Below are 123,389 nucleotides of genomic sequence, written 5' to 3'. Positions count from 1 at the left end.
CAGTTAATTCCATTTATCAGAGGCCATGATCATATCAGATAATCGAAAGAGAGGGGCAGATGTCTATTGTAAAATACCTGCCTATAATACATTTTCATCGTTGCAGTTACTTTGCATCTTCACTGGCATCAACCACTAGGCTTCACTTTCTAAGTGCATGTTTGACTTAGTACTGTGACCAAGAGAAAATTAAACATTTGTTCTTGTTTATATCACTTCTGAATTTTGGCCTAAAAGTCTACAACTTTTCCCTCTAGATTACCAGCAAAGGGCTAAATAAAAGCAAAATAAGATCACAGATTTCACTGTTGGAAGAAAATGGCAATATAAGAAGTCATATCTTAATGAGATCCACTCCTTTCAGATGTACCAATACAGCCTGTGAAAAGAAGCTTTAACTCTTCTGAATTTCCTAGTATCCAATTGAATAGAGGTAAATGGGAACATTTTTTTTCAGATTGCCAATTTAAATCAAGCAACTGAATCTAATTAAAGAAAATAAATTAGCTAAAATGTTATTTTTTGATTAACCCCTCCACACAACCATCCCAGCTTAATTATGGAAATTTAGGCAGACCTGAAAGAAAAGAAGCTGGGGGCAAAGGAGAGGAAAGTATAGCAAATTCTTTATTACCACCATTCTTCAAAAGAAAGATTTTCATTCTAAAGAAACAGTAGCCTGATTTTATAATAATTTGACTGACAAGAACATCTATTGATAATTAAGTGTTTTTTAATGCATGTAAATTAGAAAAAAAGCTTCCAAAGAATTCCTTGTAGAAGAGATATCCTGGGATAGCAGAAAGAATGCCAAATGGAGTGCAGGAGGGAAATGAAAAGGAATCTTTCTTCAAATACTTTCTAGCTGTGTGTCTAGTGCAAGTTGCTTACCTTATCTTAACTATTTCCTTTATTATATGTATGATTACAATACTATTGATAATACTTATCAGCATCCAGGTAATGTACAAAATAATAATTATAACTTGCTTTGCCAACCTAAAGGTACTATTGGTATGCCAAAATAAACTGCATTTCTTTTTTTTAATTTATTTAATATATTTAGATTTCAGCATTGATTTTCACAAAAGTTTGAATTACAAATTTTCTCCCCATTTCTACCCTCCCCCGACTCCAAGATGGCATATATTCTGGTTGCCCTGTTTCCCAGTCAGTCCTCCCATCTGTCACCCCACCCCCCTCTCATCCCCCTTTCCTGTCTTCTCTTGTAAGGCAAGATAAATTTCTATGCCACATTGCCTGTGTATCTTATTTCCTAGTAGCATGCAAAAACTTTTTGTTGTTGCTGTTGTTTCTGAACATCTGTTTTTAAAACTCTGAGTTCCAAATTCTCTCCCCTCTTCCCTCCCCGCCCACCCTCCCTAAGAAGGCAAGCAATTCAAAATAGGCCACATGTGTATCATTATGCAAAACCCTTCCACAATACTCATATTGTGAAAGACTATGTTTTGCTCCTTCCTAACCTAGCCCCTTTTATTGAATTTTCTCGCTTGACCCTGTCCCTTTTCGAAAGTGTTTGTTTTTGATTATCTCCTCCCCCCATCTGCCCTCCCTTCTATCATCCCCCCTTTCTTATCTTCTTCCTCCTTCTTTCCTGTGGGGTAAGATACCCAATTGAGTGTGTATGGTATTCCCTCCTCAGGTAAAATTCATTGAGAGCAAGACTTACTCATTCCCCCTCACCTGCCCCCTTTTCCCTTCCTACAGAACCACTTTTTCTTTCCACTTTTATGTGAGATAATTTACTCCATTCTATCTCTCCCTTTCTCCCTCTCTCAATATATTCCTCTCTTATCCCTTAAATTGATTTTATTATTTTAGATATCATCCCTTCATATTCAACTCACCCTGTGCCCTTTGTGTATATATATATACACACACATATATATATATATATACACACACACATATATATATATATATATATATATATATACCTACATATATACATACATAGACACACATATAAACATATGCATATTCCTTTCAGCTACTATGATATTGGGGTCTCATGAATCATACACATCATCTTTCTATGTAGGAATATAATCAAAACTTTAGTAAGTCCCTTATGATTTCTCTTTCTTGTTTACCTTTCTTGATTCTCATGTTTGAAAGTCAAATTTTCTATTCAGCTCTGGTCTTTTCAATGAGAAAGCTTGAAAGTCCTCTATTTTATTGAAAATCCATATTTTGCCTTGGAGCATGATACTCAGTTTTGCTGGGTAGGTGATTCTTGGTTTTAATGCTAGCTCCATTGACCTCTGGAATTTTGTATTCCAAGCCCTTCGGTCCCTTAATGTGGAAGCTGCCAGATCCTGTGTTATCCTGATTATTTTTCCACAGTATTCAAATTGTTTCTTTATGGCTGCTTGCAGTATTTTCTCTGCCCTGGGGCTGGAAGTAACTGCGGCTGTAGTTCTGTAACTGCCCCACTTCCACTGCCCCTGGGACAGTGGCCGAACCATGAACTCCTTCTTCTCCTGTAGCTTTTCCCACTAACTTTCTCTGTTGTCTTTGGTGTTTGTGGGTTGAGAATTCTGGCAACTGCCACAGCTCACTGATTCAGGGTGCTAGGACCTGTTCTGCTCGGCTCCTGGTCTGGCTGGTCCTGCTGCCTCCCATGCTGAGCTCTGCTCCCCTCCACTCCATGTGCGATAGACCTCATCCAGTGACCATCCAGGCTGTCCTGCTTCCCTCTGCTATTTTGTGGGTTCTGCAATTCTAGAATTTGTTTAGAGCCATTTTTTATAGGTTTTTGGAGGGATGTGGTGGGGAGCTCATGCAAGTCCCTGCTTTCCAGGCACCATCTAATAAACTGCATTTCAAGCAAATTTATCATGTTTTGTCAAATGTAATTTTTGTTTTTTATTATTTTGATGCAACAGTGGTTAGAGTGCTGGACCTGGAGTCAGGAAGACTCATCTTCCTGAGTTTAAATATGGCCTCAGACACTAGTTTGTGTGACACTGTGGAAATCACTTAACTCCGTTTGCCATAAATCTGTAAAATAAGCTGGAGAAGGAAATGTCAAACCAGTCCAATATCTCTGCCAAGAAAACCCCAAAGAGTCACACACAACAGAAAAATAACTGAAATCCACAAAAATCCTTTATTTCATAGGATAAAAGATCTGAAGCTGGAAGGGACTTTAGAGGTCCTTTTAAGCCCTTATTTTATAAATGAAGAAACAGAATGTTAGAGAGGTAAAGTTATTTGCCAAATCACACAAGTCAAAGTAGAACCATGCATTCAAACAAGATCGTATGCCTTCAAATCCAGCTCTTCTACTGTATCTTATTGCCTTCAACCAGCTGGGCTCAAGGGAAAGAGATAATACCTTCTCATTTTTCATCATGCTGAGCTAGGAGGCTATAACAGGCTGGAAAGTACCACAAAGCTCTAATCTGGACAACTGAGAGAAAACAAAGGAAAAAAATGAACCTGGAAACTATAAATTAATGACTTTAACTTCAACTCAAGTTAAGTGAACAAGCATTTATTAAGTGATTACGATGTGTCTGGCAATAACTTGAAAAATTCTATAGTATGTCTTTAGAGAAATGAGCATCTAGAAAAGAAAGTAGTGATTGCAAAGAAACAGGTTGACTTCATGGGAAAAAAAAACAAACAATGAAAACAAAACAAAAATGGAAAACAGGCCATGCTAGACTATACTGAAATAGAGGTTAGTACTAGGGGTCAGCATCAACAGAAATTAGGTTGGCTTGTACTGGTTGAATGCATAAATTAGAAAAAAAGCATTAATGATTTAATGTTAATTCTGCTTCAACAATGAAATGCCCCAGGGATCTAAACTTGATTCTATGTTATTTGACATTTTTTTTCCAATTACTTGGATACAGATATAGGTAGGATACTAATTAAATTTTTGATGACACAAAGTTGAGGGGGATTTCTAAAGCAATTGGTGACAGATTCAGGATCTAAAAAAAGATCTTTATAGACTAAGGCCTTGGGCTGAATCCAATGAGATTAAAGTCGACAGAAATAAAGGTAAAACTCTAACACTGTTCAAAAAATTATCTTCACAAGTATAATGTTATTATGTCACCATGCATTTGTTAAGCAGGCTAAATGCTCAGAATACAAAGAGAAGTAGAAAGAGAGTACCTGCCCTTTAGGAGCATACATTCTAATGAAGGAGTATGACATAAAAAGGTACAAAGGTATTGAATAAGGAAAACAGTTTAGAGACAAAAAAAGAGATATGACTAACATGAGCACCCTCAAAAAATGAAAGTTCTAGGAAGAGATACCCAATAAGAAGCCTGTAGTTGTTTCTCTTTGTCGTTCCTTCTAGAAGAGGGCCATGATGTCATGGTTTGAAAGTGAATGGGAGGCAGAGCCAAGATGGTGGAATGAAAGCAGGGGCTCACCCGAGGTCTCTCACAAATTCCTTCAGATACCTCTAAAAAGTGAATATGAAGAAATTTGAGAGTGGCAGTATCCACTAGGAGACAGAATATGTCAGACTTCAAGGCCAGGAGAGTCTGGGAGGTCAACAGGAAAGATTTGTTGAACCAGGCTGGGAGAGTGCAGAGGACCTGGGTCTACACCCAACCATAGTGGAACAGGAGTGAGCCCTGGCAACCTGAATCACTGGAGGCAGTAGTGATTCCCAAGGCTCTCAGCAGAGGACAGGGTCTGTCAGATCTGGGTGAGAGAAAAGCACAGGGCATGCAGCAGTGGCAGCAGCTACTCCTGGAGCTATCAGCCCACATGCTAAATGTTTGAAAGTCACCAACTTGAACTTCCAGGAGTCAAGAGGGTAAAGTAAACAGTAAGTGCTCTCACCCCCTCCTTGTTGACCTTGAAAAACCCAGAGGATATTGCCCCAGGAAAAATCCTGGAATACTGGAGCCAGCAGAAAGACAGTCCTTTAGCTCAGGAGGCTAGGGACACTGATGGGAAGGGTTGCTTTTGCTGTGGCTGAATGGGACAAGGATAGAATAGGAAGCATCTAGCAAGCCTTACCTCAGTAGACCAGAAGGAGATCCTGGGCCCCAGTGGGGTGGAACCAGGAAGCACCAACACCAGAACCCCAGGCATACCTTTGCACGGGCTGGGGAATCAGCATCCACCAGTGACTGAGCCAATCTGTGCTGTAGCACAGCCCTAGGAGAGGACAAGACCTCCAGTAGCCAGACAATCCCAACCCCCCCCCACACACACAAATCATACTGGTAGCTTCAGTGTAACCCCAGGGAAACTCAGAAAGACTTCACCTAGTTTTGGCCTTCGCACACACCAGCCAGCTCCAGCTCAGCACCAGGTAAGCTGAAGCATTATATAGTTTCTAGCTGACAGAACCAGAGGACCATAGTTACAAACATAAGAAGACTGGGGAGAAGCCCCCTGTGACCCAGAAGCAAAGATACACTTTAAAAGCCAGGAAAAAAAGCAACCACAGTGAACAAGTAAAAACTAAAAAAGCAAAGCCCATAGAATCTTACTACAGGTACAGGAAAGATCAAAATTAGAATTTAGAAGAAGACAGCATTGACATTACACCCACATCTGAAACCTCAAAAGGGAATAAGAACTGGTCTCAAGCCCAAAAAACATTCTTGGAGGAGCTCAAGAAGCATTAAAAAGCTAAATTAGAAAGGTAGAAGAAAACTTTACCAATTTTTTAAAAAATTACAATGGACAAAATAGAAAAAAAAAGTCCCTGAAGAGAACAATTCCTTAAAAAGTAAAATTGGCCAAATGGAAAAGGAGGTACAAAAGTGAACTGAAGAAAACAATTTGTTAAAAATTAGAATTGGGCAAGTAATAATTAATCACTCTATAAGGCATCAAGAAACAGTGAACAAAATATAAAGAGTGAAAAAGTAGAAGAAAATGTAAAGTATCTCATTGGAAAAACAACTGCTCTGGAAAATAGATCCAGAAAAGATAAACTCAGAATTATGGTCTACCAGAAAGCCATGATTAAAAAAAGAGCCTGGACAGTATCTTCCAAGAAATCACCATGGGAAACTTCCCTAAGGTCCTAAAAGCACAGACTAAAATAGTCATTGAAAGAATCCAGTGAATATTGTAACCAAATTCCAGAATTATCTGGTGAAGGAGAAAATACTGCAAGCAGCCAGAGAGAAACAATTCAAATATTGTCAACTGCAGTCAGCATCACACGTGACCTTGTATCTTCTATATTATAAGAGAGGTGGGGCTGGAATATGATATTCTGTGAGGCAAAGGAGCTTGGACTACAACCAACTATCAACTACCCAGCAAAATTGAGCATAATCCTTCAGGGAAGGAGATGGTCACTCAGTGAAATGAAGGATTTCCAGACCTTCCTGATGAAAAAGCCAAAGCTCAATGGAAAATTAGATCTTCAAATACAAAACACAAGAGAGGCACAAAAACCTAAACAGGGAAAAAAGGAGGGGGGGAAGCCCTTGTTATATAATAAAGGCAAACTGTTTACATCATTATATGGGAGGATGATACTTGTTTTCTTGAGAATGGTATATTTATTATGACACTTAAAGAGGATTCACATAGAGGGTGTGGGTTTAAATTAATAAATGTGATGTTAAAAAATCTAATTAAGGGTCACAAAGGGTTTGTAATGGGAGAAGAGGAAAGGAGGAGGCAGAAAAGGGTAAATTACATCACATGAAGAGGTACAAAAACATATTATAGTAGAGGGAAAGAAGGTAGGGAGATGAGCATTGTTTGCTCTTTATTCTCATTGAATTTAGTTCAAGGAGGGAATAATATATTTTGTTAAGTATAGACATCTAACTTGCCATACAGGCAGTAGGAGGGGAAAGGGGAAAGAAAAGGGAGGGGATGGTTGGGAGGGAGGGAAGAAGTAGTAAGGGAAAATGGAAAGAAAATGGAGTGGAGCTGATAAAAGGGAGGGAAAATTGAGTTATGTGGTAGTCAAAAGCAAAACTCTTTTGAGGAGGGGAAGGGAGAAAGGAGAAATAAAAGCAAAAACAAGAGGGGCAAATAGGATGGAGAGAAAGACACATAGTAATCACAACTCTGAAAGTGAATAGGATGAACTCTCCCATAAAAAAAGACAGATAGCAGAATAAATTAAAAACCATAATCTTACAATACGTTATTTACAAGAAACACATTTGAAACAGGGGGATACACACAGGGTAAAGGTAAAAGGCTAGAGTAGAATATATTTTGCTTCAGCTCAAATAAAAAATAAAAAGCAGAGGCAGCAATACGAATGTCAGATAAAGTAAAAGCAAAGATAGACCTAGTTAAAAGAGTTAAGGAAGTAAACTATATCCTGCTAAAAGGCACCATAGACAATGAAGTAATATCATTACTTAACATATATGCACCAAGTGGTATAGCATCCATATTCTTAGAGGAGAAGTTAAGGGAGTTACAGGAAGAAAGAGAGAGCAAAACTATACTAGTGGGGGACCTCAATCTGCCCCTCTCTGAACTTGATAAATCCTCAAAATAAACAAGAAAGTCATTAAGGAGGTGAATAGAATTTTAGAAAAGGTAGATGTTATAGACCTCTGGAGAAAATTGAATGGGGATACTTCTTTTTTTCAGTGGTACATGGCACATTCATAAAAACTGATCATGTACTAAGGCATTAAAACTTCACAATCCAGGGTAGAAAGGAGGAAACAGTTAATGCATCCTTTTCAGATCATGATACAATACAAATTATATGTAATAAATTGCCAGGGAAAGATAGACTAAAAACTAATTGGAACCAATTAATCTAATTCTGAAGAATGAGTGGGTCAAACAAGAAATCATAGAAAAAATCAAAAAGAGAATGACAATAATGAGACAACATACCAAAATTTGTGGGATGCAGTAAAAGGGGTTCTTGGGGGAATATATATATCTCTGAATGCTTACATGAACAACGTAGAGAGAGAGGATATCAATGAATTGAGCATGAACCTGAAAAAAACTAGAAAAAGAACATATTGAAAATCCCCAATTAAATACCAAATTGGAAATACTGAAAACCAAAAGAGAGATTAATAAAATTGAAATAAAGAAGATTATTGAACTAATAAACAAAACTGAGCTAGTTTTATGAAAAAAACATGGTAAAATTGATAAAACTTTGGTTGATTTGATTAAAAAAAGAAAGAACATCAAATTACCAGTATCAAAAATGAAAAGAGTAAATTCAGCTCCAATGAAGATGAAATTAAAAAACTAAATAGGAATTATATTGCCCAATTCTTTGCCCATAAGTTTGACAATCTTAGTGAAATGGATGAAGATTTACAAAAATATAAATTGCCCAGGTTAACAGAAGAGGAAATAAAATACCTGCATAACCCCATCTCAGAAAAAGAAATTGAGCAAGCCATAAATGAATTCCCTAGGAAAAAATCTGCATGACCAGATGAATTTACATGTGAATTCTATCAAACATTTAAAGAATAAATAATTCCAATACTATATAGACTATTTGGGAGAATTGGCAAAGAAGGAATCCTACCAAATTCTTTTTATGATACAGATATGGTACTGATACCTAATATGGGAAGAGCCAAAACAGAAAAAGACAATTATAAACCAATTTTGCTAATGTATATAGATGTAAAATTGTTAAATAAAATATTAGCAAAAGTAACTTATCACAGGCTAAGATTTATACCAGGAATGCAGGGCTGGTTCAGTATTAGGAAAACTATGTGCATAACTGATCATATCAACAACAAAACTAACAGAAACCATATGATTATCTCAATAGACACAGAAAAGGCTTTTGGCAAAATACAACACTCGTTCCTATCGAAAATTCTGGAGATTATAGTAATAAATGGAATCCTCCTTAAAATGATATGTAGCATCTACCTAAAACCATCAGCAAACATTATATGTAGTGGGGATAAGATAGATGAATTTCCAGTAAGATTGGGGGTGAAATAAGTATGTTCATTATCACCACTGTTATTCAATATGGTAGTAGAAATGTCAACTTTAGCAATAAGAGAAGAAAAAGAAATTGAAGGAATTCAAATAGGCAAAGAAGAAACTAAGTTATCACTCTTTGCAGGAGATATGATACACTTGTAGAATCCTGGAGAATCCAATAAAAAGCTACTTGAAATAATAAACAACTTTAGCAAATTTGCAGGATATAAAATAAAACCACTTAAATCATCTGCATTTCTCTATATTACTGACAAAGCCCAACAACAAGAGTTAGAAAGAGAAATTCAATTTAAAATTACTGTAGACATTATAAGATATTTGGGAGTCTACTTGCCAAGACAAACCCAGGGACTATATGAACACAATTACAAAATACTTTTCACACAAATGAAGTCAGATCTAAATAATTGGGGAAAAAAAACATCAGTTACTAATGGGTAGGCCAAGCTAATATAAAGAAATGACACTTCTACCTAAACTTATTTATTTATTCAGGACCATACCAATCAAATTACAAAAAAAAAGAGCTTGAAAAATAATATCAAAATTCCTCTGGAAGAACAAAAAGTCCAGAATATCAATGGAATTAATGAAAAGAAATGCTAAAGAAATTGGTCTAACCACACCAGATCTTAAATTGTATTATAAAGCAGCTAGCATCAAAACTACTTGGTACTGTCTAAGAAATAGAGGTGTAGATCAGTTGAATAGGTTAGGTATACATGATACAGTAGTCAATGATTATAGCAATCTACTGTTCAAGAAACCCAAAGACCCTACCTTCTGGGATAAGAACTCACTGTGTGACAAAAACTGCAGGAAAACTGGAAAATGATATGGCAGAAACTGGGCATAGACCAACATATGGCACCTTATACCAGAATAAAGTTCAAATGGTTACACAATCTAGGTATAAAGGCTGATACTATAAACAAATAAAAGGAACAAGGAATAATTTATCTGTCAGATTTATGAATAATGAAGAAATTTATGACTAAACAATAGATAGAGAATATTATGAAATGCACAGGTTGTTGTTTGTCCTTCATTCTTGAAGAGTACTATGACACTGGAAATGTAATGTCATGACTTGCAATTGAATTGGATTTGAGTGAGGCATGGCTGTGTGAAGTCACCAGTCTCACTCTCTTCTCCAGAGCCATCTGAGTAGGGTCTTCCCTCCTCCAGATTAATTTTTTTTCACTAGGTAAAAGAGTCCATTTTTACCTTATTTTTACCCAGCCTCAATCAATGTTTGGGTGTTGCCTCAGACACAGTGAGACCTGGGAAAGAACTTAGATTTAAGAGGACAAGTACTCCCACTGCATCTGGGGCCATCTCCAGTTTTCCTGATCTATATCTTGACATGGACCCAGATGGCTCAGGAGGAGAGAGTGAACCTCTCTCCTTCCCTCCCTCCCTTCTTTCCTTCTTTCCTTCCTTCCTTCCTTCCTTCCTTCCTTCCTTCCTTCCTTCCTTCCTTCCTCTCTTTCTTCCTTCCTTCCTTCCTTCCTTCCTCCCTTTTTTCCTGAAACCCTGTGTTGCCCAATTGGCAGAAAATGGGTGTAGACTAACATATCACACCTTATACTTAGATAAGGTGAAAATGGGTACATAGATTAGACCAAAAGAGTGATACTATAAGGCCCAGGGGTAGGGAACCTGGATCCTCAATGTCACATGTGTCCTTCTAAGTCCTCAAGTGCAGTCCTTTGAATGAATATAAACTTCACAGAACAAATTCCACAGGTTCCCCACCCTACAAGCAAATTAGCAGAGCATGGAATAGTTTACCTGTGAAATCGATGAATAAGGGAAGAATTTATGACCAAACAAGAGATAATGAGCATTACAAGATGCAAAATGGATAATTTTGATTGCATTAAATTTAAAAAAAAAGGTTTTGCACAAACAAAACCAATGGAACCAAGATTAGAAGGAAAGCAGAAAACTGGGACAAAATCACAGCAAGTTCCTCTGATAAAGTCCTTTATTTCTCAAATACATAGAGAACTGATTCAAACTTATAAGAATACAAGTCATTCCCCAACTGATATGTGGTCAAAGGATAAGAACAAAGAGTTTTCAGAAGAAATCAAAACTATCTTTAGTCATATAAAAATGTTCTAAATCATTATTGATTAGAGAAATGCAAATTAAAACAACTCTTAGGTACCACCTCACACCTATCAGATTGGCTACTATGACAGAAAAGGAAAATGACAAATTTGGGAGAGGATGTGGGAAACTTGAGACATGAAATGCATGGTTGGTGGAGTTGGAAACTGATCCAACCATTCTGGAGAGCAATTTGGAACTATACACAAAGGTTTATAGAATCCATGCATACATTTTAACCCAGCAATATCACTACTAGGTCTGCATCCCAAAGAGATTAAAAAAAAGAAAAGGACATATGTGTACAAAAATATTAATAGCAGCTCTTTTGTGGTGGCAACAAGCATATGACTGTGATAGAATGATATTATGCTATAAAAATTGATGAGCAAGAAGCTTTCAGAAAAATCTGGAAAGATTTCCATGAACTGATAGAGAGGGAAGTTAGTAGAATCAGGAAAATACTGTACAAAGTAACAACATGATGACTAAGTGTGAATGTGACTTAGCTATTCTCAGCAACACAATGATCTAACACAATTCTGAAGGATACATAACAAAAAGTGCTATCAACTTCCAGAGAAACAACTGATGAAGTCTGAATGCAGATCAAAGCATACTTTAAAAAAAAAACTTTATTTTTTGAGGGGAGAATCTGTGTTTCCTTTCACAACATGAGTATTACAGAAATATGTTTTGCATGACAGCACATGTATAACTATATTAAAATGCTTGCCTTCAAAATGAGAGGGGAAGGGAGGAAGGAAGGGAATGAATTTGGAAGACTGTAGTACCAACTTAGATTTGAAGATCTATCCCACCCATTAATAGGCTATGTGACTTGCTTACCTCACAGGCAGCTTAAGTCATCTGTGGTGGGAGGAGCTTCCTGACAGGAAAAGGAAGTTATGTCACACCGAGAGATAGAGAGAGAGAGAGAGAGAGAGAGAGAGAGAGAGAGAGAGAGAGAGCGTTTATGGCTGCTAATGGCTGCTAATGGCCACCTCATAATAGTTAGAACTGAACAGGCTGACTTAGCTGTACTGTGAGTTTATTTTGGGGAAGATGCCAGCAGGGGGTCGGAGAGCTTTTGGGATGGTGAGGCGCTGTGTTGTGATATTGCGTTTTAAGTTCCCTGCTGTTATGATAAAGTAGGCTAACTGGCTGTGGGAGCTAAACATTTGGTTATGAGATATGTTCCTCTGGTGTCTGAATAAATGTTATACTTCTACCTTCTTCACGGAGAATATCTCATACTTTGCAATATAGAATTACATAGGCATATTCACAGGTATTGTTGATGTTGTGTTTATTGCCATACTGATACAAAGGTCTGTCTTCAAATCTGAAGAATAAAAATTTAAAAAGTAGGAGGGCAACGTTACAGAAAAGCAACTAGGTGACACAATGGATAGAGTGCCAGGCTTGGAGTCAGGAAAACTCATATTCCTGAGTTCAAATTTTGCCTGAGATACTTATTAGCTGTGTGACCCTGGGCAAGTCACTTAACTCTGTTTGCCTCATGTTCCTCATCTGTAAAATGAACTGGAGAGATGAAAAATTAGTCCAGTATCTCTGCCAATAAAACCCCAAATTAGGTCATGAAGAGTCACTCATAACTTAAAAGATTCAATAACAAGATGAACTCTGAGGTCTTCTCCAACCCTAAAACTACAAAATTCTATATTTCTGTGTTCTCTGAAATTCTGTGCTTCATTATTTTCTTGTATGTATTTGCATAGGCCAACACCCATGCCTGGAATGTACTGTTTCATGATAAAAATGGTGAAGATGTATCATCTAAAGTACTCTGGTTTAAGAAAGATGTTAATAAGGTAGAAAAGGTCCAGAAAAGGGTGAACAGAATGGAAAAAAAAGGCTTTGTTTTCATGTCATTTAATGATTGATTAAAAGAATTAAGGAGGTTAAACTTCTAGTAAAGAAGATAGGGTGGTGGGTGGACATGATTTATGATAGTTGTCTTCAAAGACTTGAGGGGTTATCATGTGAAAGAGAAAATTGACTTCTTCTGACAAAAGAGACAGATGAAGGAAGAATGGGTGGAAATTAAAAAAAATTATGCTGGCTGTGAGGAAAAAAATATCCTAATAATTAGAGCCATTCAATAATGAAATGAATTGCATCAAAGAGTGGGGCTTCTACCTTTGTGGAAGTCTTCAAGCAGAGACTGATTAGTTGACCACTTCTCAGATTGTCAGTTTCCTTTCATTTAAGTCGAACAAGATGGCCACTAAAATCTGGTGAAACCTTCATGTTCTGTAAATTCCTTGATCCTAGAAAACTGAAGTAGTAACAATGAGTGAGGGGCTGAATAGAGGAAAATTTGAGATTAAAATAGGTGTGTGTGTGTGTGTGTGTGCATGTGTGTGTGTGTGTGTGTGTGTGTGTGTCTATATGTGTATTTGAAACTTCCTAACAATTGGAATTATCCGAAAGTTGAATAGATCGGTTGTCTTCTTATTAGAAATATTCACATAGAGGATGAGTGAATACTTGGTGTTCATCTTGTAGTAGCAATTGATTTTAGAGTAAAAGTTGAACTATATGTAGATTGAATCTACTGAGGACTCTGAAAATCTCTAATTTTGTGTTATTTGCAGTATGTGAATCCTCAATAAAATATTTGTGGTTCAGCTAATGTGCTCTTAAGCTGCATTTAGAAATACACTGCATTCAGAATAGTGAAGTGATTGTCTTGTTGTAACTCTGTTATGGTTTGATCACATAAAGAATATATATGTATTGTTTTTTAAGTACCAGATTTCCAAAAGGAAATTGACAAGCTGGAGAATTTCCAGAAGAATTTGATCAGGTTGATTAGGACACTGCAGAACATGCAATGTTGGTATTGATTTTAAGAAACAGGGGTGAAAGAAGAGATGAAAAAGTGAGTCTGCTCAGTAATAGTCACACCCAGTGGTAACACCCTGTCAGCATAGACTTCATACAGATAAGCTTATGTTACCCAAAGTCACTCCCTGGTCTCTCACTGTATATACACTCAAGATAAAACCTCCAACCTGTCCCCTTACACAGAGCTGCATACACCCTTGTAAAAATTGTATAAATAAAACCATGGTTTTGTCCAGTGGTTAGCCACCCTTAGCCAGAATATACCAGCCAGATTGGTCACTGAGGCTGATTCACTAGCTGAATTGGAGGTGCCTACATGACTGCTCAAAAGGAGCTATGATCTGACTTTAGGGGACCTTCCCATACTCTTGTAAGCATGGAAAGTTCTAGGCTGATAGCTCCCAATGGTCTTGCCTAACACAATTGCTTTTTTTTCTTTTCTGTTTTTTTTTTTGTTGTTGTTGTTCCTTGACTCTAGTTGGGAGGCATGGTATATTTGAAAAGTAATGTATTGTAAAACAAATTAAAACAATAATAATGTTTAAAAGGCATAAAAATGAGGAGGTAAGGGAGAGGGAAAAAGCATAGGCCTGACCCTGTAATGGCAAGCAAAGTGGGATTTTTGCTGGATTTAATGTGCTTTTAGTTTTAGCCAATCAGAGACTTGTATGTGTGTTGAGATCTAGCCAATCTGATGTGCATGAATTCAGCCAATCAGAGACCTGAGTTCTAGCCAATTAGATGACACCTAGAACTGTAAATAAGGAGAGCACAGTGTGTGAGAGAAGTAGACATTGAGAGGGCATTGAAGAGAAGACACTGAGAGAACTGCCAGAGTTGAGAAGGTAAGAGATGAAGAAGAATGAGCTGTAAGCATTGAGCTGAGAGGAAACCTAAAAGAGCTGGGAGGAGACCTCTAGAGCAGAAAGGAGGTCTCTGACAGTGAGGAGATCTTTGATGGAAGAAACTTACTGAAGGAACCTACAAACTTTGAAGGCAAGTGGAGGTGAGTGGAGCTGTAGGGCAGAGACCTGCCCATGGGAAGGAGGCTTACCATACACCTCTTTTGAGAGCTGTTAAAATGAACTCAGCTGTCAACACAGAGCATCTGGACTTTGGAGGTTAATTGAGATGGTGGTGTTGATGGTGTGTGTTGCTGTCCTGATAAGCTTCATTTTCCCAGAAACAGAAGCTGTGGGCAGGAATCCCAGGAGCCTGCTGTGGACCAGGATTTGGAGTGGAGCAGTTCCTGTGAGCTGTGACCTGGTGCAGGAGTGGAGAGCTGCCTACTTGTGAATCCCAGTGAGAGTTGGGAACAGTCAGCCTACAAAAGAGCCATGGAACTTGGAAATCAACCTAGAGTCAGGATGAAAAAGGATTTTACTTGGAAACTTGTCCTAGTTGTCCTCAGCACTAAGGCAGTCAACTGCCTTTGACTGAATCTTGCGTTTGATTGAATCAAGAGTCTTTGATGACCTGCTTAAGTCACAAGAAAGCCTAAGTTACACGAGTTTGAGTCACATGGTTTTGTTGCCCTCTGACCCTGAAGAAGTGTGTAACTATACTTTGAGGTTAGCATTTTGCTTTTTGGGCACACTCATTGGAAGAGTGTTGGTGATATGGCCAGAAAAGTCTCTGGGTAGCCACTGGAGCCCCCCACCCCACTTTGAAAACCCAGATGTTGGTGCTTCTCTCTTTGGTAATTATGTATATATTGCTACGGTCAGACAGAAAACTTTCTGTTCATCTGTTCATATAATGTTTGCTTCTAATTTCTGTTTGTATGTGCTCTGAAGTTCAGGATACTGACTTTTCCCCCTCAAATAAGTGAATGATATATGTATGTTTAATTAAAGTAATATTGTTAACCCCTTAAAGTTACTCTCCTTAGAAAAGCAGATCAAAGAACCTGTGCTAGCAGCCTTTTTGTATGCTGGTGTTATTGCTCTTACACAGCCACGGTAGCTGCAAAAAAAAAAAAAAAAAGAAATGAAATTTTTCTTTTCCCAGTTTCTAGGTGCTCTGAATTCTCTTCATGGACAGTTTGTGGGGGAAATAGCCTTGAATAGAAATCATGAAGTAAAAACTATATGACAACTTGTTGCAATTATTTGTGGAGTATGGGTCATGCATGAATAAATGAACTAATGAATGAATTTCTTCAGCTAAGAAGCTGATTCTTCTTTTTTTACCAAGGACTCTCAAAGTAAATCCAGGAATGAGAAGCAAGAGGATGTTCTTATCAAGCAATATATGAAAATATTTTAAAGGTCAAAATATTTTAAAATTAGTTGATGAGATCATTTGAGAAATGTGCAAAGTAACCTACAAACTTCTTGGTTTTTCTTAGAGCTATATTATTCCATTATATATTATGAATACATAATTCTACATTGTAGCAATAAAATTCTTCAAAACTTAGAACAGAGAGTATCCAGGACCTTTTATGTGCTATACCACCATCTAGTACAGGAAATCAACAACAATGACTCTTGATCAAATGGGAGAAGGCTATCACATGCTAAGTTGTAACAATAAACATTGGTCCCCAGCATTGATTCAGAATAAATTAAAATTTTTAAATGAGATTTTATTTTTGTGAAACTGAGAGAAGGAAAAAGTTTGATTTCACCAATATCACAAGGTATCTAATACTCTCTTTTCCCTTGATATCTTTTATTTTCCTCTTGCCTCAATTTTCTTTCTTCCTTTCCCTTTTTCTACTATTTCATTTGGAGAGGGCTAAAATATTCATAAAATGTTAAAAATACATTTGCCTTTAAAAACATGAACTATATTCATGCACTAAATACCTTCACCTTGGATGTTCAAAACTAATTACTTGCATAAGTTTAGGGTTTTCTTTTTTAGCACTTAATAAACCAGTGGCTCATCAAATATTTAAAAACCTATTCTAAACATTAAGAATGAATATGATGGGTTAGAGCCAAGATACCAGAGAGAAGCCATGAAGTTGCCTGAGCTCCCAGTATCCCTGAGAACTGATGTTAAATCAAACCTCTAAAAGAATTCTGGAGCAACAGAATCCACAAAAAGATGGAGTGAAACAATTTTTCAGCCAAGATTACTTAGAAGGACTTCAGGAAAGGTCTGTCTAAGTTAAGTAAAAGGGTAGCATAGTCCAGCACAGACAGTACCTGGACAAGCCAGTAGGAGGCTCATAGCCATAGTAGAGATCAGCAGGTTCTGGCTCAGCAGGCCAGAGGAACCGCAGGCCAGTTGTGAAGCCTCCAGCCCCAGCAAAGCAGACATACCGCCAGCCCTGGAGAAGAGGGTAAAATAGGGACAACTATGGTGAACCACCCTAGCATAGTGGAGAAAAAATTCATTCTACCTTCAGTATTAATTTGTTTAAATTTATGAATGATTAAAGAGAAGTATAAGGAGTAACATTCATGCCCAGTAAAATCTATATAATTACAAAAAAGCAATAATACTCTTTATGTCACCCATACTTCCAGTTGTATTCTTTGTTGTAAAGCAGAATAAGTTTTTCTTCCAAACAGCCAAATAGTGCCATTCATCTGTGTATCCTCTTCATCACTTAGAACACTGCCTAAACCTATATGCAATTTTATATTTTGTAAATGAAATAGTGTAGAACAGCATCAAGAAAATTTATGTTTTGAAATAGAAGTGGGTATATTTTGAGAGCTAGTACAAACAGGAAGTCCAAGTACTACACAGGTATGTACAAAAACAAAACAAAAGCCTCAGAAACTCAGATTACACACAGACACACACACACACACACACACACACATGCACACACATGCACACACACACGCACACACACACACCACACACATTTCAGGACTCCGAGTAGATTTTTCTTTGGGCAATGGCGTAGAAATATTATTGAGAATCTCACAGGAAGAGAAATCTTAGAAAGTTTGCAATCTACATATCATTGGAGGAAAAACACACTATTATGAGATCATGAATTCATCATATAGCTAAGGCTGGATGAATTTAAAATTATAATATGCTCAGATATATTTCATATATAATCAAGTAAGAAAAATTCGGCATTTTAATGATTTTCAAAAAGGGATCACATAAGTTTGTCATTTTTTCAGCCTTCTTATTAAGCATACAATATTCATCATGTGACCAAGACAATCAATTGTACAGAAGTTCATCATTAACACATCTCTCCTTTCACTCATGAATAATTAATTAAATAAACTAAGAAACAGTTCAAAGATATCAAAAAGAAAGTCATCTTTTTGTTACTTTTCTCATATCCCCTTCTATCTTACCGAATAAATCAATAGCAGGATTATGGCCTGATATTCTCTTGTTAAATGAAGTACTCCTCTTACATAGAAAACAATGTACTGCATTAATTTCATTTATAATTGTTTCTTGCTATTGGAAGAATTTTATACCTCTATATTTATCTCCTATGTGATAGTTTATTTTTAAAAGATTTTATAGCTATCATATTAATCAGGCTTAAAGGAAGTAGGTCTGACTTTTAATCCTAAATATCCTCAAAAGAGACTTAATTTTGTCAAGTTACACAGTGGAATTTGCTTAAATGTTGCATTCCATATCTGTGCAAACCCTTCATGCCCACACTATATTCCAGAGCTAAATCCTTCTTGAAAACAAAATCAACCTGGCATCCATAGAAAATGGCTAATCTGAAATTCCCAGAGGGGTTCCAAATGTTCTGCACTTTACTCAGAGAGATTATAGAAAAACATGATTAAAAGCCATTTTAATAGAGATATTTGTATTTTATTCAATACCTTAGTCTAGACAGATTGACACAGCAGCTATTCAGATAAGCAATTATCTGTCACTGGTCCCAGGGAGTAGGTGGTACTATTTGATACTGGGCTATAGAGTAGATTTTTTAGCAACTGCCAATATCCCCCAGTTATCTCCTGAGAAACAACATCCCTGCCAAGCAAGAAATTCATGCTAAATGAATGCTGTGAATGAATTCTTGGATCTTTATAATTGGTTTGATGGTCTGATGAAAGACAATTTAGAACATTTATATTCACAGAATTTTTGTGTGTTTTTAGTATTCGTGATGTATTTATTGGTTCTTATCTAGAAATAAGAAAAAAATGCAAAAGTCAATTTTACTAAGAAATGAAGATCATGTACGTTTTTTCATTTATATTGTTTATTCTTAAAGTTTTTGAGGAATTGAAAAGCTACATATTCTAAAAGGTAAATTAATAAAAAAATTAAAAATAAAAGGTTGTGTGCTTTTTCTCCTTGACAGTGGTAGGTGTTTGGTAAAGAACGTTTAAATGACAATGTGAATAGTGATATAGTCAGGATCATCTGATGAAATATATCATTTTCTTCAAATTACTTTTAGTTGGATAACATATCACCTTTTCCTTCCTTTATAAATACTATTTAATTTATCCTATGTGCAAAGGTATATGTGAAAATGGACTAGGGGAAGTTTGCCAAAATTTGGGAAGAAAAGAGATTATTTGGAATCATTATAACTATTGGATAAATCATAAAGTAAACAAAATGTTCTTCTGTTATCTTCCTACCCCTCCTGTTCCTGAAAACTTATATCCCCCAAACCCCTACCTCAGACTCTCTATTTGGAATCCCTCCAATATCAGATATGCCCTTCATCCCTTCCCAGTTACTCTTATCAAAGTATATATACCCTACATTCAATTCCCTCTAAGATTACCACTGAGAAAACATCCTGATGAACTGATTTATGTTAAGGCATCTTTCTGCCTCCTCCTTCCAATAATACTTGGGAATTAATGGTATTTGACCAGAGAGAGGGAACATTCAAAGATGGAATTACTAATTTTTGTATTCTGGGGAAAAGGGAGTAGGAAAGAAAGGAAAACAAAAGGGAAAGAGAAGAGTTCTGAATAGTTCTTTTTTGGGTACAGAGAATATTAAAGACCTTAATGTCAAATTGATAACTGCCACCCAAAAGGAAGATGAAAAACTTATTTAGCCATAAGCATGGGCTACTGAAGGTCCTGTAATCAGTGGTGTTAAGAAAGCTCAGAGTGCCTAAACTATGTTAAGCTACAGCTGCTTTAAAAGCAGAGACAGTGTCCCAGTTACTCACAACTGACACAATTAACTATCGAAGAAGAAAATTAATGTTAAATTGTCAAAAGAAAGTTTGCAAAGAATTTCCTGTGCTATTATTTCAAGTACTTCAAAAAAGAAGCTTGATGTCATTAAGGAATTGATGACCAATGTCTAACCCAACAAGCTTAGATCTTCAAGACTACAATTTTATATTCCTCTTAGCTCCACACATCTGCTGGAATCAAGGAGGTCTGAGCTTAAAGTGCAAGGGGTCCTCCTATTGGAACTACCAACAAAGCACAATGAGAAAAGTAAGTCTTTTGCTATCATTGTGAGCAAGAGATACTGTGAGCCAAGTGTATCCAAGAAAAGAATCATATTGTCTTAACAATAACTACGCTCCTGGTAGTGTCAGAAAGTGCCAAAGGATGAAGAAGAAGAGACCAGGTGCAAGAGCTAATTTAGTAACTTGCTTTCCCTTGATCTTTTTTTTTCAGGACTCATAGGATGACCATGAACTGATGTGAGTTTGAAAATACTGAACAGATCATGCCAATGTGTGTGTTGGAGAAGAAATGGAGTGATTGAATTTGACTCACTTCATGGGTAGAATCTAAGGCACATATCTTTACAGCTGTTCAGAATTGACTTTATTGGACAAAGCCTTGATGTTGATTACCATCATTACAGGTAAATTGTGCCACACTTGGCATTTCTCAATGTTGCCTAAGAATAAGTTTATAAGAAGCTTTGGTGTGGTGTGACCAAATTTACACTACTGGAATCATAATATCATAGATTCAGGACTAGAAAAGACCCAACAGATTATCTAACTCCTCTTTTTTAAAATAAAGAACCTGATACACGGAGATGATGCACGACTAATGAAAGGTTATACAAAGTGGACCACAGACTTAGAACTGGGAGAATCCCAAGAGCATAATCAGGTCTCATTTTCTCATCTTTTAAAGATAAGGCAACTGAAACTCTGAGATGTTGTGACTTGCTCAGTGTCACATAGTACGTGGAGAGAGAGGTAGGCTTCTAACCTAGATCCTCTAAAGTCAAATCCAGCACTTTTCCAAATCATCACATGGATTCCCCTGAAAAGAGGAAATGCCTTAGAGTTCTTTAGGTTCTGTAGACAACATGGCTGGAATAAATTATAAGCAAAGGAGTATATGTTTGATCATGAAGATAAGAAGGAATTATTGGAGTTTAAGAGGAAGGCCAGTAGAAAATTGAGTCAGGGAGACCAAACATGAGACTATCAGAATAGTTTAGGCAAGAGTAAATGAAGTTCTTTACTAACATGGTGGTTACAAAACTGTACTGAAAGGGAGGCATGTAATAGAGTCATCAACTCATAGAGTGGAAAGAAAAGAAACCCAAGGACAGAGCCTTTCAATATAATCAAAGGTCATAGGTTTAACAAGAATGATGAAGAGATTAGGAAGAATTAGTCAGATTATTTGGAGAAAAGAAAAACATGAGAAAGCAGTGTAAGAACAAGAAAAAAAAAGATGATAGAATATCTAGGAAGAGAGGATGATCAATATGTTGCAGAAAGGACAAGAAGGATAAAATAGTGAAATGATCGTGAGATTTGGTACTTAAATAATTACTGACAATTTTGAAGAGAACAGTGTCACTTGAATGATGAAAAATTAAAGCTGAGAAAACCAGAATTAGTGTGAACTATGGAACCATTAATAAACAGAGTAAGGTAGATCAGTATATCAGATAGTGAGTTCAGTAGACAATAATTGTTTCTCAGCATTTTAAATCCAATATTTTCAAATCACAGTTTAAGAGGAAGTGAAGGATATTGTTTTCATTTGTCAAGTAAGGATCTATGAATTTTAAGTGAATGTCACAAGTGATTCCCAAAGTACTAGCATATTTCTAGAAGCCTATGGAAAAGAGTATGGATCATTAGGTCTTAAAGGTTCTGCTCTACCTAATGGCTTTATTATCAAAAGAGATATTGGTACAACCTGAAGACAGATTATTCAAATGATAGGCTTCAAAGTCTAATTTTCAGGTTATACAATGGCAAGGTTTATCCTTGTTGAGTGTGTATCACATATGTAACCACAAAGTCTCTTAGGAGGAGCAAATGCTTACCATCAGAAAAGAGACATATGTATTTCCTAGCTATGTCCAGAGATTTTTATGAACTATAAATATTCTATGTAACTACTATCAGAAATTTCAAAAACACTATACCAGCAACATCAAGAACCAGATATCCCAATGATTACATGGTTGGAAAAAAAATGCAAGGAAAAAGGTTGAAAGGAAATTTAGAACCAATACTAAGAAAAATAAGGTAGCATGAAATAGCATGGTATCCTTTGGAGCCTTCTGGAACAAGCTGGCCATTTTTCTTATATATACATGCCAACCTGCATGGCTTGTGAATATCTCTATATATGATTGTGATAGATGCTCAAATTCTATGGTATTTACTAGCCATCTACTCAGTAACAATAAGAATATCTCTCTTTTTCACAAGTTAGAGTTTTTGAACTTGAAGCGAAATATCACCAATTTTAAATATATATGTGTATATATATACATATACATATACATACACACAATATATAAATACATATATATATATACATATACATACACACACACACACACACACACACACACACACACACACACACACATATATATATATATATATATATATATATATATATATATATATATATATATATATATATATGCATGCATGCAATGGAATTCCAGTTGACCTATATCCTAATAAGGGACAAGTGGGATTCAGCCAGCCCAAGATGGAGAGAAACACGAAACATAATTTGTAGTAAGACCTATAGTGAAGGAAGAAATAAAGCTAGTCAGAGATGCCTTGGTCCATAGGTATCACATTTCAAATATCATGTGATTTTTTTTAACAAATTGGTGAAGGAAATGAGATAGAGCATCTCATATAGGAAAGTAGACCAGAATTGCTTGACATTTTGTTCAAAATATCAGTGTAAGTAAACAAAATACCCTGAACCAATCCTCCATAACCATATTGAACAGTGATGAATGGCATTGGGCTCAGTTGCAAACAGATGACAAATTGCTTGTTTTGCTGGCCAAAATTTGGGGTAAATATCACAGAAAAATGGACCTCTCTCACCAGAAGCCAAACTACTGTTAAAGAATGACAGGAATTTAAAATTATTGGAATAGTTCCTAAAATACTTCCAATAAAGCTCAATTCCAAAGCTTTATCACAATGTGAAGATGGTGATGATGGGGTTTTGCTTACTCATTTTTGGTAATTCAATTTCTCTTTATTTTTATCAGGCTTAAAAAATAGAATTTTGGTAATATTTTCAAATAACTACTTTTAAGAATCATTTCCAAATATATCATGTTATCTATTTTCTATTAATTGTCATAACTTCCTTTTGAATTCATTAATTTGTTGGTCTTCCAACTTCATGTTTAATACATTATTATTCTTTTAAAAATTATTGATGTTTGATTACAGAGGACATTGTTCCGCTCTGAGCAATGCTTACCTATATAACAGTATGTTAGTATGCAGTCTGACCATTATTATTCTTTTTCACATAGTTAACTGTTTCTATTATTTTTGTTCTACTTTAAAATTTATTTTATAATCTCCCTCTCCTTAGCACATGAACTAATTTTGTAGAGGTACCACTTGGTACTAAGAAATATCTCTATTGTTCAGTGTTCCCATTTCAAAGACTATCAATGAGTTTTTCATAATTATCTACTCCAACAATCTATTACTTCATGTTTTCCATTTTTTTCATTATTCTGTCAGACTTATCCATCTCTAAGAGAGAAGCATTAAAGTCTTCCATTATTATTTTTTTTCTTTTATTTCAGTTAATTTTTTAAATGAATTTGCATTGTTTGGAATTAGATGCATATCTTTAGTAATGGCATTGTATTATTTCCAGTATGCTTTTAAATACACTGTATCATATGTAAGACATTGTATCACTTTCTTTTTTTTTGTTACTGTTGTTCCAAATGTTTTTTAAATCAAGATTTTTTTTTTATTTTTACTTTATAGCACTCAGTTCTGCATGTTTTTGAGTTCCAGATTTTCTTTCCCTCCCTTCCCTTCCCTTCCTCCCAAGATGGCATGGAATTTGATATATCTTCTACGTATAACTTTGCATTAAACCTATTTACACAATAGTCAAGTTGTAAAGAAGAATTATCACCAATGGAAGGAATCATGGGAAAGAAGAAACAAAACAAAAAAAGAGAGCCAATAGTTTGCCTCAATCTGCATTCAGACTCCATAGTTTTTTCTCTGAATGTAGATAGCTCCTTCCATCATGAGCCCTTTGGAGTTGTCTTTGAACTTTGTATTGCTTAGAAGAGCTAAGTCGATCAAAGTTAGTCATCATACAATCAATAAATCTGTGGCTGTGGACAATGTTCTCCTGGTTCTGTTCTGCTCACTCAGAATTATATGAGGTAGGTCTTTCCAAGTTATAATGAAGTCCATATCTTCCTGATTTCTTATAACACAGTAGTATTCCATTACATTCATAAACCAAAACTTGTTTAGCCATTCCCCAATTGATAGGCATCCCTTTGATTTCCAATTTTTTGCTACTAAAAAAGAGCTGCTAAAAATCTTTTTGTACATCGCAGTCTCTTTCTTCCTTGTGGGATCTCTTTGGTATACAGTACCATTGCTGGGTCAAAGGGTATGCACATTTGTATAGCCATTTGGGCATGGTTCCAAATTGCTCTCCACAATGGCTGGATCAGTTCACAATTCCACCAACGATGTAACAGTGTTCCAATTTTTCCACTTCCTCACCCGCATTTATTATTTTCCTGTTTTGTCATGTTAGCCAATCTGACAGGAGAGATGTGGTAATGAAGAGTTGTTTTGATTTGCATTTCTCTAATCAATAGTGATTTAGAGCATTTTTATATGCCTATAGATATCTTTAATTTCTTCTTCTGAAAACTGCCTGCTCATATCCTTTGACCATTTCTCAATTGGAAATGACTTGTATTCATATAAATTTGGCAGAGTTCCCTGTATATTTTAGAGATGAGGCCTTTATCAGAGAAACTGGTTGTAAAGATTTTCTGCCAATTTTCTGCTTCCCTCCTGATCTTTATTTCATTGGCTTTTTTTATACAAAAACTTTTCAATTTAAAATAATCAAAATTATCCATTTTGCATTTTGTAATGCTCTCTATCTCTTGTTGTGTCATGAATTCTTTCCTTTTCTATAAATCTGATAGTTAAACTATTCCTTGCTCTCCCAAATTGCTTATTCCTAAATCATGAACTCATTTTGACTTTATTTTAGTACGCAATGTAAGATATTGGTCTATGCCCAGTTTCTGGCCTACCATTTTCCAATTTCCCAGCATTTTTTGTGAATTAATGAATTCTTAGCCTAGAAGCTGTATTCTTTGGGTTTATCAAAGAGTAGATTGCTGTAGTCATTGACTACTGTGTCTTGTGTACCTAACCTCTTTCACTAATCCACCACTCTGTCTCTTAGCCAGTGCCAAGTAATTTGGATGACTGTTGCTTTATAATACAGTTTAATATCTGGTATGGCTAGGCCACCTTCCCTAGCATTTCTTTTCATTAGTTCCCTAGATATTCTGGACATCTTGTTCTTTCAGATGAATTTTGTTATTATTTTATCCAACTCTGTAAAATTACATTTTGGTACTTTGATTGGTATGTCAATGTCAATCAATAAGTAAACTAATTTAGGTAAAATTGTGGTTTTCATTATATTAACTTGGCCTAACCTTGAGCAACTGATGTTTTTCCATTTATTTATATCTGATTTTATTTGTGTGTAAAGTGCTTTGTAATTATGTTCATATAGGGCCTGGGTTTGTCTTGGCAGGTAGACTCCCAAATATTTTGTAGTGTCTTCAGTAATTTCAAGTGGAATTTCTCTGTCTCTGGCTTGGTTAGTATTGTATAGGAATGCCAAGGATTTATGTAGGTTTATTTTATATCCTTCAACTTTGCGAAAATTGTTTGTTATTCCAAGTAGTTTTTTACTTGATTCTCTAGGATTCTCTAAGGAAATCATCATATCATCTCAAAAAGGCATAATTTAGTTTCTTCTTTACCTATTCAAGTTCTTTCAATTTATTTTCCTTCTCTTATTGCTACAGCTAACATTTCTAACACCAAACTGAATAATTGGGGTGATGATTGACATCCCTGTTTCACCCCTGGTCTTACTGGGAATGCTTCTAGCTTATCCCCATTACATATAATCCTTGCTGATGGTTTTATTTAAATGCTATTTATAATTTTAAGGAAAGCTCCATTTATTCCTATGCTTTCTAGTTTTTTAGTAGGAATGGGTGTTATATTTTGTCAAAGGCTTTTTCTGCATCTATTGAGATGATCATATGATTTCTGTGAGTTTTGTTGTCGATATAATCAACTATGCTGATAGCTTCCCAATATTGAACCAGCTTTGCATTCCTGGAATAAATCCTACCTGGTCATTGTGTATTATTCTCATGATAAGTTGCTGCAATCTTTTTGCTAATATTTTATTTAAAATTTTTGCATTAATATTCATTAGGGAAATTGGCCTATAATTTTCTTTCTCTGTTTTGACTCTTCCTGATTTGGATATTAGTACCATATTTGTGTCATAAAAAGAATTTGGTAGGATGCCTTCTTCACCTATTTTCCCAAATAATCTATAAAGTATGGGAATTAATTGTTCTTTAAATGTTTAATAGAATTCACATGTAAAACCACCTGGCCCTGGAGATTTTCGCATAGGGCGTTCATTGATGTCTTGCTCAATTTCTTTTTCTCAGATGGGGTTATTTAGGTTCTGTTAACCTGGAAAATTTATATTTTTGTAAATATTCATCCATTTCCCTAAGGTGTCAAATTTATGGTCATACAATTGGGCAGAATAATTCCTAATTATTGTTTTAATTTCCTCTTTATTGGAGGTGAATCCCCCATTTTGAATTTTAATATTGGTTACTTTATTTTATTTTTTTTAAATCAAATTGACCAAAGGTTTACCAATTTTATTGTTTTTTTTTCATAAAATCAGCTCTTAGTTTTATTGATTAATTTAATAGTTCTCTTGATTTCAATTTTACTAATCTCTTCTTTAATTTTCAGTACTTCTAATTTAGTATTTAATTGGGAATTTTCAATTTTTTCTTTTTCTAGCTTTTTCAGTTGCATGCCAATTCATTGATGTCCTTTTTATTTGTCTTATTGATATAAGTATTTAGAGATATAACACTTCCAGTAAGAACTGCTTTTGCTGCATCCCATAAGTTTTGGTATGTTGTCTCATTACTCTTATTCTCTTGAATGAAGTTAATAATTGTTTCTATGATTTTTTCTTTGGCCCACTCATTCTTCAAGATTAGATTATTTAGTTTCCAGTTAATTCTTAGTCTATCTTTCCATCATACTTTATTACAAATAATATTTTTTGCATCATTATCTGGAAAGGATGCTTGACTACTTCTGCCTTTCTGTACTGGATTTTGAGGTTTTTGTGCCCTAGTACATGGTCATTTTTTGAGTATGTGTCATGTACAACTGAGAAAAAGTATATTCCTTTTTATCCCCATTCAGTTTTCTCCAGAAGTCTATAATATCTACCTCTTCTAAAATTCTATTCACCTCTTTAACTTCTTTCTTGTTTATTCTGAGATTAGATTTATCAAGTTGAGAGAGGGGAAGGTTGATGTCCCCCACTAGTATAGTTTTGCTGTGTATTTCTTCCTGTAACTCCCTTAACTTCACATGTAAGAATATGCATGCTATATTACTTTTTGCATATATTTAAAATAATGATATTGCTTAACTGTCTATCATGCCTTTTAGCAGGATCTATTGTTCTTCCCTATCTCTTTTAATTGGATCTATCTTTGCTTTTGCTTTGTCTGAAATTAGGATTGCTACCCCTGCTTTTTTTTTTTACTTTAGCTGAAGCACAATATATTCTACCCCAGCCTTTTATCTTTACTATGTGTGTATCCCCCTGTTTCAAATGCCTTTCTTGTAGACAACATATTGTAGGATTATTGTTTTTAATCAATTCTGCTAGCTTCTTCCATTTTATGGGAGAGGTCATCCCTTTCACATTCACAGTTATGATTACTGTGTCTTTTTGTTCATCCAATGTCCACCCTAAACATTTCCAACCCGTAAACATGCTTTTATTTCTCCCTTCTCCCTTCCACTCTTCAAAGGAGTTTTGCTTTTGACCCCATCTTCCTCAGTTTACCCTCCCTCTTTATTCCCCTCCTTTATCTTACCTTTTTCCCCTTGCTACTTCTTCCCTCCCTTCTGGCCACCCCTCTCCCTTTTCTTTCCCCTTTCCCCTCCTACTGCCCATAGGAAAAGTTTGATTACTATACTTACCAGGGTATGTTATTTCCTTCTCGAACGAAATCCAATGAGATTAAAGCTCTTCTCCCTCCCTTCTTTCCCTCTGCTATAATGTTTTTGTGCCTATTAATGTTATGTAATTTACCCTTTTCTACTACCTCCTTACTTCTTCTCCCAGAACCATTCCTTTATATCTCTAAATTATGCTTTTTATCACTATAACAGTTATTTTATATTGACACCCACAGTCTATATATATTCCTTTCAATTGTCATAACTATACTCTCCTCAAGATTGACATATATACATATATATATATATAATATACATATATGAAACACTATAATCGTATATAAGATTGCAAATAATTTGTCTTATTAACAAGGATTTTTCCTCCCCTGTTTACCTTTTAATGTCTCTCTTGAGTTTTGTATTTGAAAACCAAATTTTCCATTGAACTATGGCTGTTTCATCAGGAAGGTCTGGAATTCCCTTATTTCATTGAATGTCCGTCTCCTTGCCTGAAAAATTTATGCTCAGTTTTGCTGGGTAGTTGATCCTTGGTTGTAGTCCAAGCTCATTTGCCTTTCAGAATATCATATTCCAATTCCTCCTGTCATTTAATGTAGAACCTGACAGATCCTGTGGGATCCTGATGGTAGTTCCAGAGTATTTGAATTGTTTCTTTCTGGCTGCTTGCTGTATTTTCTCCTTGACCTGATAATTCTGGAATTTGGCTATAATATTTCTTGGAGTTTTCAATTTGGGATGTCTTTCAAGGGTGATTGGTGTATTCTTTCTATGGTGGTTTTACCCTCTGGTTCTAGAACCTTGGGACCATTTTCCTTGATGATTTCTTGGAAGATACTGTCCAGGCTCTTTTTTCCATCATGGCTTCCAGTAGACCAATAATTCTTAGATTGTCTCTCCTGCATCTATTTTCCAGGTCAATTGTTTTTCCAATCAGATGTTTCACATTTGCTTCTATTTCTTCATTCTTTAGATTTTGTTTGACTTATTCTTGATGTCTCATAGAGTTATTAGCTTCTACTTGCCAAATTCTAATTTTTAATGCATTGTTTTCTTCATTTAGCTTCTCTATCTCCTTTTCCATTAGGTTGATTTTACTTTTCAATGAGACATTTTCTCCACTTATATTCTGAATCTCCTTAACCATTTCACCGATTTTACCTTTAAAGATTTGTTTCATCAGTGAGTATTTTTTCCCATTTTTTCCTTTTACCTCTCTAATTTGGTTTTTAAAGTCCTCCTTGAGTTCTTCCAGGAATGCTTTTTGGGCTTGAGACTAGTTCACAGTCCCACTTGAGGTTTCAGATGTAGGTATACCATCCCTGCTGTCCTCTTTTGAATTGGTATTTTGATCTTCCCTGTCTCCACAATAGGAATCAATTGTCTTTGTCTTTTTTCTTTTTTTTTGATACCCACATGCCTTTTTTTTGGATTTTTTTTTTATTTTTAGTTTACAACACATGGTTCTACATAATTTTGAGTTCCAAATTTTCTTCCCTCACTTCCCCCCTCCCTCCCCCAAGACAGCATGGAATCCCATATAACTTCCATGTATAACTTCACATTGAATTAATTTACACACTAGTGAAGTTGTGGAGAAGAATTATGACCAATGGAATGAATCATGAGAAAGAAGAAACAGAACCAAAAAAAAAAGCAACCCCAAAACAAAAACAAAAACAAAACCAATGCAAAAATAAAAACAAAATTTTTTAATGTGTTTTATCCTGGTGGGTTTTTTTTTTATTCCTCCTTGCTTCTAAAGTGGATCTCTGCTTCTGAAGCTCAGGGGACTCTGTCCCAAGCTTTTTGTGTTGGGATCTCTGGGCCTGATCACTGGCTTTGTGTGCTATGGCCTCCAGTTTCCTGAGGTGTGGAGAGGGGCAGTCTGGCTGCTGGATGTCTCCTCTTTCCTGGGACTGCTCTACAGTGGGGTGATCTCAGCTGTTGTCTGTGCTGGTGTCTGCCACTTCCCTTGGCTGTGTAAAGACATTTCTGGGGTCCTGGTGTTGACCTTTCCTAACTCCATCTCTCTGGGGCTCAGAAATTCTCATTGTTCTGCTGAGGTGGGGCCTACTGGGACATGTCTCTTCTTGCACTAGTCTCTTTCCACCACCATGTCCCCGACTTCTCCCGCTAAAAGGCTACTGAAGTCCCACTTCTGGTTCCTCTGTTTCTCCCAAGGTAATATTCTCTGGGTTTATTCATGGGAGGGATGAGAGTCATTTTACCTGGCCATCCTGGCTCCCAGAAGTTAAAGAAGGCAAGTTTAAACCTTTAGTCTGTGAGCTGGGGGCCTCCAGGGTAGCTTCTCCCACAGCAGCAGGCTCTGTGCTGGTGTCTCCCATAGCTCCAGCAGACTCTTCTCCAGGGCTGAGAGGCCTGGGGCTCCATTACCACCACAGCTGGTACTTCTGCCCTAGTTCTGCTCCTGCTCCTGCATTTTGCTTGTCCAGTCCTCTCCTAGAGGCTGATTTCCTTTGATGTTCCCAGTTCATGTGGTCTGTTGCTGTTCTGCATACCTGGTGCTCCTGACCCTCTCAGTCCACTAATGGCTTCTAAGTCTCTCAAATCTGCTCAGATTCAGTTTTTTTGACATATCTGACAGAATTTGTGAAAGAACTCCAGTAGTTCCCTCCTTTCACGGTGTCATCTTGGCTCTGCCTATTGTATCATTTTCAATGTACTTTTAAGCACAATATAGTTTGCCTGTTTAAGGTCTCCTTACATTATGATTTCTCTTCGTTTTATATGATAGTATAATTGGACCTCCAGGTTACTTAATTTTCCTGGTACAAAGTACATTTTATTTCAGTTTCTTATTTTGTTTGGTTTTTATTGTATGATGACAAATTAATGGGTTATCCATTTTACTCCTTCAGCTTACTGCCACCCTCCCCCCCCCAATTTTTGGATCATTTAATCTATTCAAATTCATGCTGTTGATTGCTGGCCTTATCTTTTCTTCCATTGATTTATTTTGTATTTTTATTCCCTGACTTTTAAAGTCAGTAATTATAACCCTTCCTCCATGGTTAGTTTGGCTTATATTTCTTTGAGGTTAGTCTATTCACACAATTTCTTCGTCAAAAATTTTTCCCATTGATTTGTCCTATACTAGCATCCATGCATTTACATAGCAGTTATTTGGCTATTTTCTCTTTTTCTGTCATTTATTCATTTTTGCTTATCTGCTTCTCCCCATATTTATGTCCTTTTCTTTTTCTGTCTAATTGTTTTTTTTTTCATTTTTTTCCTCTCCAATACCTTCTGACTTCTCCATTTATGTACTGTGACTTTTTCATGACATCCTTTTTCTGAACAATTTTCTATACTTTACCTCCTTATTTCTCTTCTATTTGATTCCCAATTATATTTACCATTTAATGGCTTAAACAATTAATGCTTCATTTTTAGTCTCTCTCATTATTAGATACTAGAATACAAAATTTGAACTCCTACCTACTTCTCATTTGTATGTTATTGCATTAAAAAAAATTGCCACATTCTTTTCATTTTGTTTGTTTTGATGTTTTTTTTTTCTCTTCTGGTATGCCTCACACTTAGAAAAAATCATTGAAATAGGAAATAAGCTAAGAAAATGATGTCATGTAATGAGACCCACTTCAAAAAGAGGTCCATCCCTATTCCTTTACTTTAGCATCTCACCACTCTTCAGACTGTTACCTATTACCTGATTTTGGAGGTTGATTGTCCTTAGAAAATCATACATTCTTATACTCTGTACCTTTGGTCGGGATATAATTCTGAGAAGTCCAATCCTTGCTCAGAAAAAAAAAAAAAACATGGCCTAACAATGTGTGAGTTTCCCTGACATTATGTATATGTGTGTGTGTGTGTGTGTGTGTGTGTGTGTGTGTGTGTGGTACAGATGCATATATATGCACACTCATACACACTGAATCTCTCTTTCCTACTTACCAAAGACATAGAGCTTTCTGTCTACGATCCTCCCGTACATAGTATGGAAATTTTCTTTCATGGCACCCTTTTCAGTCCTCTTTCTGGAAGAAAACCTCATTCTACTCTCCCATTCCACTTTGTCCCCTTATTGTATGTGTCTTAAACTTTTAAAATGATTTTAAAATGATTATTAACCCTTCTATTCACTTATAGAATAGATAGAGGCATATCTCTTGCTTTCATGAATCATTTAATTCCACTTTCGTTATGCATATCATAAATTTGCATGTGTGTGTGGGCACACAAACAGACACACACACACACACATTAATACAACTTATTATAATTACATGATTTACTGGATAACTATTCATTGTTTCCATCTGCTTCTTGCAATTAATTTAATTTCTTTCATCATTAACACTTAGATCCATTTTTTTCCTTGATATTTTTTCATTCATTTCTCTATTCAATTTCTTTTTTCCAAAAAATGATAGACTAAATGATGATGAGGTTGTTTTAATTACTTTTCCTCTTCCTGATAATTATTTTTGTTTAACTTTCTTATGTTACTTTTATTACTGGTATTTTGATCATCTAATTTTTGTTTTCACAAGGAATTCCTGAAATGAATCATTTTGGTTGAAGGTCCCACTTTTTATTTATGAATAACAATTTGCCTTGGTTCTTGAGCTTCTTTGATTTTTGGATTATTGCAATCTATCCTCCTTTTTGATTTTTTATAACTGTTGAATAAAAATTGGTTATTATAATTGGAACAAAGATAATTTTTATTTCTCTGACTGCCGACACAAACATATCTATTATTCAAACTATCAGAATTTCCTACAATGAGCCTTGCAGTTTTGAGCACAGGGTTTTTCTTTGATGGTGATAATCAGATTTAATTCATGGGTGTTTTCTTATACACATTCAAATAGGCTTCTTTGGTCATTGTCTTATACTGTTCACTGTAATATGTCATTTATTTATATTGATTATATATATTCTTCTGGGAAATATGATCCTTAATTTGTCTAAATTATAACTATCTGTCCTATCATCAAATTTCAATTACTTTTTCTTGTATTGAATTCTTTTATTATTTTGAAGTTACTATCTTTTGCTTCCCTTCAGGAGGAAAAAACATATCCCTTTCCATATTTATATTTTGAGATTTGTTATTCTTTCCTTCAGAGCATTTACTACTTTGTATATTCTCATGATGATTTCATTTTTTTATATCTTCTTGTATATTTTCTTCAATCCTCAGCTGAGAACTCTGATTTACCTTTTAACATAAATAATATACACTTTCTTTGAGATGATATGTAATTGTTTTCATCTTATGATCTACATAGAGTTGGCAGAATTTTCTCCATTTAACATTTTTTTAGTTCACATACTTTTTCCTTTTGTTCCTATTAGCATTCATTACTTTTAGGCCTAACTTTAAAGTTTTCCACATTTTCTATTCATCATTCCTTATGTTGCTTTATAAACTTGTCAGATAACTTGCTATTTAATCTTTCTCTTTGGAATCATTTTCCCTTTTTGCCTTTCTCTTTTATTTACCAAGTCTCTTATCTGGCTTCTTTCCTCAATATTTAGCTCCTCCCACTTGTACTGCTACAAAGACACCTAAGACTGAGCATCATCAGTCTTTTTGCTCATAACGAGTATGGCAATGTAGACTAAATTCTGATGAGAGAACTTAACTAGATTTCTGATCTCCTTCCTATTACCTGAATGAGCCTTTTGTCCTCTCTCCCCACCAATCTACATGGCTCTAGAATTAGTATGTGCTACCTCTTTGTGAATGTGGATGGGTTTAGCTTAAGTTCTTGCCTAAGAAGAGCTGTGTAGGCATACTGATGTAGGGACCTAGAAATCTATACCTATGAGATTTCTTGCTTTGGCAGTACCTAGTCTACATTTCTGGGTGGGGGTGGGATAATTTAATGGTGTCTCTGAGTATTATTGCTTTTCTCTGTTATTTAGTGATTTTTTTCTTCAGTAATTGTTCATCTCTTTTTGCCTTGTGGACTCAGAATTTTTCAATCTATATCTGGGACATAATTTCAATTTTAAGATTTTTAGTAATATAGTAATATAATATATCAGTAATGTATTAGTAATATAGTAATGTAATATATTCCTTATTACATGATTTGGTTTCAATACACAACGAGAAGATATAATTGTGATAAAAAAAAGCATGAGTGCATGATTATGTTAAGAGGTAAGAACATTTGGCAGTAGATCAATGACAGAAGAAACAGAAGTAATTTTTTTGTGGGTACTGAAATCCAAACCCTATGCTAGATCACTACTAAAAATAAGACTTGCATTTATTTTTTTTCTTTCTTACATTAAGTAAGAAAAGTGTATTTTTTTAAAGCAATCATGCTTCAAAATCTGTATTCAGGCACCATCAGTTCTTTTTCTGGGAATGGATAGCATTTTTCATCCTAAATCCTTCAGAGCTCTCTTGGATCATTGTACTGCTCAGAATAGCTAAGTCATTCATAGCTGATCATCTTACAATATTGATGTTACTTTTCACACACCACACTTCACTTTGCATCAAGTCATGTAAGTCTTTTCGGGTTATTTTTTTTCTGAGAACCTCCTGCTCATCATTTCTAATAGCATCATAATTGCATAATAATTTCATCACAATCACATAACGCAATTTGTTCAGCCATTCCCCAATCGATAGGCATCCCCTCAATTTCCAATTCTTTACCACCAGAAAAGAGCTGCTATAAATATTTCTGTACATGTAGTCATTCCCCCACCTTTTTTTAAATCTCTTTGGGGATATCAGCTTGTGGTGGCATTGCTAGGTCAAAGATTATGCAGTTTTATAGCCCTTTGGACATAGTCCGAATTGTTCTACAGATTAGTTGAATCAGTTCACAACTTCAACAACAGTACATGAATGTACCACTTTTCCCACATCCCCTCCAAAATTTGTCATTTTCCTTTTCTGTCCTATTAGCCAATCTAATAGGTATGAAACACTATCCCAGAATTATTTTAATTTGCATTTTTCACATCAATAGTTAATTAAAGCATTTTTTTTTACTATGGCCATAGACAGCTTTGACTATTTCTTCAGAAAACCATTGATATCTCTTGATCATTTATCAGTTGGGGAATATCTCTCACTTTTAGAAATTTGACTCAGTTCTCTATATGTTTGATAAATGAGGCCTTTATCAGAGAAACTTGCTTCAAAAATTTTTGGCAGTTATTATGGCTAAATCTATTTCCTTTCCTCCCATCCCCCCATTTATTCTATTCTCTCTCTCCTTTCACCTTGTCCCTCCTCAAAAGTGTTTTGCTTGACTACCACCTCCTCCAAACTTTCCTCCCACCTATCACATCCCCTCACATCTCTTATCCCTCCTCTTCCCTCCAAATTTCCTGTCTGTTAAGATAGATTTCAAAATGCAATTGAATGCATCTGTTATTCCCTCCTTGAGCCAACACTGAGAGAAAAGTTCATTCACTCACCCCCGCACCTCCCCATCTTCCTCTCCACTGTAAAAGGTTTTTTTTGACTCTTTTATGTGAGGTAATTTAGCCTATTCTACCACTCCCTTTCCCTTTCTCCCAATGCATTCCTCTCACCCCTTATTTTTTTAAAGATATGATCCCTTCATATTCAACTCACACCTGTGCCCTCTGTCCATATATTCTAACTGCCCTAAAATGATAAATTTCTTTGAGTTACAAATATCCTCTTCACATGTAGGAATGTAAATGGTTTAAACTTATTAAGTCAGTTACAATTTCTTCTTCCTGTTTACCTTTCTATACTTCTCTTGAAAAGTTGTATTCTGTATTCACCTCAGGTCTTTTCATCAAGAATGTTTGAAAGTCCTCTATTTCATGTAATTTACATTTTTTCTCCCTGAAAGATTATACTCAGTGTTGTTGGGTATGTGATTCTTAGTTGTAATCCAAGTTCCTTTGGCCTCTAGAATATAATATTCCAAGCCTTCCAATACTTTCATGTAAAAACTGCTGTGGCTTTTGTTATCCTGACTGTGCAGTGTATTTCTTTCCGGATGCTTGCAATGTTTTATCCTTGACTTGGGAGCTCTAGAATTTGGCTAGAATATTCCTGGGAGCTTTCATTTTGGCATCTCTTTCAGAGGGTGATTGGTGGATTTTTTTTTCAATTTTTGTTTTACCCTGTGGTTCTAGAATATTAAATATTAGTTTTCTTGGATTATTTACTTTCTTATCTTATTTTATTTTTTAAATTTTGCTTTTAGTTTTCAACGTTCACTTGTATAAGATATTTAATTCCATTTTTCCCCTCCTCCACTACCCCTTCCCCAAGACAGCATGCAACCTGATATGGGCTATGCTTGTACAATCATATTAAACATTTTTCCACATTGGGTATGTTGTGAAAGAAGAATCAGAACCAAAGAGGAAAACCACAAGAAAGAGAAAGCAAAAAGGAAAATAGTATGCTTTGATCTACATTTGGTCTGCATAGTTCTTTCTCTGGATGTGGATAGCATTTCCCATTGTGGGTCACTTGGAATTATCTAGATCATTGTATTGCTGAGAACAGCTAAGTCTACCAAAGCTGATCCTCACAGAATGTTGGTGTTACTGTTTACAATGTTCTCCTGGTTCTCATCTCTTTCAGCATCAGTTCATGTAAGATTTTCTGGGTTTTGCTAAAATCTCTCTGCTTATCATTTCTTATGGAAAAATAGTATTCCATTATATTTATATACTACAACTTGTAGCCATACTCCAATTGATGCCCCCCCATTTGTAATTCTTTGCCATCACAGAAATAGCTGCTATAAATATTTTTGTACACATGGGTCCTTTTCCTTTTTTATGATCTCTTTGGGATACAGATCTAGAAGTTGTACTGCTGGGTCAAAGGGCATGCATGGTTTTATGGCCTTTTGGCATAGTTCTAAATTGGCCTCCAGAATGGTTGGATCATTTCATAACTCCTCCAACAATGCATTAGAGTTCCAATTTTCCCACATGTCCAACATTTATCATTTTTCTCTTCTGTCATCTCCCACTGGGAGAAAAATACTTTAGCTCAACCTAAATAAAGAGTGTCAGATGTCCTATCATCAAAAAGGGGATTATCTTTGGGTAGAGGGGGGAAGGGTTGTCTCTGAGAATAGGGACATAGTTGACATGTTGGCTTCTCTACATGTTGGCATTTTCTAGGCATCCTTCTTTACTCTTTAGGGATGCCTCTCTGAAGAAATTTTGGAACAATTTTTTTTTCTCTTGAAATTGTAAACCCAAAGACTAATATCTGTCTTCCAATTTTTTACCAACTCAACCCCTCAAGCAGGTGAATAGGCATTTTCAACCAAAGAAAATCTTATACAAATGGACTTTGAGCCACAGGCTTCGTATAGATGTACAGGTGGTACATCATAGATATACGATATACAACAACACATTCCTCTCTATATGTACATGTATAATACACACATGAACATGTATCTTTATACATACACACCTAATTACATCTATATGTACGTATACATAGTAGTGGTCAGAGAACTGTTTATGGAGACAAGGCACCCAGAATTGACATTTTCACCACTGACCTATACTGGCTATGTGATATAGGCAGGTTACTTAGCCCTTAGATGCTCTAAGCACCTCTCTAACACTATAAATTGCATAGAAATTGTCAGCCTGTTTTGATAGAATATGTTTTCTCATGTGGGAGCTTATTATGCTAATGGAATCATAGGTCCTAACCTCTTCATAGATTAAATAGAGCTGGATATAGATATAGGCATACGGGTATGTTATAAAATATGTAATTTCCTAGATATAATGAGCTTTTGGTAAGGAACTTCCTCTACAGCAGACTGGCACCTTTTCTGAAATTTATAGTTTTATAAAGTTTCCTGAGTCACTGAGAGGTAAAGTAAGTTATTCAGAGTCACACAGCCAGTAGGTTTCAGAGGTAGGGCTTGATCCCAAGTTTTCCAGCCTCTATAGTCTTCTCTCCATATGCTATGCCATGTTGTACCTCAATAGATGTATGTATAATCTTACATAATCTGGGGAAACCAAATATCACATCTACCACACACCAATGTTCTTAGAACCAAAATATTTGTGACTGAATCTAGGATATTACTCCATGCTAGACACATAAGCTCTCTGATAAAGCTGAATTGACCAAATGGAAAAGGAATTCCAGAAGCTTAATGAAGAAAATAATTCCTCAAAAATTGGAATTGAGCAAATGGAAGCTAATGACAATGAGAAATCAAGAAACAATAAAACAAAAACAAAACAATAAAAAATAGAAGACAGTGTGAAATATCTCACTGGAAAAAACAATTGACCTGGAAAATAGATCTAGGAGAGATAATTGATAAAGATCAATTAGTTAAAATTTATTGAGCTTCAGTTTCTCCATCTGTAGGATTGGGGTGGAAATCAATATTCACTTCCTCAAAGGATTGTCATGAGAAAAATCCTTTAAAAGGTGCAATTAGCTTTATTATAAATGGGAGCTTTTGTTTTTATCAGCCCATAATTCAAGAAGACATCATAGACAATTAATCTCAATATACTCAGGATTACCAAGACTCCAATATTTTTATCAGGATCACATATATGAAATGCAAACACACACACATATTCACACACCTACCCAGCCCCCCCCCATTCTCTTCCTCCCTTCCCTTCATTTTACAATGCAGAAATAGCATGATACTCTTTCACCTAGAATATACTTAATTACATACGTGACAAATGTTAAGAAAATGTAACTATCTCCCTTGTCTTTTTTTTGAGTTATACTTCTTTATGGTTGTGTCCACATATATGGTGGTAGACTAGATCTGAGAACAAATCATTGTATTAGTAACTAGTCTGAATAATTTATCCACTTGATAGTATATTCAATAAGAATGATAATGTAGAATCTCAAATCTGATGGCCTATTAGAGAACTTAATTAATGATCTGCAGCAAAATTAAAAGTTATTTTATTCTTGGAAATGTTCTATTCACATGTATAAAGAAATTGGGCTTAATTTGTCTATTATACTGGCAAGGGAGTATATTTTATTGTTTTATTATTAAGTCAATCAACATGGATGTAAATCACTAGTTTAAATAGAGGAAAGAATCGTGACTGAGAAATATTTGAGTTGATGTCATTCCTCTGACATATACTAACTGTGTGACTATGGGCAAGGTGTTTATTTCTTCAGTTACAAATACCTAAACTTCAGTGTGGAGGGCGTTTCCCCTCTGGGAATCACCTACATGAATTAAATCACAGGTGTAGAATCCATTCCCCCAAATGCATTAGTAAATAAATATGTACATATTGGAAATTGAGAAATAATGTCAATATCACACTCACAGATATTCCTGTGTATTGTTATTCTTCTATAGATGTATCTATCCTTCATTTATCTGGTTACATAGAGAAAATCCATCAGCCAATTTATCAACGGTAGTTACATTAGCCTAAGTCTCCTATCCACTTATGGATTAATCTATTAATTCTAAAAGGATCATTACACAAATGATAAAGTTATCTCTCTGTCACCTTGCAATAAATTCTCTGATGAAGACAAGTACATAGCATAACTGGTCAGGCCTCTATCTAAATGAACAGAACTGTCTTTTTAAATGCATGAAGACAAAATATGAGGCATGGGATATCAGAATGTAATAGAGGAATGGGAAAGCAAAATAAAACAATGTCCTCTTCATACACTTTAAATCCAGGTAGAAATTAGAAAGGAGGATGAAGGATAGGATAGGATCAGTTACTCCTTTTCTTTAGAGTCCATCTGTCCATCCTTTTAGGCCTCAAAGTAAAGTGCAGGAAAGATATTTAAAAGCCTCCCACAACATGATTAATCAGGGTACCACCGTGAGAAACATAAAACTGCCCTGTCTCCTTCATCTGTTCTTCTGGTGAAGTGATTAACCTTTGAGTTTATGAGTATTTTTTCACTTGCTTCAGATAAAGTATTTTATGAGTTCTTACCTCCCAGGCAACTTGGATTAAACTTATCAGGTCCAGGAAGAGAGTGACCCATAATAGCTATTCCCTCCAAGAGCATACCTGTCTCCTTGCTACATTATCTGCACATTCTTTGCACAAAACAGATGGAAACATCAAGGCAGAGACAAGGCAACTTGTTAAGGTCACATTCCACACTCATATTCATCATTCATGCTTAATTGATTCGCAGCCCCACCTAAAGACAGATCGCCATATATTATGAAGGTTGAAAATATGAAAAGATCATTTTAGCTTCCTATTAATTCCCATTTGGAATGGCCCCTGCCTCTGCAAAACTTTTCTTGGCAGCACACTTACTCATGACTGATCACTGCATTTCAGTGTAGAAAAAGGATAGGAACAAAAAGAAAAAGAGATTTATCTTTTAATAAATTTCTGATGCCGTAACATAATGTTTCTGATATCAAGTTCCAAGGATCATACTGAAAAAATAGAAAGTCAAAAGTGACCAATTTAATTAATTTCCTGAAATTCTGCAGACACTTAGCTTAAAATGAACACTTTGTAATAACTTACTATTGCTTCTCTACAAACGAAGAAGCTTTGCTTTGGTTTCTTTTCATATTCTGATAATGCTTCTCTTTGCCTTCCACATCAAGTAATCCATGCTCAGTTATTCTACTACCTTTCTCAAAGGTTTAGGAATATTGTGTTACACATGAATTGACCTCTGATAGCCTTTTAATTGAAGGAACTATTGAAAGCCAAACCTGGTTGTTATTCAAGAAGTAATTTATTAGATCTAGATTGTTTTTTAGGTAATCAGGGTTAAATGACTTACCCAGGATCACACAGTTAGTAAATGTCTGAAGTGAAATTTGAACTCAAATCTTCATGACTCCAGGGCCGGTGCTCTATCTATTGTGCCACCTAGCAGCCCTATATTTTATTTTTCGAAATGAACTTGGTTAAAAAAAATATAATACAATAACAATGTGTTTACGTCAGTAGCCTTCATAGACCCCAAGCCCTAGAATTACCAGGACCTGCTACAGATATTTAAAATGGGCTTTGTGAATAATTGAGAGTAAGGCTTGGACCAATCTAGTCAATTAAGAAAGAGTCAGCCTTAAAGACAGGAAATAAGAGGAAGATTTGTTTAAAAGTTGTGCCTAACTGACAAACTAACTGTGTGATTCGGGGAGAGGCATCGTTGTCTCCCTCGTACAACTCTCTAAGATCATAAATTGCAAAACAATTCCTGAATTTCATTGGTAGAGGAGAGTTTCTTTATGAGGAGTTTCCAACAACAATTAAATCCCAGGTCCCTACCCTCTTCCCCTACAAAAGGTTTTATAATTTGTCAGTATCTGAACTAAAGTAAAGTACCTATGAAAAATATTTGAATGATGGCGGATGTAGACATGGAAGGGATCTCAGACAATATGGACCTATTTGTAGATTCAGAAAGTGAGAATGGTAAAATGAACCAAAGTAGTCAATTTAGAGTAGGAAACGATAATCATGTCACCTTAGGTAACCAAGTTTTATAGTTGCTTTTCTTAGATTGTTTCAGTCATGCCCAACTCGGTCACCTCATTTGGGGTTTTCTTGGCAAAGATTCTGAATCAATTTGACATTTCTTTCTCTAGTTCATTTTACAGTTGAGGAAACAGAGGCAAACAGGGTTAAATGACTTGCCCAGGGTCACATAGCTAGCACCTGAGGCCATATTTCAACTCACAAAGATAAATATTCTTGACTCCAGGTCCAGCATTCTATCTACTGCACAAGTAGAAGTATATATAGAATATGTGTGTGTGTGTGTGTGTGTGTGTGTGTGTGTGTGTGTGTGTGTGTATTTTGGTAGCCATCTCTAGGGCAAGGAGGGAAAAAAGTGGAAAAAAGAAATTTGCATGATAACCTTATTACATACTTAAAAGGGAGAGCAAGTTGTATACAATAGATTTGCAGTTTCAGGTGGGATCACTTTTTTAAAATTATTCTATGTTATGGTAATGGTTGTTATATTCCATAAATTAAAAACAAATTAAAAAAAAGTTATATTTTCCTTAACATTGGAAGTCTTGACATGGAAGTTGGGTCATCACTTTTTGAAGGATGCTGTAGATGAAATTCATGCCCCAAGTAAGAACATCAACTAGATGGCAACTGATGACCTTTCTAGCTCTATGTTTCCATAATTCTAAAATTTTGCATTGCAGTCTGTGGAAGTCTGCTTTGCATAGAATATTGTTCCAATAGGTAAACGTTATGTAAAAATGAATAAATTTTAAGAATTTGTTATATTACTAATTTTAACCACCATGTAAGACACAGTAAGCTGGTATTCCTGGCTATTGTTTCAAAAATTAGCAGCAAAACTGTGAAATGAATTCATGGTCTCTGGATTTTCTGGCCCGTAGATTACTTAGTGAACACAAATTAAAGGAGTATTTTCATATTTAAAATGTTGACCAATCAGCTTGTGGCATGTTAGTAGCTTTTCTTTGTTTCCTTTAGCAATTATATTTACCAATTATGTTTATGAATATACGTAGATGTTGATATATAGATACATGTCTCTATTCATCTATATAAATATAGTTAGATATGGAGATGCAAACATTATATTCATTTTTATATGTATATATCTACATGCACATACACATATATTGCATGACTATGCATTCATCTATTATATATACACACTGTACACATGCAAACATGGTATACTCACACAGAAAGGATATGCATACATATATTATACATAAAATGCATAAATTCAGATCAAATCACGTGGACATATAGCATATCTTTCTGATAAATTGGGTGTTCCAAAATAGAGCAGAATACATGAAAATAAACCTATTTTCACACAAAAAATGTGGTATGTAACAAGCATTTTTATATGCAACCACCTTCCCTGAGATTTTATTCACATACATCATTATGACCTGAGGATAATTCCAAAGGGCAAACAACTATTCTGCAAGCTCTATTGATGTCCACAATCCAGAAAGAGTTTCACTGTAGGTCCTGTGATATCCTGAATATCTGTTGTCTAAGAAAGAACCTGGTAACATTTAGAATATCTCATAACTGGTTTGACTACAGAGTGATTGATGGATGTTGAGATTATAGGACCTCTGAAAGACCATTTAAGAAGTCACAGAAGGACTGAGATTTATGTAAATGGAGAGCATACTCACAACCAACAAAAGAGCTGTTCAAGTGTAGAATGACTTCCTTTAGGGGTGAAAGAGGAATATTTTTATTTGTTTAGAATTTTTAATAGATTCTAGATGAGCACTTGTCAAGTTTGTACTAGTAAGGATTTCTTTGAAATATGGGTAGGAGTTGATGACCTTTGGTATCCTTTCTTAACCTTAATTTCTGTTTTGTGAAATTAAAGGTAAAACATTGAAGCAAATAATGTACGTATAAAAAGCATTTAAGTTTTGTTTTGTTTTCTTTTTCTTATGTGTTAAATCCTGGAGGTATAAATAAAAAAAGCATAAGTCATCCTTGACCTCAGGGAGCTTACATTCTAAGAGTATGGGACAATAATTTGGGGGAGCATTGGGCAAGGAGGGGTATTCTATTTCAGAAATTTAAAAGATGATGATTGTAGACATAAGGGAGTAAATTGACAAAATTCTTTCAGGAACAAAGGCATAGTTTGTTTGATGATGATTTTAGAACTTGAGAGATATTTCCAAGTTTTTTGTTGGTGAAGTCAAGAAGATTCCTTATGACTTCTGAAATGCTGAACTGTGAGAGACAATTAATAGTGGAAGTGGGGATAGAGCAGTCAAGAAACTACACCAGGAAACTGAAAAATACAAATCAACCAAACAATAGACATTTTGTTGGCTTGCCTGGTATAAAAATGGCAAGAAAAGTCATAAATGTTTGGGAGTGTCTCAGGGTGTCAACAATTGTGAGAGTCTATGTATCTTGCACCAACCAACATCCCTGAGATTCATTTCAAGTTTTTGGGTCCATGTTTCTAGGTCATCAACTCCAGTGTCCTGTCGCTATGTTTCCCCTTTCCCTAGGCCTGCCTTACCACTTCTCCAACTCTGGGTTAGGGCCAGGCTTGGTGAAGAATAAGCCTCCCAAAGAAAGAACCCCTGGGAGCAAAGTCTTCTATCCTCCTGTTGCATAATTGTGTTCATGAGCGATATAAAAATTCTTAGTCACAATTGTGTGTTGTTAACCAAAAATGGGCTCCTTAGTACTTACTTCAACAAGTGCCTTTGAATAATTTGGCTTTTGTTCCCTTTGAGTAATTCATTGAGACTTACTAGGTACTAAGCCCCAGGCCCAAGCCCCTATTAGGTGTAAAACCTTAGTGGGTGTGGATTGGCAACTAAGGTGGGGCCCAAGGTGGGGCTAACTCCAGGGAGGGCCTAGTTTACATGTCTGGGAGAGCAGAGGCTTTTAGACCGTGGGTTTAGGTCTGCCTCTTTGGGACGATTCTAGGTCACATGGGTGAGTAGCATGTGTGACTCACCCCCTGACGCTGAAAAAGATATGAAAACCGGGGGTTGACTGTTTGTTCTTTGGAGCTTTTTGCAGAAGCAGTGGTGGTGCGTGACTCTGGGCCAGCCCTTGTTCTGAGCTCCTGGGCTGAACCTAGATGTTGGTAACTATGAATTGTATTGGGTCTGTTTTTTGATATTTTGTAATTAGTTTGTATTTTCTTCTGAAGTTCAGGGTGTTGGTTTTTTCCCCTGAACTAAGTGAATGCTGTCTGTATGCTAGATTAAAATAACCTTGTCAACCCCTTTAACCTTGTTTTCCTTATTAAAGCAGATCAAAAGAACCTGTGCTTTCCCAGCATGCTGGGAGCTTTCTGGGTGCTGGCTGTGGGTGGATCTTACACTCCCACAGAAGCTGCTAGCCAGATTGTTGAAACAAATTGTCATGGGCAACAAGACCTGGTCTAGGCCTTCTAGGTCCTCAAGTACAGCCCTTTGACTGAATCAAACTGTAAAACTTGGATTCAATAAAAAGGCTGAACCCGAGGACCTTGAAGGCCACATGTGGTCTCAATGCCACAGGTTCTCCATCCCTGGAATATACTATCATAGATTCGGCTTTCTAAATGAGTGATGCTAAGAGCTGTCAATGCTCATTGTGTCTCCAAAATACTTCACATGTACATCTTCTCCCCTTACACAGTTGCCATGTTGATACAAACCTTCTATCTTCAAAATACTTCTCATATGAATTGTCTTTTCTCCTTTCTTTTTTTTTTTTTATAAATTTCTTTATTTATTTTTAGTTTACCACACACGGTTCTACAAAGTTTTGAGTTCCAGTTTTTCTCCCCTCCCTCCCCCCTCCCTCCCAAAGACGGCATGAAGTCTCATATAACTGTTATGTATAACTTCGCATTGAATTAATTTATGCACTAGTCAAGTCGTGGAGAAGAATTTTGACCAATGGAATGAATCATGAGAAAGAAGAAACAGAACCAAAAAAAAAAAAACCCCAAAACAAAAACAAAAGAGAAGCAGAAAAGGCGAGCATGTAGTGTGCCTCAGTCTGTATTCAAACTTCGCAGTTCTTTGTCTCGATGAAGATAGCATTCTCCATCGTGAGTCCCCTGGAGTTGTCCTTGCCCCTTAGGTTGCTGAGAAAAGCGCAGTATGTCAGGGTTGGTGCTCACGGAATCCATATATCTGTGGCTGTGCACAACGTTCTCCTGGCTCTGCTCTCACCTACTTGTGTACCTATCCTATTCCACTGATCCACACCCCTGTTTCTTAACCAGTACCAGGCAGTTTTGATGACTGCTGCTGTGTAGTACAGTTTAATATCTGGTGTGGCTAAGCCACCATCTCTAGCATGTCTTTTCATTAATATCCTAGATACTCTAGACCTCTTGTTTTTCCAAATGAATTTTGTTATTATTTTGTCCAGCTCAGTAAAAAATTTTTTTGGTAGTTCGATTGGTATGGCACTGAATAGATAGGTTAATTTAGGTAGAATTGTCATTTTTATTATTTATTTTATTAGCTCAGCCTAACCATGAGCAACTTTTCTCCTTTCAAACAGATACCACACTGCCAGCTTTCATCACCTTGATTATTGCATCATTGCATTACCAATAGGCTTACAGTTGGTCTCCCTGTCTCAAGTTTCTGCCTATTTTTATCCACTGTCAATGATACTGACCCAGTGATTTTACTAAAGTGTAGTTCTGACCATGTCAATCCTCCCTCTGTGATAAGCACCAGTGACTCTCTAGTACCGCAATGATCAAATACAAATTCTTAGGCATTTAAATCCCTTTACAACCTTGACTTTCTCTACTTTTCCAGTGTTCTTAACTCTACTCCCCTCCACATACGCTACCATACTGCTACATTAGCCCATTTTCTGTTTTTTTTAATAAGACACATTCTGTATTCCATGTCTTTGCACTACGTGTCCCCCATGCGTAATGGTGATCTCCATTCTCATTTCAACCTTCTCTATGCCCTGACTCTCTTACAGACAGCATTCAGATCTTTCCTTCTGCAAGAATCTTTTCCCAGCCTCTCTCTGTGACCTTGCTAATATCACCTTTGTGAGATCACCTTCCATTTATACTGTATATGTCATGTAAGCACATGATTATGTGTATTTTGTTCCTTCATTTCAATTCAATTTAAGTGCATTAAGTACCTACTATAACCTAGGCAAGGTGCTAAGCATTGAGAATATAAAAAGAAAGACACTTCTTGGCCTCAAGAAGCTTACAATGTAAAAGAAGCTAGGAAAAAAGAGAGAAAGGGAGAGGTGAATGGGAGGATACGAAGTTCCATGAAGCCCTACTCATATAGTGCTGTTGATGGAAAGTGGAGAGTTACCTGGAAATTTCTCAAAATTCTGAGCCCATTGTAAAGGAAAGCTTTGGGCAGAGTTTAGTGTTCCACCCTCCAGTCCTCTAATTAGAGAAGAGAGTACATTGAGCAGTTGAGAAGGTATTGAATATAAAAAACTTAGGCAAACAACATGAACTTGAGATTTCAGGTGAGGTAACATGCTCCCTGGGGCCCAAACCAATCAGGGCTGCTTATAGAAAGTGGAGAATTACTCTAATTAGAATATGAACTCTTTGTGGACTACTTTGTATCTACTTTGTATCCAAAAAAAATTAGCACAGTCTAGGTCACATAATAAGTGCTTAATAAATGCTAGTTGAATGAATTTGAGTTTTTTTGTTTGTTTTTCATATTACAGGAAAGGGAAGATAATTTGTTATTCTGGACTCTACTAAACTAAAACAAACAAAAAACAAGTCATATGACAAGAGTAAAACAAAATCAATGAATTTTCAAATTTAGGATTATAAGCAACTTCAGTAGTAATGTAGTTTATACTTGGAAATAGTACAGACAACTTTGAGTTGATGTGAGTAACCCAGGAGGGCAGCTGCTAGATTACATTTGTCCCTAACAAAAAATGTGAACCAGATGTTCCCTGGTCATGTAACAACTGGACTTGTGGTAACATAGGAGCTCTTGCTTATTGTTTGTCTTTACTTCAAGCACATACTACATTGCCTACAGCTTCTACTAGGAACCTTTAATGTGACATTCAAAACAAGAAGAATCAAAGACTTGAGGAGGCTCAGGGACTTGAAGATTATACATTCCTTGTCTTTCCTACTTCATAGATGTGAAACTGGTAATAGACAGCCACAATTTGCCCCATTGGCAGAAGTTAACTTTGTGTGTAAAAAAGAAAAATAAAATCCACAAAAAGCACTCATTTCCTCAGCTGAAACATTTAGATATAAACTGTCACTGCTTGGTATCAAGATGCCCCTTGAGCAAAGGCACTGTCAGGTCAGAAGAGAGGAAAAATGAAACAAATGAGTTTCCCTCACAATTTCCCAATGGGGGAGCTCTGTTGAAATGCCAAGACTGACCTGCTGCTTTTTTTGCATCAACAGATGGTAGACAGCATTCCTTGTGTTTGTTTCCCATTCAGCAAATTGCAGGTCACATCTGGTCCAGCCTTGGCTTGCTCTAAGCAGATGGGAGTTTACATTTTTTCTTTATCAAAAACTCCATGTGTGTGTGTGTGTGTGTGTGTGTGTGTGTGTGTGTGTGTGTGAGAGAGAGAGAGAGAGAGAGAGAGAGAGAGAGAGAGAGAGAGGAAGAAAGAAAGGAAAAAAGAAAGAAAGAAAAAAAGGAAAGAAAGAAAGAAGTAAAGGAAGGAAGGAAGGAAGGAAGGAAGGAAGGAAGGAAGGAAGGAAGGAAGGAAGGAAGGAAGGAAGGGAGGAAAGAAGGCATTGATGTAATTTTAAAATTTCTGCAGCTGGTGTTAGCACACTATCAATAGATAGATTGAAACACAACCACACCATCCAGACTTGTCTCATCCATGCATAAATGGAATCAGTATCACATTTCAGAGACAGTTAAGAAATCCAGTATATAGTAATGGATACACCTCTAGGTAAACTTCTCTTTTGCATGAAATAGGCTTGTGAGTTTAGAAAATCGAGCAAACATTTCAACTGCACCCTCCAGAGATTCTGTTCCTATTGTGAATAACAAACCCCACCCCCCCACACACACATACACACACATTCCTTTTTATAAGTAGGTAGTATTTTATCCTCCCCCTTGGGAAGTATTAAGATGTATGTCTGGACAAATAGATTCCCTCCAGATGAAACATTTTTAGAAAAGACCTAAAATTAAAAAAGCAAACTGCCAATTATTGGCCTTTCTCAGAAAACAACAGTCCAAAGGAAATTCTTATATGATTTCGGGTAAGTGGCTGGGTAAGCGGCTTGTCCTAAGACCATAGGTGTAGGTACTAATGCAGCTCTCATTTCCTGGCATGCTGGAGTGTCTATGACAGAGCTAGATTTCCAGTAGCTTTTCTAAACCAGAAACTTCTTGAAGATTCTTAGACAAACTGGAAACTTTTGAAATCTCCTTGGGAGTAGCTTCTGAGTCACTGTGATAGTTTCAAGTGTGCAAGCCCAAAGTGGCTTTGGCAGGAGGCCCTGAACCAAACTTGCTGATATTTTAGGAGCAAAAAGGTATTCAGAACATAGTCTCCTCTGGTGCCTTGATGTGACATTGTGTCCCAGTGCCATCAAAGTCTGGACCCACGCAACCCAAAGTAGTTAGAAACATGGTGGCAGAACACTAAAGCCTTAAAGCAGAGCTTAGCAATAAAGAAAAATTCACATTTGCATATTATGTTTACTCCAGTGTTTCAATTAATCTTTGATCACATATAACATTCTTTCCAAGTGGTATAGAAGTAACTCATCCATTCTTTCTCTTTCTATGTGTCCTTTATCTGTCTCCTCCTGGGAACCTTCCACAGACAACCCAATTAACATGCTGGGCTTCTTCTTCTACGTTTCTACCAATTCAGTATAAGCACATATGGAGAGTCCTTTGTTTAAAGGCTAGCAAGATGGAAGATAAAGTTGAACATTTTGATCCTCCTTGTTATTGGTGCTCCTTTTCTGTGAATTATCATGTGTATTCTGATCTGTTTGCATGAGGAGAGAGAAGGAACTAAAAACTGTTTGTTGTTGTTCAGTTGTTTCTGTTGTGTCTGTCTTTTCCTGATCCTATTTGGGGTTTTCTTGGCTAAAAATACTGGACTTATTTGCCGTTTCCTTCTCTAGCTGATTTTACAGATCAGGAAACTGAAACAAATAGGATTCAGTGACTCACCCAGGGTCACACAGCTAGCAAATACTTGAGGCCAGATTTGAACTCAGTAAGATGCATCTTCCTGGCTCCAGTTCCAGCACTCTATTCATTAAGCTATAGTATAAGCTTCATACAAGATTTGGCACAAGCACTGAGCTTTGAGGGAAGTGAGGGATTCTGGGAGATGAAACTGATTTGGAAGTACATTCCAGATATAGGAGAAAGTCTTCGTAAAAGCACAGATGGAATTCTAAATACCAGCAAACAACAAGTAGACAAATGTGTAATGAGAACAATGTACAGTAAGGCTGAAAAGGTAGGCTGGAAATAAATTATTAAGGATCATAATGTGAAATTAAGGTATTCCTATTTCTTAATAAAGACAAGAACTGAAGGTTCTTGAAGCTGTGATGTGGCATACTGAGAATTAACATTATGAGATTGCCAGTGAGGACATGTGCTTATTATTTGTTATTTGTCATTCCCATACCTTGACCAGCCAATTTCATTTACAGGTCACACATCCAACAACCCATGTAAAATCTCAACGTAACAATCCCCTCTCGCAGAGATTGTGGATATTGTTACTGTATCATTAAATGAAAAGGGAGAGAGAGAGAGAGAGAGAGAGAGAGAGAGAGAGAGAGAGACAGAGAGAGAGACAGAGAAAGAGACGGAGAGAGAGAGAGAGAGAAAAACTGTAATTCTTAGAAGATTCTTGAGAGAGATTAAAAATGAGCAAATGAATTGCCATATTTAGGGAAATGAGTAGACTGCCTTTTATGAATACGCCAAACAGAAGATAGTGTGAGAATAATTTTGAGACTCCAACTGCCATCCTAAGAGAGCTAAATTGTTGGAGAGTGGTTCTACTATCTATTGCTATGTCAATAGTTACCTTCCATATATAAAATGACAAGAGCTTACTTAGCTAGATTCTTCCACACCAAAAGAATATTTGAATTTCTGGAAATATTCTCTTCCATTCCTTTTTATATTAGAGGAAGAAGTATATCCTTTGACTCATTGTTAGTGCTAGATCTTCAGCTTCATGCTATCTATCCTATCCTGACCCCTTCAGGACCTTGTTCCTTCAACTATCACATGTCTTTTACGCATTGTCACCCTTTTCCTCTCCACTACTATTTTCCTTCTGCCTACAAATATATTTTTTAATTTATTTATTTATTTTTAGTTTACCACACACGGTTCTACATAGTTTTGAGTTCCAGATTTTCTCCCCTCCCTCCCCCCTCCCTCCCCAAGACGGCCTGGAATCTCATATAACTACCATGTATAACTTTGCATTGAATTACTTTATACACTAGTCAAGTTGTGGAGAAGAATTATGACCAATGGAATGACTCGTGAGAAAGAAGAAACAGAACCAAAAAAAAAAAACCCAAAAACAAAAAAAAAAGAGAAGCAAAAAAAGCGAGCATGTAATGCGCCTCAATCTGTATTCAAACTTCGTAGTTCTTTCTCTGGATGAAGATAGCATTCTCCATCGTGAGTCCCCTGGAGTTGTCCTTGCACCTTAGGTTGCTGAGAAGAGCGAAGTATGTCAGGGTTGGTCCTCACGGAATCCATATATCTGTGATTGTGTACAAGGTTCTCCTGGCTCTGCTCCACTCACTCAGCATTATGTCGTGTACGTTTTTCCAGGTTGTTACGAAGTCTGCATCATCCCCATTTCTTATGGCACAATAGTATTCCATCACCTTCATATACCACAACTTGTTCAGCCATTCCCCAATTGATGGGCATCCCTTTGATTTCCAATTCTTGGATACCACAAAGAGAGCCACTATAAATATTTTTGTACATATGAGTCCCTTTCCCTCTTGTGTGATTGCTTTGAGATACAACCCTAGAAGTGGTATTGCTGGGTCAAAGGGTATGAACATTTCTATAGCCCTTTGGGCATAGTTCCAAACTGCTCTCCAAAATGGCTGGATAAGCTCACAACTCCACCAGCAATGCAACAATGTTCCAATTTCCGCACATCCTTTCCAGCATTTATCATTTTCCTGTTGTTATTTTAGCCAATCTGGCAGGAGAGATGTGGTATCTAAGAGTTGTTTTGATTTGCATTTCTCTAATCAGTAGTGATCCAGAACATTTTTTCAAAATGCCTATAGATAGCTTTAATTTCTTCCTCTGAAAACTGCCTGTTCATATCCTTTGACCATTTCTCAATTGGGGAATGGCTTGTATTCCTATATATTTGGCTCAGTTCCCTGTATGTTTTAGATATGAGGCCTTTATCAGAGATACTAGTTGCAAAGATTTTCTCCCAATTTTCTGCTTCCCTCCTAATCTTTGTTGTATTGGCTTTTTTTTGTACAAAAACATTTCAATTTGACATAATCAAAATTATCCATTTTGCATTTTGTAATGCTCTCTATCTCTTGTTGGGTCATGATTTCTTTACTTTTCCATAAATCTGATAAGTAAACTATTCCTTGCTTTCCCAAGTTACTTATAGTATCAGCTTTTACTCCTAAATCATGAACCCATTTTGACTTTATTTTGGTATATGGTGTAAGATATTGGTCTATGCCCAGTTTTTGCCCTACCATTTTCCAATTTTCCCAACAGTTTTTGTGAAATAGTGAATTATTAGCCCAGAAGCTGGCCTCTTTGGGTTTATCAAAGAGTAGATTGCTAAACTCGTTGATTTCTCCTTCTTGTGTACCTATCCTGTTCCACTGATCCACACCCCTGTTTCTTAACCAGTACCAGGCAGTTTTGATGATTGCTGCTCTGTAGTACAGTTTAATATCTGGTATGGCTAAGCCACCTTCTCTAGTATGTCTTTTCATTAATACCCTAGATATTCTAGACCTCTTGTTTTTCCAGATGAATTTTGTTATTATTTTGTCCAGCTCAGTAAAATAATTTTTTGGTAGTTCTATTGGTATGGCACTGAATAGATAGATTAATTTAGGTAAAATTGTCATTTAATTTTATTTTACCTTTAAAAAAAGTTCATCTCCTACTCCCGGGAAATATCTATACTGCCAATTTTTCTTCTCAGTTCAGCAGCCAAATAAATTGTAACTTTTAAGGAATTTTTTTTTATCAGTCAGCTTTTGTACCTTCTCTTCCATTTGGTCAATTCTGCTTTTCTTTTTTTGTGTGTTTAAATCATTATTTATTTATTTAATGTTTTTAGTTTTCAGCATTAATTTTCACGAGAGTTTTAATTACAAAGTATCTCCCCATTTCTACCCTCCCCCCACTCCAACATGGCATATATTCTGATTTCCCCGTTCCCCAGTCAGCCCTCCCTTCTGTCAGGACACTCCCCGCCATGGCTTTTTCCCTTTCTTGTAGGGCAAGATAGATGTTTATGCCGCATTGCATGTAAATCTTATTTCCTAGTTGCATGCAAAAACTTTTTTTTACCTTCTTTTCAAACTTTGAGTTCCAAATTCTCTCCCCTTTTCCCTCCCCACTGCAGTTCCAGAATTTGTTCAGAGCCATTTTTATAGGTGTTTGGAGGGTCCTGGGGGAGAGCGTTAAGCACATCCCTGCTTTCCAGACACCCTCTTGGCCCCACCCCACGAATTCACATTTTTCTTGAAGTCTTTGGATGCAGGGATTTTGATGTCGCTGTCTTCTGAGTGTGTTTTGGATCTTCCTTGTCACTATAATTACTATGGCCAGAATTTTTTTTCTGTTGTTTCCTTATTTTCCAGCCTATTTCTTGATTTTTAACTCTATGCTAAAGTGAGTCTCTGCTTCCAGGAGGGAGGGAGCGCTATCCCAAGCTTTACATTTTTTGTGCAACTGATTCTGGAAATCTGTAAGTTTTTGGCTCTTGCAATGTGGTATGATCTAAACTCAGGTCTTCCTGACTCCAGGCCCAGAACTCTATCCACTGTGCCACTTAGTTTGTCTCTCTATTCACTCTTAGTTGTATGTCCACCCAGGCCAATTATTCGGTAGCTACCATCCTCAAATCCACCTTTATTTACTTGCTGTTCCTAACCTGCTAATTCTCAGCTGTAAATAATTCAAACAACAAATACCTCTTCCTCTGCTACTAGTTATTAGCAGTTTACTGGAGAAATCCCAAAGTCTTACTATCACCATTATAGATGTGACAGAACCTCATTCTTTTTCGAAATTCCTTTCCTTCAATACTTTCTGATTCTTCATAATCACTCCACAGATTGTTCCAAAAATTCTTTTTTTTTATTTCTCTCTTAAAGTCTTCACCTCTTTGTTTTACTGACATCAAACAGTTTTACAAGAACTTACTTAACTGGGTTCTTCCACACCAAAAGGCTATTTCATTTCCTGTAAATATTCTCTTTCATTCTTTCTTGTGTCAGAGGAAGAAGTATATCCCTTGACTCATTGTTAAAGCTAGATCTTCAGTTTCATGCTATCCCATCCTGACCCTTCTAGGACCTTGTTCTTTCAACTATTCCATTTCTTTCATGCATCGTCACCCCTTTCCTCTCCACTACTATTTTTCCTTCTGCCTACAAAAATTTATAGGTTTTTACAGTTAAAAAAGTTCTTCTACTCCCTGGAAATACCTATACTGCCAATTTTTCTTCTCAGTTTTGCAGCCAAATCAATTTTACAATAATCTCCATCTAAAGCTACTACTTTTCAGCACAAATTCTCCTCAACCTCCTATAGTCTGGCTTCCTTCCCTATGAATACTAAAACTTTTTTCTCAAAGGTCACTAATGTCTTATTAATTTTCAAATCAAATGACTTTTCCTTAGTGCTCCATGACATTTCTACAGAATTACATGCACTCCTTTTTGAAGCGATCTCCTATCTTGGCTTTTGGGAAGGTTTTTATTTTTTTTTTTGTTTTAAGTAACTAGTATAAACTATCAAGACTGACTGTCAGAACTTGGGGTTATCTTATTTATCAATTGCACAGTATTTTATGTCATAGTTTCTTTACTCTGTGACCAAATGTTTTCATGTTTTCCTTAAATACACCAAAAAAAACCCCTCTTCTCTTGCAGTAGCTATTGGGCACATGCAGAGAATGCCTCTGAGGCTAATCAGCATATGGAAGAGGTAGTGAGCCTGCTTTACGGATAGTGATAATAATGAAGTATAACAAATGTGCTTTACGTACAAATTATTCAGCAACTGGACACATTCTGTCGAGAATGTGGTTAAAAGTTGTTTTTTTGTTTTGTTTTGTTTTGCATTTTTGTGTTCCAGAATCAGAGATCCTTAAACCCTAGCAATGAAATACTAAGTGATTCCTCCTCTTCATCTCTTCTTTCTTACTTTGATGCCTTTATTGATGATATCTGCTGAGAAACAATGTTGTCAGGGGGAAAAAAAAAACTTTTTTCTTCATCTCTCAAAGATTTATATATGACCCAGTGAAAATGAGACTTAGTCTTTTTTCCCTCTCTATTTGTTGCTTTCCATTTTAAATACGGAGCTCCAACATTGTAAGTTTGTAAAGTTCCTGGAGTACATATGTCCAAGTTCTGCAGACAACTCAGCACTGATTTATTAAACTGAATTAGAGACTGAGGCAATATTAGGGACAATATGACTCCAAAGTAAATATTTTTATTTTTCCTATTCCATATCTTAGACACAAATATAACCTGTTTAAAATATAATTGATGTTAAGTAGTTATATGGAATTTAGGGGGCTAAATGCTATCATTTTGTAGTAGCAACTCAAGCAGTGGGAACATGAGCTAATAGCACTAAAGAAACTAATTCAACACTATCATAGGGAGCTCAAGATGCATTAAAGTGCCTATGGAAGAGTGGTTTAAAATGTGCTAATGATGCAATACTGTTGTACTATAAGAAGTGATGAGCAGTCAGGCTTTGGGAAAACCTGGAAAGATGTGTATGAACTGATGCTGAATGAAGTGAGCAGAACCAGGAGAACACCTTATACACTAATAGCCACTCTATGGGAAGACCAATTTTGTTAGACTTAGCCCTTCTCAGCAATTCAAGGACATAAATTTTTTTCAAATGCCATCCACATCCAGAGAAAGAACTATGGAGTCAGAACGGAGAGTGAAGCAGACTCTTCTCTTTGGTTTTGTTTTGTTTTATTTTGTTTCTCATGGTTTCTCCCATTTGTCACCATTCTTCTATGCAACATGACTAATGTGAAAATGAGTTTAATAGGAATATATGTGTACAGCATATATTAGATTGCACGCCATCTTGGGGAGGGAGAGGGAGAAAATTGAAAGCTTATGGAAATGAACGTTGAAAGCTGAAAATAAATAAATAAAATACTTAAAAAAAGAAATGATGAGCTTCATGATCTTTTTTTTTTTGGTTTTCCACTGTTTCTATTTGAACCTGACACACCACTGCTCTAAAGAACTCAAGGTACTATCCCTTTACACACACACACCCCCCCCATTTTATACATGAGCAAACCAAAGCCTTGAGGTCAATTACCCAAGGTCACATAGGCAAGCCAGACTGGAGCTAGGTTTTTTAGTTTTGCCAATGCCTATGAGAGTTTGTTCTTTGATACAGCAAGTCTTTTGCTATTTACATGGGGTCCTCTTTGCTTTAAGGAAGACTCAAACAGTTCCTAATTCTGTTTCTGTAGGAATTCCCTCTCATTACCTTGAATAGATTTAATTCTGCTCACCGTACCTTTCTTACAGTACCCAGATTTTGTGATAACAGTCTGCTAATCCTGGCTCCAGAAAAATCAGTGCCCCCAAATCAGGAGGTACAACATAATGAATCCTGTCATTTCCCTGTGCTGGTACAGTTTTTGATGCTCAGAGTCACCTCTATGGTAGATTAGAGATAACATCAGTAGAGGCGTGCAGAGGCAGAGCACCTTGAACTGTCTACAAAAGTTAAGAGTGTTGATCTTAGAATTGGAAAGGACCTTAAAGATGGCCCAACTTCTTCATTTCACAGAAGAGGAAACTTGGGTCCAGAGAGGTCAAGTGATTTAAGGAAGGTCACACACAGGTAGTTAGGACAGAGATGAGACTATACTATATGTGGCATTCCAGCAAGACACCACCACCCTAATCCGAGCTTTTGAATGATGATGAATCTCTTTGTCTATCCCCATGAGACTACTGTATCTATAAGGTGGTACCTTGCTTTAATTAATCCAATGTGTATCCAGATTTACACAAAACAATTAGAAGATTCATGTTGATTCCTTTTAGAAATAAAGTTGAGTGCATTAAAAATGATAGAATTTACAAAAAAAATTGAGTCACAACCTTTCAAGAATACATTTGTGTAAAATGAGGTAGGAGGCTGGAGAACTACGATAGATAATATTTTGGAAGGACAAAATCCCCCATAACACTTTCCCAGGTAGAGGAAAAGGCACTCAGGAAGAATGACCACTCTCCACGGTAAAGTTGTATAAAGTAAATAAATAAATGCTATCAATTACTATTTCTCATTCCTTTCTTCTGAGTTCTAATCATTTTACAAACTATTACCTAGGTAAATACTCCTAACACCACTAGAAGGGAGGCATAAAGCAGAATTCTCTGTATTTTACAAATGAGGAAACTCAGGCCCAGAGAGGGGAAAAGGACTTGACTAGGGTCACAGAGCAAGTTGGTGGTGGAGCCTGAATCCATGAGCCCAAGGCTCTATCCATTTCCTGTGCCATAGTTTCCCTGGCTCCTAAAATGAGAACAACATTGCCCTTCTGGGTATGTTAAAGAGAGAAACCAGTCTCCCCTTCAAACACGTCTGCTTCTGTCCAAGACTATGCTTTGAGCCTAGGCCCCTTTGTATTCGAGGGTCAGAGCTCCCCCAAACCACAGAAGCCTTCTTCAAGGGTTGGATCATGGGCTTTCAGAGGTTAAAGACGATCTCTATTGCTCTCTGTGTATAGTACACCACATGCAAACAAGTATTTGATAAATACTTTTTGATGATGGACAACACTGGCAAAGACAGGATCAGAAAGCCTGATCTGGTCTATGTTAATGAGGCACTGAGCAAACATCTATGTTGACTAGATATGGCTTTTTAAAAGGCAGGGAGGGGAAAAGGGGAGAATAAGGTATTATTTTCATTTTTTTTCTTTGTAGGCCCCTACCATCATCCCAACTATGTGGGGGCAAGAAGGTACAGGGATCAAACAGGCATTATAGCCACGAGGAGGCATGGAGGCTGGGTCAATAATTGTGAAAGACATGCTAGAAAAGCAGGGATGGAAAATTCATGCCTCAGAATATATCTGGGGACAGTCAGGGGATCCCAAGTTGGGACTTAGATCTCTGAAGAACAAAAGGTAAACTCTAAAAATACTTGCAGAATTTTCCCTGTGTCACTCTATGACTCCAAAAAGATCAGTGCTAAAACACCCCAATGTAGGGGAAATAGAAAGGACAGGTAAAGTGGGAACAAAGTACTGAAGAAGTGATGTACCTTCCCTCCACCCCTGGTCCCACCCACCCTCCTACTGAAAAATGGCCCTGACATGCAACTGGGCTGGCATGAAAGAGTCACCCAATAGTCCTGGTTTGAAGCAGGACACAAAATGGAGTGGCTGAAAGAGTGATCCTCACCCCATCCAGCCCCCTAGCTCTGCCCCCCACCTGTAGGTCTTGCCATCCTTCTAATGGTCTTTGTCATCCTCAGGGGAGAGCACATAAGGGTCATTCAATTCAGGCAGCCCCGATTCCTGCATCCTTTTCTTCTTTCGGCCCCGGGGAGGCTTGGAAGACACAGTGCCCCCACCCCCACCACCCCCACCTCCTCCTCCCCCTTCTTCTGCCAGAGCTGATGCCACCTTCTTGGAAAGGCCAGGGACCACCTGCAGGGCTTGGGAGCCAGGAGGAAGGGCTGACACAATGGTAGGAGCTGAGATAGGGAAGGTCTGAGCTGAGGAGGCTGTAGTCACTAGAGAGCCCGAGGGGAATGTGATCACCAAGCCTGGACCAGCAGTCATTAGTCCTGTGGATGGCACAGGCACCACAGTGATGTTCTAGGTGACTGAAGCCTGGCTATGTGGTGTCAGCTGATCTGGCTTGGTATCGGCATCCATGCTGATGCCTGATGGCAGGTGTACTGAGGCAGGCACCGTTAGCAGGGTGGGATAGTGAGGTGGAGCCAGACCACAGTCTTTCTCTGGTGGCAACTGATCCTTCATCTTGTTGATGAACATCGTGTTTTCTATCTGTCCTGAGACTGTGGGAACTGCTGGCCAGAAGTGCGGGCAAGAATTGAAGTGAGATTCTTCCATTCCTCTCTCTCCTCCTCCTTCTGTACTATTCCTCCTCCTCCTCGAGGCTCCCGAACCGGAAGTGCTACTGGCGCTCCTGTACTGAAGAACCCAGATTCCTCCCCTCCCCACCCTCTTCCCTCCCCCCTCCCCCCACAGGCCTGCGGCGAGAAGGCGGGAACACCGGAAACAAAGGAGGGGTGGGGAAAGGAGGGAACTCGAGCTTCCTGATCTTAGAAAAAAATGGATTGACTTGCACAAAATAAGAGCAAAATGAACAGAACCCAGAAAGCATTGTATACAGTAATAAGAGTAATATTGTTTTAAGAACAGCTTTGAGTGACTAAGTCATTTTGACTATTAAAAATACCCAAATTAACTACAAAAGACCTATGAAGGAAGACACTATCTTCATCCAGAGAAAAAGAAATGATGAACAAAAGTACGTATAGAATGATTTGTGTGTGTGTGTGTGTGTGTGTGTGTGTGTGTGTGTGTGTGCGCGCGCACGTGTGTAATAGTAGCTATCTCTAAGATAGTGGGGATGGAAGAAACAAAGGAGAAAGAGTTACATTAAAATTTTACTATATGTTTAAAAGGAATAGCAGGTTGTACATAAAAGATTTGCAGTTGCTTGTGCAATCATCTTTTTATTTTTCTATTCCACTATGTTATGGTAATGCTTGTTTTATTAAGTTCAGAATAAAATAAATAAATATGTTTAAAAAATAAAATGCACTAGCTGCACTAATATGAAAAAAAATCACGGGATGTCAGATTTGCATGGAGCCTCAAAATGCAACTGCTAAAATCCATCAATGAACAGGAATCCTATCTACAACAACTCTAACAGTGTTTATCTCTAATTGAGGAAATCTAATGAATATAAATCCATCTTCAAGGTCTACCTCACTGTGCTGTAACATATGTTAGCAGAAAGTTTTGGCTTCTCTCAAACCTAAATCTACCTCTCTACAAATTCTATATTTTGTTCTAAATTCTTCCACCAGGATTGAGGAAAAATATCTATAATTCTTATTCCACATGACAGCATCTTACATACTTGAAGGTAGGTATGGCAGATTTTTAGCCTAAAAGAAAAGAACAATGACATACCACATACCAAAATTTCTCAGATGATAATGAAGCAACCATCAGAGGAATACACACACACACACACACATGCACACACACACATAGGTGTGTTTGTCTGTGTAAATTAATAAAATAGGAGAGAAGACTAATATACTGAATATACAACATGAGTAACTGGAAAATCAAATAAATTTGAATGTGCAAAAGGGGAGATATATGTTGGAAGAGACAGATACGTTGGAAAGCAAAAATAATAGTATACTAAAAAAATTCTTTGAAAATACAGTAAGACGATAAAACTTTAGCCAAATTTGGCTTTAAAAGGTAGTGGGAAAACCTAAATTAACAAAGGTTTTTTTTTTGGAGGGGGGGAATACAGGGAAATTGGGGATAAGTGACTTGCCCAAGGTCACACAGCTAGTGTGTCAAGTGTCTGAGGCTGTATTTCAATTCTGATCCTCCCTACTGCAGAGCCCATGCTCTACTCACTGTGTGACCTAGCTGCCCCAACAAAGTTTTTTTTTTAAATAAGTAATGTACAATAGCAGAGAAGAAATACAAATAATTATGTCACTTATACATATAACTATATGTCAGCAAAACTAAGAACAAAAAGGAAGTAATTACGTATAAAACCACAAAACAACCAAATTAACAGAATACCAAATACAGTTTTCAAATCATCCAACTTCAAAATAAGTTAACCTGGATATAAGGAAATAAAAAAAGAGAAAAAAATCATGAAGTAATTACAACACTATTCAATCAAACTCTAAAAAAATAACTAACATCTACATTACAAAATTATGTCCAAAAATGTTGAGAAAAAGCACTTTCAAAATCCTTTTCAGAAATTAATAAATATGTATTGCATTAATAATAGTAATAATTATAATTCAAGAAAAAATACATAGAACATTAAGGATTGCATTATTTCATTTAATCATCACAATAATTTTCACCTTATGTCCATTTTACAGATGAGAAAACTGTTTGGGAGAGATTAAGTTACTTGCCATGGTAATTATTTAATCAATATCTGAGGTAGAAATTCCAACTCAGGTATTCCTTTTTCCAAATTCAGCATGTTGTCTACTACATCAAACTCCTTCTTTGTAGCTTACTATTTAAGCTTTATAGTCCTAATACTTAAAACAGAAAAGGGTAGAACAAAGAGAATTATAAATAACTGAAATTAATAAATGATATTCAACATATTTAAAGAAAATGCAAAGATACCTATAGCATTTTATGGAAAAACATTAATTATTATCAAGTTGTAGTCTAGTGATATAATTGGTTAAATAGTAAGAAAAAATCAACATAAGTAAACAAAAAGTGCCCAATACAACATGGTTTTATCAGTAGGTACAGATAAAGCTTTCAAAAAACTGTGGCATTTATTCATCACAAATAGTATCATTACACAGGAACAGATAGACTTTTTAAAAATTTATTAAATATCTATTAAAAAAAAACTACCATGATATGCAATTGAGAAATAGTAGAAGCTTTCCCAATAGAAAAAGTTTTAAAACAATAATCCCTTACCTCTTTTTATTTGATGCAGTCATCTTAATGCTAAACATAACAACAAGTCAAGAGAAAGGGGGTAAAGGCAAAAAGCTAGACAAAGACAAGAAAAAATATATTTATTCATTTCTGCTGATGATATGAGGTTTACTTCTAGAGAATCATTGGATACTATACCACTTGATGCATATATGTTAAGTAATTTGAAACTAAGGTTTTAGGAAAGTTTCAGCCTGCAAAATAATTTGATAAAAACTAACAGCATTTCTAAACAAGAATAACAAAATCCATAAGTCAATAATGCAAAGGGAATTCTCATTCAAAATTAATTAAGGATATTTAAATCATCGGGGAGTCACTGTACCAAAGCACCTAGAACTATTATGCAGCTGCAATTAAAACGTTGTCTCAATGAAATAAAGAATATATTTAATATTTGAAGGCTATTCAGTGCTCATGAGTGGGCCATATCTATAAAAATCTGAAGTAATTAGCAGATTAATTCCACACCGACCAAATTCCAAAGAATATATTGTACAGTGAAAGTAAAAAAAATATAGCAACCCACTTGAATGAATCTCTAGTTTAAAATATAAAGGTAAACAATGAAAATAGGCAAGAATAAAAGGAAAACAGAAATTATAGGAACATAGATCTAGAGGAAGGACCCTGGAATGTTGAATACACTCTTTGTGGCAAAGTATCAGACATGGATAAGAGTCACATACAATCAGAAGAGATGGTATGATCAATTATGCTGATAGTTTTCCTAATATTGAACCAGCCTTTCATTCCTAGCATAAATCCTACCTGGTCAGAGTGTATTATTCTCATGATAAGTTGTTGCAATCTTTTTGCTAATGTTATATTTAAAATTTTTGTATCAATATTCATTAGGGTAATTGGCCTAAACATTTCTTCCTCTGTTTTGACTCTTCCTGCTTTAGGTATTAGTATCATATTTGTGTCACAAAAAGCATTTGATAGGACTCCTTCTTCACCTGTTTTCCCTCATAGTCTATAAAGTATGGGAATTAATTGTTTTTTAAAATATTTGATAGAATTCACATGTAAATCCATCTGACCCTGTAGATTTTTTCCTAGTAAGTTCATTGATGGCTTGCTCAATTTCTTTTTCTCAGATGGGGTTATTTAGATATTTTACTTCTTCTTCTGTTAGCCTGGGAAATTTATGTTTTTGTAAATATTCATCCATTTCCCTAAGATTGTCAAATTTATGGGCATACAATTGGGCAAATAATTCCAAATTATTATTTTAATTTCCTCTTCATTGTAGGTGAATTCATCCTTTTCATTTTTGATAATGATAATTTGGTTTTCTTCTTTTTTAATCAAATTGACCAAAAGTTTATCAATTTTATTGGTTTTTTCATAAAACCAGCTCTTAGTTTTATTTCTTAGTTCAATAGCATTCTTAATTTCAATTTTATTAATTTCTGTTTTAGTTTTCAGTGTTTCTATTTTTGTATTTAATTGGGAATTTTCGATTTCATCTTTTTCTAACTTTTTCAGTTGCATGCCCAATTCATTGATCTCCTTTTTCTCTATTTTATTCATGTAAGCATTTAGAGATATAAAACTTCCCTGAAGAACTGCTTCGGCAGTTCAAAACCATAAGTTTCGGTGTGTTGTCTCATTACTATCATTCTCGTGAATGAAGTTATTAATTGTTTCTATGATTTGTTATTTGACCCACTTATTCTTTAGGATTAGATGATTTAGTTCCTAATTGATTTTTAGTTTATCTTTCCATGGTCCTTTATTACAAATAATTTTTATTGGATTATGATCTGAAGAGAATTCATTGACTATTTCTTCCTTTCTTCACTGGATTGTGAGGTTTTTATGCCCTAGTACATGGTCAGTTTTGTGTATGTGCCATGTACCACTGAGGGAAAGGCATATTCCTTTCTATCCCCATTAACTTTTCTCCAGAAGTCTATAATATCTACCTTTTCTAAAATTCTATTCACCTCTTTAACTTCTTTCTTGTTTATATTGAGGTTAGATTTATCAAGTTCAGAGAGGGAGCGATTGATGTCCCCCACTAGTATAGTTTTGTTATTTCTTCCTGTAACTCCCTTAACTTCTTCTCAAAAAATTTGGATACTATACCACTTGGTGCATATATGTTAAGTAATGACATTATTTCATTGTCTATGGTACTTTTTTGCAGGATATAGTTTTCTTCCTTATCTCCTTTATTTAGATCTTTCTTTCCTTTAGCGTCAACTGAGATTAGGATTGCTACCCCTGCTTTTTTTTTTATTTTTACTTCAGCTGAAGCATACTATATTCTACTCCAGCCTTTTACCTTTACCCTGTGTGTATTCCCCCGTTTCAAATGTGTTTCTTGTAAACAACACTTTATAGAATTACGGTTTTTAATCCACTCTGCTATCCACCTCTGTTTCATGAGAGAGTTCATCCCATTCACATTCACAGTTATGATTACAAGCTGTGTTTTTTTCTCCATCCTGTTCCCCTCACCCCATTTATGCTTTTATTTCTCCTTTCTCCCTCCCACTCCTCAAAAGAGTTTTGGTTTTGACCACCACTTTCTTCAAATTTTACTCCCTATTGACACCCCTCCCTTATCTTACCCTGTTCCCTTTTCTGCTTCTTCCCTCCTTTCTAACCATCCCCCCTTTTCTTTCCTCTTTCCCCTCCTCCTGCACATAGGACAAGTTTGATTTTTATACTTATCAGTGTATGTTATTCCGTCCTTGAACAAAATTGGATGAGAGTAAAGCTCAAACACTATTCTCCCTACCTTCTTTCCCTCTAGTTTAATGTGCCTCTTCATGTGGTGTAATTTACCCTTTTCTACCTCTTCCTTACCTCTTCTCGCAGAACAATCCCTTTTTAGCCCTTAATTTTTTATCATCACATCAGTTACTGTACACTGACACCCTCAGTCTATGTATATCCCTTTCAGTTGTCATAATAAGTGTAACATTCTCAAGATTAATGTATATAACAAATACAGATGAATATAATCCTATATAAGGATATAAACAATTTTCCCTTATTGAATAACAAAGCCCCTCCCCCATTTACCTTTTAATGTCTCTCTTGAGTTTTGAATGTAAAGATGAAATTTTCCTTTGAGCTCTGGCCTTTAGATCAGTAAGGTCTGTAATTTCCTTATTTCATTGAATGTCCATCTCTTTGCCTGAAAAATTGTTCTCAGTTTTGCTGGGTAATTGATCCTTGTTTGTAGTCCAAGCTCCTTTGCCTTTCATAATATCATTTTCCAATTCCTCCTATCTTTTAATGTAGAAGCTGCAAGGTCCTTTATGATCCTGACTGCAGTATGCCATATTTGAATTGTTTCTTTCTGACTGCTCATTGACTTGATAATTCTGGGATTTGTCTGCAATATTCTTTGGAGATTTCAATTTGGGATCTCTTTCAGTGGGTGATTGGTGGATTCTTTTGATGACTATTTTACCCTCTGGTTCGCTAGCACAATGAATCCTTAAGAGGTAGCATAAAATGCCACACCATCCGCCACTAGGTCACAGTAAGAACATCACACTACACAGCCTATATCATAGTATCCCTAAAATCAGAGGGTCCCAGGCCAGGGTCTTCCCTAGCACAATGCATATTTAAGAGGGAGCAGAAAATACCACACTGTTCAACCCCAAGTCACCATAAGAACATTCTCCTTAATCAATACCAAGTGTCCAAGTAGATCCCTCTTTCATCTTAACTCGTGGTTGACTTCCAAGTCCCATGACTCTTCATCCATGGGCTAACCACTCCTAACTCTTGCCTGGATTCACACACAGGCAGCTTTCTGCCCCCATTCCATGTCTCAGCTCACAGGGACTGCTCCACTCCAAGTTCTCCCTGCTCTTGCCTGACAACAGGTTCAAGGGGCTCCTGCACACAGCTTCTGCCTCTGGGAAAACAAAGCTTAACAGGGCAACAACAATACTGACAGACACTACCAGCACCATCATCTCAATTCACTTTCAAAGCCCAGAGGCTTTGTGATAACAACTCAGTTCACTTTCACAGCTGTTAAAAGGAGCTTAAGCTAAGCCTCCTTACCCTGGGCAGGTTTCTGCCCTACATCTCTATTTGCTTTCAAAGTTTAGAGGCTGCTTCAGCAAATTTCGGTCATTAGAGGTCTCCTTTCCCCTCTCAGAGATCTCTTCTCTGCTCTCAGAAGTCTCCTCTCCACATTCTCCTCTTCTCAATGCTGGCTCACCCCTTCAATGCTGGCTCTTTTAATGTCTGCCTTCTCAGCACCAGCTCTCTCTAGATACAGTTCTGCTCATTGTCTGATTGGCTAGAGCCCACATGCATCTGTCCCATTGGCTATTGCCCACATGTGCATGCCTGAGTGGCTCAGTGCAGAGGCATGTAAGACTGAGGCTGGGAAATTGAATAATATAAACAGAAAAAAAAAGCAGCAAAAAAATCCTGCTTTTCTTTCTGTAACAGCTTCTAGTGCTAGTGATTTTCCAGCCACTACATATATTTGACCAAAAGCTGGGTGACAATAGAAGATACAATAATTGAGATCCATGTTTCAGGAATAGGTCAAAGAAATTAACTTCTAATGTCCACTGCAACAACGGGATTTCATGAACCAAATTTATAGGCACTTTTATAACATTTTTTATTTGCATTACTTATTTTGTACTTAATTTTTTTTTTCCTTTCATAGCCAGTTTTTGCTGATATAAGGATATCCTGTTTCTACAAATGGGGGGAGTTAGGTGGTACAGTGCATAGAGTCTTTGGCCCAGAGTCAAGGAGACTCCTCTTCATGAGTTCAAATCTGGCCTCAGACAATTACTAGCTATGTGACCCTGAGCAAGTGACTTAACTCTGTGTACCTCAGTGTCATCATCTGTAAAATGAACCAGAGAAAGAAATGGCAAACCACTCCAGTATCTATGCCAAGATTACCCCAAATGGCATCACAAAGGGTTAGACCTGACAAAAATACGCGAATAACAACCTCCACAAATTAATTATTAGACACTTCATATACCTCCTTCTACCTTAATGCCCAGCACAATACCATGAATATTAGTTAAAGATTAGATAAATATTTATTTTTAATGAAGGTTTTATTCAATCAGTCATTTAGCCAGTTAATAAGTATTACATTGAAAAATGTGAATTCGTAGGTCAGACTCTGAAGTATTTGTATGGCACTGAGTACACTTTTTCAAATGTCCCTGTTTAAACAATTAAAGGGGGAAAAACATTTAAAGGCTTTTCCCCCAACAGTACAGTAGAAAGAAAAATATATTCTTTGTCATTCAAATGGGCATGCTATCCACTAACTCAAAGAGTACCCCCCTTCATGTCACTTTATGCCATGTTGTGTCATTAATCACATTTGAAAAGGCTGCTATTAGTTCATGCTAAAAGAGTATAAAAGATATTGAAGCAATTTTCTCCCCTTGGCTTCACAAAGGAGTGGAAATCAGCATGGTATTTAAGACTAGCCATCGTCTTAGCTTCTATTCTGGAGTAAAATGAACTCTTTCTTTATAGTTCAGCAATACAAATAACATATTTACACATATAACCCTAGCATTTATCCCTTTTGAACAAATACTACATTCAAATAGCAACCAAAAACAAACCTTGAGAAAAGCTTCTCTTCAAGGATTAAAGCAACAACGTAACTGTTGATGCTTAGAAATATATGTGTGTGTATGTATGTATATGTATACGGATAGGTGTGTATATAGATAGATGCATATATATCTTTGTATATATAAACATGTATAAATTTTTAACATGTGTATATGCATATATACATGTGTATACATGTATAGTACCTGTATATATGCATATGTATGTACATGTGTGTATCCTGCTTGTGCCCGTATAAAAATAAATAATAATACTAGGTCCTTTCCCAAACACTAATGCCTGAAACAAAGGTGGAAAATGAAACAAATTGTTTCCTCCTTGATAACTGGTTTCTTACATGTATGGCTTGTGGTTTAACTTTTATTTTTTTTTTCCTTCAACTGTATTAAATAATATATTTTCTTTAAAATCCTGAAATTTCTTAAATGCAAATGTAAAATTTCTAGAGATACAAAATTTTAATTTTTAGGAAAAGTTCATAAAGGCAAATATGTTTGATCCATGGAAAGTTAATTGGACTAAGAGTCAGAAAATCAGGATTTGAGTCTTGGTTCTCCCAATAACTTGTATTTAGACAAATCACTTTATCAGTCTTGGTCTCAGTTTCCTAATTTGTCAATTGAGAGGATTTGACTAAATATTCATGAAGATCCCTTCTAATCCTAACAATCTCTATGTACATTTTCACCTTATCTTCCATGCAAAAGTAAGATCTCTAGTCTTCTTGTGGGGGAAAAAATCCTTTAATAAACTAAGTTTAAATCTGTAAGATAAGTTAAACTAAGTCGCTGGCATGTTTCTTGAGATACAGGCCATGGAAATGAAATTAGATTTTGAACTTTGCTCTTATCTCCTTTTCCTTTAGACTTCACGAATAGGATTGTGGAGTAGATAAAGAGTGGTCTCATGTCGAGTTGGATTCCAGTCTTACTTCTGACATACAATGATTGTGTTCTAGGTGTCTGATACTTATACTTGAGAGAAAAGTGGTCATTTTCAGTGTGAGCATTTATACCTATCTATAGTATAAAAGAGAAACTAATTTATTTTGATTTTTCCTTAATGATTATTATCTAGACTTGAGGAACTCTATGATGTAGAGAATGTTAATAATGAAAATTAAACTTAAAAATATGTTGTTTGGTCATACATCCTACCCTTCCTTTAGAGAGCTAGTTGTTATGCCTCTACCAGCACATGTTGGCTGTATAACCAGAGCAAGTCACTGAACCTCTCAATAGACCCAAGTAACTCTTGAAGTCTATGAACACAACAGCTGTTGCTATAGAATACTAATAGAAAATTTCTGATCAAGAATTCATTACAACCGTCAAATTACCAATTGAGACAAAAAATTTTAAATAAAATCAGACAAATAAATGAAAACAAATCTCCACTTCAATCTTAATAGTGTACTTCTAGGAGATAGTTAAAATCTGGCCTGTCTTCTCTAGTCTCCCTGCCATTACCATAGTATAAACCTTCATTACTGCCTGCCAAGCCTATTACAACAGCATCCTGACTGATCTGCATGATTCCATTTTATTATCTCTTTAATTTATCTTTCAACACCACTGCCAGATTATTTTTGCTTGTATGCAGAACTAATCATGTCATTATTCTGTTCAACTTGCTTCAATTGTCCCTTGTTGCTTATCAGAACAAATCAAAATTCCTTGGACATTCAAGACCTATGGACTAGTGTCTCATTACCTTTTAAATGTTACTCACATGACTCCTTTCTATGTTCTCTGACTTCTTGTTATGGGCTTCTAGTTGCCATTCCTTGCATATATCCTTAAAGAAACATAAGTACAAAACAAAGTTTATAAAATTACTTGCCATATTGGTTTACATAAACTTTTACTTCAAATAGCTATCATTTAATTTGAAGTGCTAAATGAGTTGAGTTTGGAAATTACAAAAGCAATCATTTTATGTGGCAAAAGGAAGTAGATCTGAATTAATTTACTTTTCTTTTAAATTTGACAATGAGATACTGATTATTTAAAGTTACATATCTGTAATAATAATCAGCTTCTCTACCAGGTTAGGTTAATCCATGGTTTAAATGTTTAAATTGTTTAAAGTGGGTTGTATTCTGATAAATGTTTAAAACTGGCTTCCCCCCAGGAGAAAAAAAAATTGTGAAACAGTTTAATCTGTACTGTTGACCCATTTTTTTATTCTCATAATTCTATTTATTTTCTTGCTGAAATATTATTTTGCTGAGAGCAAAAAAAAGTTTTGAGCCACTAATATTTTTTTCAAAAAATATCTTCTCATTTCAATTTTGTATAAGCTTAAAGTTTACATAAAAATTTATGTAATATTACCTATATCTAATTCATGAATATCTAACTATGCACATATTAGGGCTACATAATCAACATTTATTTTAACTGATTTGGGTATGTAATCAAAAAATTTGGAGATCATTTATGTAGCAAAATTGGACTACTCTTGATCCTAGAACATAACTTACGTTTTCCCACCTCTGTACTTTCATACTCCCTGAACTTGGAATGTCCTCTTTTATGGTCAAGTATCAAAAATGGACTCAGCCATAAAGGTCCAATTTCCATGTTGTCTTCCTCTTAATGCACTCTGCATAGTTTACTATTGTCATCTCATTGACGTATGAAACAGTAAGGCAATAAACGCAACATCAACGATAACCATGAATTTGCCTATGTCGTTCTGTATCATGAAGTTTACAATACTCTCCATATAGAAGGTAGAAGAAGTGAACCATTTTATTCGCACACCAGAAAACAATATCCCATAACAAAATGCTCAGCTCCTACAGCCAGTCAGTCCACTTCATCATAACAGCAAGGAACTCAAAACATTCAATGCAGAATATCACAACATGGAGCCTCAACATCCCAAAACCTCTCTGACCCCCTGCTGGGGTCTTCCCCAAAACAAACTCACAATACAGCTAATTTAGCCTGTTCAGTTCTAACTATCACAAGGTTGGCCATTAGCTGTCATTAGCAGCCATAACATCTTTCTCTCTCTCAGCATTTTCTATGACATAACTTCCTTTTCCTGTCAGGAAGCTCCTCCCACTACATGCGTCTTAGGCTTCCTGTGATATAAGCAGCTCACATGGCCTATTAATGGGTGGGAAAGATCTTCAAATCCAATTGCTACTACAACATAATTATCCATAAGCTGCTTGAGTTTAGGGGTTGTGTCATTCTTGTGCATCAAGAAGTATCTTGTAGTGTCATCAAGTAGTATCTTGCATTAGTTTGTACACTAGAGATGCTTGAAGTCATAATAGAGGAAACACTCCTTTCAATATGAAAGTGGGGAATTATAGGTGTGAACCATTGCATATGTTCTTTTCATTTACTTAACCCCCTTTCTATGTTTTTTTTTAATTTAATGTTTTTTTTCTTGATTACTTGTAAAGACAATTTTTAACATTTTTTTTAAAAAACTGAGTTCCAAATTTTTCTTCCTCCTTCCCTTCCCTTCCCTCTTCCTAATATGGTAAGCAATTTGATATAGATTAAATATATGCAATCATACAAAGCATTTTTCTATACTAGTTGGAGTTGTGAAAGAAGAAAGATCAAAAGGAAAAAAAAATACAGAATCAAGTGAAAATATTATGTTTCCGTCTGCCTTCAGTGTCCATCAGTTCTTTCTCTGGATTTGGATAGTATTTTCCATCATGGATCTTTTGTAATTGTCTTGGACCATTGTTTTGCTGAGAAGAGCTAAGTCATTCTTAATTGACGACCACACAATGTTGCCATTAATGTGTACAATGTTTTCATGGTTCTCATTTCACTTTGAAGAAGTTCATACAAGTTTTTTCCAGGGTTTTCTGAAATCTGCCTGTTCATCATTTTTATAGAACAATAGTATTCCATTACATTCACATACCACAACTTGTTCAGCTATTCCCCAGTTGAGGGCATCTCCTCAATTTCTAATTCTTTGTCACTATAGAAAGAGCAGCTATAAGTTTTTTTTTGTGTGTTTATATGTACATCCTTTTCCCTTTTCTATGGTCTCTTGCTGGATCAAAGGGTTTGCACAATTTGACCACCCTTTGGGCATAGTTCCAAATTGTTCTCCAGAATGGTTATATCGTTCACAATTACACTAACATTGTTTTAGTGTGCCAATTTTCCCACATCTCCAACATTTATCATTTCCCTTTTTTTATCATATTAGCCAACCTGATAGCTGTGAGGTAGTATCTCAGAATTATTTTAATTTGAATCTCTCTAATCAAAAGTGATTTACAGTACTTCATATGACTATAGCTACCTTTAATTTCTTCATCTGAATACTCCCTGTTTATATCTTGGCCATTTGTCGATTGGAAAGTGGCTTGTATTCTTAATTTGATACAGCTGCTATCAGAAACACTAGCTGGTAAAAATTGTTTCCTAGCTTTCTGTTTTCCTTCTAATCTTTACTGCATCAATTTTGTCTGCGCAAAACTTTTTAATTTGATATAATCAAAATTATCTATTTTATGTCTTGTAATGCTTTCTGTCTCTCATTTGGTCAACAATGCTTACGTTCTGCCCAGTTCTGGCCAGAAGACTATTCCTTGCTTTTCTAATTTCCTTATGGTATCACCACTTATGTCTAAATCATGTACCTATTTTTACCCTATCTTGGCATATTGTGTAAGATGCTGATCTATACCTAATTTGTACCACGTTATTTTTCAATTTTCCCCCAGATTTTGTTATAGTGATTAACATTGTCTTACATCTAGACAACTAACAAAATTATAAATTTAGCCTTGATTCATAGTATTTGCCAATTTCTGATGTGTAAATGCTCATATTGAAAATTTAGTAATTGTTTCTGAAGAACTGGTATTACTTCAACATTGCCCTGGATAGACAATTTTATATCCCTGTCCTTGATTTACCGCCTAAGCATGGCCATCCAATAATGATTAAACATTATTATCTTCACCTTTTCCTATCACTGTTGGGTAGAAAGCTCCATGAGGAAAAGGGACCTTGTCCTATACATACACTGCTATAGCTTACTTTCCATAGGAAATTTCTCTCTTGATAAATACATCACCTCTCTGTATCTTGTTTGATAACTTCGAGAGAGTAGCCTGTGCCACATGGAAGCTACATGACTTGACGAGGTTTGTACAGCTAATAAGAGTCAAAGGACAATAAACCACCCACATTTAATCTCCATGAAAAGGTTCTTTGTATGTCTTTACTTAGTTCTATTGAATTGTATTGAGCCAATAGAAAAAGTGGAGGTAAAAAGTAATGAAGATCTAAGCTAGAAGAGTATCATTGTCAAAACTTGAGGAGAGGTGAATGTAAATGGGATGAACTCTATTATAAATCAGAAGTGTATCAAAAACCAATATCCTACAATCTATTGCTTACAAGAAACACACTTGAAGCAGGGGGACACACATAGAGTAAAATAAAATCTGAAAAGACTTGTATAAGCTGATGTAAAATGAAATTAGCAAAATCAGGTTAACACTGTACATGGCATCAGTGACATTATATGATGATCAACTATGGATGAATCAGCTTTTCTCAACACAATGATCCAAGACAAGTACAAGAACTCTTGAAGAAAAATGCTACCCATATCCAGATAAAGAACTGATGGACTCTGAATGCATACTGAAGCAGATTTTTTTCACTTAACTTTATTTTTTCTCATATTTTTTCTTTCTTTAGATCTGTTTCTTCTTCCACAACTGTGATGAACATGGAAATACATTTGACATGATTGCATATGTATAAACTATATGAAATTGCCTACTGTTTTCAGAAGAGGGGAGAGAGGGAGAAAAATTTGGAAATCAAAATCTTGTAAAACTGAATGATAAAAATTGTCTTGATTTGTTATTGTGGGGAAAAATAAAATGCTATTGAAAAGAAAAGAAAACTTGAGGAGACAAAAATCAGGATTTGTGTAAAGTGATAGCTTTATTTTGGGCTGTGTCACTAGAACTAATCTGACAATTTAGAGAAAACTAAATTGTTAATGAAAGAAAACAATTTCATGTGCTGCCCTTCCAGAAAATTTACATTTTATTGAATGCCTTCAAAAACCAGCCAACCAAGAATGACAAACATGACCACTGTGGGAATTTTCCTGTGGTAAAGAGGGAAGAGAAAGATTTGTGGGTGAGATAATATTATGTAATATGCAAATCATGCCTTGAGATCAGTGGCTGATATACAGTCAAGAACATACTTTTCATAAAATTGTCCTTTTGTGTAGATGCTTTCTAAGTTAATATCAAGATAAATCTTTGTGTTCAAAGACCAATGTTTAATGTTCGATCATCACATTTCTTGTTAAACTTATTCTGAAATATGAGTTGGTGAAAAGCAGTCCTCTAAATGCATAGCGGCCTATCGAAGAAACAAAAAAGATGGCTTTATTGAACTAATCTGTTTTCCAGTGTTCAGGTTTTCTCATTTTGGGTGATTCTGGAAAGCAAAAGTTATAAAGTCACACTAGAATATATGATATGATGAGCATTTTTAAATACTTAATCAGTCAAACATGAAGATAAATCTTATTGAAGTAAGCAGCTTTCCAGATGAAGACTGTTTAAATTTGGTTAGTGAAGCTGAAATTTAATAAAACCAGGATTGGATCCAAATTTTTATTATTGGTGATGGAGATAAGGAATGGGGGTGGGGTGGGTGTTTGTATTTTCATCAAAGCCTTATTATTTTATATCATAAATGAAAATGGATAAAGCTTGAAACAATTCAATTCAATATGTAATTGCTATTCACCAAGTGAACCCTTAAAATCAGTGGTGAGAATTTTTTAGTCCCCAGGACCTACCACAGTGCCTAATACTTAGTAGGTTCTTAATTCTTCTTGAAACAAAATCAAATAATTCAGTTAGTCTTTATTTCAGTGTAGCCAGAATGGACTTTGTTTTCTTTGAATGACTCAGCTTGCCTCATTGAGCTTCCCTGGACGCTGAGGCTTGCTCTTCCGGGGCAGGACCAGAGCTTCCTGTGTGATGAGTCGTGGCGCTGGCTGAGGGGAGGTGTGTTAACGTGGTCTACGCTGGGGGAGGGGCCAAGTCAAGAACCAATCGGCCCTGGTCGTTCAGGCGGCGCTTGATGATGTCAAAAACTCTATAAGAGGGGAGAGGACAGCTTGAAGATCCTCCTTTCCTTTTCCGGTTGGAGCCAGAGACACCTACAGCCAAAGCTGAGCTGCCGGTAGCAGAGCTGACTAGAGGCTAGTGGGTAATCTTCTTACCGTAGAGGGGAAGCATGTATACGATTTTGCCTTATACCATCTCGCTTCTCTGTGGCCTACTAGTTACTCTTGTGAGGCGGACTTATTGGGCCTGGAAGCTTTTGATGAAAATATCAAAATGGGGACGCTGGTTTGTGGGATTGTTACTGTGGAGTGTAAATACATGCTTTAGTTCTCCTGCCTTCTGCCTAGAGAATTCCTTATATCCTGCGGTTCCGGACCTTTTAGGCACATATGAGATTCTCTTTGAAATCATAAATTCTGCCTTCCTAATATATTCAGCTGATGGAAATAATACTCAAATACTATTAAATACTGTCTCAGCTAAGTTGAAACTGCTTAAATTTTGATACTATAGACTCTACAAACTATCTGCTGCCTCCACACATTTTATATTCTTTCCCTTGGACTTAGAATGCAATCTGTCCTCATCTCAGTATTTTTATAATTTTATTTTCCTTTATGACAAAGTACTATTGCTGTATCCTGTGTGAATCTTCCAATTACCTCTCAGGTTCCTCTTTTCTTAAATATTTCTTAGGCACCTGTTCTGGTTCCATCTTTTCCCTCATTATTCAATTTGAATTATATTTATCCTTTCACTTATTGGGTGCCTCTAGTAGAATGGAATCTCCTCGGAGCTCAACTATTTTTTCCCACTTCTTGTGTTTATAGTTGAGCACTTTGCATAAGTACTTACTAAGTGTTTGTCAAATTGAAATTCCCAAAGAATGCTCAACTTTACAGCAGAACCAATCATGTGTTTAAGATTTCAGAAGGAAAAGAACTCCTGGACACCCATATATTGGGGATGGAGGGAAGGAGAGAGGGAGAGAGGGAAAGAGAGAGAGAGAGAGACAGAGAGAGAGAGAGAGAGAGAGAGAGAGAGAGAGAGAGAGAGAGAGAAAGTATTTCATCAAAGATTAACAACAAAGAACAAACTTTATAAAAGAGCACACTTGTTGTTTGTCCTTCATGTACAAAGAGGAAGGTGATGCCATGACTTAAAAGTGAATTTGGATTTAAGTGAGAGAGAGCTGTTCAATCACCAGCCTCACTTTCTCCTCCAGAGCCATCTGGATTCAGTGGCAAGATAAAATTCAGGATGACTGGAGATAGCTTTCTATACACTGGGAGATCTTGGCCTTTTTAAGCTAAGGTCTTTCCCAGGTGTAAGTTTGACTGAGGCAGTGCCCATTCAGTGCTTAAGGCTAGGTAAGAAATGAGACTAAGAATGGCCTCTTTTACCTAGTAAAAAAAATTATCTGGGAAACTCTTTGGGTTTCTGGCCAAAACAGAAATGCAACAAGATATAAAAGGAGAGAACGAGATATGGGAGGGAGTGCGAGTAACAGGAAGTTATCCCTTGGTTAATAAATGTTTTTGGTGAAGCTGGGAAAAAGATCATACTGCAATTAAGATACAATTCTGCTGTTCATTACTTAGATACCTCCTTATCTGTCACATGACTGAACACTTCATTAACTAATTTTTCCTTTTGTCTTCACATTTTAAATGTAGATAATGTTACTGTTCCTCTTTAGAGTGTGAGTTGGGGTGCAGAGTATCTTCAGGGAAGACCAGTATCTCTGGTATGAGGGCTGCTGAGCCATTTCCAGGGCTGCTTTTCACCTTTCCTGTCTGCCTGAACCACCCAACTCTCACCTGTGGCTCCAAGAAGCTGTAGTATGTGCAGCAGCCAGACCCTGGCAAAGCATTTCGGCGTATAGGCTAAACCAGGTTGAAGGTAACCAAGGGGTCTCAAACTCATTGGTGAGTAAGGTGGGGTATCTACCCAAAACATATAAAGACTTTCCCTGGTGGAATGGGCAGATGAGAACAATTTGTTCCAATGTACATGAAGGCAGCTGAATCAAGTGCTGTGGAATGCTTGGAGCTTAGTTAGACATCAAAGACTCCAAGGTCATCCACTGCATCTTGCACCATCACCAGGCATTTTAATTCTATCCTTCCACTGAATTGTGATAACTCTGGAGGAGAGATTGAGGCTGATGACTTCGTACAACTCTGCTTCATTTAAATCCAATTTATGCAATTTTGCCTATCTCAGAGTCCTGTGACAATAGGCAAGTGACAAAGCAGCAGGTGCAGATACACTGGAAGCTGTAGTCACAATCTTGCTAATAGGAGGCCCAGACCAAATGGTGGTTTTCTCACTGGGAGCAGGAATGGGATACACAGTCCCCTGGGTGTCTAAGCAGTCTTTTAAGGATCACACTGCTCACCTCCTGGTGTGAGGAAAGGGGCTAGAAAAGGTGGCCTAAAAATTGTCTGCTTAACCAACTCTGGCCTGATTATGGTGGCAGGCAAGGAATCCCTCTCTATGATTGAAACACAAAACAAAGTGCAAAAACATCCGCAAAGAAGATTTCACTCACCATAGGTACACGGAATGTGTGCACACTTGTATAAAACAAAAAATACAGTAGATCTGAAAGACAAATAGCTCTTGTTGCAAAGGAACTCAGTAGGTAACACATACAAATAGCAGCCATGAGTGAAATAAGGTGGGCAAGTGAAGACCAGCTTACTGAAGTTGGAGCTGGTCAAACATTTTTCAGGGTTGGCCACAGGGAAGGGGAGTGCTGCGAAGCTGGCATAGGTTTTGCAATCGAAACTAATCTAGTCAACAAACTTGCATGCCTACCAAAAAGAGTGAACAACAGCCTCATGGCAATGTGATTGCCACTTGCAAGAAAATGTCATACCACCATCATCAGTGCCTATGTTCCCCCCATGATGAACCCTGATGAGATCAAAGAAAAATATTATGAAGACCTGGAGATCCTTATCGTTAATGTGCCAAAAGAGGACAAGCTTATAATTCTGGATGACTTTAATGCTAGAATAGGCTTAGACTACCAGACTTGTCAGGGAGTCTTAAGGAGCAATGGAGCTGGAAACAGCAACAGCAATGGTTTCTTACTACTGAAGACTTGTGCATCTCATGACCTTCTCACCATCAACACTATCCTAAACAACATTTACCTAAACACAATAAAACTATAAAACTTTGTGGATGTACCCTCACACTAAACATTGGCATTTAATAGACTATGTGATTGTAAGGAAATGAGGCAGACAAGATGTGAGTGATGAAGGTAATGTGTGGCACAGAGTGCTGGACAAATCATAGATTTATCTTCTCCAAGCTAAATATTCACATTCAGGAAAAGCAGTGTCCCCAAGGCAAAATGACAACAGGTTAGAACTCTTCTCTGAGCGGGAATGGTTTGTTGCTAACTTGGGGGGCAAGTTGAGCCAACACACAGTTAGCAACAGTCAAACAGAAAAGGAGTGATCAACTCTCAGAGATTTGATGTATAGCACCACATTTGCTCCTCTAGGTCAGAACACTCCAAAAACGTGAAGATTTGTTTGATGAAAATTATGAGGAAATTCAGAAGCTGCTAAATGTAAGATACCAGCAGTATATATTCATCTCTAAGATGGAAGCATTTAATTCCATCAAAAGTAAAGTACAAGCAAAACTCAGAGAGATGCAGCATTTTTGGTTCAGTAACATGGCAGATGAAATTCAGTTTTATGCTGATAGTAACAATCCAAAGTGCTTTCATGGTTCCCTGAAAGCTATTTATGGGCCAAAGACCTATGGTGCATCTCAACTACTCAGTGCTGATAGAGTAAAATTGATTACTGATAAGGACAGGATCCTGGAGAGATGGGTTGAACACTTCCATAGTGTTCTCAACCAAACATCATCAATCAATGTTGAGGCCATTGACCATTTATCTCAGGTTGAAGTCAATCTCTCCCTAGCAGAAGTTCCAACTGAAGAAGAGGTTTCGAATGCCATTAGGATCCTTTCATGTGGCAAAGCACCTGGTGCTGGCCGATTCTATTCCAGATGAGATTTACAAGGTAGGGGGTCCATTGCTCATAAAAAAATGATCAAAATTTTCCAGATTATATTACAAGAGAAAGTTATCCCCTAGGATTTCAAGGATGCCTCTATGTCCATCTCTATAAAGCAAAGGAAATAAATTGTCCTGTGACAGTGACATAGGTGAGGTCTCTCTCTTAGTCATTGCTGGCAAGTTCTTGCCAGAGTCCTTAATAGGCTGATCCTTCAGAAGGTGGTTATCTACCTGAGAGCCAGAGTGGCTTCATAAATGGCTGAAGAGTGGTCAATATGGTGTTTGTTGCTCAAGAACTCCAGGAGAATTGCCAGGAGCAGAAGAGAGTTCTGTATACAACATTTGTAGATCTGACCAAGGCCTTTGATACTGTCAGTTGTGAGGGCTTATGGAAAATTATGTCAAAATTTGGTTGCCCAGAGAAGTTCATCAGTATGTATGTCAATTTCATTATGGGCTCCTTTCCTGGGTTGTGGATAATGGACTATGCTCTCACACTTTCCCAGTCACCAGTGGAGTGAAACAATGCTGTGTGCTTGCTCCCATGCTTTTTAGTATGATTTTTTTCAGCCATGTTGTCAAATGTTTCCAATGAGTATGAACATGGCATCAAGGTCAGCTACAGCCTTTATGGAAATTCTTCAACTTGAAAGGGCTACAAGCCAAAACCAAAATGGAGGGAGTGATGGTGCATGATTTTCTGTTTGCAGATGATTGTACATTTAATGCAGCTTCTGAAATTGAGGTGCAACAAAGTATGGAACAATTCTCTTCTGCTTGTGCTAATTTTGGCCTAAAAACACCAAGAAAACACAGCTATACCATCACCTACCACGACACCACATATACATGGAACCACTGTTTACAGCAAATGGAGAAATGGAGAAATTTTGAATGCTGTGGATAAGTTCACTTACTTTGGTAGTGTACTTCGCAGAGATGTACACATTGATAATGAGGTTGATATATGCATTGCCACAGCTTGCTCAGTGTTTGAGAGGCTCTGAAGGAAAGTATGGGAGAGAAGAGGTATTATGGCCCACAGAGCCATTGTCCTGACCTTGTTGTATGCCTGTGCCAGAAAACTGGATTGCTTCCATTTCAATTGCCTTAGGAAGATTCTGAAGGTCACCTGGCAGCATAATACCAGACACCAAGGTCCTTTCTTGAACTAAACTGCCAAGCATTCAAACTCTGCTTCACAGAGTGCAACTGTGATGGGCTGGGCACGTTGCTCAAATGCAAAATATAAGCTTACTGAAAAGACTATTTTATGGAGAACTCACACGGGGCAAGTTTTCACATGGTGGTCAGAAGAAGTGATTCAAGGACACCCTCAAGGTGTCTCTTAAGAATTTTGGAATTGATGTGTTACATGGGACACATTGGCACAGAAATGCTCAGCATGCCATTCCCACATTAGAGAAGGTGCTGTGCTCTATGAGCATAGCGGAACTGATGCAGTTCAAAGGAAACACAGGATGCATAAATTTAGAGAATCCACCCAAATGTTCACATGGACTATTTGTACCTGACCTGTGGTAGAGAATTCTGATCTTCTATTGGTCTGATTAGCCACAGTCAAACACATGGAAATTTGACTCTAGCATAGTGATGTCATTTGAGTCCTCTAAGAGAATGAAAGACAACTAACTAACTGTGTGAGTCAGCAGAGAATTCAAGTATAAGTAAACTCTATGAAAAGAGGAGACAAAGTAATTGAAATGATTAGAAATTAAAATAAACATTTGAAAGAAAACATTTAATTGTGTAAATTTTCTATTTAACATAGAACAATTAAATTACATATAATATGAATTCAATATGTTTTGAAAATGATGTCATAATTTAAAATATATCATTCAAAATGGGTTATAAAGAATGTGAACAGGAAAAGTATTATATTATGATATATTATATATTGTATTATAATAATGCTATTATAATGTATTATATAACATATTATAATAATGTTCCCTTCTAGACAGAAATGAGACTATGTTAAAAGCAACTGCTCTGTTGTAGTGGAAAAGGCATAGTAATTCATAAACTAGAAGGTCTGGATTTGTATCTTGCATTTCCCCTTTACTATCTGTATGAGTTTGGGCATACCACTTAATCTCAGGTCCAAAATACGGGTAATAAGTTTACCACTTACAGATTTAATATGAAAAAATAAATGATAAAATGTATTTGAAATATTATCTAAATGTCAGCAATCCACAAAGTTGGAATCAGTGCACTCAAAACCTGGCAAATGTTGGGGGATGGCTGAAAAATTATGATTTATGATTTTCATAGGATGTTACCATAGTTCAAGGAACAATTTAATATAAAATATTCAAAGAAATATAAGTCCTCTGGAACATTTTTCTTAACAGTGTTCCAAGCTTATAATTTGTGGAGGAATTAATTGTATTTGTTGGTGCTGTCTATTATTGTGTTTGAACTATCAATTCTGCTAAATGATATATGGAATTGCAGATAAAAAGGAAAGTGACAATGAATTTATTGTTGGGAAGCTGGAATGATGATAATCTGAAGAAGGGCTTTCATGTGTCAAAAAGGTACACTTTTAGGGCATTCATGCCTCTTCATTTAATAGCTTCCCCCCTACACACACACACACACACACACACACACACACACACACAGATGCACACACCCCACCTCACTTTGAGACAACAGAAGGTATACTGTCAATAATTGTCTTTATTAGGACACAAGCCATAAAATATTCAAGGAAGAAAAGCTTTATTGACAGATAGAAGAAAGCAAAACAAAACTTGCAACAGACTTATCCACCACTGAGTCATACACTCTCTAAAGTTCTTTATAGAATTTCAGTCATTTGAAGAGAATCATTAAGTAGGGCTTCCTCTGAGATGATATCACTTCTTAAAGTTGCTTTATATATAATTCTTCCTCTTCTTCTGTGCAACTCCAAAAAGGTGGTGCCTATTGTAAGTACCCATAATGTCTTCTCCCGCAGTGCTAGGGAGCTCACAGTAACTGGCATCAATCAAGTATGCATTAAATGTTTTACATGTTCCATGCATTTTTGGAAGAAAGAAAACAAGAATTTATTAAGTATGTACTATGTACCAGGCACTGTGCTAAGCATTTTATAAATTATTTTTAAGCACTTTACACATTACTATAAGTGCTTTATTATTTATTATTTCATTTTATTTTCATAACTACTTTGGGAGGTAGGTGCTATTATTTTCACTTTTCATTTGAAGAAACTGAGATAGAGGTGAATTGACCTGTTCACAGTTCCAGAGATATTTAGACTCTGAGTTTAGATTTGAAATGAAGTCTTGGAGACTTCATACCCAGTACTCTAACCACTGCATTACCAAATTGCCTCTTTCCATGGAGATGGGCAAAAATGCAACAAGAAACTTTTATTCTTTTAGAGGAGGCTTGCACATAATCATCAATAAAGACCTCATGTAAAGGTGATGCCTGACCTGAGTTTTGAAGGATACTAGAAATTAAAAGAAACAAAAGTGAGGAGGAAGAAAATACCAGGCATTGGGGACAATCTGTGCAAAGGCTCAGATATGGGAGATGGAGAGAAACACATGAGGAAGAGCAAAAAGGCAAGGTTGATTTGTTCATAGACTCCATAGAGTAAAATATACAGTAGTGAACCCAGAAAGGGAGAGAGGATGTAGGTTATGATAGGCTTTATGTATTAAACAGAATTGTCACACAGCACTACTTTATGTCTTTTCTTGTACTTCCCCATGCTGATCTAAGGCAACATCCAGGCTAAATTCAATTTCTCTGGCCATTTTGAAAGGAGTTGGCTCTTAGGCTCCAAGGCTCTTTTGGAGAGAAAACCATTATTTAATGAATAGCACTTTACCATTCCTAGATAAAAAAATACAAAATTTCCTCTTACTTTCAGGAGAATTCTCCCTCTGTTATTGCTACACTTCAGGGCAAGATAAGGGATATTCTCTCAACAATCTCCCTTGTGCTAGCATTCCTGATGACCTCTGTCCTCCCAGCTATTTGTCCAGGACTCAAGGATATTTGTATTCCTCCCTCTCATCTTCAAGTGAGGCCAAGTTTTGGACCTCAGGTCCTGATACGGCAATTACAAAGCCTGGTGTTAGGACTCTCTCTCTCCGGAAATATCTGGACAAGTTATTTGGTTTTTGAATGAATATTGCCCATTAATCTAGAAGATGCAGAAGGCACCCCAAGTCTTCTAATTTAGTCTTACAAGTGCCAATTAAGCTTCTTGAAGAACTTGGTGGGTGGGTTCAAATGTCCAAAACTATTTATTTTCCATTTCTAGGGTAAGTGGTTTCAGGGAAAGGGATTTCAAATACTACCAGTGATACAAGACACCAGAAAAGATATCAGAGGAAAAACAAAAGATGATCTTCATTTCTTTAAAACTGAAGTACTAATTCTTCAACTTTAAGGTCATGTGCCATTAACTAAATTGAAGTTGATAATTTCATGCTAAACAGCATATATTAATATAATTATTTTGACAATTTTAGGAAAAGAATAAAAGAGGTTCTAAATGCTTACAAGGCTCCTGTTGTTGCTAAGATTACAACATAACAGTATAATATTTTTTTCTCCTTTCTCTCCCACTATGAGGGAGAGGGGGTACTTCATAAACTCCCATGTTCTAGGATCAAAATGCTTTCCAAAGGAACATGTTGAAAGAGCCAGTTATGTGAATAGAAATGAAGAGAAAGAAATCAACAAGTACATACATGCATAAATGTGTATGTATATACGTATGTGTATATTTGTTGTAAAGTCATTTAAGTCATGTCTTATTCTTCATGATTCCACCTAGGGTTCTTGACAAAAGACTACTATATGTAGATATACTAGTGTATATATACACATACATATGTGTAGATATATCCATGCCTATATACATATGTTTGCATGTATGTACACACATGTATATAAATACACAGATATTTGTCATATATTTCTATTTATGACCTGGGATACATCAGTTCTTGAAGCAAGCCTATTGTATCATTTCTATATTATGTACTAATAGCAAGCCCTCACTGCCACTGACCACATACATACTTAAATTAAATATATGTATCAACATGGCACAATATATCAAAACTAGCTTGAAGTTTTCTTGAAAATTTGAACTGAATTCTCCTAAGAACTATATCTTCCTCCTCTTTGTCCCCATTGTAATTCTACTTTTATTGATTAAAGCCAAGTAAAAAGATAGTGAAACACCTTGTAGAAAACTGTTTCTAGAGTATTTATGACCTGATGGGGGGGGGGGCAGAGAGTGGTATAACAAATCTTTGAAGAAAGTCAAATTTTAGTTCAGTTTTTTTCAAAGGCTTTAGTCTCTAAGAATGGGAATGAAATTAATCCATATTTGTAGAATCTTCCCTTAACTGTGATAGGCTTTATAGGCAGGCTATCTTCATCCATACTTTAGACCAATAAAAATTCAGTTTATTTCCATAGTGTGGGATGCACAGATGCTTCCAGGACTCTGTCTATCAAGCACTCCAGATTGAGACTGTTGATAAATTTGACTGAAAGCTTCTAAAAATGTGCTGCTTCTAACCATATATTCATAACTTTAATGCTTGAATGTACATGGTGAAGCTGACGAATCTTAAGTTGAGTAAAGTCTCCAAAGTCCTCTAATCTGATAATATTTTTGAAAGGAACAATAAAAAAGAGTGGAATATATGCCTTTGGTTAGCAGTGTATAGAAAGGAAGGGTAAAGTTAAATCTGAACATATGTATTCATATACATACAGATGTGTGTGCATATATATATAAGCATATATGCATTATGAGTACATATATGCATATACATGCATATATGAACATTCATATGCATATATATGTACATATATAATGCACATGTCTATTTATCTATACTAAAACTTTTGCTTAGTAAATGAGAAATTTCAACAAGATTACTGATCATTGGGCTTTACCATTGTGCCATTGAGCCCTAAGGAACCCCCTATTCTTATTGTAAAGAATGCTGATGACTCCTATAGATGTTCATTGCCCTGTGTACTACTGCTATGCTCCAGATAATAGTTTCCCTCAAACCTACAACTAAACAATGCTATATGTGCTATTTCCCCCAAAATGAGGCCCTTGAGAGCAAAAATTATTTCACCTTTTTTTGTATCCCTTAACTTAATATAGTGTTTGGAACATTTAAAAAGCATCTAATAAATCATTTTTATTCACTCCTGATTTATGGATTCTAAATTCAAAGAATTAATCTAGTAGCCATGTGAGAGATTCAATCTAGTTCAATTCAGATTAACAAGGTGCTAGTATGACTAAGAAGACTGTTATCCAGATACTAAGCTTACAGAAAAGAAGGGAAATGAATGTGGAGGTACATAGATGTGGTCATCATGAAACTGAATTGGATGGAGCAACTTTTCTGGAAATATAGCTAACCGATGGTAGTAAATGAGGGTCTGAAGATGGCAGTAATGATCAGTGAGAATACCAAATGTTGCTTTTTGTTACGTGCATCAGGAGATGTCACAGAAAGAGAAGCTCCCCTTAGAGAGGAGACCAATAGATAGGGTATTGTATCAGTAAGGCAATAGTAACAATGTAAATGATAATTGTCAAAATGCCTATGTGGTTCTGTATCACAAAGTATACAAGACTCTCCACATCAAAGTAGAAGAAGTAAACCATTAATTCAGACACCAGAGAACCATATCCCACAAGCCATCTACCAAATCTATCATAGCAGTAAAGCATTCAGTACGTAGCATCACAACATGGAGCCTTGCCATCCCAAAACCTCTCCAACCCCCTGCTGGGGTCTTCCCCAAAACAAACTCACAGTACAGCTAAGTCAATCTGTTCAGCTCTAACTAACAAGATGGTCATTAGCAGTCATTAGCAGCCATAACTGCTCTCTCTCTCTCAGAATTTCCTGTGACAAAACTTCCTTTTCCTGTCAGGATGCTCCTCCCACCACATGTGACTTAGGCTTCCTGTGATGTAAGCAAATTACATGGCCTATTAATGGGTGGGAAAGATCTTCAAATCTAAATTGCTACTACAGGTACCATCAGGAGAAAGTAAATACGAGAAAATGAAATAAAATTAAGAAGAGGATAAGGAACACAATATCACAGAATTAGAACTGGAAAGGATTTTTCAGATTATATAGTATAATTAGAAGAAAAATAATTTTGCAGGATCCAAGTGTGGAAGCAAAATGGTTGGCTAGCTGTGTCATAGGGATAGGGAGTTTAGGGAAGGATTTTTTTTCTTCTGGAGAAGCAATTATTAGGAGCACAGACCCTGTTACCCCATACTAATTTTGATTCTACCCATCATCAACCTTCAGAAACCACTACATTGAGAGAACTAAAAGCAATATGAGTGAATGGCCAAGGCTTTTTCCCTAGAGTAAAGGGAAACATATTTGACACAGATGTTGCCTCAGAAGTTGAAATATTTATCAGTATCCCCTTGGGGTAAAGAACATCTTTCACTCTACTCAATTCTGAAAATTGTCTACTACATGGTTCTAGGAACCAGACAGCTCTGCAAAACAGGTTCAGGAGTCCTTCCCCAATTTCTTTTCAATCCTCCTTTGTACTTACCACTCTTAGATCAATGCTGAACCCCCACAGTCCAACCCCTATATGAAAGAATTCAGATCTCTCCCTCCACTCTGATCTTCAGACCCACTCCACTCTTCCTATTTGTAGGGGAATGGGTTCCTCGAACCTCCTCCCTAATCCCCAGGGCAAACACAGTCTTTCAAATTGTTTTGATAATCAAGGAGTAACCCAGTATAACTATTTTGGCAAAATGATGTATCACTGGCCTTTACCATCTTACCATCCACAGAACCCTCCTGACCATGAATAACTGCTATCTGGCCTACTAAATAGCCCTCTGGACAACAATGCACCTTGTGTACCTTGCTGTTATATCATTCATAATGCTAGACCATCATGAAAGTAACCCTTGTATGCATTTTGTCTCTCCTAAGGGAATATGAAGTCATTGAAAGCAGAAAAAATCTCATTTTTCTATTCTTTACTCCCATCACTTAGTGGAGGGGAAAAAGTATTACAAGCAAGCATGATATTTAAAACAAAATAAATAAAATAGAACTAGCTATTTGTGATAGATTAATGGTTTCACATAGAATCCCATTTGTTCTTTTCATTTTGATATTTGGAACTGGTCATGTTTGTTGATGTTTTGAAAATTCATGAAAATTTTATAAGAAAAAAATTAAACTTCTTAAAAATTAATAAAGAAGAAGAAATTGTGTGAGTGGTAGCAATCTGGCTGAAAGAGTAGAGTTGGTAATCAATTTTGGTTATTTGTTAAATTGACCTGTAATCACTTGCTGTTAGACATCTGACAGACAGGAAAGAGAGTACATATGGTGGATATCTATTTTCAATAAAAGCAAGTAGATACAAAAATATCTAAGAGAGATAAAAAGTTTTTCTTAAATGAGTGATGAAAAGAAATGGAAGAAAATAATAAAATGGGAAAACCAAGAGATCTCTTCAAGAAAATTGGAGATATCAAGGGAATGTTTCATGCAATGTCATCTTATTTATTTAACTTATTTGCAGAGTTCATCAATCAAGATGCCAGACTGGAAGAATCAAAAGCTGGAATTAAGGTTGCCAGGAGAAATATCAACAATTTCATATATGCAGATGTATCACTCTGATGGCAGAAAGCGAAGAGGAATTAAGAAGCCTCTAGAGGAAGGTGAAAGAGGAAAGAGTAAAAGCTGGATTGAACTTATCATCAAAACACAACAAAATTAACTGATTGACAGCTAGTCCCTCACTTCCTGGCAAATAGAGGGAGAAGAAATGGAACTAGTGTCAGATTTTATATTCTTGGACTCAAAGACAATTGCAGACAGCTACTGCAGCCATGAAATTTAAAGATGCTTGCTCCTAAGGAGGAAGGCTATGGCAATAAACTAAAAAGCAAAGATATCTCCTTGCCGATCAAGGTCCATATAGTCAAAGCTATGGCTTTTTCCAGTGGCAATGTATGGCTGTGAGAGTTGGACTGTAGGGAAATCTGAGTGCCTCAGAATCAATGCTTTTAAATTGTGGTAATGGAGAAGACTTTTAAGAGTCCTTTTGACAGTTTTAAGAATACTATTACTAATAATAATTAGTAATGTTTATATCATGTTCATATATCATAAGCAAACAGTTTGACCTTAATCAGTGCCTTATAATTAGTCTTTAATGATTTCCTTTTATTTCTTCTGGATCTTTTATATTGAATTTCTGTTGAGTTATGGTCTTTTTGTTGTAAATACTTGAAAGTCTTTTAATTTATCAAATATCCATTTTTAGAAATTCAGGATTATGCTCAACTTTGTGGTTAAGTTATTGTTGATTGCAATGCCAGCTCCTTTGCCTTTCAAAATAAAATGATCTTTTTAGTATAGAAGCAGCTAGGGCATGTGAATTCCTGATTTTTTATCTGCAGTATTTAAATTGTTTTGTTTTGTTTTTTTTTCTTGTTGCTTACAATATTTTCTTTTTAATCTGGAAATTTTGAAATGTGGCTACAATATTACTGTAAGTTTTCTTCCAAGGATCTCTTTCAGGTAGTGATTTGTGGATTCTTTATATTTCTACTTTACCTTCTTGTTCTAGAATAGCCTTCCATAACATATGCCCCACCAAAGTGGCCTGTGGGCCAAATATTGTACAGGCCTGTTTTGCGTTCTTTACATTTTTCAAGGGCAACCTGAAATCCTTTGGTGAGTGCAAGTGGCCTTGTGTTGTGAAGGCCTGCCTGAGGTAACTTCATATAGTCAGTTTTGCTGAGGTATTTGCATTTTTGTGGGGTACCCAAAATCCTTTGGCAGGCCACAAGAGGTGTGTAGGCTGTAAGTGACCTAAGATGTTGTACAGGTCTGTTCTAGAACTTCAGGGCAATTATCCTTAATAATTTCTTGTAAGATTGTATCCAGATTCTTTCTTTTTTTCATAATGACTTTCAGGTAGTCTGACAATTTTTATGCTGTCTCTCCTCAATCTGTTCTCCAGATCACTTGTTTTTCTAATAATATAAATATTTATTATTAGTAGTAATAGTATTCTTAAAACTGTTATCATTAATAAGGTTGTTTGAAAGAAAGATTCGAGCTGAGTTACATATGACGAGGTGATTCTGAAAAAAATTAAATTCAGTAGGAAATGGTTCAAAAGAGAAATTATCTCATGAAAACAGGAATTTGAAAGGAAGGACTAATGCAGAATCAGCAGATAGAAGTGGAAGGCTCCTAATATTGGAACATTGTTCTTATTTGGATTGAAGAGGAAGGCTTCAAAGTCTTATGAACTTCTAGAGAGATGAGAAAACTGGGGAATAGGATGGAAGAGGGACATTTAGAAGGGTGTATGGATTAAGATTAGGAAGGTGGGATGAATAGATAAGATAATAATAGATAAGAGAAGGACTTTTAGAGGACTGGGCAAAATAAGAATTAAAAAGGTATGGGGAGAAGAGAAGGTAACAGGGATAGGGTAAAAAGAGAATCTGAGAAGGAAAATAGTGATTAAAATAACTGGGCATTAACAAATATCTTCCACCATTTACCAATGCATACATGGCCTACAAATAAAGAGATATTTTATAAGAAAATAAGAAGAGCATGGAAGGTTCACTTTTCAAAATTATAGATAGGTGAATAATTTATGAATAAATAAGAGACAGAGAGCAAAGCTACGTGTAAAATGGTAATTTCAATTGCATGAAATTAAAAAAAATGGTTTTGTACAAATGAAATGTAGAAAAATGAGAAGGAAAGCAGAATATAGGGAAAATTTTATAAAAAGTATAGTAGATAAAGTCTTATGTCTAAAATATGTAAAGAATTTTGTCAAAAATATAAGAATATGAGTTATTCCACAATTGTAAATAGTCAAAGAATATGAACAGGCAGTTTTCATGATGAAGAAATCAAAACAATTTATAGTCATATAAAAGTGCTCTAAATCATTATTGATCAGAGAAATGCAAATTAAAACATCCTTGAGATATCATTTCACACCTACCAGAATTGCTAAAATTATTGAAGGGGTAAGTGACAAATTGTGATACCAATCCCATGGGAATAGTTAAGGGAGTCTTGATTGGAGGTTTGTTGGTAGGCAGGCTGTATCAATAATCTGTTAGCAGCTACTGTAGGGGTATAAGACCCACCAACATCCAGCACACAGAAAGCTGCCAAACACAGGTTCTTTGATCTGCTTTACTAAGGAAAGTAATGTTAAAGGGGTTAACAATCATATTTCAAAGCAACATACAAATTTCGGGGGGAAAAAGCCAGCACCCTGAACTTCAAGGCAAACACAAACAAAAATTACAAACATCAACAGACAGACCTTGTCCGATTCAAATCACAGTACATAGTTACCAGGGCCAACATCTGGGTTGCAAAGCTGGGGGGCAATTCACAGCTTGCCCAGAATCTCAACACTCCTTCCATGATTGTGCCCCAAAAATCAAATGCCAAGCTCTCCTCAATTATATCCAGTATGAAGCCCTGAGGGCTGTGACCTCACCCAAGCTGGATCTGGGAAAGTTCTCCATCCCCAGGATCACATCACATACAAATAAATGACTCCCAGTTGTCTCAGTGCTGAGAAGTACTCCAAAACAAAAAGATCCCATTTTATCTGCCCCATTTAAACAAAGGCCAGACTCATTAAAGGCACTTAAGAGAAGAAAAGCAAAAAGTCCCACCTTAATTACTATTACACAGGCCTACACCCTTTATTTACTAGGCACTAAGCCCCAGGCCTACACCTTTTTGTTGATTGGGCATGAAGCCCTCAGACCTTAAAAAAACAAGTCCTATATACCCAGAAGGTTGACATTGTAAATTCAGAATTCAGAATTCTGGGAAAGAAAAAGGAGTAAGAACTCTGAGTTGACAGAGCTGCAGAGACAGTGGAGAGTGGAGGGTGGAAATCATGGAGCTATGGGGGGGAGGTGCAGGGGGGGTTTGCAGGGGGGGTGGGGGGCGGGTGGAGAACATAGGCAAGCAGACAGCTGGGATTCATGAGTGTTTATGGGAAAGCCCCAGCAGGGTGGAAGGTTACAGGATAACTTGGTTGCTTGCTCTAATACTGTCTTACAATTTCCTTGCTGTTACATTGAGGTGGATTTACTGGTTTTGGAATACAGTTACTGCTATATCAAATTGGAATTACTGGTTTTGCTATTTAATCCTCTGGTGTTTAAATAAATGTAACAACTTCTACCTAGAAAATCTCTTATACTTAGCAATTCCAAATTATACAGGCATGTTCATGGTCATCTTTGAGGTCATAAATCTTGCCTTACTGATACATGAATTTTGGAGGGGATTTGCAAAAATTGGGACATTAATTCATTTTTGGTAGAACTGTGAACCAATCCAACCATTTTGGGGAGCAATTTGAAATTATACCCACAGAGTTCTTAAACTACCTGTGTCCTTTGACCCAGTGAAACCTATACTTGGTCTATTTCCAAAGATATGTAATAGGAAAAGGTAATAGGAAAAGGACCTATGTGTTCTACAATGTTTATAGCAGCTCTCTTTGTGGTGGCAAAGAACTGGAAACTGCAAGATGCTCATCAGTTGGGGAATGGCTGAACAAGTTGTGGTATGTGATGGTGATGGATTATTTCTGTGTTATAAGAAATGAGCTTAATAATTTTAGAAAAAACATGGAAAGACTATAACAAAATAATGAAGATTGAGCATAAGCAAGAGAACATTGTATACATTAACAGCAATATTATTTTAAGAACAACTTTGAGTGAATAAGTTATTTTGAATATTATAAATATTCAAGTTAACTTTAAAAGACATATGAAGAAAGAAGTAATCTGCATCCAGAGAAAAAACTGGTAAATGGAAGTTTGTGTCAAGTAATTTTATATACACACATATACACACGCACATATATACAGACTTTTTATCTATCTATCTATACCTCTCTCTCAAAAGGGAGTTGGACAAGGTAACTTTCAATCTCTTTCAGATCCAAATCTTTAATCCTATGATCTCTCCCTCTCACATTCCTTTAATCTTCCAAATGTTCAACTTGAATGTAGCTTGTTTTGGATGACTATATGTTTTGGAACTTTCTCCAAACCAGGCCATTTCACCTCTGACACCCTTGCCACAAAGAGCCAAGAGAGGAAGTTGCTACCTTATCTACTCCCTATTATGACTTTTATATCTTTCCTCTGCATTATCATCAAGAAACTTATTCTTTTCCTTTAAAGTTCACTAGATTTTTGTTATCAATTGAAAGTAACATTTGTCTCACTGTTCCATAATGACTTCGGTACCTGACTTGGTCTTCTCCACTACAATACTTTGGCCTATCAGTTCTTTAGCTTCCTCAAATTCTGCAATTTGTATCTCTAATTTACAGTATCTAAAATCTCACAGGAAAGGTTATACTTTTTATAATCACTTCTTCCTGCTGAGTTATCTAAATTTTCCCTTGGTACCATAAATACCAATGATGTCTCTAGATGCAAAGTACCTGTTAGTTATTTCTCAATTAAGTCTGAAGTCTGAAATGCTGAGAAACACCTGACAAGGAATGGGCTTTGAATAATATTTGGGAATCAATATCTTTGGAATTAGCTAAACCATGAAGGAATTGAGAATAAATAAGGAATTCAGTTTGATAAGCAAAGACTCACCAACTATAACTCCTTTAGCAAAAAAAAATAAAGTAAAAGAAAAAAAGAACCACTGGCTATTACCACCTTACCTTCAACAGAACCCTCTTGACCCAGAATAATTGCCATCTGGTTTTCCACATAGCTCTCCAGACAACAATGCACTTTGTCTGCCCTTCTGTTACATCATTCAAAATCCTTGACCTACATTTTTAACTTGAAGTCAATCTTCATATGCATTTTGTCTCTCCTAAATACAACGTGAAGTCTATCCAATCTTCACATTCCACATAAATAAACATTTATTAGTTAGTCACCTACATGGCCCAGTGGATAGAGTGCTAGGCCTGTAGTAAAGAAGACCTAAGTTCAAATATAATCTCAGGTAGTTACAAGTTGTGTGACACTGGGCAAGTAACTTAACCTCTGTTTGCTCAGTTTCCTCAACAATAAAATAGGGATATTAATAGAATCTACCTGCTGAGGTTGACGTAAAAATCAAGTGTGATATATCTCATTTATCACAGTGTCTGGCACATAGTAGATGCAATATAAATGTTAATAGTAGCAGTGGTGGTGGTAGTAGTATTTGTTGTTGTGATTATAGCTGTTGGGATAGTAGTCATTGTAGTAGTCACAGTCATTGTGCACAGAACACTCTACTAGCTTCTGGATATCATATCAGATATAAATAAGATTCTCTATTTCTCCTCATAGAATTTACTATCAAATAAGTTGACAAGAGACACAGATAAGTATAATGCACAACAATGTATCATACATGAATTATCTAAGGTCATTCTCTAGTTATAAAACAAAGTCCCATATGAGGTCAGGAGATCATAATATCATGGGAGATCAGTGAGATTTTAAAGGATTAGTAGCAATTCAGCCGATAAATAGCAAAAGAAAGGTGTTGAACAAAGTAAAACAGGTAAGAGAACTCAGAACACATCTGGAGATGGGGGAACCCAGTTTGACTGAGAAGAGAGATGCTATTAAGAAGTATAATACAAGATAAATCTAGAAAATTAGAATTGTACCAGATTGGGAAGAATTTTGAATGTCAGATGTAGGATTCTGAAGTTTCACCTAATGAGTAACATTACATCCATTTTTAGAGAATTTTACTCTAGTGATAAGACAAAGGATAGATTGGTGACAGGGTAAGGGAAAATAGATGTAAGTAAGAAAAATAGTGTTGACTGGACAGGGAACTACAGATCCAGACTAATAGCAACAGTACACCATTATCATTGACGTAAGAATATAAACTATATGTTTTCTGGGCAATTTTACTAGATATGGATAAACAAAGGTTATCAGTTCCATAGTATCAAACAGAGACAAAGCTCATGTTCATTTCAATTAAATTAGTCAATCAACAAGAATTTAGTTAAATCTTAACACTGTACTAGGCACTAGAGATACAAAACATACATGAAAGTCACTGCTCAAGGTGCTTGCATTCTGCACTGGGAGACAACACATATACAAAAGAGTATATATAAAAATATTCACAAGTTATACTATTTAAGGGGAAGTACTGCTAATGTTACACCCAAACTGAAGCCCACCATTAATCCCCTTTAAGCCCTCTATTAATCTCCTTTGCATTTTTTGTCTCTGCCCTACACCCTGAAATGGCTTGAAACAGCTTAAGGCTTAGTCTGGGTAGATTGCCCAAGGCTAGTCCCCTGATCCCACCCCTCTCTATGATTCAGCATTCTGTATATTCTCTCTACATCAGCATTAAGTGAAAGGATCAGTTGCTAGGGTAAGGCATAAGTTTATTTTAAGGAGAAACCCCCAAGTTACCAAATAGCCCCACACCCTGGGTTATGGGACAGCTATTCTGCTGACCAGGCTAGGTCCCTTCACTCAGACCATAGCTGATGAAATAGGGGTTACTTTCTGGGAAATTCCACCCTGAGCCCTCCACCCAGTAATAGGAAACCCATCATGACCTAAGAGGGCCACTCATTCTAGGAAGCTGACCACCCTGTGTCACAGGATGGTCCCACCCCTGAATCTCACCATATTCCCAATTAGCTCTGAGTTGATAAATTCAACCAATGACTGATCTTTGCTTCTGTAAGTCATTGCTTCTGCTACCGACTCTCCCTAATTGTGTAATTGTGGTTTTTGTCTTTATAAGCCTGCAAGTCCCTCAGTTCAGGACTGCCTGATTTGAGTGTATACTCCAGGTAGTCATGCACTCAATCAGTAAATCCACACCTAAATTTACCTTGAACCCAGGTCTCATCTCGCTGTTAGTTTCTACACAACATTTTGGAGGCCCCAGCGAGATTGGGGTTCTAGCCCCCTTTGAGACTTGGGCTTGACTAGGCTTTCAGCCTCGGCCGGTAGGAGTCTCCACTGTTCTGCTCACCAGGCGGGCCAGCCCTGGATTTCCAGGCCTCTGGGGTCCAGAGCTGGCCAGAGCCTGACAACCTGATGCTGATTTGCCTTCATTCGGCCACTGGGATCTGAAAGTCCTCCGGAGGTGAATGTGAATGTTTGTGAGTGAGTTTGAGTGTTTGGGTGTGACTGTGGGTGTGAATGTTGTGATCACAATCTGTGTTTTGTCTGTTGTAAGGCCCAGACCCTTTGGCAGTACCCCGAGTAATCGGGCACAACTCCTCTGGGACCTCAGGGGTAAGTCCAGTGGCCTGAGCTAAGTGTTTGTGAGTCTCTTTGAGTAGAGGTTGCAGAAGCTATTTTCTTCAGATAAGTGCCCTATGGCAGTTAGGGGCAGGACCTCACAAGCATAGTGTTTGACCATTGGGTGCAACTCCTCCAACGCTAGGGTGAGAGTCTAGTGCCCGGGCTGAGGGGAAGCAAGGGAAGGGACCACCAATGACTTCATCAGTTTCTGGGATTGGTAACACCGGACATTGGACTTTCCAGGAAGGTGGCATAGACAGGAGGCTATGCCAGGGGGTCTGAAAGTGGTTTGTATTCCAGGTAAGTGCCAGTTGTGTAAGTAGCCTGGTTTCCAGAATCTGCTCCACAATCTGCAAGTGGTTCTGAACCCACCCATTTCGGTCAATAAAGGGGGATCAATAAAGTCCTAATATAGCATGTGGTGTTTGAGCTAAGTTTAAAGATGACTTAGGATTCAAAAAGGTGGAAATAAGGAGCAAGTGTGTTTCAGGCATGTGGGGGAAATGTTGGCCATCCTCTATGCAAAGGCCCAAAAAAGGTAGGTTGTTGGACCCACCTGAGGCTTATTTAATGAGCAGGAAATTTCTTTTACTTACTGATTGGCCTCACACACATATGCATGTATGTATATATAAACACACATATACACACACATATAAAATCAAATACCTAGTTGATAAAATATTTTTGTCTTCATAACTGCTGTTTCATTTTTAAAAAATTCTTTTAAAATGTATTTTTAGAAATGTATTACTCATTTATTTTTAACATTCTTTTTTTCTTTAAGTTTGGAGTTCTAAATTCTCCCCTTCCTTCCCACCTTCTTCCCCACCCAGTAAGAAGGCAAGTAATATAACATCAATAATATATGTGAAGACATGCAAATCATGTTTTTATATTAGCCATATTTTTTAAAAAAGCAAGAAAAATAAAATGAGAAAAGTGTACCTTAATTATCACTCAGAAAAACCAAGAATCACCTACCCAGCAAAACTTAGTATCATGCTCCAAGGCAAAATATGGATTTTCAATAAAACCTTTCAAGTTTTCTCAATGAAAAGACCAGAGCTGAATAGAAAATTTGACTTTCAAACACAAGAATCAAGAGAAGCATGAAAAGGTAAACAAGAAAGAGAAATCACAAAGGACTTACTAAAGTTGAACTTTAATGTTTACATTCCTACATGGAAAGATGATGTGTATGATTCATGAGACCTCAGTATTAGGGTAGCTGAAGGGAATATACATACATACATATGTATATACATATACATATACATATATATATGTGTGTGTATGTGTGTGTATATATATAGATAGATAGATAGATATAGATATATGTATACACACAGAGGGCACAGGGTGAGTTGAACATGAAGGGATGATATTTAAAAAAAATAAAATCAAATTAATGGATGAGAGAGGAATATATTGGGAGAGGGAGAAAGGGAGAGATAGAATGGGGTAAATTTTCTCGCATAAAAGTGGCAAGAAAAATCAGTTCTGTTGGGAGGGAAGAGTGGACAGGTTAGGGGGAATAAGTGAATCTTGCTGTCATCAGATTTGACCTGAGGAGGGAATAACATACCCACTCAATTGAGTATCTTACCCTGCAGGAAAGAAGGAGGAAGAAGATTAGAAAGCGGGGATGATAGAAGGGAGGGCAGATGGGGGAGGAGGTAATCAAAAGCAAACACTTTTGAAAAGGGACAGGGTCAAGGGAGAAAATTCGATAAAGGGAGATAGGATAGGAAGGAGCAAAATGTAGTTAGTCTTTCGCAACATGAGTATTGTGGAAGGGCTTTGTATAATGATACACATGTGGCCTATGTTGAATTGCTTGCCTTCTTAGGGAGGGTGGGTGGGGAGGGAAGAGGGGAGAGAATTTGGAACTTAAAGTTTTAAAAGAAAATGTTCAAAAAAAAGTTTTTGCATGCAACTAGGAAATAAGATATACACTCAATGGAGCATAAACATCTATCTTGCCCTACAAGAAAGTAAGGGGAAAGGGAATGGGGGGGGGAGTGGGGTGACAGAAGGGAGGGCTGACTGTGGAACAGGGCAATCAGAATTTATGCCATCTTGGAGTGGGGGGTGGGTGTAGAAATGGGGAGAAATTTGTAATTCAAACTCTTGTGAAAATTAATGCTAAAAACTAAAAATATTAAATAAATAAATAATGATTTTTTAAAATAAAGACCTATATGAAGTGATGCAAAGTAAAGTGAGAAGAATGGAGAGATCATTGTACACAGTAACCACAAGGTTGTAATGATTATCAACTATGAAAGACTTGAGTACTCTGATGAATATGATGATTCAAGACAATTCCAAAGGACTCATGAAGAAAAAAATGCTATCTACCTCCAGAGAGAGGACTGTTGAACTCTGGGTACAAACTGAAGTATAATTTCCTCACATTTGTTTTGCATTTGGCTAATGCGGAAATGTTTTGCATTATTTTAATGCATAATTGATATATTATTTGCCTTCTCAGTGGGAGGGAGAAAGATAATCTGGAACTCAAAATTTAAAGAGAAAACAATGTTAAAAATAAATAATTCTTTATTATTAAGTGGTGCTTGGGGAAAAAAAATTCATTCAGAGTTCTTCAGTTCTCTCTGTGGATGTGAATACCATGTTTACATCACAAGTCCTTTGGAATTGTCTTGGATCACTGTATTGATCAGTGTAGCCAAGTCTTTCACTTGATTATCATTACAAAATTGCTCTTACTGTGCAGAATGATCTTATTCTTCTCATTTCATTTTGTATCAGTTCATTTTGGTCTTGCCATTTTTTTTTTGTTTTTGTTTTTCCAAAATCACTCTCCTTATAATTTTATGTAATACGGTAGTATTAGATAACAACCATATGGTGCGTCTTCTTTAGTCATTCCATACTTCATTTGTATTCCTTTGATTTGGATTATTTGCCTCCACAAAAAGAACTGCTCTAAATGTTTTTGTACATATGGGCCATATTCCTTTTTTTGATCTTTCTTTACTTTCCTCTTTCCCCTCCTATTTCCTTTAGTTTAAGGTAGATTTCTATATCCAAGTGAATGCTCATGTTATTCCCTCTTTGATCCAAATCCGTTGAAAGCAAGGTTCAAACAATGCCCAATTCCCTCCCTTCTTTCCCTGTACTGTGATAGATGTTTGTGCCTCTTCATGTGATGTAATTTAGCCTTTTCTGCCTTTTCCTTTCCTCTTCACCCAGTATAATCTCTTTTCTCACCTTTTAATTTTTTTTATCATCACATCAAAGTCAGCTTATACCCACCTCTTCCCAAGTAGGGATATAACAGTTTAACCTTATTGAATAACATGCTTGTTTATTTTTCTTTCCTCTTTTCATTGTTATGCTTCTATTGAGTCTTGTATTTGAAGATTGAATTTTCTGTTCATCTCTGGTTTTTTCAACAGGAAAATTGGAAAGTCTCCCATTTTGTTGAATGTCCATCTCCTCCCTGAAATAGTATGCCCAATTTTGCTAGTTAGTTGACTCTTGTTTGTAATCCAAGCTCCTTTGCCTTCCTGAACATCATATTCCATGCCCTCTGGTTAGGCCCTTCATAGCCCTAACTGTGGTTCCACAATATTTATATTCTTTCTGGCTGCTTGCACTATTTTATCCTTGACCTGATAATTTTGGGATTTGATTATAATATTCCTTGGTGTTTTCATTTTAGGATCTCTTTCAGTAGGTGATTGGTGGATTTTTTAAATGACTATTTTACCCTCTGGTTCTAGGACCTAAGGGTAGTTTTCTTTTATAATTTCTTGAAAGGTGCTAGCTAGACTCTCTTTTTTTATTATGGCTTTCAGCTAGACCAATAATTCTTAAGTTACCTCTCCTCGATTTATTTTCCAAGTCAATTATTTTTCCAATGAAGTATTTTACATTTTCTTCTATTTTTTTAATTCTTTTGATTTTGTTTAACTAATTCTTGATGTCTCATACTGTCATTAGCTTCCACTTGCCCAGTTCTAATTTTTAATGAATTGCTTTCTTCGGTTACCTGTTGTACCTCTTTTTCCATTTGGCCAATTCTACTTTTAAGGAATTGTTTTCTTCCATCACTTTTCATCCTTCCTTTTCCAAGCTGCTGACTCTCTCTTGCATATATCTCATTTTCATCCCAATTTTTCTTCCATCTCTGTTATTTGACTTTAACAATCCTTCTTGAGTTCTTCCAAGAAAGCTTCTGGGGCTTGAAACCAAGTCATATTCTCCTTTGAGATTTCGGATGTAGGTATAGTGACAATGTTGTCCTCTTCTCAGCTTGTGTTTTGAGGTTCCCTGTACCCGTAGAACTAATCTATGGTCAGTGTTCATTTTTGCTTTTGACTCATCTTGTTTGCTTATTTCCTGGCTTTTAAAGCTGAGCTCTTCTGCTAGAGCACAGGGGGCACTGTCTCAATCTTCTTGTGCAAGGGATCAGGGGCCTGTTAACTGGATTTGCTTGCTGGGGTCTCAGGTGCTGGCATCTGGAGTCTGTATGGGTCTGGCAGCTTACCTGGTGATGAGCTGAGGTCATATTGGTGGTATCCAGCATGTGCTGAGGCCTAGTGGAATTTTTCTGCACTCCCCTGGGGCTAGCCTGAAGCACATGGAGGTCTGGCCACTGTAAGACACCTGTGCACCCTGGACTACACTGAAACCCATTGAGGTACAGCCACTGGATGATGCCTGCCCACCTGAGGCTTTGCTGAAACCAGTGGAGGTCTGGCCACCAGAGGACATCTACTCTCCTGGGGTTGTACTGAAGCATGTGGAGGTCCAAAGCAGACAGAAAGATGTCTGCCTACCCTGGGATCCATTGGACCATGTAATGGCTCCCCAAGCTGGGGTCTGCTGGTTCCCCTGGTCATGTTAAAGCATATGAGGAATCCATTTGCCAGTTTCATTTGCCTGCTCCACCACCCTGGGGCTCAGAATCTCCCACTGGTTTGCTGAGGTGGGGTTTGTTACTGGCTTGCTGGGATACTCCCTGTCCTAGAATGCGTTCCCTTTTTACCTGGGAGAGATTGACCTTTCTTGCCAATCCTTTAAGTTTCCATGGCTAAAAGACTGCTCCAACATCCTGTCTTTTCACTGGCTTTTCTGTTCCATTATTTTTCTTGGAGCTCTATTTTCTGTTTGCTTGCTTTTTAAAAATTTTTCAGAGGTCAATATGAGGGATTGACAGTGATTTTCTGCTTACTCTGCCATTTTGGCTCCCAGAAGTCTAGGCAATTTTTTGAGGCTTCTCTTAGAAATATTTTGGAGTGATTCTGTCCTTTTGTGTTTTGAGTACCTCTATCACCATAATAACTTTTATGGTATGATTCTTCTTTTTGTTTTTGTCAATAATGATTTTTTTTGTCCATTATTTCATCTTACTTCATGAATTCGGACTTTATGTTATGGCAAGATTTTGAGTATTTCTCAATGGAAAGTTTGTTATTTTCTTGGATCTGCTTTTTGGTTTATTGAATGTTATATGATCCCAGAATCTCAGGGACAGCTTAGAGTGGGAATATAAAAGTTTTCCCAAAGTGGCCTAATCCAAGGCCAGTCTGTTGGTTGTCCTCATAGTCAGAACTCTGTAAGTTTCTTGGTTGAGTTTGGTTCTACTCAACAGTAGACTGCTTCCAATCTCAACCACTTCTGGGTAGCTGGGAATCCCTCCTTGTTCAGAGTGAGGGAATTGTAGGCTCCCTTTGCTCTGAAATTCCAGTTATGGCTATTTTTCTGCTTATTCTATACTGGGCTATAAGTTGGACATGAAACAGTGCTCCACTCATGGGGTCACAAGCACATACTTGCTGCTTCCTTCCTGAATTGTTACTTGCTCATTATCCTGCCTAGGGTCTGTGATCACTATTTGCCCATTATCAGTGGTCCTGGATACAAAAACTCTTCTCTGTCTCCCCTAAATTTAATATCTAGAACTGCATAGTGACCTAAAAGAAGCTATAATTGGAAACTGTTTCATATTCTACACAAGGTCATTGTGCTGTCAGTAGTCTGTGACTTTATCTTACTGAGAAACACAGTATCAAACTTCTATCTTTCCTTGAGTAATGGAATATTCCATATGGGCCTTTGCTCCTGGCCAGAAGCTGTCCATGGTGTCCACAGAACTCTCCATCTGCCATGTGTCAACTCAGAAGATTTTCTTGAATTTGTTTATCAGGATTTGGTCTAATGGGTTCTATCTTTTTAAAGGAGTTTTTTTTTTCTTTCTAGCTACTTGTCATGTAGTTTCCTTCCCTTTAGTTTTACTAGGTGATGCAGCTTTATGTATAATCTAGGTATGACAAATTATTGGATCTTCTGATTCACAAGTACACAATGATACTTCGATTTCATGAGAGTGGGGAATATCCAGTATTTATCACTGTTGCTGGTTGTTGCTGTTGTTGTTATCATCATCATTATTATTACCTAAACAAATTAACATTTAGGACACAAAGAAAGATTGTAGAATCATTGATTGTGGGAAAAAAATGGATGATAGAAACTCTCAGATCCTGACCCCTTTATTTTATAGATGAGGAAGCTGAGGAACACAAAAAATAAATGTCTTGCCCAGAGTTTCTCCCCTAGCAAATGTCTGAGGTAGGATTTTTTCTTCTCTTCGAACTCCAAGTCCAGTGCCATATAGATTATAAGTTGTGTTAGACCAATTGGTGAAAGTATAGAGAGTTTGGAAAGCACCAAAATAGGGTACAGTTTAACCACAACATGAGGCGTAAATAATATTTTCTTTTTTTAATGTGTCAAAAATATTGAAGGGAATTAAGGTAAGATTGTGGTAGCCATCACTTTGGAGGATGGGATTTTTTGAATTACCTCTCCCCATAACTTTCCAGACTGTGCTCTTATGAGTGTTAGAGACCAAATTAGAGAGATTTGCCAGTGACAAGTTCTTGAGGCTGGGAATCTGTGGCCAAGTGAAGTAGCAGGTAAGAAAAATCTTATCTCCATTGGATTTGGGAGTCCTAGGGACAGTCCTTGATCAATCTACCCTGGATATGGCTCTCAATTCCAGAAAAGGAAAAAGTTCTATGATACAGGCAGTTCTTAAGTGTATATACCACTCCTACTTATAGGTATTTCTGTTGATCTACATGTGATTTTGGTTAGGTCCAAACAATGTGAGCTCATGACTTCATTTGGCATTTTTTAATGTACATCTTTACAGGCTGTCTTCTAGGCCCTGAATTCTATTTATTCTCATTTCTGGCATTTGAAAATCTGAACTTACTTTAGGACTCAGTTCCTATAAAATTTCATTTATAATTTCCCCATTTATTATTGATCTCTTTGCCAAAATTACTTTGCATCTATTTGAATACATTTTGTATTTACTAATCTGTATGAATTTTTTTAAAAGACACTTGAAGGAAAGATTTCTGAGCTCAGGGGTTGTTTTATTTTTGTCTTTAGTGTCTGGCAAATAGTAAGCACTTAAATACTCATCAAATTCAATTGATTTAAGTGAACTGCATCTTTTTTCACGTGTTGACATGTTTGTGAGAATATTGACTACATGTGTGTGGCAGAGAGGGGTTTCTTCTACATGCAGATGATAATATATAGGATACAATTGTGAAATAAATTTGAATAAAAAGTCTCTATTAAATTACTTAGTCCTCTGCCAATATGACCAACTTATGTTTATTTAGGTGGATTGAAATAAAAATCATTTCCATTTTGTACCTGATCCTACTACAAGAAAGAAAATAGAAAGGGATCTGGATCACTCTTTAAATGGCATTGCATTACTACTTTTGGAGAAGCATTTCATTAAATTAGAGGCCAAGAACCCCTGAATGATTCTAAAGCACACAGTAAAAAGAGGACAGCTCTAACCGTTGACGTGCGAAATCCAAATGTTTGCTCGTTTGGGGGAAAATAATTTTCAAATTTCTGTTGTGGTTTTAATAAAACTTTTAATTAAAAAAGAAAACTCTAGTGGGAAGTGGAGGGTGAGAAGCTATGTTTTTTATTGAGTGCCAAAAGCTTGTTGTCATGTAGATTTGAAAAATGCCAACTCCCTGTTTCCCTTAAGTCTGTCAATTTTTATTACATCAAGTGATATGATAGGGATCAGAGATTTTGGACCATTTTAACTGGTAAGATTGACAGGAAATCTGAGAACTCTATACAGTCATCTTTAAATTGACCTTTTTTTAAAGTCTAAATCTTTGGCTTTTTTCCCTAGGGTACTTTATAACCTCCTAATATTATCTCCTTGTACCAGGACACACTTTTTCATTGTTTAACTGTCCTACTGGCTTTGTGAGGGCACAGCTAATGAGATGCTGGCTTTCCTGCTGCTACTTCTGAATCCAATTAAATGGTTCTAAAGTGGACTCTGGGACCTCAAACAAAAGTTCCTCTGAGGGCAAGCACTTTAACATACATATAAAATCCTACTGGGATATTTTGTTAATTTCAAAATGTACATTTTGGACCCAACTCACTGTGTGACACACTTTCATCTACTTTTTGTATCTATGTATTTCTAAAGATTTAGTTTGAGAACAGCAGAGAACAGAATTTCTAAAACTAATGGATTCTTGGGGAATAGGCATGGGGCATGGTACAGCATAGAGTCACAAATCTGTATTTTGCTCAACATTTGGATAGATATTCACTAAATGAAAACCATGCTTCGTATCTTTCCCTCTTACAAAGTGAAATCATGGAGAAGATGAAATAAAAAGTGGTCACTACTGGAAAATTAGTTGATACAGTTAATAGTCTCTTAGACTTGGAACTTCACTGTTTCTTCATCTGCAAGACTGAGATATTAATAACAGTTGCATTGTAGGATTGTTGTGAGCATGAAATGAAATGATTTCTGTAAAGTCATTTTCAAACTCTTAAATGCTACAGAAATGCTAGTAGTGGTGATGATAATGATTGTAGTGGTGGTGGTGTAGTCTTCAAAAGTTTAAAAATCATTTTACACACATTCTTTCATATTATTTTAAATAAGTGATAACAGTATTATTACTGTTGCTATTTTTGTCATTATATAACTTTATCATTGAGAAATTTGGAAATATTTTGAGATTCTTTAAGAGGAAGGATATTTGCTGAAATATATTAGATATTCTAGTGCTTAGCAACTCTATTAAGCATTCCTGGCAAAGATTCTAGACTAGAAACAAACTGATATATAGGTCAAATAATTGTGTAACTTTTGAGACAGAAGTTATTGCCTCCTATATTAGACAGAATGTATAAATGCCCTAGTGAATTAGAATCAAACAACTATCTGATAGATTAAATAAAGTAGTTAAACAAAAAATATTTTTCCTTAGTTATGCCTTTTTGGTGAGGTGGAGAGAGACTGATGGCATGTGAATCATTTGAATAATTACTTCTCCTTCTCCAGTTCCCTAACCCCATAAAAGGGACTATGATAAATATCTCCCTACAAAATTATCACTGGCAGTAGATAGGTGAGAGTCAATTCCTAACTTCCAAGTAGCCAGAGATGAGATGTATTTACAGAGTCTTTCATTTTCCTCTGATATATCTGGTATTGACAATAGTTAGAGACTAGATACTATATTTGATAGACTGATGATGTGACCCAGAAAAATAAATTATCAGAGGTCCTAGTAATAAATGTTCAGAATACACACAAAAAATACCTCTTTGGAGCTGATTGAAGACAAAATTTAATCTGACTTGTCCAGTGAAGGTTATTAAACCTATTAAAAGTAGCTAAACTTTTATTTTATTTTCCCAGAGTTGAAACTCACATTAGTAGCTAAGAAGGGATTCTTCTAAGCAGAATTTTTCTGGTCTCTTGCTCTGCTGGCTGAATACGAAAAAACAATCTTTTTTCCCCTTCTTCATGGGGAAAATGGGATTTTTCATCATCCAGCTCAAGCCAATTTTCTTCTACATTTTTCTGAAAGTGCGATTTAATAAATATTTATTTGGTAATACTTTTTAAGCTCCCCATGGCTGAAGGCTAATCATGGCTGAATTCAGTCTATCTTAACAGACTACTGAGAGAAACTGGGGAGGGAGGTGGGAAAAAGGGAAAGGAAGCTTGCGTTATGTAATAGATTTTCCCTTGTGGGGAAAAACTCCTTGTTGTACTTAAAATCCCCTTTGCTTAGCAAAGCAAAAGGTTTTAGTCAGCTCTCTTTTTATAAATAATCTTCCTAAATTAATTCATTTATTTTCTATCCCTAGCATCATTTTGTTGGATGCTGGCTACAGGAACCAGCAGCATTTACTCATGCAATGCATAAATGGCAAAACTAGGGAAATTTGTATATTTTTGAAAGTCCTTTGCATTTTTCCAACTTCATATCCCCAATCAAGTATTAACTGATTTGTTGCTCTCTATTTTTCACCTAAACTACTTGTCCTGGAAAGCGAAAAAATTTCTAAGATGATATAGATTAGAGGGAGAGAGAGAGAGAGAGAGAGAGAGAGAGAGAGAGAGAGAGAGAGAGAGATACAGTTATGGGTAGATCTACCACTTAACTTGATTTCCATTAATTCTGATCATAATTCTGAAATTCAGATATGTTGAAAATAGGTTTATTCTAATAAATTAGACTAAAAACATTTTAGGACAACTTCTTCTACACACGTACAAGTCCAATTGGATTTTATCCTAAGTGAGAATATTAATATATTCTATGTAACATAAAAAAGTTAAACAATCCTTTAACTATCTTTATTTGATCCATCAGATAATTATTCAATTGTCTGATTCATGAAGGCTATTTAGACACACTGTCTAAGATAAGAGAGTACAGTTGTTGAAATGACAGTTATACATTCATTTTACCTTGAATATAATGACTGGCCTTGGAATTGGGAAGATTTGCCTGCGACACATATTAGCTGTGTGACCATGGGCACATCATAACTCCTCAAATAATTCTCAAAACCTATGTTTTAGATGAGTTTCCAATCTGCATCTACTGATGGAATTAAATTCAATAATAAGCATTTATTGAATTACATCCTTAGATGGTGTTTCCATACCAGGAATTGCCCGCAAAGCTAATATTACATGTTCAAGTCTTTCTGACATATGATAAATCAGATTGAAATGATTGGCATAGAAGCATAAAATAACATCTAACATAAGAAAAGAAACTTTACCTAATGTATGATGGATATTAAAAAAATTGAATGGATATGTCACTATAATAATATAGCCTTTAAAAATTATACCAAGTGTCTTGATATTACCAGTATTTTCCTTCAACATTTAAATGTCAAATATAAGTGAGGAAATTATTTTGCCAGTGATTAAGATACAGGAAATAGAGAGAAGTTTTAGTGTACCTGTTAGAGGAGGTGTAGCAAAAGTTTTAGTTCCATTTTAAACTGAGTTGTATCAATATAACAGGTGCTATCCCTACCCGCATACTAAGCTACAATTCATTTTGTACTTTTCCAAAGGGCTTGTCAAGTAATGCAGTGTCTTTCTATTATCTATATGTCATGGTATCCATTATAAATTCCATGAGGACAGTGACAATGTCTCATTTTAATATCATATCACCACCAGGGTCTAACGTAACTCTTTGCACACAATGAACACATGTTAAATACTTAAAGAATAAAGCATTTGCCTTTTTCATGAACAGAATTTCTGATAATAACCCTCAAGACTATCCATCAATGCAATGGGGAGGCAATATGGTCATTTAGGAGTTGAATATCATGAAGGTAAGAGAGATCAGTCAATATTATTGAAAGGAAAAAAAAGATTTAAAAAGAGATACTTCTTCACTCATTCTGAACTATGGAAAGACCTCCATCACCTAGGGAAAACATTTCTGTTGGGTCCTAAAAGGGAGTTGTGAAATATCTCAATATGGAATTATTAAGTGAGGTTGTGTCCAAATCATCAAATGTCAAGCAAGCTATCCTGATTTTCTTAACAGAAAGACTAGATTCATACACTAATATATCAGTTAATTATCTCATAAGAAAAAAGGATTAGAAAATATCAGTGAAGATCAATTTATTCATGTATAGGTAGAGAAAAAGAAGCTGAGTATTGCAGCAAAAGGTGTACTATATTTCAAGTTAGAAGACATGAGTTTGAACCTTTGCTGATGTTTACCCTACTGTGTGACCTCAGAGAAATTTCTTAATCTTCCTGGGCCTCACTGTAATCATGAAGGTATCAGACTACAAATTATCTTCACTCTCTAAATCCTATAATGCTAAAATCTCAAACTGAAAAGGTTAAAAGCATAAATGCTACCTCAGTACATGATATTATTGTGATGTTTCTGGCACACAAAATTGGCATGGATTTTCCTGAACAACTGAGGTTAAAAAAGTAACTGTGGTTATGGTAACACAACAGTCTGTTGTCAACTCACTGAAACTTGGGGGATTCTTCTTACAGTTAATGTTAATAATAAATATTTCTCATATATAAGAAATAAATATTCAAGTGAAAAACTTGAGAATGATAATTTACTCACTGATGGTGAAGAGAAAATTAAAGATAATTTTATGATTAGGGCACTTAGCATTTTCTTTTGAGAGTTTGTATATAACTAACTTTTAGTCCATTAGAAGTATGTCTTAAATGCTTGTAAAATTCCTGGCATTGTGAGTTAGCTACCAAGTTAGCAGAAGCCAAGCAGTTGGTGGAACACTGTCATGTAGTGATTTCCTGCCAATTATTTTGAATGAAATTATTTGGGGAGCCATATTGCTACATATCTATCAGTGTGCATGCATCCTGTGATCCCACTAATTTGCTCAATGCAAGGAGTAATGTTCAGTTGCTAACCAACCTCTCAAAGTTTTATCAGAATCAAGGCACTAGAAAATATAAAGAATATCTGGAATGTGTTTTTTTGGTTTTTTGCTTAATGGAAAAACCATTCTTAATTTACTCTCTCCATCTTCCTTAATAGCTGGAAAATCATGTCCAGACCAACGATTTCCCTATGGCACCATTGCCATGGATTTTCTCAGAGCTCCTTTAGATACACATGCTTTGAACCCTTTGTTATTTTTATTCAGCTAGACTGATTTCTGAACAGAGATGTATGCCATGTACAAGATTAATCTTTCCCTGAAAAGAGCATCCCCTGGCAGTGGTTAATCTGTTGAAGCTTAAAAATTAAAATGGAATCTTTTGACTTCAAGTGCTATAAACTGGGGATACAGGATATTTGTGGGTTTTTTCTCCTTTTGATATTCAAATACCCCTCTGAGCCACTCTCAGACTTCAAGGTATGAGGGACGACTTCTGTCTTGACATCAAAGTTCATTAGAAATCCTTATCCACATAATACTAAGTAGCTTTCTTGAATGTCCTACATATAATTAAGCTTTAATGAGCAAACATGTACATCACAGTGATAAAATTGTTGAATAGGAGAAGAGAAAAAAATTAGAACTGGGGAGTATACAATCAATTTTATGTTTCATATTGTTTTGGCTATTTCATCCTGACAGTAGATAAATTATTACACCACTATACCCTGGGGACAGTCAGTAGTTGTTCTTTCTGAAGAGGTTGCCAATAAAGGCATACACCAATGCCAGTTACTACATAGTGTGAATATCAGTCATGGGTAACTTAATTAAAAGGCCACTGACTCTTTTAAAATAGAAATTATTTGGAGCTAGAAACTGGGGGTGAAAAGTAATGTCTCCACTGACCCACTGACCAAGTTTGTACTTCCCTAGTCATTCCAACTCCATAACTGACACCAGGATGTATAGCCAGTTACAGTCCTTGAGCAACCAATCATTGCCAACCCAGCAGGCACTGGAATCAGTCCTGCTGGACTGTAGTTGTTCTGAGGGATGGAGCCATTTGTCAGCACAGGTACACTACAGGAATTTAATGGGAAGAATGTCTGATTACCAGCATTGAACTTACTTTACAAAGGCTAGCTAGTGCCTATTTGTAAGAAACTGACAAAAGGTTGGCATTCAGGTAATGGGAAGGAATTAAGCATGAAATTGAACTGCTGTGTCACCAAAGATTCTGCTAAATAGATTTGTGATACTGTGTGTTGAAAGTCATACAAGTTCGGAGGCCTAAAAATGGGCTTTCTAGAATAAATTTCAACTCAACACTGCCAAACAGAACCCCTACACATCAGTCTTTTCTTCAGGTTACAACACTCTCATCTTTACAGAAAAGCCTCAAATAATAAAGCAATTATGCATATTGGTTTTCTTCCCCAATCATCACCTTATCCTGACCCATTGAGAAGTTAGTCTGAGTTATTTCTTCTCTAGATAAATTAACTCCAAAAAAGATAATTTGACATTCAAAATCATTAATAATTAGAGAAGAGAAAATCAAAACCTCTATGAATCACCATTTTAGTACCCATTAAATTAAAAAAAGATCAGAGTACATGGGAAAATTCAGTGTTAGAGAAGGTATAAGAATACAGGCGCATTATTTTGTTATTGATGATAATACAATTTAATCCAATTCTTCTTGCAAATGATTTGGAATGATGTAAGGAAATTTACAAAACATGCAATAACTTCCATATATTTTGAATGTACCTGTTCTTTACATGTTATTTCCCCTCTTGGAATATAAGCTTCTTGAAGACAGAGACTTTGTTCTTTCTTTATATTTATTCCCAGTGCTTCTCAAGGAAAGTGATTAATAACACATTGATGAAACACTAGTGGTGGGACTAGATGGTAGCAAAAGAAGCAGCAGCTTTGGGAGCTCTCAAGTGAGAAACTGTAAAAAACCTGGTAACTGGTCAGAAATAGTATTTGGTACCACTGTGTTAGCACTGGACATGAGGCAGATACTGTTTGGCAACTCCATTACCTATACCCACATCTGAGTCACAATTCAAGGTCAGACAAGGGTACTCTTAGTCAACAAGAAGCCAAGGTCCTGAGAAAAAGTGTTGCTTTGAGTCCCAAGGGAGCAGGGACCCTAAGGAGTAGCACATATTGCAATGCCAAGTGACTGGGGCATTCCTGTGTAAGTGTTATATCACAGGCCAGGAGAATAGTTAACACACCTCTCCCAAATCACACCTTGAAACCATGGAAAACTCCCAAACTCCCACCACTAGCTCTGAAAAAGGTAGTGCAATAAAGCCTGAAACTTGGAACAGAGCCTATCTCTACCTACTCCTGCCCCTTGCAAGAAACAGAACCCAACTTTTACATGAAATTCAAAATCAAGAAATAATATAGAAAAAATGAGTGAAAACCACAATAAAATCTATTATGGTGACAGGGAAGATCAATAAACAAATTCAGAAGAAGACAATGAACTTAAAAAAGGTACAAGCAAAGCCTCAAGGGAAAAAAAAAGTGAATTGGATAGAAGCCTAAAAAAGAATTCCTGGAAGAGTTGAAAATGAATTTGAAAATCAAATAAGAGTGGTAGTGGCAATATTAGGCAAAGAAATGAGAAGAAAGGAAGAAAATTATGAAAAGAAAATTAACAGATTGTGAAAAGGCACAAAAGTACAGAAGAAAATAATAATATAATGAGAAAAATAAAAAAAAGAGGTACAAAACTTCATTAAAAATAACTTCTTGAAAGATGCACAATTGGACAAATGGAAAGAGAGGTACATAAGCTCACTTAAGAAAATAATTCCTTAAAAATTAGAACTGGGCAAGTGGAAAGAAATGACTCCATGAGATAACAGTAAACAATAAAAAAATAGGAAAAATTGTGAAATATGTCTTGGAAAAACAACTGACCTAGAAAATAGATCAAGTAGAGAAAATTAATAAGTTATTGAACTACCTGAAGGCATGATCAAAGAAAGAGCCTAAATACTATATTTCAAGAAACTACAAGAAAACTGACTATTATCCAGAAATAACAGGCAAAATAGAAAATAAAGAATCCACCAATCGCCACCTGAAAAAAACCGAAAAGAAAAAAAAAACTTTCAGAAATATTATAACTAAATTCCAGAAGTCCCAGATCAAGGCAAATATATTGGAAGCAGCCAGAAAGAAACCATTCGAACATGGTTTCTTGCATTGTATGGAATTCTAAATATAACTATAAGGGATTCTTATTCATGTTTTTAATAACACGGTTGCAAAGATATTACTTCATTGTAAACTTATTAATAAAGTAATGATAAATGGTAGAGAAAATTCATAATAAAAAGTATTTTCTCTAGGAATGGAAGACCTCCATCATATATCAAAGTTACAACCAATGTTAACATAATTTGACTTGTTATCTCACATTTCCTTTCAGCTATTAAAAATTTGGAATCATTTGCAGCACAGAATATTACAAGTCTTTTCTAGGAAAAGATGTGACTACTGAGGCACCATCATGGGTTTTTGGTCATAGAAATGTTGCCTGAATGATTTTTTTTGTTTGGTTTGGCTTCTTTCTTTAGCAGAAGTAGTGATGGACATTCAATAAAATATTTTCTAGACTCTTTGCCTTTGCAATAAAAAAATAGGCCTTTGCAAGATGGGTGACTGCTTTTGCAGCTTATGATCTTGGAAAAGTTATTTAACATTGAGGGAATAACTGTTCGTGAACCAAAAAGCTGATGTACCTTGCTCATATTTATCTTAGGTAAATCACTTTACATGTTTTGTTTCAGTATCCTTATTAACAAAAACAATAATTGAGACTGGATATGGAATAATAAATACAGTAACTACATTAGGAATGTTTCTCTAATTATGGGACTAAGTGAAGGCAAACCTTCATTTCAGTTCTGAAATTCTATGATTCTATATCATAGTACTTCAACGTAGGCTTGCCAAATGGTTTGACTTATTGCAAACCATCCAATTAGACATTTTTTCCCTCCTCTACTTGATCCCACCCAGTGCTACAATCACAGAATCTGTAAATCCTTTAGACTGGCTATGCTATGCAGAAACCTACCATTGAACACATTACTGACATCATCAAAAAAATGGAAATGTGAAACTAGAATATTTCATTACCAGAGAATTAGTGTCCCAATAGAGTTTTAAATATATAATCAAAGCCATTTAAAACCATATCCACAAAGGATTTACTCTTTTAAAATTACTGCTCTAGAAATGCATAAATGTTGTCCAGCCCAATAGTCTCCCTCCTTGGGGGCACTGTCTTTAATGTTTTGTTTACATTCCTACATAGTAAGATGATGTGTATGATTCATGAGACCTCAGCATTAGAGTAGCTGAAAGGAATATGCATATATATGTATATGTATATATATACACATATGTGTGTATGTATGTATGTGTGTGTATATATATACATATATGTGTATATATATATATATATATGTATATGTATATAGACAGAGAGCACAGGATGAGTTGAATATGAAGGGATGATATCTAAAAAACATAAATTAAGGGATAAGAGAGGAATATGTTGAGAGAGGGAGAAAGGGAGAGATAGAATGGGGTAAATTATCTCACATAAAAGTAGCAAGAAAAAGTGGTTCTGTAGGAAGGGAAGAGGGGGCAGGTGAGGAGGAATGAGCAAATCTTGCTCTCATCGGATTTGACCTGAGGAGGGAATACTATACACACTCAATTGGGTGTCTTACCCCACAAGAAAGAAGGAGGAAGAAGATAAAAAGGGGGAGATGATAGAAGGGAGGGCAGATAGGGGGAGGAGGTAATCAAAAGCAAACACTTTTGAAAAGGGACAGGGTCAAGGGAGAAAATTCAATAAAGGGGGATAGGTTAGGAAGTAGCAAAACATAGTTAATCTTTCAAACATGAGTATTGTGGAAGGGTTTTACATATTGATACACATGTGGCCCATGTTGAATTGCTTGACTTCTTACGGAGGGTGGGTGGGAAGGGAAGAGGGGAGAGAATTTGGAACTCAAAGTTTAGGAAATAAGATACACAAGCAATGGGGCATAGAAATTTATCTTGCCCTACAAGAGAAGAAGGGAAAGGGGGATGGGAGGGGAGTGGGGTGACAGAAGGGAGGGCCTACTGAGGAATGGGGCAACTAGAATATATGCCATCTTGGAGTGGGTGGGAGAGTAGAAATGGGGAGAAAATTTGTAATTCAAACTCTTATGAAAATCAATGCTGAAAACTAAATATATTAAATAAATTAAATTTTAAAAAATGAGTATGAAGCCTATACAACAATGTAAAGTACTAAACATACATGATGTTTAAGATATTAATGTTATTAGAGATATGTTACTAGAGATTATGCATTCTTTTTTCCATCCCTTCTACCACCTCTATTTGAAACTATATTCCTGCATATGGTTGTTATGCATGGAACCCATTTTTTGTATTATCACTATTTTGAATATATGAATTACACAATAAGGAACTTTTAATCTCAATAATAATAAACACTGAGACGGTGTGGCATATTGAATAGAGCACCAACCTTAAAGCCAGGAAGACCTGTGTTTGAGACCTTACTCTGATATTATGGTTATGACAATGTGGTAGATTCTCTTAATCTTCAACTGTTCTAGGTAACTCTCTAAGACTATACATTGTAAGTTCTTGACCTACATAGGTTGAGGAAGTTTCATCACTTGGCAGCTAGGTAGCATAGTGCCTAGACTGCTAGGCCTGGAATCAGAAGACCATTTGCAAACACTACCTTACTACATTACTGGCAAATACCTTAACTTCAGTCTGCCTCAGTTTTCTATGGATTGTCATAAGGATCAAATGAGATAATACACATGAAACCTTAGTATAGTACCCTACACACAGTAGTCACAAAACAAATGTTAATTTCTTTCCTTTCCCTAACTTCCCCTCACCCCCCTGCCCAATGTATTTGCCAATGATCATAGAGATATTGAGGAGCAGAGGAAAATAAATCTGTCTTTGGAGTAATAAAGAAAATTTTCAAAACTGCCTCTGATACATACTTGCTGTGTGAATGTGGATCACAGGGTTTTAGATTTAGAGCTATAATGGAACTTAGAGATCACACGGAACCACCTCAGTTCATTTGGAAGGAAACAGACACAAAGATGAAAATTGACTTACACAAAGTTGCACAGGTAATATGTAGCAGAGTTGATATTTTAAATCACCTCCTGTGACTCCAAATACTGGGATATTTTTAGTCATCTATTCTAGTAGTGCACCCAAGTAACACGCTAATTATTACTTAAAGAAGCAGAGTTGACTAACTGCATCAGTAGAGGGAGTTTTCACAGGAGTATGTGAAAACTGATAAGGAATGGACTTATGATTTCACTGCTATTGGGATATGTTCAGAAACTAACTCCCTCTACAAAGTCCGTTCAGCACCTTATCTGCAACTTAAAGTTTTTAAACATTGCCTACCTCTAGAGGAATCAAAGGTTAACTATCTTGTGTAGGGTCACACTGTCAGGGTGTAGCAGAGGCAGCATTTCAAGCTGGGCTTCAAGCGCCAGCAATCACAGTAACATACTGTCTTACTTCCACACCAGGAGTTTTCTAAATTGGTAAAAGCTTCAGAGTATAAGGTAAGGAAAGGAAAGGAAAGAAGGGAAAGGAGGGGAAGAGAAGGGAAGGAAAGGAGAAGGGAGAAGAGAAATCAATTGATATTAGACTCCTATTAAATGAACTTTCATATTGAAGTTCAGAAACGTATAGCAACATTTTAAATTATTATATATTCTGTTTTTTTTTAACCAAGTTGATGTGAAGAAGACATATGATGAAACATTAAATATGTGGCCTGGTTAAAGGATTGGGATGAAGATTCCTAAAATTATAAAGAACTCTAACAGAAAATGACTATGTGTAACTAATGAAGAAAAAAAGAATGGGTAAAATCAAGCTTAAGAGAATGTGATTAGAAATAATTATCAATTTATACTCATCATGGTTATATTATTAAATGAGCTACCAAGAGACTTTTTCAATTTCCTTCTTTGAAGGTTATTTCATAGTCTATATATTGATCTGTACTTGGGTAGGCTTCACTGTAATTCTCTTATTGTGAGACATATACTAGCTGACATCTCAAATTTCTTTCTGTATTTACAATTCAAAGACCAACATGTATATCACCAAATTTTTATTAAGCACCAAAGCCACTACCTGCTGTGCTAGGACCTGGGAATAAACAGATAATAATGAAAGAGTCCATGTACTTAAGAATATTTCATTCTACCAAAGAAGATGAATTGTACATATAAAAGTGCACACTTGCCCACACACACACACACACACACACACACACACACACACACACACTATAAATGCAGAGCAATTTTGGATTAAATACCAGAAACAAAAATAGTAAGAAAGAGATTAAAGTCCTGCCTCTGACACATAATGGTGCTGAGACTGTTATTGAGGGGGATCAGGAAAGGCCTCAAGTAAATGGTAGCACTTTAGTTGAATTTTAAAAGAAATGAGAGATTATACAAAGTGCAGGTGAGAAGGGAGTATAGTCTAGACAAGGTTGGTAGAGATAGGACATTGAGCGTCATGTTTAAGGCATAGCAACAAGGCTAGTTTGTCTGGGTTATGGAGTACATGAAGTGGAATATTGTACAATAACCCTCAAAGGGTAAGTTGGAAACAGGGTTTGAAGGCACTTAAAGGCCATAGAAAAGAGTGCTTATATTTGATTCTAGAACAGGAGTAACTGGTGTTTATTGAGCAGGGAAGTTTTGTAGTTATACCATTGTTTAGAACATCATTTGAATGAATAAAAAACATTTTGACAAGGCAGAACAGACTTCCCTGTTTTACACCAATTCAGTCCCAAGGCAATCTCTTTATATTTTAAATTCAGTATTTGAACCAAGTGAAACACTTAAAAATCACTCAACAGTTGGCAAAAAGAGTTTTGCTTAGTTATAGCAGTAGAAGGAAATTCCATGAAGGTAAGCAATGACGACATCTTTAAGTGATATGGCTAAATGGATCTGCCTTTCATGAGCTGACCATTGCTTTCGATCAGTCAACAATCAGAAAAGAAACCTAGGGCTCTTCATGTTATCTGTATACTCAGGCGACTAGGAAGCAATGTTAATAGTCTGAGCCTTCAGACTTCCGAGCCAACCAAGTATATCAGTAAGGCCATATTCACAACCTCTGAGAAGACCATGGGCATGCCTAAATGGTTCAGAATCTCAAAGTATAAGGAATTCTCTAGGTATAAGGCAGAGGAAGTATAATATTTATTTATACTCCAATAGATCAGATTCAAGGACCAATGCCCCAAATTTGATATTGTGGCAATAATATTTCAAAACTGATAAGCCCGCCTCACTTTAGTAACAAGAAAATTATAACAAAATATTATATCAAAGAACAAAGCCATATTTGTACTTCCCCTCAATGCTAGGGCCTTCCTATAAAAAGATCACTCACAAATCTTTTTATTTAATATTTTTTTATTTTTAGTTTACCACACACGGTTCTACATAATTTTGGGTTCCAGATTTTCTCCCATCCCTCCCAGCTCCCTCCCCAAGATGACATGGAATCTCATATAACTACCATGTATTACTTTGCATTGAATTAATTTATACACTAGTCAAGTTGTGGAGAAGAATTATGACCAATGGAATGAATCATGAGAAAGAAGAGACAGAACCAAAAAAAGAGAAAACTCCAAAAACAAAAACAAAAGAGAAGAAAAAAGGCGAGCATGAAGTGTGCCTCAATCTGCATTCAAACTTCACAGTTCTTTCTCTGGATGAAGATAGCATTCTCCATCATGAGTCCCCTGGAGTTGTCCTTGCACCTTGCGTTGCTGAGAAGAGCGAAGTCTGTGAGGGTTGGTCCTCACGGAATCCATATATCTGTGGTTGTGTACAATGTTCTCCTGGCTCTGCTCCGCTCACTCAGCATTATGTCGTGTAGGTTTTTCCAGGTTGTTATGAAGTTGGTATCATCCCCGTTTCTTATGGCACAATAGTATTCCTTTACCTTCATATACCACAGCTTGTTCAGCCATTCCCCAATTGATGGGCATCCCTTTCATTTCCAGTTCTTGTCTACCACAAAGAGAGATGCTATAAATATTTTTGCACATATGGGTCCCTTTCCCTCTTGTGTGATTTCTTTGGGATACAACCCTAGAAGTGGTATTGCTGGGTCAAAGGGTATGAACATTTTTATAGCCCTTTGGGCGTAGTTCCAAATTACTCTCCAAAATGGCTCAATCATCTCACAACTCCACCAGCAATGTAACAATGTTCCAATTTTCCCACATCCTCTCCAGCATTTATCATCCTCCTGCTTTGTTATTTTAGCCAATATGACAGGAGAGATGTGGTATCTAAAAGTTGTTTTGATTTGCATTTCTCTAATCAGTAGTGATCCAGGGCATTTTTTCATATGCCTATAGATAGCTTTAATTTCTTCCTCTGAAAACTGCCTGTTCATATCCTTTGGCCATTTCTCAATTGGGGAATGGCTTGTATTCCTATATATTTGGCTCAGTTCCCTGTATATTTTAGAAATGAGGCCTTTATCAGAGATACTAGTTGCAAAGATTTTCTCCCAATTTTCTGTTTCCCTCCTAATTTTTGTTGCATTGGCTTTTTTTGTACAAAAACCCTTCAATTTAACATAATCAAAACTATCCATTTTGCATTTTGTAATGCTCTCTGTCTCTTGTTGGGTCATGAATTCTTTTCTTTTCCATAAATCTGATAAGTAAACTATTCCTTGCACTCCCAAATTACTTATAGTATCACCCTTTACTCCTAGATCGTGAACCCATTTTGACTTTATTCTGGTATGTGGTGTAAGATATTGCTCTATGCCCAGTTTCTGCCCTACCATTTTCCAATTTTCCCAGCAGTTTTTGTGAAATAGTGAATTCTTGGCCCAGAAGCTGACCTCTTTGGGTTTATCAAAGAGTAGATTGCCATAGTTGTTGACTTCTCCATCTTGTGTACCTATCCTATTCCACTGATCCACACCCTTGTTTCTTAGCCAGTACCAGGTAGTTTTGATGACCGCAGTTTAATATCTGGTATGGCTAGGCCACCTTCTCTAGCATTTCTTTTCATTAATACCCTAGATATTCTAGACCTCTTGTTTTTCCAGATGAATTTTGTTATTATATTGTCCAGCTCAGTAAAATAATTTTTTGGTCCTCTTCCATATTGGTATTTTGATCCTGCCTGTCTCCATAAAAAGAATCTATTGTCCTCGGTTTTTTTTGTGTTCTTCTTCATGTTTGTTGTTTTGCCTTTTCCTGGCTTTACAACAAATTTCTGCCTACGGGGCTCAGGGCTCTCTGTCCCAGCTTTCTTATTCTGTTCATTGTGAGTCTAGAATTGTAGCCTTCAGTTTCCTGAGGTGTGGGGGGAGGGGTCTGGCTCCCTGGCATCTCACTCCCTACGGGTGTTCTCCAGCACTTGCTTTTCAGCAATGGTCTCAGCTGTTTGTTGTTTGAGCTGATCTCTGGCACTTCCCCTGGGGGAGCAAGATTATGTCTGGGCTCCTGGTGTTGACCCCTGCCGACTCTGCCCCTCTGGGACTAATGAACTTTTACTATTTGTCCACTGAAGCCCCATCTCTTTCTCCTCTGTTCCAGCTTCCTTTTTTTTTTCCTGAGGAATTCTCTGGGTGAGGGGGGGAGGGATTAGAGCCGTTTACCGGGCATTATGTCTCCCAGAATTTCAAGAATCCGAGTTTCTGGGTTGTAAGCGTCAGGAGTTGGTGTTTCCCCGCCGATGGCATTGCACTGCCTCTAGTCGCTTCCACAGACTGCTGTCCTGTGTTGGAAGGCCTGGGGATCTCCGCCGGTTTCGGGCGCCTGGCTTTCTCCCAGCCTGTCTCTCACGTGGATTTCCCGGTCAGCCGCTTCCGCTTTGGTCTGGAGCAGCTCCGCACACAGAGCACTCTCCAAGCTTACAGATTCGTGCCTTCGGCCTTTCAGACTCTCCTGGCTCGGAAATTTGACCCACGCAGACTTCTCACAGTTTCTGACTCTCTCAAATCTGCTCAAATTCACTTTTTTATGGGAATCTGACAGATGCTGCCTTCATGCAGCCATCTTGGCTCCACCCTCCCTCACTCACAAATCTTAACTCTCCAAGGTCAGCCCTCTCTCCTGCAGCTCTGCTGACCCTGAGTTCCTTGATCTCCACTACTGTCTCTTGAGTTCATCACTCTCTCCTCTGCACACTCTTGATGCTGGCTCTCTGCTTTTGAATATTGCTGCTCTCCACTCCCTGCTTCCAGCTCTGTTCTTCCAGTTCCACTCTCAGTCCTCAGTTCTGAGTTCTGCTCTGCTCCAAGTTCTGTCCTCTCTTTTCATTCAGTCCTAGACATCATCTGATTGTCTAGAACTCAGGCACATAATATTCACTCTGGTCTTAGTAACTACCCTTAAGGCCTTTAGGGCTTCACCCCTCTCTCAAACAAGCAAACTAGTTTGCTAACTAGCCTGGGTCCTCATACCTACTTGGTAAAAGGGTGTGGACCTGTATCTAATCAGACCTCCCTTTATTGGCGCTACTCAAAGCCTATTCAATGGGTCAGAAAGATCTTTCACTTTCTGATTGTCTTTACACCAAGTTTTGAGGACAGTCTCAAGTAGCCTAACTTACATGGCTGAAAGTGTTAGGATATTGTGTGCTTGCCTCATCAATGAGAACAGAAGCTTAGTGTGAGTTGGAATTATTCTATTCTTTGTACTTCTATGGTTATAATTTTTCTGCAATGCTTGGCAGATAAATACTTCTTGACTGTGGATTTTTTTCAAACATATTATATGTTGATGAAGCTAGAAATAAGTAGATAAAATGTCAAATCTTACTGGCAAGTACAGTAGCCCAACAAATGTACACCTGTACAATTAATTCTGGAGACTCTTGCAAGGAGGAACTGGAGAAAATCCAGAGTACAACTTTGCATAACTTAAGGTATAGGGTGTTAAAAACTGTATTAAATACATTATTAGATCTCATTGAAAATCAAAATGAATACTGTATACCACTTTAAGAACATTCATTAAGAACATTAAGAATTCATTATAGAACAATCTATTTCAATATTTAAATGGATCTCTGATTTCATTACTATAAATATCCTCTCCCTCAGTGTGTATTGCAGCTTACCCATGGCTTCTCCATAGCTTTTCCAAAGGAGATCTCACTGCACTTGACATTTTCCTCTAGATACTTTTATACTTCCCACTAATATGTGTACCAACTGGGATTTTCATCTTTTTTTTTCCTCACTATTTGAATGATCAATCATTTCATTTTCCTAGATGATGTGTCATATGCCAATGCATGAATGTAGATTATCATGAGAAACATTCAGACAACATCATTGCTTGTCTTTAAACCCTTCCTACATGGCTGCACTTTTGAACTCTCTCTTACACTCTACCTCTAGCTCCCCCCAGGTCTGAAAATTAATTGGATCTTTTGCCTGATCCAGTATTCTTGCTATTGCCATTTCCTTCAAGCCCCTTCCCCATGAAACACCTCTTCCTTGCCAGCACCCTTTATTTGTTTCATTTCCCCATTTTAATGTAAGCTCCTTGAAGGTGGGGACTGGCTTTTGTATTTTTGTTTCTTTACTTTTTACTTAGCACAATGATTGGCACATAATAAGCACTTGGAAATGCTCATCTATCTATCCATCTATCTATCTATCTATCTATTTATCTATCTATCTATCTATTTATCTTTCATTGACCTATCATTAATATTTGGAAAAGTTCAGACTTATTAATATTATCATTTGCAAAAAAGCAGGATTCAAAAAGCAAAACATCTCTGGAAAATGTAAAGAAGGTCAAATTTCAATGGATAACATTAATGATCAAAAAGTTTTATTAATCTTACAATTATTGGTTTGTCATAATAAAATAACATAAAAAGATGGGTCTATCCATATTTGTGCCATGGTTTCTCCCTCTCTAAATCATTCTGATGCTATTTGTGTGAAACTAAGTTACTTTGATTTAGTTTAGTACAGTAGGAAAAGTACCAGACCTAGACCTGCAATGGATTAACTGTGTCACCGTGGATGTGATTTAAAATCCGTAAGTCTCAATTTCTTTATCTATGAAATGCTGATGAAAAATACTTGACTTGCCTCAAAGGATTGTTGTGAGTTGAGCTATTTGTAAACCATGGACTATTGTGCAAAAGTGAGTAATTATTGGGTATTACATGCAGACATGACATATGTATCTCTGTGTGTATGTTTCTCTCTGTGTCTATACCCATAACATTTTCACCACTTCCTCTTTTACTGTCTCATGTCCTTATAAATGGCTTTCCTTTCCCTTTTCCCTCCTTTCATGAGCACTCAATCTGTTGATGCCCGAATCTGTGTACAGTGAACTTTATAATCCTGAACACATATGTATAATTTGGTACCAAAAGTTATTTTTGGACATTTTAGTATTTTAATTCACTTATTGAATATCATCTTATTTTGACCCAGCATGTTTTCATGATCATAGCCCAGAATTTGCATCCTACATCACATAATTGGACTGAAAGATTAGAGACATGAATGTTCTCCATATCCATATGATACTTTTGACTGCTTATCTATTCAACAATCAATAACCAGACAGATGAGTTAATTGAGTAATTAGCAATTGGTTAATAGCAGCCAATTCAGTTTTAACATTCAAAACCACTGTGTGCATATATGGTCTTAGAAATCAGATATATTGATCACAGATATGCCATTTCCTTCAAATTTTTGTCTTTTCCTTTTCTTTTTTCTCTTTCTAAATCTAGTTCACACTTATTTATAAAGTTATATGAATATTTGTTTGTTTTTCATGAAGGACTTCAATAGCCACTGAAAAGTACAATAACATAACACATATATTTATTTCTATATCTTCATTAGTGTGAAGCATTATTCTGAAAATGTCTTTTACTCCCTGATATATATTGCTTTGTCTTAATTATAAAGGTAATTAAAATTAAATGATTGTGCATAAAGCTATTCAAATTTATGGTGATTAAACTAAAATAATTAAATTTTATTTGTTTTTAAATATGTAATCAGAACTGCTCACTTTCTACTCTAATAAAATGAAATTGGAAGTAAGAAATATTTCTTTCAGACTAACAGATCATATTCCAAGTGAAAAAGATGGGGTATATTAAATGATAACACTAAAAGATTCTTTACTATAGGCATGCTTGTAAATATCTTGTAATTGGGGAGATCCTTCACCAAGTAAGTGCATTCTACCAGTTACAGACTTGTTACCACAGAAAAGATTTCACTTACTAAAGGCTTACTTTGGCAGAATGTTCTCAAGTAAATCATCTCTGGCTGGTCAGAATTTCAAAGTGAATTAATAATCTCATCTACATAGGCATAATTTAAAGAATATTACTGTATCATTCCCATTCAGTCTTACTGAGTGCTCAGGCTCATTCGGCTCTATAACCCTGAAAGACAAAGAGGGTTTGATCACTCCTTCCAATACTTATGAAACACTAGTGGGAAATTTCTATCTAAAATGGTCATCTAAGACATTTTCTTAGTTTTCTACTCTAAATGATATAGACCTTTAAAATTTTGGTACTGGATGACAATGATTAACCACCTTAATCTTTATGTGCTATAAAATAAGTTCATAAATGATGGTATACACAGGGCTAGGGTTTGAGTAGTAGCATAAATGAATCAGTGTATTTGCAAGTTGCTTTAAAAAAGACTTTTACTGAAATAGCATATACATGGAAATATACCTCTGAGGGAGACCCAGATGTTGGTATCTTGTTTCCCTCTCTTGTTTCCTTTATCTTTCATTGGATTCTCTATGACAGTGTATTAAAATAAAAACACTTCTATAATAACAAAAACCAAAAACAAAACCTTATTTTTTCCTCTTTAGTGGTTAACAGGCATAGAAAGGCAGAAGCGTGCTTATTATTTTAAAATAATAAATATATGCCACCCCTTTTAAAAGATGACTATCTTGACTAAGAGAAGTTTTGTTTTTTCCTTTAGAGAGAAGAGATTCAAATCTACCTCTCAGTCTTCTCTGGGTCTCCCAGTGAAGAGTAGACTACAATTCCACAAGGGCTCAATAGTATTTGAATGATTGTGTATCCAGAAATGATGTCCACGGCTATAGAAAAAATAAACATCATTAGTTATCTCAAAACCTAAAACATAATCATAAGCCATATTTTAATATTTTCAGTTGGTATAATGGCAAGCAGGGTGAGACTTTTTGTTGTTTTTTTTTTTTTATTTTAGTGCTTCTCAGCATTAAGGCAATTGAGTGCCTTTGATTGAGTCTTGCCTTTGTTTCAATCAAGAGTTTTTGATTGAATCAGGAGTCTTTGATAACCTACTTAAGTCACCAAAAAACCTAAGTGGAATGAGTTTGAGTCATATG

The 123,389-nt window shown here is 36.3% G+C and overlaps 1 pseudogene; it reads right to left on the bottom strand.

The window, feature by feature from the left end:
* Positions 1–15,057: 15,057 nt before the first annotated feature.
* On the bottom strand, positions 15,058–59,275 carry LOC118829898 (annotated as a pseudogene).
* Between the last annotated feature and the right edge of the window lie 64,114 nt (positions 59,276–123,389).

The sequence above is a fragment of the Trichosurus vulpecula genome, chromosome 8 (assembly GCF_011100635.1).
Source record: "Trichosurus vulpecula isolate mTriVul1 chromosome 8, mTriVul1.pri, whole genome shotgun sequence".
Taxonomy (NCBI): Eukaryota; Metazoa; Chordata; class Mammalia; order Diprotodontia; family Phalangeridae; genus Trichosurus; species Trichosurus vulpecula.
This window is presented reverse-complemented; position numbering and strand designations above follow the sequence as displayed.